The 118,412-nt window shown below is 52.7% G+C and overlaps 5 protein-coding genes, 1 long non-coding RNA gene and 1 other non-coding gene across 7 annotated transcripts; 4 read left to right on the top strand and 3 right to left on the bottom strand.

Annotated features, from left to right (window-relative positions):
• Nucleotides 1–13,075: 13,075 nt before the first annotated feature.
• Nucleotides 13,076–39,311, top strand: ADAMTS4 (ADAM metallopeptidase with thrombospondin type 1 motif 4). The gene is made up of 9 exons (XM_038768718.1): nucleotides 13,076–13,929; nucleotides 14,882–15,205; nucleotides 16,181–16,313; nucleotides 16,433–16,603; nucleotides 18,845–19,131; nucleotides 25,057–25,243; nucleotides 26,439–26,614; nucleotides 31,489–31,664; nucleotides 38,417–39,311. The coding sequence occupies exons 1-9, from the start codon at nucleotides 13,306–13,308 to the stop codon at nucleotides 38,895–38,897; spliced, it is 2,559 nt and encodes an 852-aa protein (XP_038624646.1). The 5' UTR covers nucleotides 13,076–13,305; the 3' UTR covers nucleotides 38,898–39,311.
• A 4,841-nt stretch (nucleotides 39,312–44,152) lies between these two features.
• LOC119947166 lies at nucleotides 44,153–48,968 on the top strand. The gene is made up of 3 exons (XR_005456475.1): nucleotides 44,153–44,247; nucleotides 47,308–47,404; nucleotides 48,822–48,968. It is a non-coding gene; the product is annotated as an uncharacterized LOC119947166 (long non-coding RNA).
• A 31-nt stretch (nucleotides 48,969–48,999) lies between these two features.
• B4GALT3 (beta-1,4-galactosyltransferase 3) lies at nucleotides 49,000–55,784 on the top strand. Its single transcript, XM_038768432.1, has 9 exons — nucleotides 49,000–49,246; nucleotides 49,830–50,065; nucleotides 54,400–54,590; nucleotides 54,692–54,814; nucleotides 54,915–55,019; nucleotides 55,124–55,303; nucleotides 55,366–55,438; nucleotides 55,613–55,690; nucleotides 55,776–55,784. The coding sequence occupies exons 1-9, from the start codon at nucleotides 49,000–49,002 to the stop codon at nucleotides 55,782–55,784; spliced, it is 1,242 nt and encodes a 413-aa protein (XP_038624360.1).
• Nucleotides 52,059–52,132, top strand: TRNAD-GUC. The gene has a single exon. It is a non-coding gene; the product is annotated as a tRNA-Asp (tRNA).
• Nucleotides 55,509–75,856, bottom strand: PPOX (protoporphyrinogen oxidase). The gene is made up of 13 exons (XM_038768719.1): nucleotides 75,789–75,856; nucleotides 72,785–72,942; nucleotides 71,065–71,199; nucleotides 69,575–69,690; nucleotides 68,538–68,670; nucleotides 62,944–63,091; nucleotides 59,023–59,213; nucleotides 57,528–57,588; nucleotides 57,308–57,426; nucleotides 57,101–57,211; nucleotides 56,157–56,315; nucleotides 56,020–56,062; nucleotides 55,509–55,931 (listed from the first exon to the last, which is right to left on the bottom strand). Exons 2-13 carry the CDS (start codon nucleotides 72,869–72,871, stop codon nucleotides 55,795–55,797), a joined length of 1,440 nt encoding a protein of 479 aa, XP_038624647.1. The 5' UTR covers nucleotides 72,872–72,942; nucleotides 75,789–75,856; the 3' UTR covers nucleotides 55,509–55,794.
• On the bottom strand, nucleotides 74,626–92,424 carry USP21 (ubiquitin specific peptidase 21). The gene is made up of 17 exons (XM_038768431.1): nucleotides 92,382–92,424; nucleotides 92,069–92,179; nucleotides 91,699–91,783; nucleotides 91,402–91,523; nucleotides 91,173–91,351; nucleotides 85,689–85,748; nucleotides 85,376–85,493; nucleotides 85,097–85,208; nucleotides 84,854–85,009; nucleotides 83,152–83,216; nucleotides 82,914–83,017; nucleotides 82,727–82,813; nucleotides 82,304–82,382; nucleotides 81,652–81,759; nucleotides 81,424–81,538; nucleotides 81,139–81,290; nucleotides 74,626–74,744 (listed from the first exon to the last, which is right to left on the bottom strand). Exons 1-17 carry the CDS (start codon nucleotides 92,422–92,424, stop codon nucleotides 74,626–74,628), a joined length of 1,815 nt encoding a protein of 604 aa, XP_038624359.1.
• Nucleotides 92,425–95,957: 3,533 nt separating this feature from the next.
• UFC1 (ubiquitin-fold modifier conjugating enzyme 1) lies at nucleotides 95,958–107,111 on the bottom strand. Its single transcript, XM_038768726.1, has 6 exons — nucleotides 106,884–107,111; nucleotides 100,869–100,936; nucleotides 97,086–97,149; nucleotides 96,825–96,901; nucleotides 96,569–96,659; nucleotides 95,958–96,341 (listed from the first exon to the last, which is right to left on the bottom strand). The coding sequence occupies exons 1-6, from the start codon at nucleotides 107,004–107,006 to the stop codon at nucleotides 96,270–96,272; spliced, it is 495 nt and encodes a 164-aa protein (XP_038624654.1). The 5' UTR covers nucleotides 107,007–107,111; the 3' UTR covers nucleotides 95,958–96,269.
• Nucleotides 107,112–118,412: the final 11,301 nt, after the last annotated feature.

The following is a 118,412-nucleotide window of genomic DNA, read 5'->3' as shown; positions in this document are numbered from 1 at the left end:
AAGCGCTCAATAAATACCATTGCCTGATTGGATCACCCTATCTTTAAATTAAATTTTAGAAAGTACGTCTTTATTTACGTGAAGGTCCGTCTCCCAGGCTGTAAACTCGTTCCAGGCAAGGAGCGTGTCTGCTCATTCTGTTGTATTGTACTCTCCCAAGCGCTTAGTACAGTGCTCCTCACACAGTAAGTGCTCAATAAATACCATTGCTTGATTGGATCGCCCTATCTTTAAATTAAATTTTAGAAAATACATCTTTATTTACGTGAAGGTCTGTCTCCCAGGCTAGACTGTAAACTCCTCGTTCCAGGCAAGGAGCGCGTCTGCTCATTCTGTTGTATTGTAGTCTCCCAAGCGCTTAGTACAGTGTTCCTCACACAGTAAGTGCTCAATAAATACCATTGCTTGATTGGATCGTCAGATAAGGGATAAAGCCACCACTTCAGCTCCGGGTGTCCCTTCTAGACTGTGAGCCCACTGTTGGGTAGGGACCGTCTCTATATGTTGCCAACTTGTACTTCCCAAGCGCTTAGTACAGCACTCTGCACACAGTAAGCGCTCAATAAATACGATTGATTGACTGATTGACTGATTGGTTGAGCCCGCTGAGAAGGAGGAAGGGAAGAGGGGGGTCTCTGCCTGTCTACTTGTATTGTATTTGTATCGATGTACCTTCGTACACGTATTTATTTACGTGACAGTCCGTCTCCCAGGCTCTTCCCAGGCGTATTTATTGAGCGCTTACCATGTGCGGAGCACTGTACTAAGTGCTTGGGAAGTCCAAGTTGGCAACATCTAGAGACGGTTCCTACCCGACAGTGGGCTCACAGTCTAGAAGGGGGAGACGGAGAACAAAACAAAGCGTATTAACAAAATAAAATAAATAGAATATGTACAAGTAAAATAAATAAATAAATAATAAATTTCCCCCCTGTAAAGCCCTACTGAAGGCTCACCTCCTCCAGGAGGCCTTCCCAGATTAAGCCCCTCTTTTCCTCAGCTCCCCCTTGCCATTTTCCCGCCCCACACCCCTTGTGTATATACGTACATGTCAATAGTTCTATTTATATTAATACCTATTTGCTTGTTCTGTTGTGTATCTATATAAAAATAATTATGGTGGCCTTTGTTAAGCGCTTACTATGTGCATCTATTTATTTATATTAATACCTATTTGCTTGTTCTGTTGTGTATCTATATAAAAATAATAATGATGGCCTTAAGCGCTCACTTTGTGCATCTATTTATTTATATTAATACCTATTTGCTTGTTCTGTTGTGTATATATATAAAAATAATAATGGTGGCCTTTGTTAAGCGCTTACTATGTGCATCTATTTTATATTAATACCTATTTGCTTGTTCTGTTGTGTATCTATATAAAAATAATAATGGTGGCCTTTGTTAAGCGCTTACTATGTGCATCTATTTATTTATATTAATACCTATTTGCTTGTTCTGTTGTGTATATATATAAAAATAATAATGGTGGCCTTTGTTAAGCGCTTACTATGTGCATCTATTCATTTATATTAATACCTATTTGCTTGTTCTGTTGTGTATATATATATATAAATAATAATGGTGGCCTTTGTTAAGTGCTTACTATGTGCATCTATTTATTTATATTAATACCTATTTGCCTGTTCTGTTGTGTATATATATAAAAATAATAATGGTGGCCTTTGTTAAGTGCTTACTATGTGCATCTATTTATTTATATTAATACCTATTTGCTTGTTCTGTTGTGTATATATATAAGAATAATAATGGTGGCCTTTGTTAAGCGCTTACTATTTGTGAAGCACTGTTCTAAGCGCTGCGGAGGATACGAGGTGATCAGATTGTCCCAAGCGGGGCTCCCAGTCTTCATCCCCATTTTCCAGAGGAGAGAACTGAGGCTCAGAGAAGTGAGGTGAGTTGCCCAAAGTCACACAGTTGACAATAGGCGGAGCCGGGATTTGAACCCATGACCTCTGACTCAAAAGCCCTTGCTCTTTCCATTGAGCCACGCCGCTTCCCTAATAATACAATTCTATAATTCCATTTATTTGTATCGATGCTATTGACTCCTGTTGGCTTGTTTTGATGTCTGTCTCCCCCTTCCTAGACTGCAAGCCCGTTGTGGGCAGGGATGGTCTCGGTGGTTGAATTGTAATAATAATAATAATAATAATAATAATAATCATGGCATTTGTTAAGCACTTACTATGTGCAAAGCACTGTTCTAAGCGCTGGGGAGGGGAAACAAGGTAATGAGGTTGTCCCATGTGGGGCTCACAGTCTTCATCCCCATTTTCCAGATGAGGTAACTGAGGCTCAGAGAAGTTAAGTGACTTGCCTAAGGTCACACAGCAGACTTGTGGCGGAGGCGGGATTTGAACCCACGACCTCTGACTCCGAAGCCCGGGCTCTTCCCACTGAGCCGCGCTGCTTCATTGTACTTTCCAAGCGCTTAGTATGGAGTTCAGTGGAAAGCGCCCGGGCTTTGGAGTCAGAGGTCTTGGGTTCAAATCCCCGGCTCCGCCACTTGTCAGCTGTGTGACTTTGGGCAAGTCACTTCACTTCTCTGGGCATCACTTACCTCATCTCTAAAATGAAGATTGACTGTGAGCCCCCCATGGGACAACCTGATCACCTTGTAACCTCCCCAGCGCTTAGAACAGTGCTTAATAAATGCCATCATCATTATTATTATCATCATCATCATCATCAATCGTATTTATTGAGCGCTTACTGTGTGCAGAGCACTGTACTAAGCGCTTGGGAAGTACAAGTTTGCAACATCTAGAGACAGTCCCTACCCAACAGTGGGCTCACAGTCTAAAAGGGGAGACAGAGAACAAAACCAGACATACTAACAAAATAAAATAAATATTATTATTATTATTATTCTGCTCACAGTAAGCGCTCAATAAATACGGTTGAATGAATGAATGAATGAAATGAACGAACGCACACTGTAAGCGCTCAATAAATATGCCGGACTGACTGAATTCATTCATTCAATCGTATTTATTGAGCGCTTACTGTGTGCAGAGCACCGTACTAAGCGCTTGGGAAGTACAAGTTGGCAACATATAGAGACAGTCCCTACCCAACAGTGGGCTCACAGTCTAAAAGGGGGAGACAGAGAACAAAACCAGACATACTAACAAAATAAAATAAATATTATTATTATTATTATTCTGCTCAAAGTAAGCGCTCAATAAATACGGTTGAATGAATGAATGAATGAAATGAATGAACTCACACCATAAGCGCTCAATAAATATGCCGGACTGACTGAATTCATTCATTCAATCCTATTTATTGAGGGCTTACTGTGTGCAGAGCACCATACTAAGCGCTTGGGAAGTACAAGTCAGCAACATATAGAGACGGTCCCTACCGTCTCAATCTTAATGGAGATTAAGACTGTGAGCCCCCCGTGGGACAACCTGATCACCTTGTAACCTCCCCGGCGCTTAGAACAGTGCTTTGCACATAGTAAGTGCTTAATAAATGCCATTATTATTATTATTATTATTATTATTATTACCCAACATTGGGCTCACAGTCTAGAGGGGTCCGAATCCCTGCTCCGCCACCCTTCAATCAATCAATCAATCATATTTAGAGAAGCGGCATGGCTCAGTGGGAAGAGCCCGGGCTTTGGAGTCAGAGGTCATGGGTTCGAATCCCAGCTCCGCCACATGTCTGCTGTGTGACCTTGGGCAAGTCACTTCACTTCTCTGAGCCTCAGTGACCTCATCTGTAAAATGGGGATGAAGACTGTGAGCCCCACGTGGGACAACCTGATCACCTTGTATCCCCCCAGCGCTTAGAACAGTGCTTTGCACATAGTAAGCGCTCAATAAATACGATTGAGTGAATGAATGAATGAATGAATGAATTTATTGAGCGCTTACTGTGTGCAGAGCACTGTACTAAGCGCTTGGGAAGTCCAAGTTCGGTTGTGTGACCTTGGATTGTGTCCAACCTGATGATCTTGCGCTCAGAGCAGTGCCTGGCACATAGTAAGTGCTCAACAAATGCCATTTAGAGAAAAAAAGTCACTTCACTTCCCTGGGCCTCAGTCTCCTCAACTGTAAAATGGGGAGTCGGGTGTTTGTTCTTCTTCTTACTCGGGCTGTGAGCCCCACGCGGAGCGGGGGCTGTGTCCGGCCCGATGAATGGGAATGGGAATCTACCCCCGAGTTTGGAAGAGCGCTTGGCACGCGGGAAGCACCAAAGGAAAGACAGTCCCTGGCCTGAATGAATGAATAATCTTGGAACAGACCAGTGTCCCGACTCAGCAAGTTGGGATCATCCAGAAGCGGAGCGAGCCGCTTCCCTGCTTCCGGCTCCCACGGATTTGCCCCGGGAGAGGGGCCGATTTCCAGCTTTAAAGGAAAACCAGCTCCTCCCGGCTACGGTCCCAATCCCCGTCCCCCCGCCTCGGTCTCCCTCAGTTGGCTCCGGACCATCCCAGCCCCAACTAGGCCACCGCCTGAGTCTATCCCTCCTTCCCTGGCTACTGTGTGAGTGGGAAAAAAACTCCCCGCACGCTCCTCCGGGAATTTCTTTCGCTGAACCTTTATTTATTTATTTTACTTGTCCATATCTATTCTATTTGTTTTATTTTGTTAGTATGTTTGGTTTTGTTCTCTGTCTCCCCCTTTTAGACTGTGAGCCCAATGTTGGGTAGGGACTGTCCCTATATGTTGCCAATTTGTACTTCCCAAGCGCTTAGTACAGTGCTCTGCACATAGTAGGCGCTCAATAAATACGATTGATGATGATGATGATGATGATGAACGCATCCCCTCTGGGCCAAGAGGAGACCAGGCCGGCGGCCGGGCCTGGGGCGGGGGCTCCTTGTCGGCAGGGAACGTGTCCACCATCTCTGTCTCCTCTAATAATACTAATGGCATTTATTAAGTGCTTACTTAGAAGCAGCGTGGCTCAGTGGAAAGAGCCCGGGCTTTGGAGTCAGAGGTCGTGGGTTCAAATCCCGGCTCTGCCAATTGTCAGCTGTGTGACTCTGGGCAAGTCACGTCTCTGGGCCTCAGTTCCCTCATCTGGAAAATGGGGATTAAGACTGTGAGCCCCCTGTGGGACAACTTGATCACCTTGTATCTCTCCCAGCGCTTAGAACAGTGCCTTGCACATAGTAAGCGCTTAATAAATGCCGTCATTATTATTATTATTATGTGCAAAGCACTGTTCTAAGCGCTGGGGAGGCTACAAGGTGATCAGGTTATCCCACGGGGGGGGGGCTCACAGTCAATCCCCATTTTCCAGATGAGGTAACTGAGGCACAGAGAAGTGAAGTGACTTGCCCAAAGTCACACGGCTGACCATTGGTGGAGCCGGAATTTGAACCCATGACCACCAACTTCAAAGCCCCTGCTCTTTCCACCGAGCCATGCTGCTTCTGATAATAATCTTTTACAATCTGATAATAATCTTTTAGACTGTGAGCCCACTGTTGGGTAGGGACTGTCTCTATATGTTGCCAACTTGGACTTCCCAAGCGCTTAGTCCAGTGCTCTGCACTGTATTAAGCGCTCAATAAATACGATTGATGATGATGATGATAATCATCATCGTAATAATTGTGGAATTTGCTCGACCTTTTTACAAATGCCTGTTTACTTGTTTCAATCAATCAATCAATCAATCGTATTTATTGAGCGCTTACTGTGTGCAGAGCACTGGACTAAGCGCTTGGGAAGTACAAGTTGGCAACATATGTTTCGATGTCTGTCTGTCTCCTAGACTGTGAGCCCACTGTGGGCAGGGATTGTCTCACTTTGTTGCTGAACAACACTGAGCAGCGTGGCTCAGTGGAAAGCTCCCAGGCTTTGGAGTCAGAGGTCGTGGGTTCAAATCCCGGCTCTGCCCCATGTCTGCTGTGTGACCTTGAGCAAGTCACTTCACTTCTCTGAGCCTCAGTGACCTCATCTGTCAAATGGGGATGAAGACTGTGAGCCCCACGTGGGACAACCTGATCACTTTGTATCCCCCCAGCGCTTAGAACAGTGCTTTGCACATAGTAAGCATTTAACAAATGCCATTATTATTATTATTATTGCTGAACTGACCTTTCCAAGCGCTCGGTACAGTACGCTGCGCACAGTAAGCGCTCAATAAATACGACCGAATGAACGAATGAAGGCCAGGCACTGGATTCAGCGCTGGGGCGGATAAAAGCAAATCGGGTCGGGTCCCCGTCCCAAGTGGGGCTCCCAGCCTCAATCCCCATTTTACAGATGAGGGAACTGAGGCACAGGGAAGTGAAGTGACTTGCCCAAGGTCACCCAGCGACGGCGCGAGGATTAGAACCCATGTCCTTCTGATTCCCAGACCCGCGCTCTATCCATTCCGCCACGCTGCTTCTCGGAGCTCTTGGGAGAGGACGATACGACGATAAACAGACACATTCCCTGCCCACAGCGAGCCCACAGTCCGGAGGGGGAGAGACAGACATTAATAAAAATAAACAAATGAAAGATATGGATATAAGTGGTGTGGGGCTGGGAAGGGGGATGAATAAAGGGAGAAAGTCAGGATGAGGCAGGTGGGAGTGGGAGAAGAGGAAAGGGGGGGAACCAGTCAGGGAAGACCTCCTGGAGGAGATGCACCTAGACTGGAAGCTCATTGTGGGCAGGGTAAGTATCTGCTTATCATCATCATCATCATCATCAATCGTATTTATTGAGCGCTTACTATGTGCAGAGCACTGGACTAAGCGCTTGGGAAGTACAAATTGGCAACATCTAGAGACAGTCCCTACCCACCAGTGGGCTCACAGTCTAAAAGGGGGAGACAGAGAACAAAACCAAACATACTAACAAAGTAAAATAAATAGAACAGAGATGTACAAATAAATTAAATAAATAAATAAGTAGAGTAACAAAATATGTACAAACATATATACATGTATACAGGTGCTGTGGGGAAGGGAGGGAGGTAAGATGGGGGGATCGAGAGGGGGACGAGGGGGAGAGGAGGGAAGGGGCTCAGTCTGGGAAGGCCTCCTGGAGGAGGTGAGCTCTCAGCAGGGCCTTGAAGGGAGGAAGAGAGCGAGCTTGGAGGATGGGCGGAGGGAGGGCATTCCAGGCCCGGGGGATGACGTGGGCCTGCTTATTGTCATTGTGTCCTCTTCCAAGCATTTAGTACAGTGCTCTGCACACAATAACCAGTTGTTGGGTAGGGACCGTCTCTATATGTTGCCAACTTGGACTTCCCAAGCGCTTAGTACAGTGCTCTGCACACCGTGAGCGCTCAATAAATACGATTGAATGAATGAATGATTGACAATCCTCAGCCAAGGAGAAGCAGCGTGGCTCAGTGGAAAGAGCCCGGGCTTTGGAGTCTACTGATTTATTTTATTTGTACCTATTTATTTTATTTTGTTAATATGTTTGGTTTTGTTGTCCGTCTCCCCCCTTCTAGACCGTGAGCCCACCGTTGGGTAGGGACCGTCTCTAGATGTTGCCAACTTGGACTTCCCAAGCGCTTAGTACAGTGCTCTGCACACAGTAAGCACTCAATAAATACAATTGAATGAATGAATGCTCTGCACACAGTAAGTGCTCAATAAATACGATAGAATGAATGAATGAATAAGCCCTCAATAGATACGACTGAATGAGTGAATGATCTGTTGTCCTAGCCCATTCATTCATTCATCCAATCGTATTTATTGAGCGCTTACTGTGAGCAGAGCACTGTGCTAAGCGCTTGGGAAGTACAAGTTGGCAACATCTGGAGACGGTCCCTACCCAACTGTGGGCTCGCAGTGTAGAAGGGGGAGACAGACAACAAAACAAAACATATTAACACAATAGAATAAATAGAATAGTAGGCACTCAGTATAATAATAATAATTTTGGTATTTGTTAAGCGCTTACTATATGCAAAGCACTGTTCTAAGCACTAGGGAGGATACAAGATGATCGGGTTATCCCATGTGGGGCTCACAATCTTCATCCCCATTTTACAGATGAGGTAACTGAGGCCCAGAGAAGTTAAGTGACTTGCCCAAAGTCACCCAGCTGACAAGCGGAGGAGCCGGGATTTGAACCCATGACCTCTGACTCCCAAGCCCGTGCTCTTTCCACTGAGCCACGCTGCTTCTCTATATAGTATAGTACACCGCAGCGGGGAAGCGCTCAATACATCATCATCATCATCATCAATCGTATTTATTGAACGCTTACTATGTGCAGAGCACTGTACTAAGCGCTTGGGAATTACAAATTGGCAACATATAGAGACAGTCCCTACCCAACAGTGGGCTCACAGTCTAAAAATACGACCGATTGATCGGTTGACCTAACGGGAAACGCACCAGGGACTGGGGGGTTTGGTGGGAGGCCTTCCCAGACTGAGCCCCCTCCTTCCTCTCCCCCTCCCCATCCCCCCCGCCTTACCTCCTTCCCCTCCCCACAGCACCTATATAAATGTATATAAGTTTGTACGGATTTATCCCTCTATTTATTTATTTTATTTGTACATATTTATTCTATTGATTTTATTTGGTCAATACGTTCGGTTTTGTCGTCTGTCTCCCCCTTCTAGACTGTGAGCCCACTGTGGGGTAGGGACCGTCTCTCGATGTTGCCAACTTGGACTTCCCAAGCGCTTGGTCCAGTGCTCTGCACACAGTAAGCGCTCAATAAATACGATTGAATCGTGTCTCTCTCCACTTCAATCCATACTTCATGCTGCTGCCCGGATTATCTTTGTCCAGAAACGCTCTGGGCATTTTACTCCCCTCCTCAAAAATCTCCAGTGGCTGCCAATCAATCTGCGCATCAGGCAGAAACTCCTCACCCTGGGCTTCCAGGCTGTCCATCCCCTCGCCCCCTCCTACCTCACCTCCCTTCTGTCCTTCTCCAGCCCAGCCCGCACCCTCCGCTCCTCCGCCACTAACCTCCTCCCCGTACCTCGCTCTCGCCTGTCCCGCCATCGACCCCCGGCCCACGTCCTCCCCCGGGCCTGGAATGCCCTCCTCCCTCTGCCCCTCCGCCAAGCTCGCTCTCTTCCTCCCTTCAAGGCCCTGCTGAGAGCTCACCTCCTCCAGGAGGCCTTCCCACACTGAGCCCCTTCCTTCCTCTCTCCCTTGTCCCCCTCTCCATCCCCCCCATCTTACCTCCTTCCCTTCCCCACAGCACCTGTATATATGTATATATGTTTGTACATATTTATTTATTTATTTATTTTACTTGTACATATCTATTCAATTTATTTTATTTTGTTAGTATGTTTGGTTTTGTTCTCTGTCTCCCCCTTTTAGACTGTGAGCCCACTGTTGGGTAGGGACTGTCTCTAGATGTTGCCAATTTGTACTTCCCAAGCACTTAGTACAGTGCTCTGCACATAGTAAGCGCTCAAGAAATACGATTGATGATGATGATGATGATGAATGGACAGAGGGCACCTGAATCCCCCCTCCTCCAAGAGGCCTTCCCTGACTAAGCCCCCCTTTCCCCTTCTCCCCTTCCCTTCTGCGACACCTTAACTGGCTCCCTCTGTTCATCCCCCTCCCAGCCCCACGGTGTTCATGTCCGCATCTGTCGTTTCTTTATTTCCATTCCTGTCCGTCTCCCCCCTGCTCGTCGTGGGCAGGGACTGTGTCTGTCTCCTGTTTCAGTGTCCCCTCCCAAGCGCTTAGCCCAGTGCTCTGCGCACGGTCAGCGTTCACTAAACACGACCGAATGAATGAAGGAATGAAGGAATGAATCAATCAATCGTGTTTATTGAGTGCTTCCTGTGTGCCAAGCACTGTACTAAGCACTTGGGAGGTCCAAGTTGGCAACATCTAGAGACGGTCCCTGTCCAACAGTGGGCTCACAATCTAGAATTTTGTTTTGTTAATTTGTTAACAAAATTAACGTATTTTGTTCATGTTTGGTTTTGTTCTCAAACGCCATTATTATTATTATTGTTATTATTAATCCCCCTTTTACAGATGAGGGAACCCAGGTCCAGAGAAGTACCTCAGTTCCCTCATCTGTAACCTCATCATTTTCCCCTTCTAGACTGTGAGCCCATTGATGCCCACCGTTGGGTAGGGACTGTCTCTATATGTTGCCAACTTGTACTTCCCAAGCACTTAGTACAGTGCTCTGCACACAGTAAGCGCTCAATAAATACGATTGATTGATTGATTGATTGATGGGTAGGGACTGTCTCTATATGTTGCCAACTTGGACTTCCCAAGCGCTTAGTCCAGTGCTCTGCACGCAGTAAGCGCTCAATAAATACAATTGATTTATTGATTGATGGGTAGGGACTGTCTCTATATGTTGCCACCTTGGACTTCCCAAACGCTTAGTACAGTGCTCGGCACGCAGTAAGCGCTCAATAAATAAGATTGATTGATTGATTGGTAGAATGAATGACTTCGTGGGCCCCGCTTCCCTCCCGTGGCTTGTTCCGTCTCCGGCCTCTGCTCAGCCGGGGGGATGCGGGGGGCGGGGTGGGGCTGGGACCCCCGAATCTCGACTTAGGGGGAAGAGGGTGGGCTGGCAGAGTGGAGGGGCGGGGGAGATGCGGGGACGCACACCAAGTCTTTTGTGTGTGTCTGTGTGTGTGATGTCCTCACCCCCAACCCCGCCAGGCCCGCCGTGCCGCCTGCCGCCCGCCCCAGAGTTCTGAGGTCCATTGTATCCAGCCGCGTCACCCCCTTTGTCCTTTCTCCACTCCCGGGGGCAGCTTCCCACCGCCCACCGCCCTCCCGCCCCACCCCGAGACCCCAGCTGCCCCTTCCTCGTCCCCGGGCCCGGCCCTGATCCCAACGCTTCCTGCCCAGGCCTTCCCCCTGCCCAGGTGGAGGGCGGGAAACTCATGGGATATTGGGGGGGAATGACACACACACACTCCCCCCACCCCCAAGGGCAGGGAGATTCGGGAAACGGAAGGTGACGGGGCAGGATGCGGACCCGTCGGGCAGGATGGAGGGGTCCGCGGGGGAGAGAGGCCGGGCCGGGCGGGGAGGGGTCACACAAAGAAGGGATGCTGAGGGGTTGAAGGAGGGGGGCATCTCCGCATCTCCCGGGAGAAAGAGAGGGGAAGGGGCAGGGAGAATTCCCAGAATGGGTGGTCCAGGGCCAGTGAGCCCCTCCCCGCCCAACTCTGGGCTCATGCCGACCACCCCTCGAATGCGGGGAGGACCACTTTGACCAGCAGCGTGGCTCAGCGGAAAGAGCCCGGGCTCTGGAGTCAGAGGTCATGGGTTCAAATCCCGACCCTGCCAGTTGTCGGCTGTGTGACTCTGGGCAAGTCACTTCGCTTCTCTGGGCCGCAGTTACCTCATCTGTAAAACGGGGATGAAGACCGTGAGCCCCCCGTGGGACCCCCTGATCGCCTTGTAACCTCCCCGGTGCTTAGAACAGTGCTTCGCACATAGGAAGCGCTTAATAAATGCCATCAAAAAAAAAAAGACTCCCTGACTGACCACACGGAGAAAATGAATGGGGGGAGAGGGCGGGTTAGGGGGGCAATATGGCAACACACCCCCTGACTGACCAGAGAGAGCTGAGAAGTGGGGGGCGGCAGAATAGAGGGGCATGGGCCGACACCCGCTGACTGACTGAAGAGAGCAGAATATGGGGAGGGGGATAGAAGGGGATAGACGGGGAACCTGATGATCTCCTCCACTTTGTGGGACCACCGAGAGCAGAATATGGGGGGGGTGAAGGATAGACAGCCAGCATGATGCCCCTGCCCCCTCATGGGACCGTAGAGAGCGGGACAGCTGTGGAGATCAAGATCGTGATCTCGAAGGAACATAGAGAGCAGAACAGCTGGGAGTGGGGAACACGGTGCCAGGACGGGAGAAAGGACAAGAGGGGGCAGGGAGAAAGGACAACAGTGGGGAAGGAGAAGAAAGTCAGGGCAGGACGGGGCTTCCACCAATTCTTGCCCCATGTGAAGCTGAGGAATGAGAAGAGGGGGCTTTCTTCTGGAGAGGGCAGGGGACTTGAGGGGGCCCTGAGAACAGGAGCCTTTAGACTGTGAGCCCACTGTTGGGTAGGGACTGTCTCTATACGTTGCCAAATTGTACTTCCCAAGCGCTTAGTCCAGTGCTCTGCGCACAGTAAGCGCTCAATAAATACGATTGATGATGATGATGATGAGCAGGAAGACTCTAGGAGGGAAAGGGCCAGGGGGTGGAAGCGGGCCTGAGAGGGGGCGGCTGGAAGGCAGAGCTTTAACCGGGGAAGGGGGGAGAAGGAAAGAGGAGTCTAAAGGGGGAAGTTGCAGGATGGAAGGCGGTTGGAGGGGGTTGGGGGGAGACACAAAGGCTGAGGCAGTCAGAAGCTGGGAAGAGCGAAGGCCGGAGGGGAATGGGAAGCAGGCCAAGAAGACGGGGAAGTCAGGAAGAGGGGGAGAGGAGGCGTGGGGGTAGGGGGGGAGAAGGCTAATCCGGCCTGGGGGGAAGAGGGAGGCTGGGGAGATGGAGTCAGCTCTGACTCCCTTTGTCTGACACCCCAAATCCCTGCCCCTGGACTTGGCTCTGGTTCCCCCCCACCCTCCCTTAATTCCCCCCTACCCCCCCTCCGCCATTCTCCTAAGGAAGGAAACAGCTGAGAGCAGTCTGGAAAATGGGGAAGGGGGGGTGGGAGGAGCGGGACGATGTACAGGAAAATAGCTGTGTCATCAGCTGGCTCTGGTGGGATCTGGGGATTCCCCTCCCCCTACTCAGTTTCCTTTGAAAGTTGGATTTTTTTGGAAGGGACCAAACCATCCCCCATCCCTCCCCATCCCTCCCACCAGAGTTTAGCCGGATTGATGGGCGGAGTCTGCCAGAGTAGGGTCTCCTTTCTGCCAATCCCTGCCTCCCGCTGCACTTAAAGGAGCTGGAGGGGGGTGACAGAGATGGGCAGAGACAGAAGAGAATCCCGCTGGACGGAGGGTGGGAGAGAGAAAGTGAGGGGGGGAGAGGAAAGTGAAGAGAGAGAAGAGTGGAGAGAGAAAGAGAGTGGAGAGGGAGAAAAAAGAGAGAGGGGGTAAAGGGAGAGAGAAAGGGGTGAGGGGGAGAGAGACAGAGAGAAAGGGGGGAAGGCAGAGACAGACAGAGACAATCAAATTGGAAGAAACGGACCGAGGTCCCGCGGATGGAACAGTTGATCTGAAACAGAGGGTCTGAGGGAAGGCCGCAGTAAAAGCCAGACTAGCCAAGGGAGCAAGCCCCCCACGACCACCCTCCCCTAAGGGAGTGGGAAACTTCCCGTGACTGGGACCACCAACGTAGGGGCTCCCCGGACCCCCGCATCCCGCCCTGCCCTCGCCCGCGTGAGGGGCATCATGTTCCCGGCTGGCCGGAGGACCCTTCTCCTCGACCTCAACCTCCTCCTCTTCCCTCCCTCGTCCCGGTCCTCGTCCTCCTCCCGGCCCGTGGCTCCGACCCTGCTGCTGCTGCTCCTGGCGGCCTGCCCGCCCCCGGCCCGGCCGGCCCAGCCCGGAGAGGAGGAGGTCGTGTTCCTCCAGAGGATCAACGGCAGCCTCCCACCGGGCCCCGACCCCCCGGGCCCGCTGCTCTTCCGCCTGGCGGCCTTCGGCGAGACGCTGGAGCTGACCCTGGAGCGGGACCCGGGAGTCCGGGCCGAGGGGCTGACCGTCCAGTACCTGGGCCGGGCCCCGTCGGCGCTGGACGGGCCGGAGCCGGGCTCCTACCTGACCGGTTCGGTCAACGGAGACCCGGAGTCGGTGGCGGCCCTGCACTGGGACGGAGGGTCGGGCCTACTGGGCGTCCTGCAGTACCGGGGGGCCGAACTGCACCTGCAGCCCCTGGACGGGGGCGCCGCCAACTCGGCCGGAGGGGCCGGCGTGCACGTGCTCAGCCGGAGGAGCCCCTCTCGAAGCGGGGGGACCATGTGCAGCGTGGGGGGCCGGCTCGAGGGGCCCGGCCCCGCGCCCCGCAGGACCAAGGTAGGCCGACGGGCCGCGGGGCGTGGACACCCCCGTTTCCCCTCAGCCCCTGGCCCTCCCTGGCCGTCCCGCCGTGACCTCCGCCGGCCTTCCTCTTCCTCCTGCTTCCCTCCCTCTCTCTCCCCTCGTCGGACCCCGGGGGTCCCAGCTGGGCAGGGGAGCCGGGGCCCGTCGGGTCCCACGTGATGCCCTCCTCCCTGCCCCATGCCGTCACCCTAACCTCGAGGGCGGGAAGCTGACCGCAACCGGGGAATTCCCTACGGCCGCGGAGGGGAAGGGCCGGAGTCACCATCCAGACCCACTTCTTCCTTCCTCTCTTTGGCCCCTCCCCGGCCGTGGTCTCCCTGCTTCCTCTCCAGCCTCACCTCTAGCCGGCCACCCCCGCTCCCCCACCCGGAGACCCTCGGAGAGCTCGCAGGCCCTGGGCATCTCCCGTCACGCTCCTCCCTCGTCCCCCCTCCGCTCCCCTCCCTTTAATCCAGACCAGACGCTGCCCCTCCGCTTCCCATCTCCCGCCTGGATATCCGTCCCGTCTTGGCCCGCTGTCCATCCCCCCCTCCCGCCCCCAAATCCTTCGAACCCTCCCTTTGGATCCCCCTCCTCCCACACGGCCCAGACACGTTGCAGCAGCCCGGCCCCCTCCAGCCCCGACTCCCACCGGGGAGCCCCCCACGGCTCCTCCCTACGAGAGGCCCAGCCGCGCTCTCCCCCGGGGCCTACGTGGCCCGGAGACGTGGCGCTCCCCCCCCCCCGCCAATCCCTCCAGGAGCCCCCATCCCTCCCGCCCACCCCCGGCCCCCATCCCAGACGCCAACCAGATGGGTGAGCGCGGCCGACCGGATCCGCTCTGGGCACCCTGGGGTGGTGGTCCCCGGGGGACAGAGGGTCCCGGGGTGGTGTTTCGACCCCCGGTTGCCCCCTCCTCATCCCCGGCTCTCCCTCCCGCCCTCAGCGCTTCGCCTCCGTCAGCCGCTTCGTGGAGACCCTTGTGGTGGCGGATGATAAGATGGCGGCCTTCCACGGGGAGGGTCTGAAGCGTTACCTCCTCACGGTTCTGGCGGCCGCCGCCAAGGCCTTCCGCCACCCGAGCCTGCGCAACCCGGTCAACCTGGTGGTGACGCGGCTGGTGGTGTTGGGGCCCGGCGAGGAGGGCCCGCCCGTGGGGCCCAACGCGGCCGAGACCCTGCGCGGGTTCTGCGCCTGGCAGCGCGGGCTCAACCCGCCCGAGGACTCCGACCCGGACCACTTCGACGTCGCCATCCTCTTCACCCGCCAGGTCGGGGAGGGCCCCCTCCCTCCGCGTCCCGCGCTCCCCGGGCTCCCCGTTACCCGCCACGGTCTCGTTTTCTACCCCGGGAGGTCGGGAGAGGCGGGCGTTACCGGGCCCGTTTTACGGTTGGGAAGAGCGAGGACCAGAGAGGTGAAGCGGGCCGCCCGGGGTCACGCAGCGGGCCGGGGACTCACGCCCGGAAGGTCGTGGGTTCCTTCAACCTCCCCAGCGCTTAGAACAGTTGGAAGGAGTGAAAAGTTAGATCAGTGTCAATTGAATTCAACGCTTTTAACTGAGGTGAGCCCTACGGAGAGCTCACCTCCTCCAGGAGGCCTTCCCAGACTGAGCCCCCTCCTTCGTGTCCCCCTCCTCCCCCCCCCCATCCCCTCCTTCCCCTCCCCACAGCACCTGGATATATGTTCGTATGTATTTATTACTCTATTTGTACATATTTATTCTATTTTATTTTGTTAATACGTTTTGTCCATCTCCCCCTTCCAGACTGTGAGCCCGCTGTTGGGTAGGGACCGTCTCTAGATGTTGCCAACTTGGACTTCCCAAGCGCTTAGTCCAGCGCTCTGCACACAGTAAGCGCTCAATAAATACGATTGAATGAATGAATTCGGTCGTGCTTATCGAGCGCTTGCTGTGGGTAGCGAGCGCTGTTGTAAGCGCTCGGGAGGGTCCGATACGACAATAGACAGACACGCGGCCTGCCCGGCTGGGCTGCTGTGTGACTCTGGGCGAGTCGCTTTGCTTTTCTGGGCCTCGGTTCCTTCATCGGCGAAGCAGGGATTGAGACCGTGAGCCCCACGGGGGTCGGGGACCGTGTCCAACCCGATTTGGACATTCCCAACCCTGTCCTTAGCACGGTGTCTAGCGTGTAGCGAGCGCTTAACGGACACCCCACCCAGGCCACTCGCCCGCCCCCAGCTAGGCCCCGCCGCCCCCGCCGCCCGCCAACGATTCCTCCTCGTCCAGGACTTGTGCGGCGTCTCCACCTGCGACACCCTGGGCATGGCGGACGTGGGCACCGTCTGCGACCCCGCCCGGAGCTGCGCCATCGTGGAAGACGACGGGTTGCAGTCGGCGTTCACTGCCGCCCACGAGCTCGGTCAGTCGGGGGTGGCGGGAGTGCGGGGCCGGGGCTGAGGAAGGGACGCCGAGCGGGGGGGGGGAAACGGGCGCGGGGGTCCCCACACCCACCCTCCTCCCCGCCCCCGTGGCCCACAGGACACGTCTTCAACATGCTCCACGACAACTCCAAGCCGTGCGCGGAGCTGAACCGGGCCCGGGGCTCCGCCCGCCACGTCATGGCGCCCGTCATGGCCCACGTTGACCCCGAGGAGACCTGGTCGCCCTGCAGCGCCCGCTTCATCACAGATTTCCTGGACAACGGTCACGGTCAGGATTTCCTCCCCCGCCCCACGCTCCCCTCAACCCGCTCTGCCCCGCTCCTTCCTACATCCTCTGCTGGGTGGGAGCCAGATCCGCCTCCGCCATTCGGGTCTCCAAAAAGACGACTCGGAGAGCCCGGGAAACCTCCGCTCCCCGCTGCCTTCAACCGAGGGACAGTCTCCTATTCATTCATTCAATCGTATTTATTGAGCGCCTACTGTGTGCAGAGCACTGGACTGAGCGCTTGGGAAGTCCAAGTCGGCGACATCTAGAGCCGGTCCCTACCCAACAACGGGCTCATGGTCTAGAAGGGGGACGAGAAAACAAAACATGGGGACGGGTGTCAAGTCGTCAGAATAAATAGAATTAAGGCTAAATGCACATCATTAACAAAATAAATAGAATAGTAAATATGTACAAGGCAAGACCTCACTTTTCCCCTGTGACCTCCACATTCCCTCACCTCTCCCTCCCAGGACGCTGTCTCCTAGGCGAGTCCCACCTTCCCCCTGTGATCTTCCCCCTGTGATCCCGGATGAGATGCCACCTTAATAATAATAATGGCATTTATTAAGCGCTTACTATGTGCAAAGCACTGTTCTAAGCGCTGGGGAGGTTACAAGGTGATCAGGTTGTCCCACGTGGGGATCACAGTCTTCATCCCCATTTTATAGATGAGGGAACTGAGGCCCAGAGAAGTGAAGTAATAATAATGATAATAATGATGGCATTTATTAAGCGCTTACTACATGCAAAGCACTGTTCTAAGCACTGGGGAGGTTACAAGGTGATTAGGTTGTCCCATGTGGGGGGGGCTCACAGTCATCCCCATTTTACAGATGAGGTAACTGAGGCCCAGAGAAGTGAAGTGACTTGCCCAAATTGGCAATTGGCAGAGCTGGGATTTGAACCCATGACCTCGGACTCCAAAGCCCGGGCTCTTTCCACTGAGCCACGCTGCTTCTCTATACTTTCATTCATTCATTCAATTGTATTTAGTGAGCGTTTACTGTGTGCAGAGCACTGGACTAAGCACTTGGGCAGTACAAATTGGCAACATCTAGAGACAGTCCCTACCCAACAGTGGGCTCACAGTCTAAAAGGGGGAGACAGAGAACAAAACCAAACATACTAACAAAATAAAAGAAATAGAATAGATATGTACAAGTAAAATAAATAAATAAATAGAGTAATAAATATGTACAAACATATATAAATATATACATATATAGTCATCATCATCATCATCAATCGTATTTATTGAGTGCTTACTGTGTGCAGAGCACTGTACTGAGCGCTTGGGAAGTACAAATTGGCAACACCTAGAGACGGTCCCTACCCAACAGCGGGCTCACAGTCTAAAAGTGGGAGACAGAGAACAAAACCAAACGTACTAACAAAATAAAAGAAATAGAATAGATATGGACAAGTAAAATAAATAAATCATCATCATCAATCGTATTTATTGAGTGCTTACTATGTGCAGAGCACTGGACTAAGCGCTTGGGAAGTACAAATTGGCAACATCTAGAGACAGTCCCTACCCAACAGTGGGCTCACAGTCTAAAAGGGGGAGACAGAGAACAAAACCAAACACACTAACAAAATGAAAGAAATAGAATAGATATGTACAAGCAAAATAAATAAATAAATAAATAGGGTAATAAATATGTACAAACATATATAAATATGTACATATATAGTCATCATCATCAATCATATTTATTGAGCGCTTACTGTGTGCAGAGCACTGGACTAAGCGCTTGGGAAGTACAAATTGGCAACATCTAGAGACAGTCCCTAACCAACAGCGGGCTCACCGTCTAAAAGGGGGAGACGGAGAACAAAACCAAACACACTAACAAAATAAAAGAAATAGAATAGATATGTACAAGTAAAATAAATAAATAAATAAATAGAGTAATAGATATGCGCAAGCATATATACAGGTGCTGTGGGGAAGGGAAGGAGGTAAGATGGGGAGGATGGAGAGGAAGGAAGGGGCTCAGTCTGGGAAGGCCTCCTGGAGGAGGTGAGCTCTCAGTAGGGCCTTGAAGGGAATAGAATAGATAGATTTATAGATAGAATAAATAGAGTAATAAATATGTACAAACATATATAAATATATAGTCCAGTGCTCTGCACACAGTAAGCGCTCAATAAATACGATTGATGATGACGATGATGACGCTCCCCCAACTTTGCCCCCCGTGCCCTCCACCCCGCTCTCGGCCTCTCCGTCCCCAGGGCATTGCCTCCTGGACAAACCCCCGGCCCCCCTGCGCCTGCCGGCCGCCTTCCCCGGCAGCAACTACGACGCCGACCGCCAGTGCCAGCTGACCTTCGGCCCCGAGTCCCGCCACTGCCCGCAGCTGCCCCCGCCCTGTGCGGCCCTGTGGTGCTCCGGCCGCCTGAACGGGCACACCATGTGCCAGACCAAGCACTCGCCCTGGGCCGACGGCACGCCCTGCGGGCCCACCCAGGCCTGCATGGGGGGCGTCTGCCTTCACAGCGCCCAGCTCAAGGACTTCCACGTAAGGACGGCGGGCACACCGGGGGCGGGAGCGGCCCGAAGCCAGAGGCCTGGTGATACACAGAATCAATCAATCCATCCATCAATCGTATTTATTGAGCACTTACCGTGTGCAGAGCGCCGGACTAAGCGCTTGGAAAAGTACAGTTCAGCAATAGAGACAATCCCTGCCCACCGTGGGTTTAGAATTCATTTATTCATTCATTTAAGCGCTTAGTACAGTGCTCTGCCCATAGTAAGCGCTCAATAAATACGATTGATAAGGATGATTCGATCGTATTTATTGAGCGCTTACTGTGTGCAGAGCGCTGTACTAAGCGCTTGGGAAGTCCAAGTTGGCAACATATGGAGACGGTCCCCACCCAACAGCAGGCTCACAGTCTTGAAGCGGGGAGACAGACAAGGTCACATGTGACCGTGCGCAAGTCGCTTCGCTTCTCTGGGCCTCAGTTCCCTCCTCTGTAAAATGGGGATGAAGACTGTGACACCCCCATGGGGCAACCTGATCACCCTGTAGCCTCTCCAGCGCTTAGAACAGTGCTTCGCACATAGTAAGCGCTTAACAAATGCCATCGTTATTATTATTACATCATTCATTCAATCGTATTTATTGAGTGCTTACTGTATGCAGAGCACTGTACTAAGCACTTGGAAAAGTACAGTTCAGCAATAGAGACAATCCCTGCCCACCGTGGGTTTATAATTCATTCGTTCATTCATTCAATCGTATTTATTGAGCGCTTACTGTGTGCAGAGCACTGTACTAAGCGCTTGAGAAGTCCAAGTTGGCAACATATGGAGACGATCCCCACCCAACAGCGGGCTCACAGTCTTGAAGGGGGGAGACAGACAAGGTCACATGTGACCGTGCGCAAGTCGCTTCGCTTCTCTGGGCCTCAGTTCCCTCCTCTGTAAAATGGGGATGAAGACTGTGACACCCCCACGGGGCAACCTGATCACCCTGTAGCCTCCCCAGCGCTTAGAACAGTGCTTTGCACATAGTAAGCACTTAACAAATGCCATCGTTATTATTATTACATCATTCATTCAATCATATTTATTGAGTGCTTACTGTATGCAGAGCACTGTACTAAGTCCTTGGAAAAGTACAGTTCAGCAATAGAGACAATCCCTGCCCATCGTGGGTTTATAATTCATTCATTCATTCATTCAATCGTATTTATTGAGCTCTTACTGTGTGCAGAGCGCTGTATTAAGCGCTTGGGAAGTCCTAGTTGGCAACATTTGGAAACTGTCCCTACCCAACAGCGGGCTCACAGTCTAGAAGAGGGGAGACGGACAAGGTCACATGTGACCGTGCGCAAGTCGCTTCCCTTCTCTGGGCCTCAGTTCCCTCCTCTGTAAAATGGGGATGAAGACTGTGAAACCCCCATGGGGCAACCTGATCACCCTGTATCCTCCCCAGCGCTTAGAACAGTGCTTCGCACATAGTAAGCGCTTAACAAATGCCATCGTTATTATTATTACATCATTCATTCATTCATTCAATCGTATTTATTAAGTGCTTACTGTGTGCAGAGCACTGGACAAAGCGCTTGGAAAAGTACAGTTCAGCAATAGAGACAATCCCTGCCCACTGTGGGTTTATAATTCATTCATTCAATCAATCAATCAATCAATCGTATTTATTGAGTGCTTACTGTGTGCAGAGCACTGTACTAAGCGCTTGGGAAGTCCAAGTTGGCAACATCTAGAGACGGTCCCTACCCAACAGTGGGCTTACAGTCTAGAAGGGGGAGACAGTGACCAAAACCAAACATATTAACAAAATAAAATCAATAGAATAGAGATGTACAGGTAAAATAAATAAATAAACAGAGTGATAAATATGTATGAACCCGGTGATGTAGCCGACTTCATTCATTCAATTATTCAATCGTATTGTAATGATAATCCATCAATCAATCGTATTTATTGAGCGCTTACTGTGTGCAGAGCACTGTACTAAGCGCTTGGGAAGTAAAAGTTGGCAACATATAGAGACAGTCCCTACCCAACAGTGGGCTCACAGTCTAAAAGATAATAATAATAATGGTATTTATAAAGCGCTTACTACGTGCAAAGCACTGGGGAAGTTACAAGGTCATCAGGTTGCCCCACGGGGGGCTTACATTCTTCATCCCCCTTTTATAGATGAGGTCGCTGAGGCCCAGAGAAGTTAAGTGCATATATGTTTTTATGTATTTATTACTCTATTTATTTTACTTGTACATATTCTATTTATTTTATTTTGTTAATATGTTTTGTGTTGTTCTCTGTCTCCCCCATCTAGACTGTGAGCCCACTGTTGGGTAGGGACTGTCTCTAGATGTTGCCAATTTGTACTTCCCAAGCGCTTAGTCCAGTGCTCTGCACACAGTAAGCGCTCAATAAATACGATTGATGATGATGATGATGATATTTTGTTCTCTGTCTTCCCCTTTTAGACTGCGAGCCCACTGTTGGGTAGGGACTGTCTCTATATGTTGCCAATTTGTACTTCCCAAGTGCTTAGTACGGTGCTCTGCACATAGTAAGCGCTCAATAAATATGATTGATGATGATGATGATGATGATGATGATATTAATCCCCATTTTACAGATGAGGGAACCCAGGCCCAGAGAAGTACCTCAGTCACCTCATCTGTAACCTCATCATTTTCCCCTTCTAGCCTGTGAGCCCACTATTGGGTAGGGCCCGTCTCTATATGTTCCCAACTTGTACTTCCCAAGCGCTTAGTACAGTGCTCTGCGCACAGTAAGCGCTCCATAAATACGATTGATTGATTGATCTGTAAAATGGGGATGAAGACTATGAGCCCCCCGTGGGCCAACCCGATCACCTTGTAACCTCCCCAGCGCTTTGAACAGTGCTTGGCAGATAGTAAGTGCTTAATAAATGCTATTATGATTATTAGAAGGGGGAGACAGGCAACAAAACAAATGTGCAAGTAAAATAAATAGAGTACATTTATTTTATTTTGTTTGTACGTTTGGTTTTGTTCTCCATCTCCCCCTTTTAGACTGTGAGCCCACTGTTGGGTAGGGACTGTCTCTATATGTTGCCAACTTCCCAAGCGCTTAGTCCAGTGCTCTGCACACAGTAAGCCTGTATATATGTATATATGTTTGTACATATTTATTACTCTATTTATTTTACTTGTACATATCTATTCTATTGATTTTATTTTGTTAGTATGTTTGGTTTTGTTCTCTGTCTCCCCCTTTTAGACTGTGAGCCCAGTGTTGGGTAGGGACTGTCTCTATATGTTGCCAATTTGTACTTCCCAAGCGCTTAGTCCAGTGCTCTGCACACAGTAAGCGCTCAATAAATACGATTGATGATGATGATGAGTAAGCGCTCAATAAATACGATTGATGATGATGATGAGTAAGCGCTCAATAAATACGATTGATGATGATGATGAGTAAGCGCTCAATAAATACGATTGATGATGATGATGATGATGATGATGATGAGTACATGGGAAGCGCTTAACGTATGCCACAGTTCTTATTGTTATTATTATATATCATCAATCAATCAATCGTATTTATTGAGCGCTTACTATGTGCAGAGCACTGTACTAAGCGCTTGGGAAGTCCAAATTGGCAACATCTAGAGACAGTCCCTACCCAACAGCGGGCTCACAGTCTAAAAGGGGGAGACAGAGAACAAAACCAAACGTATTAACAAAACGAAATAAATAGAATAGCTATGTACAAATAAAAGAAATAAATAAATAGAGTAATAAATATGTACAAACATATCATCATCATCAATTGTATTTATTGAGCACTTACTATGTGCAGAGCACTGTACTAAGCGCTTGGGAAGTACAAATTGGCAACATCTAGAGACAGCCCCTACCCAACAGCGGGCTCACAGTCTAAAAGGGGGAAACAGAGAACAAAACCAAACATACTAACAAAACAAAATAAATAGAATAGGTACGTACAAGTAAAATAAATAAATAAATAAATAGAGTAATAAATATGTACAAACATATCATCATCATCAATTGTATTTATTGAGCGCTTACTATGTGCAGAGCACTGTACTAAGCGCTTGGGAAGTCCAAATTGGCAACATCTAGAGACAGTCCCTACCCAACAGCGGGCTCCCAGTCTAAAAGGGGGAGACAGAGAACAAAACCAAACATACTAACAAAACGAAATAAATAGAATAGATACGTACAAGTAAAAGAAATAAATAAATAAATAAAGTAATAAATATATAGAGACAGTCCCTACCCAACAGCGGGCTCACAGTCTAAAAGGGGGAGACAGAGAACAAAACCAAACATACTAACAAAACGAAATAAATAGAATAGATATGTACAAGTAAAAGAACTAGAGTAATAAATATGTACAAACATATCATCATCAATTGTATTTATTGAGCGCTTACTATGTGCAGAGCACTGTACTAAGCACTTGGGAAGTCCAAATTGGCAACATCTAGAGACAGTCCCTACCCAACAGCGGGCTCCCAGTCTAAAAGGGGGAGACAGAGAACAAAACCAAACATACTAATAAAACAAAATAAATAGAATAGCTATGTACAAGTAAAAGAAATAAATAAATAAATAGAGTAATAAATATATAGAGACAGTCCCTACCCAACAGTGGGCTCCCAGTCTAAAAGGGGGAGACAGAGAACAAAACCAAACATACTAACAAAACAAAATAAATAGAATAGCTATGTACAAGTAAAAGCAATAAATGAATAGAGTAATAAATATGTACAAACATATCATCATCATCAATTGTATTTATTGAGTGCTTACTATGTGCAGAGCACTGTACTAAGCGCTTGGGAAGTCCAAATTGGCAACATCTAGAGACAGTCCCTACCCAACAGCGGGCTCACAGTCTAAAAGGGGGAGACAGAGAACAAAACCAAACATACTAACAAAACGAAATAAATAGAATAGATATGTACAAGTAAAAGAAATAAATAAATAAATAAAGAGTAATAAATATGTACAAACATATCATCATCATCAATTGTATTTATTGAGCGCTTACTATGTGCAGAGCACTGTACTAAGCGCTTGGGAAGTACAAATTGGCAACATCTAGAGACAGTCCCTACCCAACAGCGGGCTCACAGTCTAAAAGGGGGAGACAGAGAACAAAACCAAACATACTAACAAAACAAAATAAATAGAATAGATATGTACAAGTAAAAGAAATAAATAAATAAATAGAGTAATAAATATATAGAGACAGTCCCTACCCAACAGCGGGCTCACAGTCTAAAAGGGGGAGACAGAGAACAAAACCAAACATACTAACAAAACAAAATAAATAGAATAGATATGTACAAGTAAAAGAAATAAATAAATAAATAGAGTAATAAATATATAGAGACAGTCCCTACCCAACAGTGGGCTCACAGTCTAAAAGGGGGAGACAGAGAACAAAACCAAACATACTAACAAAACAAAATAAATAGAATAGCTATGTACAAGTAAAAGCAATAAATGAATAGATAGAGTAATAAATATGTACAAACATATCATCATCATCAATTGTATTTATTGAGTGCTTACTATGTGCAGAGCACTGTACTAAGCGCTTGGGAAGTCCAAATTGGCAACATCTAGAGACAGTCCCTACCCAACAGCGGGCTCCCAGTCTAAAAGGGGGAGACAGAGAACAAAACCAAACATACTAACAAAACGAAATAAATAGAATAGATATGTACAAGTAAAATAAATAAATAAATAAATAAAGAGTAATAAATATGTACAAACATATCATCATCATCAATTGTATTTATTGAGCGCTTACTATGTGCAGAGCACTGTACTAAGCGCTTGGGAAGTACAAATTGGCAACATCTATATATATATATATGATTGACGGAGTGTTTCATCTCTCTCCCTCTGCCCCCCACCTTGGTCCTGCCTGTCTGCAGACCCCCCGGGCGGGCGGCTGGGGCCCCTGGGGCCCGTGGGGTGACTGCTCCCGGACCTGCGGCAGCGGGGTCCAGTTCTCCTCCCGCGACTGCACCCGTCCCGTCCCCCGCAACGGGGGCAAGTACTGCGAGGGTCGCCGGACCCGATTCCGCTCCTGCAACACCCAGGACTGCGCCCAGGGCAACGGTGAGGAGGCCGGTGGTGAGGCCCAGGGCGATAGCCGGGATGCGGGGGAAGGCCGTCATCATCAATCGTATTTATTGAGCGCTTACTGCGTGCAGAGCACTGGACTAAGCGCTTGGGAAGTCCAAGTTGGCAACATCTAGAGACGGGCCCTACCCAACAGTGGGCTCGGCCTGGAAGGGTCCCTGACCACGTCTCTGACCCCATCTTACCTCCTTCCCTTCCCCACAGCACCTGTATATACGTTTGTACTTATTTATTTTACTTGTACACATCTATTCTACTTATTTTATTTTGTTAGTATGCTTGGCTTTGTTCTCTGTCTCCCCCTTCTAGACTGTAAGCCCGCTGTTGGGTAGGGACGGTCTCTAGATGTTGCCAACTTGGACTTCCCAAGCGCTTCGTCCGGCGCTCCGCACACAGTAAGCACTCAATAAATACAATTGATGAGGAGGAGGAGGAGGATGTCTTAGAGAAGCAGCGTGGCTCAGTGGAAAGAGCGCGGGCTTGGGAGCCAGAGGGCATGGGTTCAAATCCCGCCTCCCCCACGTGTCTTGCTGTGTGACCTTGGGCAAGTCGCTTCACTTCTCCGTGCCCGAGTGCCCTCATCTGTAAAATGGGGATTAAGACTGGGAGCCCCACGTGGGGGAACCTCATCTCCTTGTGTTCCTCCCAGCGCTTACAACAGTGCTTTGCACATAGTAAGCGCTTAACAAATACCAACATTATTATTATTATTATGTCTCTCGTGGGGCAACCTCATCTCCTTCTGTTCCTCCCAGCGCTTACAACAGTGCTTTGCACATAGTAAGCGCTTAACAAATACCAACATTATTATTATTATTATGTCTCTCGTGGGGCAACCTCATCTCCTTGTGTTCCTCCCAGCGCTTACAACAGTGCTTTGCACATAGTAAGCGCTTAACAAATACCAACATTATTATTATTATTATGTCTCTCGTGGGGCAACCTCATCTCCTTCTGTTCCTCCCAGCGCTTACAACAGTGCTTTGCACATAGTAAGCGCTTAACAAATACCAACATTATTATTATTATTATGTCTCTCGTGGGGCAACCTCATCTCCTTCTGTTCCTCCCAGCGCTTACAACAGTGCTTTGCACATAGTAAGCGCTTAACAAATACCAACATTATTATTATTATTATTATTATTTTGTCTCTCTGGTTGGGGGGACACAGCGCTGACCTTCAGGGAGGAGCAGTGCGCGGCCTTCAACCTCCGCTCCGACCTGTTCAAGAATTTCCCCGGGCCCATGGACTGGATCCCCCGATACAGCGGCGTGGCACCCCAGGACCGGTGCAAGCTCACGTGCCAGGCCCGGGCCCTCGGCTACTACTACGTCCTGGAGCCAAGGGTGAGGGGCCGCGGGGCACGGCCTGGAGGGTTTCCAGAATAACTCTAACTATAATAATAACCATAATATCATATAATAACCATAATACGACTATAATAACTATAACTCACAATAATAGAGAAGCGGCGTGGCTCGGCGGAAAGAGCCCGGGCTTTGGAGTCAGAGGTCATGGGTTCAAATCCCGGCTCCGCCAATTGTCAGCTGGGTGACTTTGGGCCAGTCACTTCACTTCTCTGGGCCTCATCTGTAAAATGGGGATTAAGACTGTGAGCCCCCCGTGGGACAGCCTGATCACCTTGTAACCTCCCCAGCGCTTAGAACGGTGCTTTGCACATAGTAAGTGCTTCATAAATGCCATCATTATAATAACGATAATAACAATAATGTTGCGGGGCACGGCCTTGGGAGTTTTCATGATAATAATAATGTTGATGATAATAATAATAATGATGATGGCATTTGTTAAGCGCTTACTACGTGCCAAGCACTGTTCTAAGCGCTGGGGGGATATAACATGATCAGGTTGGCCCACGTGGGGCTCACAGTCAACCCCCATTTACAGATGAGGTAACTGAGGCTCAGAGAAGTGAAATGACTGGCCCAAGGTCTCACAGCAGACATGTGGCGGAGCCGGGATTCGAACCCACGACCTCTGACTCCAAAGCCCGGGCTCTTTCCACTGAGCCACGATGATGATGAGAACCAGCATGGGTGGTCAGGGGTCATGGGTTCAAACCCCGGCTCCGCCAACTGTCAGCTGGGTGACTGTGGGCAAGTCACTTCACTTCTCTGGGCCTCAGTGACCTCATCTGGAAAATGGGGATTAAGACTAGGAGCTCCCCGTGGGACAGCCTGATCACCTTGTACCCTCCCCAGCGCTTAGAACAGTGCTTTGCACATAGTAAGTGCTTAATAAATGCCATCATTATTAAGTCACTTCACTTCTCTGGGCCTCAGTGACCTCATCTGGAAAATGGGGATTAAGACTAGGAGCCCCCCGTGGGACAGCCTGATCACCTTGTAACCTCCCCAGTGCTTAGAACAGTGCTTTGCACATAGTAAGTGCTTAATAAATGCCATCATTATTAAGTCACTTCACTTCTCTGGGCCTCAGTGACCTCATCTGGAAAATGGGGATTAAGACTAGGAGCTCCCTGTGGGACAGCCTGATCACCTTGTAACCTCCCCAGTGCTTAAAACAGTGCTTTGCACATAGTAAGTGCTTAATAAATGCCATTATTATTATTATTATTATTATTATTAGAACAGTGCGCACACAGTAAGCACTTAATAAATGCCATTATTATTATTATTATTATTATTATTAGAACAATGTTTTGCACATAGTAAGCGCTTAATAAATGCCATTATTATTATTATTATTATTAGAACAGTGCTTTGCACATAGTAAGCACTTAATAAATGCCATTATTATTATTATTAGAACAGTGCTTTGCATGTAGTAAGCGCTTAATAAACGCCATCATCATCATCATTATTTCTTAAGCACTTACTACTTGTACTTCCCAAGCGCTTAGTCCAGTGCTCTGCACACAGTAAGCGCTCAATGAATACGGTTGAATGAATGAATGAATGCGCCAGGTATTGTAATAATAAAATAAACGCCATCATCATCATTATTTCTTAAGCACTAACTACTTGTACTTCCCAAGCGCTTAGTCCAGTGTTCTGCACGCAGTAAGTGCTCAATGAATACAATTGAATGAATGAATGAATGTGCCAGGTATTGTAATAATAAAATAAACGCCATCATCAACATTATTTCTTAAGCACTTACTACTTGTACTTCCCAAGCGCTTAGTCCAGTAAGCGCTCAATGAATACGATTGAATGAATGAATGAATGCGCCAGGTATTGCAATAATAAAATAAACGCCATCATCATCATTATTTCTTAAGCACTAACTACTTGTACTTCCCAAGCGCTTAGTCCAGTGCTCTGCACGCAGTAAGCGCTCAATGAATACGATTGAATGTATGAATGAATGCGCCAGGTATTGTAATAATAAAATAAATGCCATCATCATCATTATTTCTTAAGCACTTACTACTTGGACTTCCCAAGCGCTTACTCCAGTGCTCTGCACGCAGTAAGCGCTCAATGAATACGATTGAATGAATGAATGAATGCGCCAGCTATTGTAATAACAATGATGATGCTATTTCTTAAGTGCTTACTATGTGTCAAGCACTGTTCATTCGTTCTTTCAGTCGTATTTACTGAGCGCCTACTGTGTGCAGAGCACTGGACTAAGCGCTTGGAAAGTCCAATTCGGCAACAGAGACGGTCCCTACCCGACAATGGGCTCACAGCCTAGAAGGGGGAGACCGTTCTCAGCGCCGGGGTAGGTACAAGCTAGTCGGGTTGGCCACGGTCCCCGTCCCGCGTGGGGCTCGCGGTCTTCATCCCCATTTTACAGGTGAGGTGACTGAGGCCCAGTGAAGCGACTTGCCCAAGGTCACACAGCAGACGCGTGGCGGAGCCGGGACTAGAACCCAGGACCTTCTGACGCCCAGGACTGTTCTCTATCCACAGGGCCACACTGGGCCCACCGTGAGCCCACTGGGGACTGTCTCTATATGTTGCCAGCTTGTACTTCCCAAGCGCTTAGTATAGTGCTCTGCACACAGTAAGCGCTCAATAAATACGATTGGTGGATTGATTGGTTACAAGCAAATGGGGTTGTACATATTTATTACTCTATTTTACTTGTACCTATCTATTCTACTGATTTTATTTTGTTAATATGTTTGGTTTTGGTCTCTGTCTCCCCCTTCTAGACTGTGAGCCCGCTGTTGGGTAGGGACTGCCTCTATACGTTGCCAGCTTGGACTTCCCAAGCGCTTAGTACAGTGCTCTGCACGCAGTAAGCGCTCAATAAATGCGATTGATTGATTGATTGATTGATTGATTGATTGGACTCAGTCCCTGTCCCACGTGGGGCTCACGGTCTCAATCCCCATTTTCCAATCAATCAATCATATTTATTGAGCACTTACTGTGTGCAGAGCACTGTACTAAGCGCTTGGGAAGTCCAAGTCGGCAACATCTAGAGACGGTCCCTGTCCAACAGTGGGCTCACAGTCTAAAAGATGAGGGAACCGAGGAGGCCCAGAGAAACTTAGTGACTTGCCCGAGGTCACACAGCAGAAAAGTGGCGGAGCCGGGATTAGAACCCGGGCTCTAACCACTCCACCATCTTCCCCCAACCCCAGGACGCTAGTCACTTCATTTCTCTGAGCCTCAGTTCCCTCATCTGGAAAATGGGGATGAATTCTGTGAGCCCCGTGTGGGGCAGGGACTGTGGCCAACCTGATTAGCTTGGATCTACCCCAGCGCTTAGCGCAGTGCCTGGCACGTAGTAAGCGCTTGACAGATGCCATGTTAAAAGAAAATAAATCCGCCCCACTCCAGCACTCGGTCCATTAAGTGCCACATGGCACAGTGGCTACAGCCCTGGGAGTCAGAAGGTCACGAGTTCTAATCCCGGTGCCGCCACGTATCTGCTGAGTGACCTTGGGCAAGTCACTTCACCTTTCTGGGCCTCCGTTATCCCTCCTGGAAAACGTGGGTTGAAACTGTGAGCCCCCCGTGGAGCAGGGACTGCGTCCAACCCGATTTGCTCGTATCCCCTTAGTACGGTGACCGGCCCATAGTCAGTGCTTAAGAGATACCATCGTCCTTATTATCAGTACTTAACAAATCAATCAATCGTATTTATTGAGCACTTACTGGGGGCAGAGCACTGTACTAAGCGCTTGGGAAGTACAAGTTGGCAACATATAGAGACAGTCCCTACCCAACAGTGGGCTCACAGTATAAAATACCATATGAAGACAGGAATCCCGTCGACGCAGCCGGCCTCGGCACTCAGTCAATCAATCAATCAATCAATCAATCAATCATATTTATTGAGCGCTTACTGTGTGCAGAGCACTGTACTAAGCGCTTGGGAAGTACAAGTTGGCAACATCTAGAGACGGTCCCTACCCAGCGGTGGGCTCACAGTCTAAAAGGGGGAGACAGAGAACAAAACCAAACACACTAACAAAATAAAATAAATAGAATAGATAGGTACAAGTAAAATAAATAAATAAATAAACAGAGTAATCAATCAATCGTATTTATTGAGCGCTTACTGTGTGCAGAGCACTGGACTAAGCACTTGGGAAGTCCAAGTTGGCAACACGTAGAGACGGTCCCTACCCAACAGTGGGCTCACAGTCTCAAAGGGGGAGACAGAGAACCAAAACAAACACACTAACAAAATAAAATAGAGTAGATAGGTACAAGTAAAATAAATAAATAAATAAACAGAGTAATCAATCAATCAATCGTATTTATTGAGCACTTACTGTGTGCAGAGCACTGTACTAAGCACTTGGGAAGTCCAAGCTAGCAACATGTAGAGATGGTCCCTACCCAACAGTGGGCTCACAGTCTAAAAGGGGGAGACAGAGAACCAAACCAAACACACTAACAAAATAAAATAAATAGAGTAGATAGGTACAAGTAAAATAAATAAATAAATAGAGTAATCAATCAATCGATTGTATTTATTGAGCGCTTACTGAGTGCAGAGCACTGTACTAAGTGCTTGGGAAGTCCAAGTTGGCAACATCTAGAGACGGTCCCTACCCAACAGTGGGCTCACAGTCTAAAAGTGGGAGACAGAGAACCAAACCAAACACACTAACAAAATAAAATAAGTAGAATAGATAGGTACAAGGAATCAATCAATCAATCGTATTTATTGAGCGCTTACCGTGTGCAGAGCACTGTGCTAAGAGTAAGCGCTTAACAAATATCGGGTTCCAAATCCCAACCTACTGACGTGCGCGTCCGGTTCGCAGGTGGCGGACGGGACGCCCTGCTCCCCGGACGGCCCGTCCGTCTGCGTCCAGGGCCGCTGCATCCACGCCGGCTGCGACCGCGTCATCGGGTCCAAGAAGAAGTTTGACAAGTGCATGGTGTGTGGAGGAGACGGTTCCACCTGCCACAAAGTCTCCGGCTCCTTCAGGAAACCCAGGTGCGGGGTCAAGGGGGGGAGGCCAGTCCACTCCCACGGGCCTGGGGTCCCAGGTTGCCTTCGTCGTACCTACTGAGCGCTCGTTGGGTAGGGACCGTCTCTATACGTTGCCGGCTTGGACTTCCCAAGCGCTTGGTACAGGGCTCTGCACACAGTAAGCGCTCAATCATCATCATCATCATCATCAATCGTATTTATTGAGCGCTTACTATGTGCAGAGCACTGGACTAAGCGCTTGGGAAGTACAAATTGGCAACATATAGAGACAGTCCCTACCCAACAGTGGGCTCACAGTCTAAAAGGGGGAGACGGAGAACAAAACCAAACATACTAACAAAATAAAATCAATAGAATAGATATGTACAAGTAAAATAAATAAATAGAGTAATAAATCTGTACAAACATATATGCATATATACAGGTGCTGTGGGGAAGGGAAGGAGGTAAGATGGGGGGATGGAGAGGGGGACGAGGGGGAGAGGAAGGAAGGGGCTCAGTCTGGGAAGGCCTCAATAAATACGACTGATTGATTGATTGATTGATTACTGTGTGCGGAGCACTGGTCTGAGCATTTGGGAGAGGCTGAAACGACAACGAACAGACACATTTCCCACCCACGGCGAGCTCGCGGGCCGTAGCTGGGGGAGACGGACGTCGATACGGATCAATAAAATGACAGATAGGGATAGATAGATAGATAGATAGATAGATAGATAGATAGATAGACAGATAGATAGATAGACAGATAGATAGATAGACAGATAGATTTGCACATATTTATTACTCTATTTATTTATTTATTTTGCTTGTGCATATCTATTCTATTTATTTTATTTTGTTAGTATGTTTAGTTTTGTTCTCTGTCTCCCCCTTTTAGACTGTGAGTCCACTGTTGGGTAGGGACTGTCTCTATATGTTGCCAATTTGTACTTCCCAAGCGCTTAGGACAGTGCTCTGCACACAGTAAGCGCTCAATAAATACGACTGATTGATTGATTGATTACTGTGTGCGGAGCACTGGTCTGAGCGCTTGGGAGAGGCCGAAACAACAATGAACGTTTCCCGCCCACGGAGAGCTCGCAGGCCGGAGCTGGGGGAGACGGACGTCGATACGGATCAATAAAATGACAGATAGAGATAGATAGATAGATAGATAGATAGATAGACAGATAGATAGATAGATAGACAGATAGATAGACAGATAGATTTGCACATATTTATTACTCTATTTATTTTGCTTGTGCATATCTATTCTATTTATCTTATTTTGTTAGTATGTTTGGTTTTGTTCTCTGTCTCCCCCTTTTAGACTGTGAGCCCACTGGTGGGTAGGGACTGTCTCTATATGTTGCCAATTTGCACTTCCCAAGCGCTTAGTCCAGTGCTCTGCACACAGTAAGCGCTCAATAAATACGACTGATTGATTGATTGATTACTGTGTGCGGAGCACTGGTCTGAGCGCTTGGGAGAGGCCGATACGACAATGAACAGACACGTTTCCCGCCCATGGCGAGCTCGTGGGCTGGAGCTGGGGGAGGCGGACGTCGATACGGATCAATAAAATGGCAGATAGGGATAGATAGATAGATAGATAGATGATAGATAGATAGATAGATAGATAGACAGATAGATAGATTTGCACATGTTTATTACTCTATTTATTTTACTTGTACATATCTATTCTATTTATTTTATTTTGTTAGTATGTTTGGTTTTGTTCTCTGTCTCCCCCTTTTAGACTGTGAGCCCACTGTTGGGTAGGGACCGTCTCTATATGTTGCCAACTTGGACTTCCCAAGCGCTTAGTACAGTGCTCTGCACACAGTAAGCGCTCAATAAATACGATTGATGATGATGATGATGATGACATAAGCGGTGTGGGGTGCGAGGAGACCGAAGGGAGCAAGCAGGGCGACGCAGAAGGGGATGGGAGACGAGGAAAGCGGGGCTTAGTCGGGGAAGGCCGCCCGGAAGAGGTGGGCTTTCGGTAAGGCTTTGGACGGGGCGGGGGGAGAGGAATTGTCTGCCGGATTTAATAATAATAATGATGATGGCGTTTGTTCAGCGCTTACTATGTGCCAAGCACTGTTCTGAGCACTGGGGAGGTTACGAGGCGATCAGATTGTCCCACGTGGGGCTCACAGTCTAGTCTGTAAGATGAGGTAACTGAGGCACAGAGAATAATAATGATAATAATAATAATGATAGCCTTTATTAAGCGCTTACTCTGTGCAAAGCACTGTTCTAAGCGCTGGAGAGCTTACGAGGTGGTCAGGTTGTTCCACACGGGGCTCACAGCCTTAATCCCCACTTTACAGATGAGGTAACTGAGGTACAGAGAAGCTAAGTGGCTTGCCAAAGTCACACAGCTGACAAGCGGCGGAGGCGGAATTCGAACCCATGACCTCTGACTCCAAAGCCCTGGCTCTTTCCACTGAGCCACGCCCAAAGTCACACAGCTGACCGTCGGCAGAGCCGGGATTTGAACCCGTGACCTCCGACTCCCAAGCCCGGGCTCTTTCCACTGAGCCACCCGCCCCACAGTCTAAGGGGGAAGGAGAACAGGGGTCTTATCCCCGTTTTCCGCCCGAGGAACCCGAAGCAGAGAGAAGTTAAGATCATTCATTCAGCGGTATTTATTGAGCACTTACTGTGTGCAGAGCACTGTACTGAGCACTTGGGAGAGGACAATTTAACAGCATCGCGGAGGCGGAATCAGAACCCAGGTCCTTCTTACTCCCAGGCCCCTGCTCTATCCAGTGGGCCACGATGTTTGGAGCGGGGGAGGTCTTTAGGGGACTTAGTCCAGTGCTCTGCACACAGTAAGCGCTCAATAAATACGATCGAATGAACTAATAGGGACACTCTCGAGGTGGGCGACTCTGATTTCTAATTCCAGCTCTGCCACGTGTCTGCTGTGTGACCTTGGGCAAGTTCCTTTACTTCTCTGTGCCTCAGTTCCCTGCTCCATCAAATACCGACGGTATTGGTTAAGCGCTTACCATGTGCCAAGCACTGTTCTAAGCGCCGAAGACTGTGAACCCTCCATGGGATAGGGACCCCTAAGCAGCGTGGCCCAGTGGAAAGAGCGTGCTTTGGAGTCAGAGGTCATGGGTTCAAATCCCGGCTCCGCCAATTGTCAGCTGGGTGACTTTGGGCCAGTCACTTCACTTCTCTGTGCCTCAGTTCCCTCATCTGGAAAATGGGGATTAAGACTGTGAGCCCCCCTTTGGGACAACCTGATGGCCTTGTAACCTCCCCAGCGCTTAGAACGGTGCTTTGCGCATAGTAAGTGCTTAATAAATGCCATTATTATTATTACCTTCTAGACTGCGAGCCCACTGTTGGGTAGGGACCGTCTCTATATGTTGCCAAATTGTACTTCCCAAGCGCTTAGTACAGTGCTCTGCACACAGTAAGTGCTCAATAAATATGATTGAATGAATGAATGACTTGGGTCCAACCGGATCACTTCGGATTGATTGAGTAGAACAATCAACGAGAAGCAGCGTGGCTCAGTGGAAAGAGCCCGGGCTTGGGAGTCGGAGGTCATGGGTTCGAATCCCGGATCTGCTACATGTCTGCTGTGTGGCCTTGGGCAAGTCACTTCACTTCTCTGAGCCTCAGTGACCTCATCTGGAAAATGGGGATTAAGACTGTGAGCCCCACGTGGGACAACCCGATCACCTTGTACCCCCTTCAGCACTTAGAACAGTGCTTTGCACATACAAACGCCATCATTATTATTAAGCGCTTAGTACAGTGCTCCGCACACAGTAAGCGAGAGAAGCAGCGCGGCTCAGTGGAGAGAGCCCGGGCTTTGGAGTCAAAGGTCATGGGTTCGAATCCCGGCTCCACCCCCTGTCAGCTGCGTGACCTGGGGCAAGTCACTTAACTTCTCTGAGCCTCAGTTCCTTCATCTGTAAAATGGGGATTAAGACTGTGAGCCCCCCGTGGGACAACCCGATCACCTTGTACCCCCCTCAGCGCTTAGAACGGTGCTTTGCACATACAAACAAACGCCACCATTATTATTAAGCACTTAGTACAGTGCTCCGCACACAGTAAGCGAGAGAAGCAGTGCGGCTCAGTGGAGAGAGCCCGGGCTTTGGAGTCAAAGGTCATGGGTTCGAATCCCGGCTCCACCCCCTGTCAGCTGCGTGACCTGGGGCAAGTCACTTAACTCCTCTGAGCCTCAGTTCCTTCATCTGTAAACTGGGGATGAAGACTGTGAGCCCCCCGTGGGACAACCTGATCACCTTGTACCCCCCTCATCATCATCATCAATCGTATTTATTGAGCGCTTACTATGTGCAGAGCACTGTACTAAGCGCTTGGGAAGTACAAACTGGCAACATATAGAGCCAGTCCCTATCATCATCATCAATCGTATTTATTGAGCGCTTACTGTGTGCAGAGCACTGTACTAAGCGCTTGGGAAGTACAAACTGGCAACATATAGAGACAGTCCCTACCCAACAGTGGGCTCACAGTCTGAAAGGGGGACCCCTCTCAGCGCTTAAAACGGTGCTTTGCACGTGCAAACAAACGCCATCATTATTATTAAGCGCTTAGTACAGTGCTCCGCACACAGTAAGCGAGAGAAGCAGCGCGGCTCAGTGGAGAGAGCCCGGGCTTTGGAGTCAAAGGTCATGGGTTCGAATCCCGCCTCCACCACATCAGCTGCGTGACCTGGGGCAAGTCACTTAACTTCTCTGAGCCTCAGTTCCTTCATCTGTAAAATGGGGATTAAGGCTGTGAGCCCTCCGTGGGACAACCTGATCACCTTGTACCCCCCTCAGCGCTTAGAACGGTGCTTTGCACATACAAACGCCATCATTATTATTAAGTGCTTAGTACAGTGCTCTGCACACAGTAAGCGAGAGAAGCAGCGCGGCTCAGTGGAGAGAGCCCAGGCTTTGGAGTCAAAGGTCATGGGTTCGAATCCCGGCTCCACCCCCTGTCAGCTGCGTGACCTGGGGCAAGTCACTTAACTCCTCTGAGCCTCAGTTCCTTCATCTGTAAACTGGGGATGAAGACTGTGAGCCCCCCGTGGGACAACCTGATCACCTTGTACCCCCCTCATCATCATCATCAATCGTATTTATTGAGCGCTTACTATGTGCAGAGCACTGTACTAAGCGCTTGGGAAGTACAAACTGGCAACATATAGAGCCAGTCCCTATCATCATCATCAATCGTATTTATTGAGCGCTTACTGTGTGCAGAGCACTGTACTAAGCGCTTGGGAAGTACAAACTGGCAACATATAGAGACAGTCCCTACCCAACAGTGGGCTCACAGTCTGAAAGGGGGACCCCTCTCAGCGCTTAAAACGGTGCTTTGCACGTGCAAACAAACGCCATCATTATTATTAAGCGCTTAGTACAGTGCTCCGCACACAGTAAGCGAGAGAAGCAGCGCGGCTCAGTGGAGAGAGCCCGGGCTTTGGAGTCAAAGGTCATGGGTTCGAATCCCGCCTCCACCACATCAGCTGCGTGACCTGGGGCAAGTCACTTAACTTCTCTGAGCCTCAGTTCCTTCATCTGTAAAATGGGGATTAAGGCTGTGAGCCCTCCGTGGGACAACCTGATCACCTTGTACCCCCCTCAGCGCTTAGAACGGCGCTTTGCACATACAAACGCCATCATTATTATTAAGTGCTTAGTACAGTGCTCTGCACACAGTAAGCGAGAGAAGCAGCGCGGCCCAGTGGAGAGAGCCCGGGCTTTGGAGTCAAAGATCATGGGTTCGAATGCCGGCTCCACCCCTTGTCAGCTGCGTGACCTGGGGCAAGTCACTTTAACTCCTCTGAGCCTCAGTTCCTTCATCTGTAAACTGGGGATGAAGACTGTGAGCCCCCCGTGGGACAACCTGATCACCTTGTACCCCCCTCATCATCATCATCAATCGTATTTATTGAGCGCTTACTATGTGAAGAGCACTGTACTAAACGCTTGGGAAGTACAAACTGGCAACATATAGAGACAGTCCTGATCATCATCATCAATTGTATTTATTGAGCGCTTACTATGTGAAGAGCACTGTACTAAGCGCTTGGGAAGTACAAACTGGCAACATATAGAGACAGTCCCTATCATCATCATCAATCATATTTATTGAGCGCTTACTATGTGAAGAGCACTGTACTAAGCGCTTGGGAAGTACAAACTGGCAACATATAGAGACAGTCCCTATCATCATCATCAATCATATTTATTGAGCGCTTACTATGTGAAGAGCACTGTACTAAGCGCTTGGGAAGTACAAACTGGCAACATATAGAGACAGTCCCTATCATCATCATCAATCGCATTTATTGAGCGCTTACTATGTGAAGAGCACTGTACTAAGTGCTTGGGAAGTACAAACTGGCAACATATAGAGACAGTCCCTGTCATCATCATCAATTGTATTTATTGAGCGCTTACTGTGTGCAGAGCACTGTACTAAGCGCTTGGGAAGTACAAACTGGCAACATATAGAGACAGTCCCTACCCAACAGTGGGCTCACAGTCTGAAAGGGGGACCCCCCTCAGCGCTTAAAACGGTGCTTTGCACGTGCAAACGCCATCATTATTATTAAGCGCTTAGTCCAGTGCTCTGCACACAGTAAGCGCCCAGTAAATACGACTGAATGAACAGAACGGAGTAAGCGCTTTAAGGATGCCCCGGTGACGGTTAGGAGGTGAGGAGGGGACGCCAAGCCCCCCTGCTAACCGCCCCCGTGCCCGCCTCTGCCTCCGGTCCAGGTACGGCTACAACGACGTGGTCACCTTCCCCGCGGGCGCCACGCACATCCTGGTGCGGCAGCAGGCCGACCCCGGCCTGGGCCCAGGCCCCGGCCCGGCCCCCGACGCCCGACGGGGGGCCGACGGCGTCTACCTGGCCCTGCGGCTGCCCGACGGGCCCTACGTCCTCAACGGCAACTACGTCCTGCTGCCCTCGCCCACCGACGTGGCCCTGCCCGGCGGCGTGGGCCTGCGCTACAGCGGGGCCACCGCGGCCACCGAGACGCTGGCCGGCCACGGGCCCCTGGCCCAGCCGCTCACCCTGCAGGCCCTGGTGGCCGGCGGCTCCCGCCTCCCCCGCCTCCGCTACACCTTCTTCACGCCCCGGCCCCCCGCGCCCCCCACGCCCCCCGCCCCCCGCCCCGCTCCCCAGGACTGGGTGCGACGCCGGGCACGCATCCTAGAGATCCTCCGCCAGCGCCCGCGGCCTGGGGGGAAATGAAGCCCTCTCCCCCGCCCCCCGAACTGGCCCCGACGAGGGCGTCGTGGACTGGGGGTGATGGCGGGACTGGTAACGAGGGGGGCCCTCCGTGCCCAGACACGGTGGGGCGAGGGGGCTGCGAGGGCTGGCCCCGTCCCTTCTCTCTCTCGCAGGCTGGCCCTGCCTCTTGGGGAGGGGGTCCTTCCTCCCCGTCCCCCCCCCCCCACGTCGGTCGTAGGAAGAAGCGGGTGCGGGGTGGAGGGGGAGTGGGCCTCAGTGCCTGTATTTATTTGGATATTTATTGGGCGGTGGGCCCCGGGACGGGAGAACCGGGGTGAAACTCACCCAGCACCCCGGCCCCCCGCTCCTAAAGGGGTAGTGGGAGTCTGAGAGAGAGTGTGTGTGTGTGTGTGTGTGTGTGTTTGTGACCCTCCCACCCACAGAGGGAGGAGGTGGGGTGGGGAAGGGGCTGTGTTGGGGTCCGGGGGCGGGGGGGAGGATTGGTGTAATTTGCTTTGTGTTTTCTAATAAACCCAACTCCGTTATTTATAGCTCCCTGGCTCCGTGCTACTCAATCTATCATATGGATTGAGCGCTTACTATGCGCAGAGCACCAGACTGAGCGCTTGGGAAGTCCAAATTGGCAACATCTAGAGACGGTCCCTACCCAACAGTGGGCTCACAGTCTAAAAGGGGGAGACAGAGAACAAAACCAAACATACTAACAAAATAAAATAGATATGTACAAGTAAAATAAATAGAGTAATAAATATGTACAAACATATATACATATGTACAGGTGCTGTGGGGAAGGGAAGGAGGGAAGATGGGGGGATGGAGAGAGGGACGAGGGGGAGAGGAAGGAAGGGGCTCAGTCTGGGAAGGCCTCCTGGAGGAGGTGAGCTCTCAGCAGGGCCTTGAAGGGAGGAAGAGAGCGAGCTTGGCGCATGGGCAGAGGGAGCAGGGCATTCCAGGCCTGGGGGATGGGAAGAGGGGGAAGGCACCTCTCTTCACTCCTTCAGTCGCATTTATCGAGCGCTTACTGGAAGCCGAGCACGGTACGAAGCGCTCGGGAAGTACGAGCCCGCACGTAGTAAGCGCTGAACAAATGCCATTATTATTATTACAAGTCGGCAACATCTAGAGAACATCCTTCCCTTCCCCACAGCACCTGTATATATGTTTGTACATATTTGTTACTCTATTTATTTATTTATTTATTTTGCTTGTACATATCTATTCTATTTATTTTATTTTGTTAATATGCTTGGTTTTGTTCTCCGTCTCCCCCTTTTAGACTGTGAGCCCACTGTTGGGTGGGGACTGTCTCTAGATGTTGCCAACTTGGACTTCCCAAGCGCTTAGTCCAGTGCTCTGCACACAGTAAGTGCTCAATAAATACGATTGATGATGATGATGATGATGATGAGAAGGTCTCCAACTCGACAACGGGCTCACAGTCTAGAAGAGGCAGCGCGGCTCAGGGCAGGTGCCCGGGCTTGGTAAGCAGAGGTCGTGGGTTGTAATCCCGGCTCCGCCACATGTCAGCTGTGTGGCCTTGGGCAAGTCGCTTCACTTCTCTGAGCCTCAGTGTCCTCATCTGGAAAATGGGGATGAAGACTGGGAGCCCCACGTGGGACAACCTGATGGCCTTGTATCCCACCCCCAGCGCTTAGAACGGTGCTTGGCACATAGTAAGCGCTTAACAAAGGCCATCGTTATTATTATTAGAAGGGGGAGGCAGACAACCAAACAAATCAAGGTGTCCGTGCCATCAGAATCAATAGAATTCATTCATATTCATTCATTCAATCGTATTTATTGAGCGCTTACTGTGTGCAGAGCACTGGACTAAGCGCTTGGGAAGTACAAGTTGGCAACAGATAGAGACGGTCCCTACCCAACAGCGGGCTCACAGTCTAGATTATAGCTATATACACATCATTAATTATCAATCAATTGTATTTATTGAGCGCTTACTGTGTGCAGAGCACTGTACTAAGCGCTTAGCACTGTACTAAGCGCTTATTAATTGTCTGTCTCCCCCTTCTAGCCTGTGAGCCCGTTGTTGGGTAGGGACCATCTCTCTATGTTGCCGACCTGTACTTCCCAAGCGCATTGTCCAGTGCTCTGCACACAGTAAGCGCTCAATAAATACGATTGAATGAATGAGTGAATGAATGAATGAATGAGGGGCGGGGCCGGGGAGGAGAAGTGGGCGTGTCCTGAGGGCGATGGGTGGGGCCGAGGAGGAAGAGGGGTGTGTCCTGGGAGATCATTCATTCATTCACTCAATCGTATTTATTGAGCGCTTACTGTGTGCAGAGCACTGGACTAAGCGCTTGGGAAGTCCAAGCCGGCCACAGATAGAGACGGTCCCTACCCGACAACGGGCTCACAGGCTAGAAGGGGGAGACGAACGACAAAACAAAACATGTGGACAGGTGGCAAGTCATCAGAATAAATAGAAGGAAAGCTAGATCAATCAATCAATCAATCAATCGTATTTATTGAGCGCTTACTGTGTGCAGAGCACTGGACTAAGCGCTTGGGAAGTACAAGTTGGCAACATATAGAGACAATCCCTACCCAACAGTGGGCTCACAGTCTAGAAGGGGGAGACAGAGAACAAAACCAAACATATTAACAAAATAAAATAAATAGAATAGATATGTACAAGTAAAATAAATAAATAGAGTAATAAATATGTACAAACATATGTACATATATACAGGTGCTGTGGGGAAGGGAAAGAGGTAAGACGGGGGATGAAGAGGTGAGGGGGAGAGGAAGGAGGGGGCTCAGTCTGGGAAGGCCTCCTGGAGGAGGTGAGCTCTCAGTAGATGCACATCATTAACAAAATCAATAGAATAGTAAATATGTACAAGTAAAATAAACAGAGTGATAAATCTGTATAAACATATATACAGGTGCTGTGGGGAGGGGAAGGAGATAGGGTGGGGGGGATGGGGAGGGGGAGAGGAAGGAGGGGGCTGAGTTTGGGAAGGCCTCCCGGAGGAGGTGAGCACTCAGTAGGGCTTTGAAGGGAAGAAGAGAGCGAGCTTGGCAGATGGGCAGAGGGAGGGAATTCCGGGACGGGGGAAGGACGTGGGTCGGGGGTCGATGGCGGGATAGGTGAGAATGAGGCCGAGTGAGGAGGTGAGCAGTGGCAATCAATCAATCAATCAATCGTATTTATTGAGTGCTTACTGTGTGCAGAGCACTGTACAAAGCGCTTGGGAAGCACAAGTTGGCAACATCTAGAGACGGTCCCTACCCAACAGTGGGCTCACACTCTAGGAGGGGGAGACAGAGAACAAAACCAAACATATTAAAATAAAATAAATAGAATAGATATGTACAAGTAAAATAAATAGAGTAATAAATATGTACAAACATATATACGTAAATACAGGTGGCAGAGGAGCGGAGGGTGCGGGCTGGGCTGGAGAAGGAGAGAAGGGAGGTGAGGGAGGAGGGGGCGAGGGGATGGATGGACGGCCTTGAAGCCGAGAGTGAGGAGTTTTTGTCCTGATGCGTAGGTTGATTGGTAGCCACTGGAGATTTTTGAGGAGGGGACTAACATGCCCAGAGCGCTTCTGCACAAAGATAATAATAATAATGATGGCATTTATTAAGTGCTTACTATGTGCAAAGCACTGTTCTAAGCGCTGGGGGGATACACAGTAATCAGGTTGTCCCACGTGGGGCTCACAGTCTTCATCCCCATTTTACAGATGAGGGAACTGAGGCACAGAGAAGTGAAGTGACTTGCCCAAAGTCACACAGCTGACAAGTGGCGGAGCTGGGATTCGAACCCATGACCTCTGACTCCAAAACCCGGGCTCTTTCCACCAAGCCATGCTGCTTCTCCAATAATAATAATGATGTTGGTGTTTATTAAGCACTTACTATGTGCAAAGCACTGTTCTAAGCGCTGAGGAGGTTACGAGGTGATCAGGTTGTCCCATGGAGGGGCTCACAGTCTTGATCCCCATTTAACAGATGAGGTAACTGAGCCACAGAGAAGTTAAGTGACTTGCCCAAAGTCACACAGCTGACAATTGGTGGAGGTGGGATTTGAACCCATGACCTCTGACTCCAAAGCCCGTTGCTCTTTCCACTGAGCCACACTGCTCCGGGCAGCAGCGTGAAGTAAGTGAAGAGCAGCGTGGCTCAGTGAAAAGAGCCCGGGCTTTGGAGTCAGAGGTCAAGGGTTCAAATCCCAGCTCTGCCAACTGTCAACTGGGTGACTTTGGGCAAGTCACTTCACTTCTCTGGGCCTCAGTTGCCTCATCTGTAAAATGGGGAATTAAGACTGTGAGCCCCACGAAGGACAAACTGATCACCTTGTATGCCCCAGCGCTTAGAAAAGTGCTTTGCCCATAGTAAGCGCTTAACTAATACCAACATTATTATCTTCTGGACTGTGAGCCCGCTGTTGGGTAGGGACCGTCTCTATATGTCGCCAACTTGGACTTCCCAAGCGCTTAGTGCAGTGCTCTGCACACAGTAAGCGCTCAATAAATACGGCTGAATGAATGAATTAATTTTCCTATTCTATTTATTTTATTAATGATGTACATCTAGCTTTAATTCTGTTTGTTCCGACGACTTGACACCCGTCCACATGTTGTGTTTTGTCGTCTGTCTCCCCTTTCTAGCCTGTGAGCCCGTTGTTGGGTAGGGACCGTCTCTATATGTCGCCAACTTGGACTTCCCAAGCGCTTAGTGCAGTGCTCTGCACACAGTAAGCGCTCAATAAATACGACTGAATGAATGAATTAATTTTCCTATTCTATTTATTTTATTAATGATGTGCATCTAGCTTTAATTCTGTTTGTTCCGGCGACTTGACACCCGTTCACATGTTGTGTTTTGTCGTCTGTCTCCCCCTTCTCGACTGTGAGCCCGTTGTTAGGTAGGAACTGTCTCTATATGTTGCCAACTTGTACTTCCCAAGCGCTTAGTACAGTGCTCTGCACATAGTAAGCGCTCAATAAATACGATTGAATGAATGAATGACCCCGCTCTCCTCAGGCCTCGCCCGAACGCTGTGACGTCATGACCCGCCAGCGCCTGCTCCCCCCCTCGCCCCGTCTAGGCTCCGCCCACTTCCGGGATCCTTCCACACAAGACTCCGCCCACTCCCGGTCTCCGGCCAATCACAGGATCCGCCCCCTCACAAACCCCGCCCCTTCGGGGGCGCGCAGAACGTCCGCTCCCCCTTTCCCCCCCTCCCGCCCCCCCCATGTCTCCGGCCGCCCGCTTCCAAGATGGCGGCGGCGGCGGCGGCTGAGGAGGCTGAGGCGGTGATGGCGGGGTTCGGTGGGCGCCGGCCGGGGCGGCCCTGACGGGGCCCGCAGCCCAGGTAGCGGGGGCAGGGGAGGCCAAGGGAGACGGGGGGAGCGGGACCCCCAAAGCTTTGGGGCCGGGGGGAAAGCAGGACCCCGGATAATTCGTGTGGGGGCGGGCGGAAAGCAGGACCCCGGATAACCGGTGTGGGGGGGAAAGCAGGACCCCGGATAATTTGAGGTGGGGCGGAAAGCAGGACCCCGGATAATTCATGTGGGGGGGGGGAAGCAGGACCCCGGATAATTCATGGGGGGGGGGGGAGCAGGACCCCGGTTAATTGGTGTGGGGGGAAGCAGGACCCCGGATAACCGGTGTGGGGGAGAAAACAGGACCCCGGATAATTCATGTGGAGGGGAAGCAGGACCCCGGTAATTGATGTGGGGGGGAAAGCAGGACCCCGGATAATTGATGGGGGGGAAGCAGGACCCCGGATAATTGATGGGGGGGAAAGCAGGACCCCGGATAATTGATGTGGGGGAGGGGAAGCAGGACCCCAGTAATTGATGGTGGGGGAAAGCAGGACCCCGGATAATTGATGGGGGAGAAAAGCAGGACCCCGGATGATTGATGGGGGGGAAAGGCAGGACCCCGGATAATTGATGTGGGGGGAAGTAGGACCCCGGATAATTGAAGGGGGGGAGGGGAAGCAGGACCCCAGTAATTGATGTGGGGGAAAGTAGGACCCCGGATAATTGATGGGGGGAAAGCAGGACCCCGGATAACTGATGGAGGGGAAGCAGGACCCCGGATAATTGATGGGGGGAAAGCGGGACCCCGGATAATTCATTGGGGGGGAAGCAGGACCCCGGATAATTGATGGGGGGGAGCAGGACCCCGGATAATTGATATGGGGGGAGCAGGACCCCGGATAATTGATGTGGAGGAGGGGAAGAAGGACCCCGGATAATTGATGGGGGTGGGGAAGCAGGATCCCGGTAATTGATGTGGGGGGAAAGCAGGACCCCGGATAATTGATGGGGGAAAGCAGGACCCCGGTAATTGATGTGGGGGGAAAGCAGGACCCCGGATAAGTGATGGGGGGAAAGCAGGACCCCGGATAATTCATGTGGGGGGGGGAAGCAGGACCCCGGATAATTGATGGGGGGAAAGCAGGACCCCGGATAAGTGATGGGGGGAGGGGAAGCAGGACACCGGATAACCGGTGTTGGGGAGGGGAAGCAGGATCCCGGATATGTGGTGGCGGGAAAAGTGGAACCCCGCGTAATTCGGCGGGGGGGGGGGGGGGGATTGGGAACCCGGATAACCGGTGTGGAGGAACAGGGGCCCAGATAATGTTGGGGGAGAAGCAGGCCCCCGGATAACCGGTGGGGGAAGGGAGCAGGCCCCCGGATAACCGGTGTATGAGGGGGAAAGCAGGACCCTGAATAATGTTTCGGGGGGGAGTAGGCCCCCGGATAACCGGTGGGGGGGGGGAGCAGGAGCCCCGATACTGCTTGGGTGGGGGGGAAGCAGGCCCCCGGTTAGTGTTTAGGGGGGAAGCAGGACCTTGGATCATTGGTTGGGAGGGAGGAGAGCAGGACCCCCGATCATGGGGGGAAGCGGGGAAGCAGGGGCCTGAATAACTAGTGGGAGGCCCAGGGGCCCGGATAGTTTTGGGGGGGAAGCAGCCCCCCGGATAATTGGCTGAGGGGACCAGGGACCCGGCTACTGTTGGGGGGAAGTAGGCCCCGGGGAACCGGGGTGGGGGGAGAGCAGGGCCCCAAATAGTGCTGGGGGAGGTGGGGGCGGGGAGCAGAATCCCGGGTAACTGATGTGGGGGGCTTAGGCCCCGATAATACTGGGGGGAAAGCAGGACCCCAGATAACTGGTGGCAGGGGAACGCGGGAGCCCAGCAGAGAGCTGGTGGGGTGAGCAGAGCCTGGGAGAAAGCGGGAGCCCCGAAATTTTTTTGTGTGGGGGGGAGAGCAGGAGCCTGGGGAAGGGGGAGGGGAAGCCCGGATTGGGATCAGCCTCCCCCGCACCCTCTTCCTCCTCCCTTTCTCCCTGCTCCAGTCCCTCTCTCCCTGCTCCAATTCCACCTTCTCTCCCTTCTCCTCTTTCCCCTCCGCCCCGCCTTCCTTTCCCTCCTCCAGGCTGGCAACTTTCCCTCCTCCAGGAAGGCTTCCGGGGGGCGTAAGGGGATAAAGCCCCCCCCCCCCCCCCCAATTCCTCCTCCCACCCCCTCTCCTCTGTTTCTCTGCCTGGGGAACTGATCTCCCCTGGCCTTTCTGTTCCCTCCACCTCCTCTGCACCTCTGGGCTGTTTGTGTTGGAGCTCCTTGGTTTCCCCGCTGCCGAGGGAGGGGACTCTGGGCTCTGTCCCAAACTTGGGCCTCAGGGAGCCCCGGCCCCCCAGGCCTCCCCAGCTGCGGGCTTGGGATAGAAAGGTTCCGTGCCCCTTGTCCTCCTCCTCCTCCTCCTCCTCCTCCCCGTGTGTCTGGGCATTTCTGGGGGAGCGCAGCAGTGTGGCTGACTGGTTAGAGCCCAGTCCTGGGATTCAGACAGACCTGGCTTCTCGTCCCGGCTCCGCTTCTTATCCCCCTTGTGACCCTGGGCGAGTCGTTTCGCTTCTCTGCGCCTCGGTTCCCTCACCTGTCAAATGGGGATGAAGGCCGTGAGCCCCATGAAGGACGGGGCCCGGGTCCAACCTGTAACCACCACCGCGCTTAGAACAGGGCCCGACGGCGTCATAAGCGCTTAACAGATACGGTGGAAAAACCCCAAAAGGGGGGAATCGAGGGGTGGGGGGATCCCGGCTTCCGGGACCTTCCTCCGGGGTCCCCCGACACCGCCATTCATTCATTTAGTCGTATTTATTGAGCACTTACCGTGTGCAGAGCACCGTACTAAGCGCTTGTACCATCCACCGTCCCATCCCGGCTTCCCTGGCGAGGGGCTCGGAGCAGGGTCAGTGACGTGAGCCCACCGTTGGGTAGGGACCGTCTCTATATATGTTGCCAACTTGTACTTCCCAAGCGCTCAGTACAGTGCTCTGCACACAGTAAGCGCTCAATAAATACGATTGATGGCTTGATTGACAAGGCCTCCTTCCCAACGCTCCCTCCCTCTCGTCCCAGCATTCCCGGTCTTGGAGAATGCCTCACAGTCCTGCCCCCCCGGACCTGCCCGGAGCCCCCACCTCCGCCGCGGAGACGGCCTGAGCCCTGAACTTCGGTGAGTCCCCTCCTTCCCCACCACAAACCCTCACCTGTTATACTCTCCCAAGCGCTTAGTACAGTGCCCTGCATGCAATAAGCGCCGGCTGACTGGAAGAATACACCCCCACCTTTTTTTTTAGATTGGTGAGCCCCCCCTGAGGGCTAGAGAGGCCGTTTTGTGGATTCTCCCCCAGCGCTTGGTACAGTGCTTTGTACGTAGTTTGTTGTGAGTAGGGAATGTGTCTACCAACTCCGTTAGAGGGTAGCCTCCCGAGCGCTTAGTACAGTGCTCTGTACACAGCAAGTGCTCAAAAAATACGACAGATTGATCGCGTGAATAAATGGGGTCCAGTGCGGAGCCCATGGGGACCTCACCCCTTGACCACTGGAGCCCTGAGCAGGCCTCAGGAGCTGCCCCCTGATTTTGGACAGCTCAGGCACATTGGGGGGGGGGGGGGGGGGGGGTCCTCTGGGCCGATGGGGAGTCAGCGGTCAACCGGGACCCTCCCCCTCCCCGTGGACTCTGACCTCATCGACCTTTGCGGGCTGGAAATTCCCAGTCCACGGTCGTCGGGGCCCCAATTCCCGCCCTCTCAACATTCCTTCGGTCACCGGACCGAGCGCTTGGGAGAGGACAGTTCGGCCATAAGCAGTCAGTCAATCAATCAATCGTATTTATTGAGCGCTTACTGTGTGCAGAGCACTGTACTAAGCGCTTGGGAAGTACAAGCTGGCAAACATCTAGAGACAGTCACATTCCCTGCCCTCAGGGAGCTTCCGGTCAACAGCTGGGGGGGGGGGGGTCCCTTTCCCCACCCCTGAATCCGGATGCCCCGTCTCTCTCCGCGCCCCTCAGCCCCCGTCTCTGACTGTCTCTCTGCTGCCATATGTGTATGTGGATGATGATGATGATGGTATTAAGCGCTCACTATGTGCCAAGCACTGTTCTAAGCGCTGTTGGTTTAGTGTCTATGTGTCGGGAGTTGGGTCCGTCCCTCTGACTCCAATCCTGAGGGGTCTCTCCGCTGCCCAACCCTTGTCTCTGAACTTGGAGTCTCTTCGTGGTTGCCGACTGGGGGGGGTCTCTCTGCCTCTGATCCCAAGGGTCTCCCTCCTGCTTCTCCCTGCCTCTGACCCTGGGGCGGGCGGCGGTGGTAATTCTCCCACATTTTCCCGTCTCTCCTCCCGTGGGGCTCCCCCGCTCCCTCAGTCCCCGTCCCGGGTCCACGTGTGGATGAACGGGAATCCGATTCCAGCCCCGGCCGTTCCGGAATCTCTCCGACCGTGTCTCATTCATTCAGTCAGTCAGCCGGTCGTATTTATTGAGCGCTTACGGTGTGCAGAGCGCTGTACTAAGCGCTAGGCCCGCCGGCCCTGAGTCTCCGGGGCTGTCCGCGTCCCCCGTCCCAGCGTCTCTTTGTCTTTGTGCCCAGCCCCTGGGTCTCTAGGGCGTCTCGCCGAATCTCCAACGGGGTCTCTGGGCCCGCAGCCTCGGGTCCTCGGGCCTTCCCAGCTCCTCCGAGGCCGCGTCCGTGACGTCCCGCCGGCCGGTGTCTCTGCGCCCCCCAGCCCCCCTCCCCTCCCTCCCCCCGCCCTCCCCGCCCCCCCAGGATGCTTCGACGGCTTCTGGAGCGCCCCTGCACGTTGGCCCTGCTGGTGGGCTCCCAGCTGGCCGTCATGATGTACCTGTCCCTGGGCGGCTTCCGCAGCCTTAGCGCCCTGTTCGGCCGCGAGCCGGGCCCCGCCTTCGACTACTCCCACCCGCGTGACGTCTACACCAACCTCAGCCGCCTGCCCGGGCCGCCCCCGGGACCCCCCGCCGCCCTGCCCTACTGCCCCGAGCGCTCCCCGCTCCTCGGTGAGTCGGGGGTTGGACGGCGGGGAGGCGGGACACCCCTCCGCGCCGGACCTCCCCGTCCGGCCCCGCGTGACGCGAGCTCGAGGCCTGAGTTCAGCCGGTCCAGCACCCGCGACCGTCCCATCCGTCCAGGACAGGAGGAGAACAGGGGCGGGGGGCGGGGGGGACCGCCTGAGGAGATCTCCAGGGCCGGGGGCACCAGCCCCTCTATTTTAGACGCCCCATCCCCGTTTCCAACAGCCAGGAAGCGCCCCCTAATATTGCAGTCCGAACCCCCGTCCCCCTGGGTCCTCAGTGCTGAGTTCCAGTCCGGAGGCTCCGAAACAGTGACGATTCCTGCCTCTCCCGCAGCCGTCTCTTCTCCTGGCTGGACACCCCAGTCCCTTTTCCCAAGAGGCCGGGGTTCCCCCCCTTCACCTCCTCGAGGCCTCCATGTCCCGTTGGAAAGGCGGGGCCGGAATAGGGGGGCCGCCCGTCCCACTTTCCCCACCCCGGGCTCCGCAGCTCGCGGTCCACTCCGCCTCCCAGCCCCCTGTCCTGGCACCGGTCGGCGGGCCCTGACCCCCGCCCCCTCCCCGCCCAGTGGGCCCCGTGTCCGTCTCGTTCAGCCCGGTGCCGTCGCTGGGGCAGATCGCCGAGCGGAACCCGCGGGTGGGCCCGGGGGGCCGCTACCGGCCCGGCAGCTGCGAGCCCCGCTCCCGCACGGCCGTCATCGTCCCCCACCGGGCCCGCGAACCCCACCTGCGGCTGCTGCTGTACCACCTCCACCCCTTCCTGCAGCGCCAGCAGCTGGCCTACGGCATCTACGTCGTCCACCAGGTAACGCCCCTCGCAGCGTGGCCCGGTCGTGATCATCATCATCATCATCATAATAGTGACATTTGTTAAGCGCTTACTATGTGCCAAGCACTGTTCCGAGCGCTGGGGAGGATACAGGGTGATCAGGTTGTCCCACTTGGGATTCACAGTCTCAATCCCCATTTTACACATGAGGTAACTGAGGCCCAGAGAAGTTAAGCGACTTGCCCAAGGTCACACAGCAGACATGTGGCAGAGCTGGGATTTGAACCCATTGACCTCTGACTCCAAAGCCCGGGCTCTTTTTTTTTTTTATGGCATTTATTAAGCGCTTACTATGTGCAAAGCACTGTTCCAAGCGCTGGGGAGGATACAGGGTGATCAGGTTGTCCCACTTGGGATTCACAGTCTTAATCCCCATTTTACAGATGGGGTAACTGAGGCCCAGAGAAGTTAAGCGACTTGCCCAAGGTCACACAGCAGACATGTGGCAGAGCCGGGATTTGAACCCATGACCTCTGACTACAAAGCCCGGGCTCTTTTTTTTTTTATGGCATTTATTAAGCACTTACTATGTGCAAAGCACTGTTCTAAGCGCTGGGGAGGTTACAAGGTGATCAGGTTGTCCCACGGGGGGCTTACAGTCTTAATCCCCATTTTACAGATGAGTTAACAGGCCCAGAGAAGTTAAGGGACTTGCCCAAGGTCACACAGCAGACATGTGGCAGAGCTGGGATTTGAACCCATGACCTCTGACTCCAAAGCCCGTGCTGTTTTTTTTTTATGGCATTTATTAAGCACTTACTATGTGCAAAGCACTGTTCTAAGCGCTGGGGAGGTTACAAGGTGATCAGGTTGTCCCACAGGGGGCTTGCAGTCTTAATCCCCATTTTACAGATGAGGTAACTGAGGCCCAGAGAAGTTAAGCGACTTGCCCAGAGTCACACAGCTGACAATTGGCGGAGCGGGATTTGAACCCATGACCTCTGACTCCAAAGCCCGGGCTCTTTCCAATGAGCCACGCTGCTGGTGCTAGTAGTGGTTAAGCGCTTCCTGTGGGCCAAGCACCGTTCTAAGCGCTGCGGTAATGATAATAAATGATAATGATGGTATTTGTTCAGCGCTTACTATGTGCAAAGCACTGTTCTAAGCGCTGGGACACAAGTTAGACACAATGAATTTGGACACTTCCCGGCCCCACATGGGGCTCACACTCCTCCTGCCCATTTTCCATTCATCCAATTCATTCAGTCGCATTTACTGAGCGCTTACTGTGTGCAGAGCACTGGACTAAGCGCTTGGAAAGTACACTTTGGAGGAGGGAACGGAGGCCCAGAGAAGCGAAGCGACTCGCCCAAGGTCCCGCACGGACAGAGAAACAGCGTGGCATTAGTGCCTAGGGCCCGGGCCCGGGAGTTGGAAGGTCGGGGCTTCCGATCCTTGTCGGCTGCGTGACCCTGGGCAAGTCACTTGGCTTCTCTGGGCCTCAGTGACCTCATCTGGAAAACGGGGGGACGGGACCGCCAGCCCCGCGGGGGACGGGGACCCGATTCGCCGGCCTGCGCCGCAGTGCCTGACACGTAGTCAGCGCGTGACGAATTCCACAATTATAATTCGACCGTAAGCTCGTGGTGGGCAGCGGATGCACCCGTTATCAATCAATCAATCAATCAATCGTATTTATTGAGCGCTTACTATGTGCAGAGCACTGTACTAAGCGCTTGGGAAGTACAGATTGGCATCACATAGAGACAGTCCCTACCCAACAGTGGGCTCCCAGTCTAAAAGGGGGAGACAGAGAACAGAACCAAACATACCAACAAAATAAAATAAGTAGGATAGAAATGTACAAGCAAAATAAATAAATAAATAAATAGAGTAATAAATATGTACAACCATATATACATATATACAGGTGCTGTGGGGAAGGGAAGGAGGTAAGACGGGGGGATGGAGAGGGTCCCGTCCGATTGTCCTCTCCCAAGCGCTCAGTCCAGCGCCGTGCATCCAGTAGGTCTCTGTGGCACAATCGGTCAGCGCGTTTGGCCGTCAACCGAAAGGTCGGTGGTTCAAGCCCACCCAGGGACGGTGTCTTTATCGTTTTACCTGTATATATGTTTGTACATATTTATTACTCTATTTATTTATTTATTTATTTATTTTGCTTGTGCCTATCTGTTCTGTTGATTTTATTTTGTTAGTATGTTTGGGTTTGTCTCCCCCTTTTATCATCGTCCATCGTATTTATCGAGCGCTTACTATGTGCAGAGCACTGTACTAGGCGCTTGGGAAGTACAAATTGGCAACATCTAGAGACGGCCCCTACCCAGCAGCGGGCTCACAGTCTAAAAGGAGGAGGCGGAGAACAAAACCAAACATACCAACAAAACAAAATAAAGAGAATAGATATGGACAAATGAAATAAATAAATAAATAAACACACACAGATAGTTGGATATATATGTATATATGTTTGTACGCATTTATTACTCCATTTATTTTACTTGTACATATTTATTCTATTGATTTTATTTTGTTAGTGTGTTTGGGTTTGTCTCCCCCTTTTATCATCGTCCATCGTATTTATCGAGCGTTTACTATGTGCAGAGCACTGTACTAGGCGCTTGGGAAGTACAAATTGGCAACATCTAGAGACGGCCCCTACCCAGCAGCGGGCTCACAGTCTAAAAGGGGGAGGCGGAGAACAAAACCAAACATACCAACAAAACAAAATAAAGAGAATAGATATGGACAAATAAAATAAATAAATAAACACACACAAATAATTGGATATATATGTATATATGTTTGTACGCATTTATTACTCCATTTATTTTACTTGTACGTATTTATTCCATTTATCTTATTCTGTTAATATGTTCTGGCTTGTTCTCCGTCCCCTTTTAGACTGTGAGCCCACTGCTGGGTAGGGACTGTCTCTAGATGTTGCCAACTTGGACTTCCCACACGCTTAGTACAGTGCTCTGCACACAGTAAGTGCTCAATAAATACGATTATTTGATTGATTGGTTACAAGCAAATGGGGTTGTACATATTTATTACTCTATTTATTTTACTTGTACATATCTATTCTATTGATTTTATTTTGTTAGTATGTTTGGGTTTGTCTCCCCCTTTTATCAGCATCAATCGTATTTATTGAGCGCTTACTATGTGAAGAGCACTGGACTAAGCGCTTGGGAAGTACAAATTGGCAACATCTAGAGACGGTCCCTACCCAACAGCGGGCTCACAGTCTAAAAGGGGGAGACAGAGAACAAAACCAAACATACCAACAAAACAAAATAAATAGAATAGGTATGGACAGATAAAATAAATAAATAAACACACACAAATAATTGGATATATATGTATATGTGCCAACTTGGACTTCCCAAGTGCTTAGTCCAGTGCTCTGCACATATGTATATATATATATATGTGTGTGTGTGTGTGTGTGTACATATATGTACATATATGTATATATGTTTGTACATATTCATTACTCTATTTATGTATTTTACTTGTACATATCTATTCTATTTATTTTATTTTGTTAGTATGTTTGGTTTTGTTCTCTGTCTCCCCTTTTAGACTGTGAGCCCACTGTTGGGTAGGGGCTGTCTCTATATGTTGCCAGTTTGTACTTCCCAAGCACTTAGTACAGTGCTCTGCCCATAGTAAGCGCTCAATAAATATGATTGATGATGCTATGTTTGTAGGCATTTATTACTCCATTTATTTTACTTGTACATATTTATTCCATTTATCTTATTCTGTTAATACGTTCTGTCTGGTTCTCCGTCCCCTTTTAGACTGTGAGCCCACCGTTGGGTAGGGACCGTCTCTAGATGTTGCCAACGTGGACTTCCCACGCGCTTAGTCCAGTGCTCTGCACAATCAATCAATCAATCGTATTTATTGAGCGCTTACTATGTGCAGAGCACTGGACTAAGCGCTTGGGAAGGACAAATTGGCAACATCTAGAGACAGTCCCTACCCAACAGTGGGCTCACAGTCTAAAAGGGGGGAGACAGAGAACAGAACCAAACATACCAACAAAATAAAATAAATAGGATAGAAATGTACAAGTAAAATAGAGTAATAAATATGTACAACCATATATACATATATACAGGTGCTGTGGGGAAGGGAAGGAGGTAAGATGGGGGGATGGAGAGGGGGACGAGGGGGAGAGGAAGGAAGGGGCTCAGTCTGGGAAGGCCTCCTGGAGGAGGTGAGCTCTCAGCAGGGCCTGCACACAGTAAGCGCTCAATAAATACGATTGATGACGATGATGATGGGCAAGCGGTCGGTCGAGAAACGACCGAGCGGGTGACCCCGGCCGCCCGCAGGCCGGAAACGGGACGTTTAACCGGGCGAAGCTGCTGAACGTGGGGGTGCGGGAAGCGCTGAAGGACGAGGAGTGGAACTGCCTCTTCCTCCACGACGTCGACCTGCTGCCCGAGAACGACCACAACCTCTACGTCTGCGACCCCGCCGGGCCGCGCCACGTGGCCGTCGCCATGAACAAGTTCGGCTACAGGTGGGCCGGGCCGGCGGGACCCTCCCCCCGGGCCCCCGGCCACGCGCGGTCGGCCGGGGACGTGGCGAAATGACGGGCTGTCCCCCCCCCCCGCCCTCCAGCCTCCCGTACCCCCAGTACTTCGGGGGGGTCTCCGCCCTCACGCCGGACCAGTACCTGAAGATGAACGGCTTCCCCAACGAGTACTGGGGCTGGGGGGGAGAGGACGACGACATCGCCACCAGGTCAGTGTCCTCCCCCCCGTTGCCCCGACCCCTCCCTCCGGCCTCCTCCGGCCCCGGGGATCCCCCCCCCCCGAACCCCGCGGCCCTCCCCCGCCCGCAGGGTGCGCCTGGCCGGGATGAGGATCCTGCGGCCGCCCGTCTCCGTGGGCCACTACAAGATGGTGAAGCATCGGGGCGACAAGGGCAACGAGGAGAACCCGCACAGGTGGGGAGCCGGCCGGACCCCCCCCCCACCGCCCGGGGAGGGAGCGGGGCTCCGCGGACCGGGGTCCGACCCGGGCCCCCCGGCCCCGTCCCCCCGCCCCCCAGGTTCGACCTGCTGATCCGGACGCAGCGCTCCTGGACCCAGGACGGCATGAACTCGCTGACCTATCGGCTGCTGGCCCGGGAGCTGGGCGCGTTGTACACCAACATCACGGCCGACATCGGGACCGACCCCCGGCCCCCCCGGCCCCCCGCAGGCCTCGCGGCGCCGGCCCCCCACCCCCGGCTCCCCGCCCCCCACCAACCGCACCGCCCCCCGGGACCCCCGCGGGCCTCGCGCGACGCAGAACTGAATCACGGGGTCGGCGCCGCCCCTCCCACCTCGGACGGACACCCAGTCCTCCCGCTGTAGGACACCGGGTACGGGACCCCCCCCAACCTCCCCCCCGCAACATAGAGGCCGGAGCTGGGCTCCCCCCAAAGCCTGAGATTCAAGCAGACGGTGGGAGGGGCTGGGTGAAGACCGGTAGAACAATATATTTATTCTATTTATAGCCAGGCCGAGGGGGGCCAGGGTGGGCCAATCTCTTCTAGGGCAAAACCAGTTTTGGGGCCGGGGGCGAGCGGGGCATCCCCTCCCCCCCGCCCCCCAGCCGGGGATTCCGGGGTTTCGTACGTTTCTAATAAAGGGACGGATCTGTCCGGTACCTCCCCCCCGCCCGGCCGGTGTCCGCGTGTCCGAGGACGGCCGTTTCAGGTTCGTTAGGACCCGGGGGTCAGGGGTCAGCTCCCAGGGCCCGGGCCGCGGCCCGCCGGCCGCTCTCGATGCAATCGTTGACGGCGACGCCCTCGTAGGAGGCCCCGGCCAGCGAGAGGGGCAGGTGGCTGGTGGACAGGAAGCGGGCGGCCGACTCTGGGGAGGGGGCCGAACGCAGCCGTGGCCGGGGCTGCTTCCCTCCGCCGGCCCCCTACCCGTCCCCGCCAGCCTTCCCCGTACTTACCCAGTCTCTGCCAGTGGCCCAGTGCGTACTGGGGAATGCAGCGCTGGGGACCGAGGGAGGGAGAGTGAGACGGGGGTCCTTCCACCTCCACACACCCCCCACCATCTGCTTCTCGGCTCCCTTGGCTCCCCCCTCACCTGGTGCAGGTGGACCAGGCTGTGGGTGGGCGTCTCCTTGAGCCCCAACTGGGTGGCCACGGCCTCCTGGGCCCGCTGGAGGAGCCGGGCCGGGGCCACCTCGCCCCCCGGGCCCGCCTCGGCCTCCAGCCCCTGCAGCCACGAGCCGCCCAGCATGACCTGGGACAGGGAAACAGAAGTCAGCGGGCCACCCTTCCATGCCCGACCCGTGCCTCTGCCCTCTCTTCACTATTTCCTGGGCACTTACTGCACGCGGGGTGCTGGATTAAGCGCTTGGGTGAGTGCAGAATAACAATAAACGGACACGTTCCTTGCCCACAAGGAGCGGACGGTCCAGGGCCGGGAGACACATGGTGAAGAGAGATAAATGATGGAGAGGGACGTAAATGGTGCGGGGCCGGGAGAGGAGATGAATAAAGGGAGCGAGTCAGGGCCGCGTGGAAGGGAATGGGAGAAGAGGAAAGAAAAGGGCTCAGTCAGGGAAGGCCTCCTGGAGAGGATGGGCCTTCAATAATCAATCAATCAATCAATCAATCGTATTTATTGAGCGCTTACTATGTGCAGAGCACTGTACTAAGCGCTTGGGAAGTACAAATTGGCAACACATAGAGACAGTCCCTACCCAACAGTGGGCTCACAGTCTAAAAGGGGGAGACAGAGAACAGAACCAAACATACCAACAAAATAAAATAAATAGGATAGACATGTACAAGTAAAATAAATAGAGTAATAAGTATGTACAACCATATATCCAGGTGCTGTGGGGAAGGGAAGGAGGTAAGATGGGGGGATGGAGAGGGGGACGAGGGGGAGAGGAAGGAAGGGGCTCAGTCTGGGAAGGCCTCCTGGAGGAGGTGGGCTCTCAGCAGGGCTTTGAAGGGGGCGAGGTCGGATTTAAGGAGGCAAATCGGGGCAAGCCCACCCCCCCAAGCCCGCAGAGTCACCGTCAGTCTCAGGCCGGGGGACGTCCCGTCCTGCTCGGGGAAGGCCACCGAGTCGTACACGATCCCTAGGACGCCGGGGTCCTCCGACGAAGGCACCAGGTGCCCGAAGCCCTGGGGGGTGGGAGGGGATGGGTCAGCGGGCGCCCCCCCCCCCCCCCCAACGCCTACGCCCCCTCGCCCCAGCCCGGCCCTCCCCGCGTCACCCACCTGCACGGGCAGCCGGCCCCCCCGGTACTGCAGGTTGACCACGGCCACGGAGGCAGCCCCGATGGGGCCCAGGGCCTCGGCCAGCGGGGCGGCCAAGGCGGGCAGCAGCTGGCTCAGCGCTGGGCGTGGGGGGAAACAGAGTCAGCCGGGGAGCGCAACGGGGAGAACCAACGGGGGCCATCCGTTGCCCGAGAAGCCCCCCTCCCCGCCCCCATCGCACCTGCGGCTGGGATGGCACTAATGATGTGATCCGCCTCCAGGCTGCCGTCCCCCAGAGACACCTAATAACCAACCATAATCATAATTAGAGGGGTATTCATTCATTCACTCGATCGCATTTATTGAGCGCTTACTGTGTGCAGAGCACTGGACTAAGCGCTTGGGAAGTCCAAGTCGGATTGGTTAAGCGCTTACTATGCGCCAAGCACCATCAGCATATAATAATGATGGCATTTGCTAAGCGCTTACTATGCGCAAAGCACTGGGGGGATACAATAATAATAATAATGATGGTATTTGTTAAGCGCTTACTATGTGCAAAGCACTGTTCTAAGCGCTGGGGAGGATACAAGGTAATCAGGTTGTCCCACGTGGGGCTCACAGGCTTAATCCCCATTTTCCAGATGAGGTAACTGAGGCCCTGATAACTTAAGTGACTTGCCCAGAGTCTCACACTTGACAATTACAAGGTGATCAGGTTGTCCCACGGGGGGGCTCAGTCTTAATCCCCATTTTACAGATGAGGGAACTGAGGCACAGAGAAGCGACTTGCCCAAAGTCACCCAGCTGACAATCGGCAGGGTAAGGATTTGAACCCATGACCTCTGACTCCAAAGCCCAGGCTCTTTCCACTGAGCCACCCTGCAAGTGCTCAGCAAATACTCCCCCCTCCTCAAAGCCTTATTAATAATGGTGGCATTTATTAAGCGCTTACTATGTGCAAAGCGCTGTTCTAAGAGCTGGGAATTGAAGGCCCATCTCCTCCAGGAGGCCTTCCCTGACTCATCCCCCCTTTCCTCTTCTCCACCTCCCTTCTGCTTCGCCCTGACTTGCTCCCCCCGTTCTTGCCCTCCTTCTCAGCCCTATCTCTCATTTCCTTATTTCAGTAATTAATTAACTAAATTAGTAATTAGTTAATTACTTATTTCTACATCCGCCTCCCCCACCGCTAGACCATCAGCTCGTTGTAGGCAGGGAATGTGTTTATTGTTGTACTGTCCTCTCCCAATAATAATAATGATGGCATTTATTCAGCGCTTACTCTGTGCAAAGCACCGTTCTAAGCGCTGGGGAGGTTACGAAGTGATCAGATTGTCCCACGGGGGGCTCACGGTCTTCATCCCCATTTTACAGATGAGGTCACTGAGGGCCCAGTGACATGCCCAAAGTCCCACAGCTGACCCGGGATTTGAACCCGTGACCTCTGACTCCAAAGCCCGGGCTCTTTCCGCTGCTTTTCTAAAGCGTTCAATCCAGTGCTCTGCACACAGTAAGCGCTCAATCAACCAACTAATCGTATTTATTGAGCACCTACTGTGGGCAGAGTGCTGTACTGAGCGCTTGGGAAGTCCAAGTTGGCAACCTAGAGAGACGGTCCCTACCCACCAGTGGGCTTACAGTCTAGAAATGCCATGACCAGTCACCCCAAAGGGACACGTTCCCCGCCCACGACGAGCTGACGGCCCCGCGCCCCCCGTCCGGTCCCTCGGCCGTACCTGCCAGCGGCCCCCGGGCTCGAGGGCGAGCCGGCGGACGGGCCTCCCGCGGAGGATGCTGACTCCGCGCTGGCCCAGGTGGGCGCCCAATGCCCGCGGCAGCGTCTCCATCCCTTGGCGCAGCGACCACTGGCTCCAGCGCTCCGCCCGCGCCCGCGCCATCAGACCGCACTCCGCCCGCGGGCCGCGCTCTGGGAGGGACGGGCAGGAGGAGACGGTCACCCGGAGGGCGGCCCTGGGGTTGGGCCACCACCCCGTCTAATAATAATAATAACATATCTTCTATTTATTTTGTTCATTCATTCATTCAATCGTATTTATTGAGCGCTTACTGTGTGCAGGGCACTGGACTAAGCGCTTGGGAAGTCCAAGTTGGCAATATCTAGAGACGGTCCCTACCCAACAGTGGGCTCACAGTCTAGAAGGGGGAGACAGAGAACAAAACCAAACATATTAACAAAATAAAATGAATAGAATAGATATGTACAAGTAAAATAAATAAATAGAGTAATAAATCCGTACAAACATATATCCATATATACAGGTGCTGTGGGGAAGGGAAGGAGGTAAGGCGAGGGAGGAGGGGGAGAGGAAGAGGGGGCTCTGTCTGGGAAGGATAAGGGTTGGGGCTCCATTCATTCATTCATTCATTCATTCAATCGTATTTATTGAGCGCTTACTGTGTGCGGAGCACCGGACTAAGCGCTTGGGAAGTCCAAGTTGGCAACATCTAGAGACGGTCCCTACCCAACAGCGGGCTCACAGGCTAGAAGGGGGAGACAGACAACAAAACCAAACATATTAACAAAATAAAATCAATAGAAAAAATATGAACAAATAAAATAGAGTAATACATATATACAGGTGCTGTGGGGAGGGGAAGGAGGTAAGGCGGGGGGGAAAGGTTTTATCTCAGGACTCCTAGGTGATTTATTTTAAAGCCACCAGTGCAGACTGTGAGCCCACTGTACTAAGCGCTCGGGAAGTCCAAGTTGGCAACATCTAGAGACGGTCCCTACCCAACGGCGGGCTCACAGGCTAGAAGGGGGAGACAGACAACAAAACAAAACATATTCACAAAATAAAATAAATAGAAAAAATACGAACAAATAAAATAGAGTAATATTATAGATCATCAATCGTATTTATTGAGCGCTTATTATGTGCAGAGCACTGTACTAAGCGCTTGGGAAGTACAAGTTGGCAACATATAGAGACAGTCCCTATCCAACAGTGGGCTCACAGTCTAAAAGATATTGTAATATCTATAATTACTATAGATTACTATTACTATATACTTATATATATAGTTTACTAGCATATAGTATATAGTATACCATACAGTATATTACTATATACTATATAGATTACGATTATTATATAATATAATAATAATTACTATCATTATATAATTATAATTATCTATAATTACTAATATTATAGTAATATAGAGTACATATATACATATATACAGGTGCTGTGGGGAGGGGAAGGAGGTAAGGTGGGGGGGAAAGATTTTATCTCAGTACTCCTAGGTGATTTATTTTAAGCCCACCAGTGTAGACTGTGAGCCCACTGTTGGGTAGGGACCGTCTCTATATGTTGCCAACTTGGACTTCCCGAGCGCTTAGTCCAGTGCTCTGCGCACAGTAAGCGCTCAATAAATACGATTGATTGATTGACTGTCTCTATATGTTGCCAACTTGTACTTCCCAAGCGCTTTAGTCCAGTGCTCTGCACACAGTAAGCGCTCAATAAATACGACTGATTGACTGACTGTCTCTATATGTTGCCAACTTGGACTTCCCAAGCGCTTTAGTCCAGTGCTCTGCGCACAGTAAGCGCTCAATAAATACGACTGATTGACTGACTGTCTCTATATGTTGCCAACTTGGACTTCCCAAGCGCTTTCGTCCAGTGCTCTGCACACAGTAAGCGCTCAATAAATACGACTGATTGACTGACTGTCTCTATATGTTGCCAACTTGGACTTCCCAAGCGCTTTAGTCCAGTGCTCTGCGCACAGTAAGCGCTCAATAAATACGACTGATTGACTGACTGTCTCTATATGTTGCCAACTTGGACTTCCCAAGCGCTTTCGTCCAGTGCTCTGCACACAGTAAGTGCTCAATAAATACGATTGATTGACTGATTGACTGTCTCTATATGTTGCCAACTTGTACTTCCCAAGCACTTAGTCCAGTGCTCTGCACACAGTAAGCGCTCAATAAATACGATTGATTGATTGACTGTCTCTATATGTTGCCAACTTGTACTTCCCAAGCGCTTTAGTCCAGTGCTCTGCACACAGTAAGCGCTCAATAAATATGATTGATTGACTGATTGACTGTCTCTATATGTTGCCAACTTGTACTTCCCAAGCGCTTTAGTCCAGTGCTCTGCGCACAGTGAGCGCTCAATAAATACGATTGATTGATTGATTGACTGTCTCTATATGTTGCCAACTTGGACTTCCCAAGCGCTTTAGTCCAGTGCTCTGCACACAGTAAGTGCTCAATAAATACGATTGATTGATTGACTGTCTCTATATGTTGCCAACTAGTACTTCCCAAGCGCTTTAGTCCAGTGCTCTGCGCACAGTAAGCGCTCAATAAATACGATTGATTGATTGACTGTCTCTATATGTTGCCAACTTGGACTTCCCAAGCTCTTTAGTCCAGTGCTCTGCACACAGTAAGTGCTCAATAAATACGATTGATTGATTGATTGACTGTATGTTGCCAACTTGTACTTCCCAAGCGCTTTAGTCCAGTGCTCTGCACACAGTAAGCGCTCAATAAATACGATTGATTGACTGATTGACTGTCTCTATATGTTGCCAACTTGGACTTCCCAAGCGCTTTAGTCCAGTGCTCTGCACACAGTAAGCGCTCAATAAATACAATTGATTGATTGATTGACTGTCTCTATATGTTGCCAACTTGGACTTCCCAAGAGCTTTAGTCCAGTGCTCTGCACACAGTAAGCGCTAAATAAATACGATTGATTGATTGACTGATTGACTGTCTCTATATGTTGCCAACTTGGACTTCCCAAGCCTTTTAGTCCAGTGCTCTGCACACAGTAAGCGCTCAATAAATACGATTGATTGATTGATTGACTGTCTCTATATGTTGCCAACCTGGACTTCCCAAGCGCTTTAGTCCAGTGCTCTGCACACAGTAAGCGCTCAATAAATACGATTGATTGATTGACTGATTGACTGTCTCTATATGTTGCCAACTTGGACTTCCCAAGCGTTTAGTCCAGTGCTCTGCACACAGTAAGTGCTCAATAAATGCGATTGATTGATTGATTGACTGTCTCTATATGTTGCCAACTTGTACTTCCCAAGCACTTAGTCCAGTGCTCTGCACACAGTAAGCGCTCAATAAATACGATTGATTGATTGACTGTCTCTATATGTTGCCAACTTGTACTTCCCAAGCGCTTTAGTCCAGTGCTGTGCACACAGTAAGCGCTCAATAAATACGATTGATTGATTGACTGATTGACTGTATATGTTGCCAACTTGGACTTCCCAAGCGCTTAGTCCAGTGCTCTGCACACAGTAAGCGCTCAATAAATACGATTGATTGATTGATTGACTGTATGTTGCCAACTTGTACTTCCCAAGCGCTTTAGTCCAGTGCTCTGCACACAGTAAGCGCTTAATAAATACGATTGATTGATTTGCAATTTTTTTTTTAGTTCTCATAGTAGAGAACCAATCAATCGTACTTATTGAGCGCCTACTGTGTGCAGAGCACTGGACTAAGCGCTGGGGAAGGACAAGAGAGGAGATCAGAAGCCAGGCCTCCGGCCTCCCGAGGCTGTCACCCTCCCTCCAGGCCGCCGCAGGCCTCGCGTTGGAACCCGCAACCTCGGGCCCGGGCTCTGTGTTGGACGCCCCCCGGTTACCTGGGCGCGCCAGCAGGAGCCCGAGCAGCAGGGAGCGGTGCCTCCGTTCGGCCTGGAACAGGCTGGGGAAGCAGGACCGGATGCTGAGGATGCGGCTGTCGCCCCCGAAGACCCCTCGGCACAGGCCGTCCACCGCCAGGCGGGCCACCTGCGGGCGGGCGGGCGGGCGGACCCCCTCAGCCTCCCTCCTCTCCGGCCCACGGGACCCCCGGCCCCCCCCGGGACCGCCCCGGGAAATTTGGGGGTTGCTCTTTTTGGGGTATCAGAGAAGCAGCGTGGTTCAGTGGGAACAGCCCGGGCTTTGGAGTCGCTGGGCGTGGGTTCAAATCCCGGCCCCGCCAACTGTCAGCTGGGTGACTCTGGGCAAGTCACTTCTCTTTTAGACCGTGTCGTGGGTTCAAATCCCGGCTCCGCCAACTGTCAGCTGGGTGACTTCGGGCAAGTCACTTCTCTTTCAGACCGCGTCGTGGGTTCAAATCCCGGCCCCGCCAACTGTCAGCTGGGTGACTCTGGGCAAGTCACTTCTCTTTTAGACCGCGTCGTGGGTTCAAATCCCGGCCCCGCCAACTGTCAGCTGGGTGACTCTGGGCAAGTCACTTCTCTTTTAGACCGTGAGCCCGCTGTTGGGTAGGGACCGTCTCTAGATGTTGCCGACTTCCCAAGCGCTTAGTCCAGTGCTCTGCGCTCAGTAAGAACTCAATAAATACGATTGATTGATTGATTCTCTGAAGTGTCTGTGAGTCAATCAATCAATCGTATTGATTGAGCGCTTACTGGGCGCAGAGCACTGGGCTAAGCGCTTGGGAAGTCCGAGTCGGCAACACATAGAGACGGTCATCATCATCATCAATCGTATTTATTGAGCGCTTACTATGTGCAGAGCACTGGACTAAGCGCTTGGGAAGGACAAATTGGCAACGTATAGAGACAGTCCCTACCCAACGGCGGGCTCACAGGCGAGAAGGGGGAGACAGAGAACAAAACCGAACATACTAACAAAATAAAATAAATAGAATAGATAGGCACTGTTGGGTAGGGACTGTTTCTATACGTTGCCAACTTGGACTTCCCAAGCGCTTAGTACAGTGCTCTGCACACAGTAAGCGCTCAATAAATACGATTGATTGATTCTCTGGACCTCCGTGACCTCATCTGGAAAATGGGGATTGACTGTGAGCCCCCTGTGGGACAACCTGATCACCTTAATAATAACAATAATAATAACAATGGCATTTATTAAGCGCTTACTATGTGCAAAGCACCGTTCTAAGCACTGGGGAGGTTAGAGAAGCAGCGTGGCTCAGTGGACAGAGCCCGGGCTTTGGAGTCAGTGGTCGTGGGTTCAAATCCCGGCTCCGCCAATTGTCAGCTGGGTGACTTTGGGCAAGTCACTTCACTTCTCTGGACCTCAGTGACCTCATCTGGAAAATGGGGATTAAGACTGTGAGCCCCCTGTGGGACATCCTGATCACCTTAATAATAACAATAATAATAATAATAACGGCATTTATTAAGCGCTTACTATGTGCAAAGCACTGTTCCAAGCACTGGGGAGGTTAGAGAAGCAGCGTGGCTCAGTGGGAAGAGCCCGGGCTTTGGAGTCACTGGTCATGGGTTCAAATCCCGGCTCCGCCACATGTCTGCTGCTGTGTGACCTGGGGCAAGTCACTTCACTTCTCGGAGCCTCAGTTCCCTCATCTGTAAAATGGGGATGATGACCGTGAGCCCCACGCGGGACAACCTGATCCCCCCCAGTGCTTAGAACAGTGCTTTGCACACTGTAGGCGCTTAACAAATGCTCTGCACATAGTAAGTGCTCCATAAATACAATTGATGATGATCATTATTATTATTACAAGGTGATCAGGTTGTCCCATGGGGGGGGCTCACAGTCTTACTCCCCATTTTACAGATGAGGGAACTGAGGCACAGAGAAGTTAAATGACTTGCCCAAAGTCACCCAGCTGACTAGTGGCGGGGCCGGGATTCGAACCCACGACCTCTGACTCCAAAGCCCGGGCTCTTCCCACTGAGCCACGAGCGCCTAGAACAGTGCTTTGCACATAGTAAGCGCTTAATAAATGCCATTATCATTATTATTATTACTTGCCAGGCACTGTACTAAGCGTTGGGGGAGATTCAAAGGAAGCAGCCCGCCTTAGTGGATAGCGCCCGGGGCCTGAGGGTCCTGAGCATCCTGGCTCTGCCCCTTGTCTGCTGTGTGTCCTTGAGCAAGTCACTTCACTTCTCTGGGCCTCAGCTGGAAAATGGGGATGAAGACTGTGAGCCCCACACGGGACCGGGCCCGCTTCCAACCTGATTAAGCTTGTAGCCACCCCAGCGCTTAGTACAGTGCCTGGCACGTAGTAAGCGGCTTTAACAAATACCGTCGTTATTATTGGCGCTAATCAGGTTGAACCTGATCTATATCCCACGCGGCGCTCACAGTCTTCATCCCCATTTCACAGATGAGGCGCTTAGAGAAGCAGCGGGGCTCAGTGGAAAGAGCCCGGGCTTTGGAGTCAGAGGTCGTGGGTTCGAATCCCGGCTCCACCACAAGTCTGCTGGGTGCCCTTGGGCAAGTCACTTCACTTCTCTGGGCCTCAGTTCCCTCATCTGGAAAATGGGGATGAAGACTGTGAGCCCCATGTGGGACAACCTGATCACCTTGTAACTTCCCAGCGCTTAGAACAGTGCTTTGCACATAGTAAGCGCTTCATAAATGCCAAAAAATAAAATGATAATGAGGTAACTGAGGTACAGAGGAATTGAGTGACTCGCCCAAGGTCACCCAGCGGATAAGTGGCAGGATTAGAACCCAGGTCCCTTCTGACTCTCAGGCTTGTGCCGCAGCCACAAGGTCACGCTGCTTTAATAATAATAATAATAATAATGATGATGATGGTATTTGTTAAGCGCTTACTATGTGCCAAGCACTGTTCTAAGCGCTGGGGGGGATACAAGGTGATCAGGTTGTCCCATGGGGGGGGCTCACAGTCTTTACAGATGAGGGAACTCAGGCCCAGAGAAGTGAAGTGACTGGCCCAAAGTCACACAGCCGACAAGTGGCGGAGGCGGGATTAGAACCCACAACGCTTGCTAGGCACTGGACTAAGCGCTTATGAAGACTCAGTCTTCACAGATGAAGACTCCCAGTCTTCATCCCCCATTTTACAGATGAGGTCAATGAGGCCCAGAGAATAATAATAACGATGGCATTTATTAAGCGCTTTCTATGCGCAAAGCACTGTTCTAAGCGCTGGGGAGGTTACGAGGTGATCAGGTTGTCCCACGGGGGGCTCACAGTCTTCATCCCCATTTTACAGATGAGGGAACTGAGGCCCAGAGAAGTGAAGGGACTTGCCCAAAGCCACCCAGCTGAGACACCTGTCCACATGTTTTGTTCTCTGTCTCCCCGTTTTAGACCGTGAGCCCGCTGTTGGGTAGGGACCGTCTCTATAAGTTGCCGACTTGTACTTCCCAAGCGCTTAGTACAGTGCTCTGCACACAGTAAGCGCTCAATAAATTCAATTGAATGAATGAATGTGGCAGAGGCAGGATTAGAACCCACAACCTCTGACTCCCACACCCGGGAGAAGCAGCGGGGCTCAGTGGAAAGAGCCCGGGCTTTGGAGTCAGAGGTCACGGGTTTGAATCCCGGCTCTGCCGCTTGTCAGCTGGGTGGCTTTGGGCGAGTCACTTCACTTCTCTGGGCCTCAGTTCCCTTATCTGTCAAATGGGGATGAAGACTGGGAGCCCCCGGTGGGACAACCTGATCACCTCGGAACCTCCCTAGCACTTAGAACAGTGTTTTGCACATAGTAAGCGCTTAATAAATGCCATTATTATTATTATTATTATTATTATTCTCCAAGCTGCTTCTATGCATGAAGACTGGGAGCCCCCCGTGGGACAACCTGATCACCTTGGAACCTCCCTAGCGTTTAGAACAGTGTTTCGTGCATAGTAAGCGCTTAATAAATGCCATTATTATTATTATTATTATTATTATTCTCCAAGCTGCTTCTATGCATGAAGACCGGGAGCCCCCCATGGGACAACCTGATCACCTTGGAACCTCCCTAGCGCTTAGAACAGTGTTTCGCGCATAGTTAGCGCTTAACAAATGCCATTATTATCATTATTATTATTATTATTCTCCAAGCTGCTTCTATGCATGAAGACTGGGAGCCCCCCGTGGGACAACCTGATCACCTTGGAACTTCCCTAGCGCTTAGAACAGTGTTTCGCGCATAGTAAGCGCTTAACAAATGCCATTATAATTATTATTATTATTATTATTCTCCAAGCTGCTTCTATGCATGAAGACCGGGAGCCCCCCGTGGGACAACCTGATCACCTTGGAACCTCCCTAGCGCTTAGAACAGTGTTTTGTGCATAGTAAGCTCTTAATAAATGCCATTATTATTATTATTATTCTCCAAGCTGCTTCTATGCATGAAGACCGGGAGCCCCCCGTGGGACAACCTGATCACCTTGGAACCTCCCTAGCGCTTAGAACAGTGTTTCGCGCATAGTAAGCGCTTAACAAATGCCATTATTATTATTATTATTATTATTCTCCAAGCTGCTTCTATGCATGAAGACCGGGAGCCCCCCGTGGGACAACCTGATCACCTTGGAACCTCCCTAGCGTTTAGAACAGTGTTTTGCGCATAGTAAGCGCTTAATAAATGCCATTATTATTATTATTATTATTATTATTATTCTCCAAGCTGCTTCTATGCATGAAGACCGGGAGCCCCCCGTGGGACAACCTGATCACCTTGTAACCTCCCTAGCGCTTAGAACAGTGTTTCGCGCATAGTAAGCGTTTAACAAATGCCATCATTATTATTATTATTATTATTATTATTATTATTATTATTATTATTCTCCAAGCTGCTTCTATGCATGAAGACCGGGAGCCCCCCGTAGGACAACCTGATCACCTTGGAACCTCCCTAGCGCTTGGGACAGTGTTTTGCACATAGTAAGTGCTTAATAAATGCCATTATTATTATTATTATTCTCCAAGCTGCTTCTATGCATGAAGACCGGGAGCCCCCCGTGGGACAACCTGATCACCTTGGAACCTCCCTAGCGCTTAGAACAGTGTTTTGCGCATAGTAAGTGCTTAACAAATGCCATTATCATTATTATTATTATTATTATTATTCTCCAAGCTGCTTCTATGCATGAAGACCGGGAGCCCCCCGTGGGACAACCTGATCACCTTGGAACCTCCCTAGCGCTTAGAACAGTGTTTCGCGCATAGTAAGCGCTTAACAAATGCCATTATTATTATTATTATTCTCCAAGCTGCTTCTATGCATGAAGACTGGGAGCCCCCCATGGGACAACCTGATCACCTTGTAACCTCCCTAGCGCTTGGGACAGTGTTTTGCGCATAGTAAGCGCTTAACAAATGCCATTATTATTATTATTATTATTATTATTCTCCAAGCTGCTTCTATGTTTTGAGCATAGGTCCTTGGTGGGGGGCCCCGGGATTAATAGGGGGTGTCTCGAGGGGAAAGTGGACGGCGCCAGGAGGTCGAAAGGGGCCGCAGGGAGGGTCAGGGGGGTCTCACCTCGGGCCCGAGGCGGCGTTGGGCGAAGCTGTGGATGGTCTCGTCGGGCTCCGTGCCGCGCGGCTCCGTCAGATCCCGCAGGCCGGCCCACGCCAGCGGCTTGGAGAAAGGGGGCACCGTGCGCACCAGCCCCCTGACCGTCAACCCGTCAGTCGTTCGTCCATTCCGTCTTACTTACTGAGCGCTCACTGTGCGCACAGCGCTGGACCGAGCCCCCCGGCGAGGACGGCGCAAGAGTGAACGGCCCCATTTCCCGCCCACAGCGAGCCGACGCCGCCAATCATCATCATCAATCGTATTTATTGAGCGCTTACTATGTGCAGAGCACTGGACTAAGCGCTTGGGAAGTCCAAATTGGCAACATATAGAGACGGTCCCTACCCACCGGTGGGCTCCCAGTCTAAAAGGGGGAGACGGAGAACCAAACCAAACGTACCAACAAAATAAAAGAAATAGAATAGATAGGGACCAATAAAATAAATAAATAAATAGAGTAAAAAATATGTACAAACATATATACATATGACCGTAAACATATATACATATGACCGTCCGCGCGGTGAGGCAGGGCGGGGGGTTGCGGTGTGGACTGTTAGACTGTGAGCCCACTGTTGGGTAGGGACTGTCTCGATATGTTGCCAATTTGGACTTCCCAAGCACTTAGTACAGTGCTGTGCACACAGTAAGCGCTCAATAAATACGATTGATTGATTTAGACTTTTAGACTGTGAGCCCCTTTTAGACTGTGAGCCCACTCTTTTAGACTGTGAGCCCACTCTTTTAGACTGTGAGCCCACTGTTGGGTAGGGACTGTCTCTATATGTTGTCAATTTGTACTTCCCAAGCGCTTAGTACAGTGCTCTGCACATAGTAAGCGCTCAATAAATACGATTGATTGATTGATTGATTGATTGCTCTGCACAGAGTAAGCGCTCAGTAAATACGATTGATGATGATGATGGAGGGGAAGGGGGACTGGTCGCCCCACAGCCCCCCACCCCCGGGGACCGCCGAGGGAGTCTGCGGGGGGCCGGTACCTGATGCCAGTGGGGAGGGGGTGCAGGCCGCCCCCCACGTACAGGAAGCGGTTCCGTGAGGCCGGGTGGTCCCCGGGGACGGGCAGCACCTCGCCGTCCAGCCCGAGGTCCGAGACCTGGAGGCAGGGTGGGGTGGTCATCCCAGGCCGGGGGGAGACGGGCGGGGGGGACAGTGACTGCTCGCCACCCCCCGGTAAGACATCGCCTCATTCATTCATTCATTCATTCATTCATTCAATCGCCCCAGGAAACATCGCCCCATTCACTCATTCATTCATTCAATCGTATTTATTGAGCGCTTACCGCGTGCAGAGCACTGGCCTAAGCCCCACTCCCCTACCCCTCGCTGCCCCACCGAAAAATAATAATAATCGTGGCATTTGTTAACTTTTACTATGTGCCAGGCACTGTGATCAATCAATCAATCAATCGTATTTCTTGAGCACTTACGGTGTGCAGAGCGCTGGACTTAAGCGCTTGGGCAGTACAAGTCGGCAACACATAGAGACGGTCCCTACCCGACAGCGGGCTCACAGGCTAGAAGGGGGAGACAGAGAACAAAACCAAACATACTAACAAACTAAAATAAATAGAATAGATATGTACAAGGTAAATAAATAAATAAAGTAATAAATATGTACAAACATATATACATATACATCATCCATGATGATGATGGTATTTGGTAAGCGCTTACTATGTGCCAACCACTGTTCTAGGCACCGAGATACAAGGCCATCAGGTTGTCCCACTGTGAGCCCTGGCAATTTGTACTTCCCAAGCGCTTAGCACAGTGCTCTGCACACAGTAAGCGCTCAATAAATACGATTGGTTGATTGATAGCATTTGTTAAAGCGCTTACTATGTGCAAAGCACTATTCCAAGCTCCGGGGGGGATACGTGGTGATCAGGTTGTCCCACGGGGGGCTCACAATCTTGATCCCCATTTTACAGATGAGGGAACTGAGGCCCGGAGAAGTCAAGGGACTTGCCCAAAGTCACCCAGCTGACAGTTGGCGGAGCCGGGACTTGAACCCATGACCTCCGACTCCCAAGCCCGGGCTCTTTCCACTGAGCCACGCTACCGTACTAAGCGCTGGGGTGGACACAAGCAAATTGGGGTGGACACGGTCCCTGGGACTCAGAAGGACCTGGGTTCTAATCCCAGCTCTGCCACTCGTGTGCTGTGTGACCTGGGGCGAGTTGCTTCGCTTCTCTGGGCCTCAGTTACCTCATCTGTAAGGGGAATGTGTCTTTTAAGTTTTAGTACTGTCCTCTCTCAAGTGCTTAGTGCAGTGCTTAGTCCAGTGCTCTGCACACAGTAAGCGCTCAATAAATGGGATGGACCGACTGACTGTGAGCCCCATATGAGCCATGGGCAGTGTCCAACCTACTTCTGTTGTACGTGCCCCTGGCACAAAGCAAGCGCTTAGCAAATGCCAATATGATGATGATGATCATTGTTGTGATTAATGATAACGATTCCATACCATGAGCAAGGTCCTGGCCCCCGCAGCGCCGGCCGGCCGGACGCCCCGCGGCCCGAGCTCGAAGACGGCGCCGTCTTCCCCGCGGACGGTGCGGATCCAGCCCCCGAGCCGGTCACTGCCCTCCACCAGCACCACCTGCGGAAGGGCAGAAGGGCAGAAAGGGGGATGGGGGGCAGGAGGAGGGCGGATGGGACTACAACTCCCAGCGGGCACCGAGGATGGAGGGAGGGACTCCCTCTACCATGCTGGGTGTGTGTGTGGGGGGTGTGTGTGTGTGTGTGTGTGTGTGTGGGTGTGTGTGTGTGTGTGTGTGTGTGTGTGTGTGTGTGTGTGTGTGTGTGTGTGTGTGTGTGTGTGTGTGTCTGGACTACAACTCCCAGCATGCACCAAACTGGGAGGGACTCCCTCTCCCATGCTGGGGGGGGGGGACTACAACTCCCAGCATGCACCACGGTGGGACTCCCTCTCCCATGCTCAGGGGGAGGAAGATGGGGGCAGGAGGAGGGGGTGGGAATGGGACTACAACTCCCAGCATGCACCGAGGTGGGAGGACTACAACTCCCAGCATGCACCACGGTGGGACTCCCTCTCCCATGCTCAGGGGGAGGGAAGATGGGGGCAGGAGGAGGGGGTGGGAATGGGACTACAACTCCCAGCATGCACCGAGGTGGGAGGGACTCCCTCTCCCATGCTGGGGGGATGGGGGGGAGGACTACGACTCCCAGGATGCACCACGGTGGGATGCCCTCTCCCATGCTTGGGGGGGAGGAGGATGGGGGCAGGAGGAGGGGGTGGGAATGGGACTACAACTCCCAGCATGCACCGAGGTGGGAGGGACTCCCTCTTCCATGCTGGGGGTGGGGGAGGACTACAACTCCCAGCATGCACCACGGTGGGACTCCCTCTCCCAAGCTGGGGCAGGGGAGATGGGGGCAGGAGGAGGGGGGTGGGAATGGGACTACAACTCCCAGCATGCACCGAGGTGGGGGAGTGGACTGCAACTCCCAGCATGCACCACGGCGGGCGGGACTCTCTTCCATCCTGGTGTGGAGGGGGATGGGGCAGGAGGAGAGGGGACGGACTACAACTCCCAGCATGCCCCGAGGGGGGAGGAACTCTCTCTTCCAACGTGGGGTGGGGGGGCGCGCTGGCACAGAGGGGAATGGGGCTTAGTACAGTGCTCTGCACACAGTAAGCGCTCAATAAATACAGTTGAATCAATGAATGGGGCAGCGTGGTTCAGCAGAGAAGCATGGTGGCTCAGTGGCAAGAGCCCGGGCTTTGGAGTCAGAGGTCATGGGTTCGAATCCCGGCTCAGCCCCTTGTCAGGTGGGTGACTTTGGGCGAGTTACTTCGCTTCTCTGGGCCTCAGTTCCCTCATCTGCAAAATGGGGATGAAGACTGGGAGCCCCACGTGATCACCTTGTATCCTCCCCAGCGCTCAGAGCAGCGCTCTGCACATAGCAAGCGCTTAACGAACGCCACCATTATTAGGAAGAGAGGGGATGGACTACAACTCCTAGCATGCACTGACGTGGAAAGGACGCCCTCTTCCGTGTTGAGGGGGAGGTGGGACGGGACTACATCTCCCAGCATGCACCGAGGCGGGCGGGGCTCCCCTTGGAGGAGGGCGGGGCCGCGCTTCCCAGCATGCCCCGGGGCCGGGGCATTCTGGGACTTGTAGTCTGAGCCCCCCCCGGGGTCTTGGGGGGCTGCTCACCTTGGGGGCCCGGGGACCCCGGACCAGGTGGTAGCAGGCGGACAAGCCGCTGATGCCCCCGCCGAGCACCGCCACCGTGCGGGTCATGGCACAGCCTGGGCACCGACAGAGTTGGGGGCACAGGAAGCGCTCAGTACACTCCACGGATGGATGGATTTCTTCATCATCATAATAATAAAAAAAAAAAAAACGAGGGTATTTGTTAGAGAAGCAGCGTGGCTTAGCGCAAACAGCCCGGGCTAGGGAGTCTGAGGTGATGGGTTCTAATTCCTCACCTCCTTCCCCTCCCCACAGCACCTGTATAGATGATGATGATGATGATGATGGCATTTGTTAAGCGCTTACTATGTGCAAAGCACCGTTCTAAGCGCTGGGGAGGCCACAAGGTGATGTGGTTGTCCCACGTGGGCTCACGGTCTTACTCCCCATTTTACAGATGAGGGAACTGAGGCGCAGAGAAGTGAAGTGACTTGCCCAAAGTCAATACATACGATTGAATGAATGAAATGAATGAACAGTAGGCGCTTAATAAATGCCATTATTATTATTATTCCCCCGGCCAGGGACGAAACCAACTTGTCCTTCCCAAGCGCTCAGTCCAGTGCTCTGCACGCAGTAAGCGCTCAACAAATACTATTGAATGAATGAATATTAGGCGCTTAATAAATGCCATCATTGTTATTATTCATTCATTCATTCATTCGTATTTATTGAGCGCTTACTGTGTGCAGAGCACTGGACTAAGCGCTCGAGAAGTACAAGTGTGAGCCTACTTCTAGCCTGTGAGCCCACTTATTCCCCCGGCCAGGGAAGAAACCAACTTGTCCTTCCCAAGCGCTTAATCCGGTGCTCTGCACGCAGTAAGCGCTCAATACATACGATTGAATGAATGAAACGAATGAACAGTAGGCGCTTAATAAATGCCATCATTGTTATTATTATTATTATTATTCTCCCGGCCAGCGCTTAGTGCAGTGCTCTGCACACAGTAAACACTCAATACATACATTTGAATGAATGAAATGAATGAATAGTAGGCGCTTAATAAATGCCATCATTGTTATTATTATTATTATTATTATTATTATTCCCCCGGCCAGGGAAGAAACCAACTTGTCCTTCCCAATCGCTTAGTGCAGTGCTCTGCACGCAGTAAGCGCTCAATACATACGATTGAATGAATGAAACCGAAGGACAAGGCAGGGGGAAGGAGGAAGAGTGTCCCCCCCAACAATCCCCAACCATTTGGGGGAACTCACCCGCCGAGCGAGGGCTGGGGAGGGAGGAGGGAAGGAGGGAGGGAAGGAGGGAAGGAGGAAAGGAAGGAAGGAGGGAAGGAGGGAGGGAAGGAAGGAGGGAAGGAAGGAAGGAGGGAGGGAAGGAAGGAGGGAAGGAGGGAGGGAGGAAAGAAGGGAAAGGAAGGAAAGAAGGAAGGAAGGGGAAGGAAGGGGAAGGAAGGGAAAGGAAGGGAAAGGAAGGAACGGAGGGAGGGGGGAAGGAAGGGAGGGAGGAAGGAGGGAGGGAGGGAAGGGAGGGAAGGAAGGGAAAGGAAGGAAAGAAGGAAGGAAGGGGAAGGAAGGGGAAGGAAGGGGAAGGAAGGAAGGGAGGGAGGAAGGAAGGGAGGGGGAAAGGAAGGGAGGAGGGAGGGGGGAAGGGGGAAGGGAGGGAGGGAGGGAGGGAGGGGGGAAGGGAGGGAGGGAGGGAGGAAGGAAGGAAGGAAGGAAAAGGAAGGAAGGAAGGGAAAGGAAGGAAGGAAGGGAAAGGAAGGAAGGAAGGAAGGGAAAGGAAGGAAGGAAGGGAAAGGAAGGAAGGGGAGCTCACTTCTCCTCCCTGCCTCCTTTTTATGGCGGCCTCCAACTCGGACTCCCGCAGGACCCAGGCCGGCCAGCGGGGGGCGCTGCGCCCTCCGCCCTGTGCCCTCCGCCCTGTGATGTCCCCTCCGGCTCGCCGTCCGCGCTGCCTTCTTCAGATCACCAAGAGACCGGCTTAGCTCCGCCCCCCACCCCTTCCCTGATTGGTAGAGCCGCGCCCGCTCCCAGCGACGGTGGCCGACGAGGGCCAAGCTTCGCGGGGAGGGGGGCGGAGGTCTGTTCATTCATTCATTCGTTCGTTCCGTATTTATTGAGCGCTTACTGCGTGCAGAGCGCTGGACTAAGCGCTTGGGAGAGTCCAATACAATAATAATAATAATAATAATAATAATGATGATGATGGCATTTGTTAAGCGTTTACTATGTGCAAAGCACTGTTTTAAGCTCCGGGGGGGATACAAGGTGATCACGTTGTCCCACGTGGGACTCACAGTCTTCATCCCCATTTTAATAATAATAATAATAATAATGGCATTTGTGAAGCGCTTACTATGTGCAAAGCACTGTTCTAAGCGCTGGGGAGATACAAGGCGATCAGGTTGTCCCACGTGGGGCTCCCAATCTTAATCCCCGTTTTCCAGATGAGGGAACTGAGGTCCAGAGAAGTGAATCGCCCAAAGTCACCCAGCTGACAATTGGCAGAGCCGGGCTTTGAACCCCTGACCTCTGACTCCAAATAATAATAAGAATAATAACGACGGTATTTGTTAAGCCCTTACTACGTGCAAATTACTGTTCTAAGTGCTGGGGAGATACAAGGCGATCAGGTGGTCCCACGTGGGGCTCCCAATCTTAATCCCCGTTTTACAGATGAGGGAACTGAGGCACAGAGAAGTGACTCGACTTAGACTGTGAGCCCGCTGTTGGGTAGGGACCGTCTCTAGATGTTGCCAACTTGTACTTCCCAAGCGCTTTGTCCAGTGCTCTGCACACAGTAAGCGCTCAATAAATATGATTGATTGATTGACTCACCCAAAGTCACCCAGCTGACAGTTGGTGGAGCCGGGATTAGAACCCCTGACCTCTGACACCAAAGCCCGGGCTCTTTCCACTGAGCCACGCTGCTTGCTCCCCGGCCTCCCCACCTCCAGCCCTTCTCCACCGCCCCGCAACCTCACGGCGTCCACCATCACCCTTGCCGCGGTCTCCGCTCCGGGAACCACCGCTCCCCTTCTTCTCAGTCCTCGGCCGCTCCTGGTTGTCTCCCTTATCACACACTCAAGGCCTCAAAGCCCTGGGCTGGCAGGTTCCCCACCCCAACTAGCTCCCTCCCACTGCCTGTGCTCTCAACACACACACACACACACACACACACACACACACGCACACACACACACACGCACGCACACACCCTCGCAATGGACACCCCACAAGGACTACTCCCACCCTCCCCCTGCCCCAACCTCCCACTTCTCCAAGCCCCCATCCCTGCTTTTCCCCCCTCTAGATGGTCAGCACGCGGTGGGCTGGGAACTTACCTACCCCCTCCGCTAGATTTCTCTTTCTGCTCTGCACAAAGTAAGCGTTCAATAAATACCACCGACGGATTGACTGAAAAGCTCCCAGAAGCCCTTCTCCCTTTTTTTTTAATGGTATTGAGCGCTTGCACAAAGTAAGCGTTCAATAAATACCACTGACGGATTGACTGAAAAGCTCCCGAAAGCCCTTCTCCCCCCCTTTTTTTTATGGTGTTGAGCGCTTACTCTGTGCCAGGCCCTGTTCTAAGGGCTGGGGTAGATCTACCCCCTCCACTAGATTTCTCTTTCTGCTCTGCACAAAGTGTTCAATAAATACCACTGCCGGATTGACTGAAAAGCTCCCGAAAGCCCTTCTCCCCCCCTTTTTTTTATGGTGTTGAGCGCTTACTATGTGCCAGGCCCTGTTCAAAGGGCTGGGGTAGATCTACCCCCTCCGCTAGATTTCTCTTTCTGCTCTGCACAAAGTAAGCGTTCAATAAATACCACTGACGGATTGACTGAAAAGCTCCCGGAAGCCCTTCTCCCTTTTTTTTTTAATGGTATTGAGCGCTTGCACAAAGTAAGCGTTCAATAAATACCACTGCCGGATTGGCTGAAAAGCTCCCGAAAGCCCTTCTACCCCCTTTCTTTTTATGGTGTTGAGCGCTTACTATGTACCAGGCCCTGTTCTAAGGGCTGAGGTAGATCTACCCCCTCCGCTAGATTTCTCTTTTTGTTCTGCACAAAGTAACTGTTCAATAAATACCACAGACGGATTGACTGAAAAGCTCCCGGAAGCCCTTCTCCCTTTTTTTTTAATGGTATTGAGCGCTTGCACAAAGCGTTCAATAAATACCACTGATGGATTGACTGAAAAGCTCCCGGAAGCCCTCCTCCCTTTTTTTTTTTTACGGTATTGAGCACTTACTATGTGCCAGGCCCTGTTCTAAGGGCTGGGGTAGATCCACCACCTCCGCTAGATTTCTCTTTCTGGTCTGCACAAAGTAAGCGTTCAATAAATACCACCACCGCCGGATTGACTGAAAAGCTCCTGGAAGCCCTCCTCCCTTTTTTTTTTTATGGTATTGAGCGCTTACTATGTGCCAGGCCCTGTTCAAAGGGCTGGGGTAGATAAAAGCTAATCAGGTCGGACACAGTCCCTGTCCCACGTGGGGCTCACAGTCTTAATCTCCATTTTACAGATGAGATAACTGAGGCCCAGAGGACTGAAGTGACTTGCTGACAAGTGGCAGAGCTGGAATGGGAACCCAGGTCCTTTTGACTCCAAGGTCTGTGCTCTATCCATTAGGCCACGCTGCTTCCTCCTCCAGGAAGCCTCCCAGGACTCCCTCCCTCCCCGAGTCATTAATAATAATAATAATGATAGCATTTATTAAGCGCTTACAATGTGCAAAGCACTGTTCTTAGCGCTAGGGAGGTTACAAAGCGATCAGGTTGTCCCACGGGGGGGCTCACGGTCTTCATCCCCATTTTCCAGATGAGGTCACTGAGGTCCAGAGAAGTGACTCGCCCAAAGTCACCCAGCTGACAAGCGGTGGAGCCGGGATTTGAACCCATGACCTCCGACTCCAAAGCCCGGGCTCTTTCCACTGAGCCCCGCTGCTTCTCTGTGTGTTGCTAACTTGGACTTCCCAAGCGCTTAGTACAGTGCTCTGCACACAGGAAGCGCTCAATAAATACGATTGATTGCTTCTCCATTCTATCCACTCCGCCTATCATGGCCCTTACAGGCATCTCTAGAAGCCTTAGACCTCAATTTTCTGCCCTTTATCCTCTAGATATGACTAGATTGTAAGCTCCAGGAAAACACAGAAGTAGTGTGGCTTAGCGGATAGAGCCCGGGCCTGCGAGTCAGAAAGGCCTGGGTTCTAATCCTGCCAAGCTAGCTCTCTTCCTCCCTTCAAGGCCCTGCTGAGAGCTCACCTCCTCCAGGAGGCCTTCCCAGACTGAGCCCCTTCCTTCCTCTCCCCCTCGTCCCCCTCTCCATCCCCCCATCTTACCTCCTTCCCTTCCCCACAGCACCTGTATATATGTATATATGTTAATACAGATTTATTACTCTATTTATTTATTTTACTCTATTTAATTTTGTTAGTATGTTTGGTTTTGATCTCTGTCTCCCTCTTTTAGACTGTGAGCCCGCTGTTGGGTAGGGACTGTCTCTATATGTTGCCAATTTGTACTTCTCAAGCGCTTAGTACAGTGCTCTGCACGTGGTAAGCGCTCAATAAATACGATTGATGATGATGATGACTGGGCCTCTGTGACCGCATCTGTGAAATGGGGTTTGAGACTGTGAGCCCCATGTGGGACGGGGGCTTTGTCCAGCCTGATTTACTTGTATACACTCTTGTGCTTAGTACAATGCCTGGAACATAGTAAGAGCTTAACAAATACCACAATAATAATAATTATTAATAATAAATATCATAATTATTTCATAGGAGGCCTTCCCAGACTGAGCCCCTTCCTTCCTCTCCCCCTCATCCCCCTCTCCATCCCCCCATCTTACCTCCTTCCCTTCCCCACAGCACCTGTATATATGTATATATGTTTGTACAGATTTATTACTCTATTTTACCTGTACATATCTATTCTATTCATTTTATTTTGTTAGTATGTTTGGTTTTGTCCTCTGTCTCCCCCTTTTAGACTGTGAGCCCACTGTTGGGTAGGGACTGTCTCTATACGTTGCCAACTTGTACTTCCCAAGCGCTTAGCACAGTGCTCTGCACACAGTAAGCGCTCAATAAATACGATTGATTGACTGATAATTCCTTAGGAGAAGCAGCATGGCGTGGTGGACGGAGCCCGGGGCTGGGATTCAGGAGGTCACGGGTTCTAATCCCGGCTCGTCCACTTGTCAGCTGTGTGACTTTGGGCAAGCCACTTAACTTCTCTGTGCCTCAGTTCCCTCATCTGTAAAATGGGGATTAAGACTGTGAGCCCCACATGGGACAACCTGGTCACCTCGTACCCTCCCCAGCGCTTAGAACAGGGCTTCACACATAGTAAGCGCTTAACAAATACCACCATTATTATTATTATTATTCTCTGGGCCTCAGTTCCCTCATCTGGAAAATGGGGATTGAGACTGTGAGCCCTCTGTGGGACAGGGACTGCGTCCAACCCGATTTGCTTGTATCCACTCCAGCCAGCGCTCAGTTGCTTGTATCTACTCCGGGGCTTAGTACAGTGCCTGGCACATAGTAAGCGCTTACCAAATACCGTAATAATAATAGATCCTTCTCTGTACGCTCTCAGTGCCCACTGGGGAATGTCAGAGCCACAGTCCTGGCGACCGAGATGGCTACTGGCGACCCTGCCCCACCTCCCAGGGCGACTACTACAAAAAGAAGGAAGTCACCACGCAACAATCCCCCTCGTCCCCCTCTCCATCCCCCCCATCTTACCTCCTTCCCTTCCCCACAGCACCTGTATAGATGTATATATGTTTGTACATATTTATCACTCTATTTATTTATGTTACTTGTACAATCCCCCTCGTCCCCCTCTCCATCCCCCCCATCTTACCTCCTTCCCTTCCCCACAGCACCTGTATATATCTATATATGTTTGTACATATTTTTTTTTACTCTTGATTTTATTTGTACATATCTATTCTATTTATTTTATTTTGTTAGTATGTTTGGTTTTGTTCTCTGTCTCCCCCTTTTAGACTGTGAGCCCACTGTTGGGTAGGGACTGTCTCTAGATGTTGCCAATTTGGACTTCCCAAGCGCTTAGTACAGTGCTCTGCACACAGTAAGCGCTCAATAAATACGATTGATGATGATGATATCTATTCTATTTTATTTTGTTAGTATGTTTGGTTTTGTTCTCTGTCTCCCCCTTTTAGACTGTGAGCCCGCTGTTGGGTAGGGACTGTCTCTAGATGTTGCCAACTTGGACTTCCCAAGCGCTTAGTCCAGTGCTCTGCCCACAGTAAGCGCTCAATAAATACGATTGATGATGAACAATCCCCCTGCTCCCTTTCCGGCTCTATTCACCAACCCCCGCCCCCCCATCCCCACTCTGACGTCTCGCTGCCCTCAAAGCCCACCCCCCACCTCGTCAGCTGCGTGACCTTGGTCGAGTCACTTCACTTCTCTGGGCCTCGGTTCCCTCATCTGCAAAACGGGGGTGAAGACTGGGCACCCCAAGTGGGACAGGGACTGTGCCCAACCTAACTTGGATCTACCTCGCGCCTGACACTCAGTATCGCACCAGGGTCTGGCCTCAGTTTCTCTCCCACGAGAAACTGGCTGGGGCCGGACGAAGGATGGATGGAGCTGGAAGGAGGAGGAGGAGGAGAAGGAAGCGAAAGAAGGGAAGAGGGGGAGGCGGAGAGGGCAAGGGGATGAGGAAGAGAGGAGGGGAAAGGAGAGGAGAAAGTGAAAAGGGAAGGGGGAAAGAGGAAGGAATGGGAGGGAAGAAGTGAGGAGGGAAGGAGGAGAGGGCAAATCTCTCACCCAGATCACCCTCCTGGTACTAATAATAATAATAATGATATTTGTTAAGTGCTTACTTTGTGCAAAGCACCGTTCTAAGCGCTGGGGAGATACAGGGTGATCAGGTTGTCCCCCGTGGGGCTCACAGTCTTCAACCCCACTTTACAGATGAAGGAACTGAGGCCCAGAGAAGTGAAGTGACTCGCCCAAAGCCACCCACCTGACAGTCGGCAGGGCCGGGATTTGAACCCACGACCTCGGACTCCAAAGCCCGGGCCCTTTCCACAGAGCCACGCTGCTTCTCCTGGGTTTCTTAGTAAATTTATTCGCCAAACATGAGGCTGGGAAACTAAGGGGCTCTGTACACGGGGGTGGGGGGCTGTACACATGTTGCGAGAGGGATGGGCGGGGGGGGGGGGGTTTGTTGAATAAAAAAATACTGGGGTGACGGGGTCCCCCCAGATTAAAAAGACACAAAAATAGTTGTCTCTGAGGTAAGTGAGGGGCGACCGGGGGGGTGGGGGGGGGGGAGAGTCACAGATGGTTGGGGGGAGAGGGGGTGGTTACAGGGCCCGGGGTCACACACGTTTGTTTTGGGGAGGGGGCCGCCGGGGTCACGGGCGCCGGGGGGGGCTCCTGTGCCAGCTGGTAGAACAGCACGTAGCCCTCGCTGGACGCCACCTGGTTCTCGCTGACGGCCGAGACGCTGCGGAGGGGCGGGGAGGGGTGCTGAGAGGGTCTTCCCCCCCCGCCCCCCGCTTCCCGATCTCTCCAGCGGGTCTAGCCGAAACCCACCCTCCCCCCAAAGGGGGCCGGAGATGGGGGGGGGGGGTCCTCACCGGGAGTCGTTGTAGACGCGCCAGCCGGTCTGTCCCCGGCACAGGGCCGTGTAATGACCGTAGTGGACGCTGCCCGAGTGGTTGCACAGGGCGTAGAGCTGGTACACGGGGCTCCCTGGAGACAGAGGGAGAGTGGGGGAGGCCGGAGGGTGGGCTGCCCCTTCCATGTGCCCCCCACCCTGCCCCTGGCCCGCTCCCTTCCCGCCCCTAGCAGGCCTCGGGTCTCACCGGCCTTGTCGCTGGCGAAGTCGCCCAGGATGAGCTGCTGCAGGGGGAAGTCGACGCTGACGGAAGTCTTCCGGATGGAGCCGCGGGCGGCCGAGAAGCGGTTCAGGTCTGGGCCGTCGTTAAGGACCACTCGCGGGAGGCCGGAGGAAGGGCGCCCGTCCGCCTCCCCACCCAGGGGTGCCCGCTCTGGATGGGAGGCCGCCGTTCCCCCCAACTGGGGGTGGCCCACCTTGCCCGCGACCCCCCCTACCCCCACCAGCCTCCTCTGGCCTAATACAGGGGGTGGGGATGGGGGCGGGCGGAGGTGACGGATGGATCGGCCCCACCTGACCTTGGAGGGGCCCCTGCCCCCTGTGGACCAAGGCTCGCTTGGTGATGGGTAATAATCATAATTAAATAATAACCATCGTACTCATTAAGCGCTCGCTACGTGCCAAGCACCGTTCTAAGCACCGGGGTAGAGGCGAGTTAATCAGGTTGGACGCAGTCCCCGTCCCCCGTGGGGCTCACAGTCTTCATCCCCATTTTGCGGGCGAGGGAACTCAGGGGCAGGGAAGTGAAGCGACTCGCCCAAGGCCGCCCAGCGGACAGGTGGCGGAGCCGGGATTAGAACCCAGGCCCGGGCCCGGGTCCCCGGGGGTGCTGAGGATACGCAGCACGAGGATGCGGGGGAACCTCTGCACCGTCAGCTTCTTGGTGCTCCGCGTCCTCTGCCGGCAGCGGTCGCACACCTGGGCCCGGGCGGAGTGGGGGGGTGGCAGGGGTCAGAGGGCAGGGGTCAGAGGGCGGCTCCCCTAAGACCCCAGAGACCTGCACAGGCCGGGCCCCCACCACCCCCGCCCACCCACAACTGGGCGCCCTACAACGCGGGAGGGCCCGCAGCCAAACAGCGGCGCCCGCATCCGTCGGCCCGGCAACACGCCCTCCCCCCTCGGCCACCCCCGGCCCCCGGGTCCCCTTCCCCCTGTGTCCCCCAACTCCTGCCCCCGTCCCCCGTGTCCCTCCTGTCCCCCTGCCCCCGTCCCGTGTCCCCCGTGTCCCCCCGCCCCCGGTCCCCATCCCCGTGGCCCCTCACCGGGGCGTTCTCAGAGTCGAGCTCCTCCTCCTTGGTGAAGAGGTTGAAGCAATCTCGCAGGGAGACCTTCCCGCCGGCAAACCCTTTCTGGGAGGAGGGGGTGGGAAAGGGAGAGGAGCCGAGCGTGAATGAGCCCGGCCCCCCCCGAGCCCAAGGGACCCCCCGAGACCCCCCGGCGGGCACGCACCTTGGGGATGGGCAGCGACAGGTCGCAGAAGACCTCGAAGGTGGTGGAGCGGTAACCGCAGGCCTGGCATTTGAGGCAGCTTTTCAGCTGGCCCACGAACAGATCTGGGGCCGGGGGAGACGGGGGCGGAGGGCATGGGGTCCACCGAGGCCTACCTCTCCCCGGCCGCGCGGGCCCCTCCCCTGGGCCGACCCCTCTCGGTCGCCTCCCCCCCCCCCCCCCCCGGGGACCCCCGTACCCACAATCTTGCTGTCTTCCCGCTGCAGGTATCGTTTCCACATGAGGTTCGCCCGCTCGTCGTCACTGCGGGACCACGGGGAGGGCGGCTTCAGGCCCGGACGCTTCGACCCCCTCGCCCGGCCCCGGGCCCCCCTGCTTGTCCTTCCCCCTCCTCTCCCCTTTCTGCCTCTGGACGGTTTTCCGTTGAGCGCGTACTACGTGCCCGGCCCCGTGCTGAGCGCCGGGATGGACACAGGCAAACGGGGTTGGACGCGGTCCCTGGCCCACGTGGGGCTCCCAGTCTTCGACCCCATTTTACAGAGGAGGGGAACCGAGGCCCAGAGACGTAAAGTGACCCGCCTAAGGTTACACGGCAGGCGAGAGGCGGAGCCGGGATTCGAACCCAGGTCCTTCTGAGTTCCGGCCCGGGCTCTAGCCACTAGGAAGAGCTGCTTCCCGCTGCCCCAGGTCTCCCTCTGACCACCCAGCTCCCCTAAACGCCCTCAGCCTGGGGCTAGGGGAGGGGGCAGAAGGGCAGAGACAGAGGTTGGGGGTCGGCGGGGGGGACCCCAGAGGGTTAGGCTGAAGAGGGGGGCTGGGGAGAGCTGAGGGTGGGAGGAAAAGACAGAAGAAAGGGAGGGAAGCCGCCAGGAGAGGGATTCGGGAAAGCAACGAGGCGGGGTGGAAGAGGGGAATATTTTCCCCACCAGCTCGATTATCCTCCAGGGCTCAGTACAGTGCTCCGCACACAGTAAGCGCTCACTAAATATGATCGAATGAATTTACATGTCCAGGTATTCCAGCACCGACCCGGTCCCCCTCTAGACCGTAAGCTCGTTACGGGCGGGGAACGCGTTCCGCTAATTCCGTGGTACGGTGCTCGGCACACAGTGAGGGCTCGATAAATACCCACGATTGACTGATTGGCAGACAGGCCTTTCCTTTCTTTTTCCTCCCGCCCGCAAATAATCCAACGTCTCCCTCGCTAGACCGCCAACTCCCGGGGAGCCGGGATCGTGTCTCCTGACTCTCCCGTAGGGTCCTCTCCCAAGCCCTCAGTACGGTGATGACGGCATTTGCCGATGGCATTTCTTAAGCGCTTACTGTGTGCGAAGCACTGTTCTAAGCACTGGGGGGATACAAGGTGATCGGGTTGTCCCACGTGGGGCTCACGGTCTTCATCCCCATTTTACAGATGAGGTAACTGAGGCTCAGAGAAGTGACTTGTACAGTGCTCTGCACCCAGTAAACGCTCGATAAACACCATCGACTTGCTCGGATCCCCCCCCCCCGGCCCCCGGGCGCTTAGTACGGTGCCTGACGCACTTAACAGACACCGCCGTTATCGTTATTGCCGATAAACCGACGGGGAGGTCGAGAGGGTCCCCACTTCGCCCTACCTCCTTCCCCTCCCCACAGCACCTGTATATATGTTTGTACGGATTTATGACTCCATTTATTTTACTTGTACATATTTACTATTCTATTTTGTTCATGATGCGAATCTAGCTTTCTTTCTATTTATTCTGACGACTTGACCCCTGTCCGCGTGTTTTGTCGTCTGCCTCCCCCTTCCAGACTGTGAGCCCGTTGTCGGGTAGGGACCGCCTGTCGCCGACTTGGACTTCCCAGGCGCCTAGTCCAGTGCTCTGCACACAGTGAGCGCTCAATAAATACGACAATGAATGAACGAATGGACGAGGGTGGGGCGGAGGCCTCACCTGAGGATAGCCTCGTTGAGCAGGGGGGTCCCCCGGCGGGGAGGCGAAGGGGCCGAGGACTCGGCCAGGATGGGCGGGGGACGCCGGCCTTGGCGGTTGATCTCCAGGTGCAGCCGCTCCATGAGGAACTTGAGGAATTCCTGAGCATCCTGCTGGCTGGGGGTCCCCCGAACGGTCACCCCCCCGCCCCCGGGCGGCTCGACCCCCGCCCCTCCCGGCCCCCCGACACCGCCCGCCGCTCACCTGTACCCGGCAAAGGCGGGGACGTGCCTCTGGAAGACGGCGCGGAAGCGGGCGGGGTTCACGGGCTCGCAGGAGTCGGGGTGCCACAGGGCTCCCAGCACGTCCGCGAAAGCTGGGGGGCGCGGAGGAAAGGGTCGGGGGGACGGGCTGGGGGGGCTGGCTTGGGGCTAAAGCTGGCTGGGCCGGGTCTCCGGAGGGCTGGGGAGAAGAGGGTCGGTCAGGGGTTCGGGGGAGCCGGAGAGGGGAAGAGAGGGGTGGGGAACGGGGAAGACCCCCCACCTTCGGTGAGCTCCTGGGTGCGGCCCGCTCTGGGGTGAAGCCGGAAGTCCCTGCGCAGACAGAAGTCCCGCAGCGGGCGCGTGCAGCTCAGGCACTGGAGCACGGCGTTCATGAAGCACTGCGGGGGGACGGGGGACGGGGGACGGGGTCCGCTAACTCTGTCCCGTCGCTCGGCGCCCATCGCGCCCTCCTCGACGGACGGGAGGGGAGGCCGCGGCCCCCGTCCCCCGCCTCATCCCTCTCCCCGGGGACGCGGTGGCGGCGTTGGCCGGGGGGCGGGCGGGCGGGCGTCCGGCTCCACGGGGGGCCTCACCGTGTTCCCCAGGTTCCGGAGGCCGACGTGGCCCGATCCCAGGAGCAGCGTGTGGTGAGCCTGCGGTGGGAAGACAGGACAGGACAGGACCGGACCGGACCGGACGGACCCAGTCAGGCTCCCGCCTGGGCGCTCCGGCCCCGCGCCCCCGCGCCCTCCCGTCCCCCGGCTACCTCGCCGGCCACCAGCAGTAGCCCCAGCACGGCCGAGGGTCCCACGGTGTCCGGCAGGGCCGCCCCTCCCCTCCGCGTCGCCCGGCGCCGCAGCTCCCGGGGCAGATGGCCCAGCTCCGGCATGGCCCGCCCGACGCCCTCCTCGCCCACCGCCCTCCCCGCCACGAGGCCCCCTCCGGCCCCCGTGGTCCCCTCCGGCCCGCGACGCCCGCTCCGGCCCGCGATGCCCTCTCTCCGGCCCCCGCCCGAGCCCGGCTCCCAACCCCAGTGGCGGCCTTCCCCCTCCACGTCCAGCCCGCTCCCGGCTCTATTCCTGGCCCGGCTCGGCGACCCCCGGGGAATTAATTAGCCACGGGTGAGGGGTGGGTGGGTGCGGCCGGGGACGGCCCCGCGGGGCGGCGGAGCGGGAGAGGGCAGAGCTTCCCAGCTCGGCTGGGCTGGAACCCCAGCAACGGGTGTCTCCACGGACGGGTGGCGGGCACGGTTTCGGGGGAAGAGGAGGGGACAGTCGGGCGCGGAGGGGGATCTGGAAAACCAAGGGGACGGTTTGCGGAGCGGAGGACTGGGGACAGGGAGGACCCGGGGGAGAGGGAGGAGCGGATGGTTTGGGGAGGGAGGAGGGGTACGCTGGAACCCCAGCAACTGGTGTCTCCAGCTCGGGGCGGGGGGAAGGGAATCTGGGAAGCGGGGTTGGTGGTGCGGGGGAACTGGGAAGAGAGAGGAAGAGACAGTTTTCCGGGGAGGGAGATCTGGGAAGACGAAGGGACAGTTTGTGGGGAAGGGGGCTGGGAGGAGGAAAGGACAGTTTGAGGGGAAAAGGACTGGGAAGAGGTAGGGATAGTTTGTAGGAGGGGGATCTGGGAAGAGGAAAGGACAGAGGAGAGGGATTTGGAAAGAGGAAGGGACAGTCTGAGGGGAAGGGGACTGGGAAGGGGAAGGGACAGTTTGAGGGGAAGGGGACCGGGAAGAGGTAGGGACAGTTTGTATCTGGGAAGCGGAAGGGACAGTTTGAGAGGAGGGGGATCTGGAAGGGGAAGGGGAAGTTTGAGGGGAAGGGGAAGGGGAAGGGACAGTTTGAGGGAAAAGGGACAGGGAAGAGGTAGGGACAGTTAGTAGGAGGGGATCTAGGAAGAGGAAGGGACAGTCTGAGGGGAAGGGGACTGGGAAGGGGAAGGGACAGTTTGAGGGGAGGGGGATCTGGGAAGAGGAAGGGACAGTTTGAGAGGAGGGGGATTTGGAAGGGGGAGGGGACAGTTTGAGAGGAGGGGGATTTGGCAAGAGGAAGGGACAGTTTGAGGGAAAAGGGACTGGGAAAGGGAAGGGACAGGGAAGAGGTAGGGACAGTTTGAGAGGAAGGGGATCGGGGAAGGGGCAGTTTGAGGGGAAGGAGAAGGGACAGTTTGAGGGAAAAGGGACAAGGGAAAAGGTAGGGACAGTTAGTAGGAGGGGATCTGGGAAGAGGAAGGGACAGTCTGAGGGGAAGGGGACTGGGAAGGGGAAGGGACAGTTTGAGGGGAGGGGGATCTAGAAGGGGGAGGGGACAGTTTGAGAGGAGGGGGATTTGGCAAGAGGAAGGGACAGTTTGAGGGTAAAGGGACTGGGAAGGGGAAGGGACAGGGAAGAGGTAGGGACAGTTTGAGAGGAAGGGGATCTGGCAAGGGGAAGGGACAGTTTGAGAGGAGGGGGATTTGGAAAGAGGAAGGGGCAGTATGAGGGGAAAGAGACTGGGAAGGGGAAGGAAAAGGGACAGTTTGAGGGGAAGGGGACTGGGAAGAGGAAGGGACAGTCTGTATCTGGAAAGCGGAAGGGACAGTTTGAGAGGAGGGGGATCTGGTAGGGGAAGGGGCAGTTTGAGGGGAAGGGACAGTTTGAGGGGAAAGGGACTGGGAAGGGGTAGGAACAGTTAGTAGGAGGGGATCTGGGAAGGGGAAGGGACAGTTTGAGAGGAGGGGGATCTGGCAAGGGGAAGGGACAGCTTGAGAGAAGGGGGATCTGGCAAGGGGAAGGGACAGTTTGAAGGGAAGGGGGATCTGGCAAGGGGAAGGGACAGTTTGAGAGGAGGGGGATCTGGCAAGGGGAAGGGACAGTTTGAGAGGAGGGGGATCAGGGAAGAGGAAGGGACAGTTTGAGAGGAGGGGGATCAGGGAAGAGGAAGGGACAGTTTGAGAGGAGGGGGATCTGGCAAGGGAAAGGGACAGTTTGAGAGAAGGGGGATCAGGGAAGAGAAAGGGACAGTTCGAGAGGAGGGGGATCAGGGAAGAGGAAGGGACAGTTTGAGGGGAAAGGGACAGGGAAGAGGTAGGGACCGTTTGGATCTGGGAAGAGGGACGGACAGTTTGAGGGGAAGGGGACAGGGAAGAAGTAGGGACAGTTTATAGGAGGGGGATCTGGGAAGAGGAAGGGACAGTTTGAGAGGGGAATCTGGCAAGAGGAAGGGGCAGGGACAGTTTGAGGAGAAAGGGACTGGGAAGAGGTAGGGACACTTAGGAGAAGGGGATATGGGAAGAGGAAGGGACAGTTAGGAGAAGGGGATCTGGGAAGAGGAAGGGACAGTTCGAGAGGAGGGGGATCTGGCTAGGGGAAGGGACAGTTTGAAGGGAACGGGACTGGGAAGAGATAAGGACAGTTTGAGGGGAAAGGAACTGGGAAGAGGAAGGGACAGTTTGAGGGGAAACGGACTGGGAAGAGGAAGGGACAGTTTGAGGAAGGCACAGTTTGAGAGGAGGGGGATCAGGGAAGAGGAAGGGACAGTTTGAGGGGAAACGGACTGGGAAGAGGAAGGGACAGTTTGAGGGGAAACGGACTGGGAAGAGGAAGGGACAGTTTGAGAGGAAGGGGATCAGGGAAGAGGAAGAGCCAGTTTGAGAGGAAGGGGATCAGGGAAGAGGAAGGGGCAGTTTGAGAGGAGGGGGATTTGGCAAGAGGAAGGGACAGTTTGAGGGGAAAGGGACAGGGAAGAGGTAGGGACCGTTTGGATCTGGGAAGAGGGACGGACAGTTTGAGGGGAAGGGGACAGGGAAGAAGTAGGGACAGTTTATAGGAGGGGGATCTGGGAAGAGGAAGGGACAGTTTGAGAGGGGAATCTGGCAAGAGAAAAGGGCAGTTTAAGGGGAAAAGAACTGGGAAGAGGCAGGGACAGTTAGGAGAAGGGGAATCTGGGAAGAGGAAGGGACAGTTAGGAGGAGGGGATTTGGGAAGTGGAAGGGACAGTTAGGAGGAGGGGATCTGGGAAGAGGAAGGGATAGTTAGGAGGAGGGGATCTGGGAAGAGGAAGGGACAGTTAGGAGGAGGGGGATCTGGGAAGAGGAAGGGACAGTTTGAGAGGAGGGGGATCTGGCAAGAAGAAGGGACAGTTTGAGAGGAGAGGGATCTGGCAAGGGGAAGGGACAGTTTGAAGGGAACGGGACTGGGAAGTGATAAGGGCAGTTTGAGGGGAAAGGGACTGGGAAGAGGAAGGGACAGTTTGAGAGGAGGGGGTTTTAGCAAGGGGGAGGGACAGTATGAAGGGAAAGGGACTGGGAAGAGGAAGGGACAGTTTGCGAGGAGGGGGATCTAGCAAGGGGATGGGACAGTTTGAAGGGAAGGGGACTGGGAAGAGATAGGGACAGTTTGAGAGGAGGGGGATCTGGGAAGAGGAAGGGACAGTTTGAGAGGAGAGGGATCTGGCAAGGGGAAGGGACTGTTTGAGAGGAGGGGGATCTGGCAAGGGGAAGGGACAGTTTGAGAGGAGGGGGATCTGGCAAGGGGAAGGGACAGTTTGAGAGGAGGGGGATCTGGCAAGGGGAAGGGACAGTTTGAAGGGAAGGGGACTGGGAAGTGATAAGGACAGTTTGAGGGGAAAGGGACTGGGAAGAGGAAGGGACAGTTTGAGAGGAGAGGGAACTGGGAAGCGATAAGGACAGTTTGAGGGGAAAGGGACTGGGAAGAGGAAGGGACAGTTTGAGAGGAGGGGGATCTGGCAAGGGGAAGGGACAGTTTGAGAGGAGGGGGATCTGGCAAGGGGAAGGGACAGTTGGAGAGGAGGGGGATCTGGCAAGGGGAAGGGACAGTTTGAGAGGAGGGGGATCTGGCAAGGGGAAGGGACAGTTTGAGAGGAGAGGGATCTGGCAAGGGGAAGGGACAGTTTGAAGGGAAGGGGACTGGGAAGTGATAAGGACAGTTTGAGGGGAAAGGGACTGGGAAGAGGAAGGGACAGTTTGAGAGGAGGGGGTTTTAGCAAGGGGGAGGGACAGTTTGAAGGGAAAGGGACTGGGAAGAGGAAGGGACAATTTGAGAGGAGGGGGATCTAGCAAGGAGAAGGAACAGTTTGAAGGGAAGGGGACTGGGAAGAGATAGGGACAGTTTGAGAGGAGGGGGATCTGGGAAGAGGAAGGGACAGTTTGAAGGGGAGGGGACTGGGAAGAGATAGGGACAGTTTGAGAGAAGGGGGATCTGGGAAGAGGAAGGGACAGTTTGAAGGGGAGGGGACTGGGAAGAGATAGGGACAGTTTGAGAGAAGGGGGATCTGGGAAGAGGAAGGGACAGTTTGAAGGGAAGGGGACTGGGAAGAGATAGGGACAGTTTGAGAGGAGGGGGATCTGGGAAGAGAAAGGGACAGTTTGAAGGGAAGGGGACTGGGAAGAGATAGGGACAGTTTGAGAGGAGGGGGATCTGGGAAGAGGAAGGGACAGTTTGAAGGGGAGGGGACTGGGAAGAGATAGGGACAGTTTGAGAGAAGGGGGATATGGGAAGAGGAAGGGACAGTTTGGAGGGAAGGGGACTGGGAAGAGATAGGGACAGTTTGAGAGGAGGGGGATCTGGGAAGAGGAAGGGACAGTTTGAGAGGAGAGGGATCTGGTAGGGGAAGGGACAGTTTGAGAGGAGGGGGATCTGGGAAGAGGAAGGGCCAGTTTGAGAGGAGGGGCATCTGGTAAGGGAAGGGCCAGTTTGAGGGGAGGGGGAATCTTGGGGGGCGTGTGTGTGTGTGTGTGTGTGTGTGTGTGTGTGTGTGTGTGTGTGTGTGTGTGTGTGTGTGTGTGTGTGTGGAGGAGGCCTCAGAGAGGCGTGTCTGGGTGTGGATGGGTGTGAGGGCGAGGAAGGGCCGGTTTGAGAGGAAGGGGAAGGGCCAGTTTGAGAGGAGGGGGGTCTGGCGAGAGGAAGGGACAGTTTGAGGGGAGGGGGATCTTGGGGGGGGGGCTGTGTGTGTGTGTGTGTGTGTGTGTGTGTGTGTGTGTGTGTGTGTGGAGGAGGCCTCGGAGAGGCGTGTCCGGGCGTGGATGGGTGTGAGGGCGGCGGTGGGTGGTTCGGGCGGGGGAGGGGGGGGGGTCCTCACCGTCCTGCGGTGGTGGGCGTGCGCGGGGTTGTCCTTGGCGGGGTTGTGCCTGTCGGGGGTCTCGGCGGGCGGGGCCCGGGCCCGGAGGCTGAGCGGGGCGGGCCCGCTGGCCGCGAAGGCGGGGGGGCAGGCGGCGGCGGCGGCGGGGGGGGGGCCCCAGGCGGCGGAGGGAGGTGGTCCTGCGCAGGGCCGGGGGGGGGCCCCGCCGGCCGGACGCCAACGCCGCCGCCAGCGCCGGGGCTCGGGGGTCGCTCGGCCCTCAGCGCCAGCCGGCTCAGCGCCGACCCCACGGCCCCGCCGAGGACCCCGCGGACGTCGCCGCTGCTCACCGACTTGGAGCGGGACAGGTTGCTGCGGGGAGGGGGGAGGGGGCAGGGGCTGGGCCGGGGCCGGGGCCGGGGGCGGGGCCGGGGCCGGGGCCAGGGGCAGGGGCAGGGGCAGGGGCAGGGGCAGGGCCCCCCGTGCCCGGCGGCCCGCTCCGGCCGGGCCGGGCCTCCGGGGCCTGGGGGCGGGCGGGGCCGGGGGCCCTGGCGGGGCCGGGGGGCCGCCCCGCTGCCGGGACCCCGGCCGGGGCTCCTGGGGCATGGCGGGCACCCGGCGGCCGCCGCAACCTGCGGGGACACCGGGCCGGGGGGCGGAGGTCAGAGGTCAGAGGTCAGAGGTCAGGACCCCCTCCCCCCGCCCCGCCCCCCCCGGACTCCGGCCTTCGGCGAGGCCGGGCAGGGGCGGTACCACCCGGGGCCCCGGCTGCCCACTGCCGCGTCGCCCGCCCCCCGCCCCAGCGCTCAGCGCAGGGCTCCGCACCGAGGGAACCGCTCACTAAACCGCCCCCCCCCCCCGGAATGAATGAATGAATGAGTGAATGAATGAATGCACGCATGCAAATGACTGCATGCCCTGTCCCCACTGGGGGTGGGGCCCTAGGGGCCCGCCCGGCAGCGGGCAGCGTCCTGCTCCGGGGTTGCCGGGCCGACGGATGCGGAGGCCGCCGATTGGCCGCGGGCCCCCTCCGGGGGGAGGGGAGGGGAGGGGAGGGGGGTGAGGCCTCGCCCACTCGGTGCCCTCCCGCCCCCATCCTCCCCCTCCCCCTCCCCGGCCGGTCCCGTACCTGGTCCCCGTCCTCCCCCCGGGCCCTACGGGGCGGGGCGGAGCCGAGGCCCCGGCTTCAGGCCCGGCCCGTCCTGCCCCGAGGGACGGCCCCGGCTTCACGCGCGCCCGCGCCCGTGCCCGTGCGCGCGCCCGCCGCCACCATCTTTGCCCCTCCCACCCCGCCGCCGAGCGGGCGCCCTGCTGCCCGGCTTCGCCCGCCCCGACTGCGCCTGCGCCGCCCTCTCCGCGCCCCCCCCCCCCGCGCATGCGCGGCCGTCGGCATGGAGACACGAGCAACGCCGGCGTCGCCACCATCTTTGTCCCTCCCTCCCTCCCTCCCTCCCTCCCCGCCGCCGGGCGGGCGCCCTGCTGCCCGGCTTCGCCCGCCCCGACTGCGCCTGCGCCGCCCCCTCCGCCCCCCCCCCCTCCCCCGCGCATGCGCGGCCGTCGCCATGGAGACACGAGCAACGCCGGCGTCGCCACCATCTTTGTCCCTCCCGCAGGGTGCCCTGCTGCCCGGCTTCGCCCGCCCCGACTGCCCCCGCGCATGCGCGGCCGTCGCCATGGAGACACGAGCAACGCCGGGCCCTCTCCTTTCCCGAGCACGGCCACCATCTTTGTCCCTCCTGCAGGGTGCCCTGCTGCCCGGCTTCTCCCGCCACGACTGCGCCTGCGCCGCCCTCTCCGCGCCCCCCCCCGCGCATGCGCGGCCGTCGCCATGGAGACACGAGCAACGCCGGCCCCGCCCCTTTCCCGGGCGCCGCCACCTTCCTTGTCCCTCCCGCAGGGTGCCCTGCTGCCCGGCTTCGCCCGCCCCGACTGCGCCCGCGCATGCGCGGCCGTCGCCATGGAGACACGAGCAACGCCGCCATCTTTGTCCCTCCTGCAGGGTGCCCCGCTGCCCGGCTTCGCCCGCCCCGACTGCGCCTGCGCCGCTGTCGCGCGCGCGCGCTCTCTCTCTCTCTCGCGCGCGCATGCGCGGCCGTCGCCATGGAGACACGAGCAACGCCGGCCCCTCTCCTTTCCCGAGCACCGCCACCATCTTTATCCATCCCGCCGGGCGCACGCCCCTACTGCACCCCTCCTTCGCGCCTGCCCCTGCGCGTGCGCGGCCGTCGTCATGGGGACACGAGCAACGCCGGCCCCGCCCCTTTCCCGGGCACCGCCTCCACTGCGCCTGCGCATCCTCCCTTCACACCTCCCCCCGCGCATGCGCGGCCGTCGCCTTGGCGACCGGAGCAACGCCGGCCCCGACTATGTGTCCCTCCTGCCGTGCACGCGCCCCGATCGCGCCTGCGCCCCCCTGTCCGCGCGCGCACATCCCCCCCCTCCGGCGCATGCGCGGCCGTCGCCCTGGAGACCGGAACGCCAGCCCGGCCCCTTTCCCGCCCGCCACAGTCTTAAAGAGACACCGGCCTCTTTTTCCACGGTGTTCATTCACTCATATTTATTGAGCGCTTACTGTGTGCAGAGCACTGTACTATAATAATAATGCCATTTATTAAGCTTTTACTACGTGCAAGCTGTGCAACCTTCTAGACTATTCTATTTATTTTATTTTGTTAACATGTTTGGTTTTGTTGTCTGTCTCCCCCTTCTAGACTGTGAGCCCACTGTTGGGTAGGGACTGTCTCTAGATGTTGCCAACTTGTACTTCCCAAGCGCTTAGTCCAGTGCTCTGCACACAGTAAGCGCTCAATACGACTGATTGATTGATTGATTGACTGTGAGCCCACTGTTGGGTCGGGACCGTCTCTATATGTTGCCAACTTGGACTTCCCAAGCGCTTAGTCCAGTGCTCTGCACACAGTAAGCGCTCAATAAATTTGATTGATTGATTGCAAAGCACTGTTCTAAGCGCTGGGGAGGTTACAAGGTGATCAGGTTGTCCCATGGGGGGGCTCACAGTTTTAATCCCCATTTTACAGATAAGGTCACTGGGGCCCACAGAAGTGAAGTGACTTGCCCAAAGTCACCCAGCTGACAACTGGCAGCGCCTGGATTTGAACCCATGACCTCGGACTCCAAAGCCCGGGCTCTTGCCACTGAGCCACGCTGCTTCTCTAAGCGCTCGGGAAGTACAAGTCGGCAACGTCTAGAGACGGTCCCTACCCAACAGCGGCTCACAGCCTAGAAGGGGGAGACAAGACAACAAAACAAAACATATTAACAAAATAAAATAGAATAGTAAATATGTACAAGTAAAATCAATAGAGTAATAAATCTGTACAAACATATATACAGGTGCTGTGGGGAGGGGAAGGAGGTAGGGTTCGGGGGGTGATGGGGAGCGGATCTCCGCAACCTTCCTCTCCCCCGACACCTCTACCTAGGGGGTCGCCTACAGTCCCGCTTTCTAGTCACAAAAATAATAAGACTTGGCCTTCCCAAGCGCTGGGTCCAGTGCTCTGCACATAGTCAGCGCTCAATAAAAACGATTGAACGAATGAATAAATATGGGTAAAGCGCTATTTGCTCAGCTTTGGGAGAGCTACCAACTCACACACTCTCAATCGTAATAACAATAATAATAATTATGATGACATTTGTTAAGCGCTTACTATGTGCAGAGCACTGTTCTAAGCGCTGGGGGGGGGATACAAGGTGATCAGGTTGTCCCACGTGGGGCTCACAGTCTTAATCCCCATTTTACAGATGAGGTAGCTGAGGCTCAGAGAAGTTAAGTGACTTGCCCAAGGTCATCATCATCATCATCATCAATCATATTTATTGAGCGCTTACTATGTGCAGAGCACTGTACTAAGCACTTGGGAAGTACAAATTGGCAACATCTAGAGACAGTCCCTGCCCAACAGTGGGCTCACAGTCTAGAAGGCCTCCTCCAGGAGGCCTTCCCAGACTGAGCCCCCTCCTTCCCCTCTCCATCCCCCCGTCTTACCTCCTTCCCTTCCCCACAGCACCTGTATATATGTATATATGCTTGTACATATTTATTACTCTATTTTACTTGTACATATCTATTCTATTTATTTTATTTTGTTAATATGTGTGGTTTTGTTCTCTGTCTCCCCCTTTTAGACTGTGAGCCCACTGTTGGGTAGGGACTGTCTCTAGATGTTGCCAATTTGTACTTCCCAAGCGCTTAGTACAGTGCTCTGCACATAGTAAGCGCTCAATAAATACGATTGATTGATTGATTGTCTCCCCCTTTTAGACTGTGAGCCCCCTGTTGGGTAGGGACTGTCTCTAGATGTTGCCAATTTGTACTTCCCAAGCCCTTAGCACAGTGCTCTGCACATAGTAAGCGCTCAATAAATACGATTGATGATGAATAATAACGGCACTTATTAAGCACTATGTGCAAAGCACTGGAGACTGGGAGCCCCACGGGGGGACAACCTACTTATCTTGTATCTACCCCAGTGCTTGGCACATAGGAAGCGCTTTTAGGCTATGAGCCCGCCGCTGTTGGGTAGGGACCGTCTCTAGATGTTGCCAACTTGGACTTCCCAAGCGCTTAGTCCAGTGCTCCGCACACAGTAAGCGCTCAATAAATACGATCGATCGATCGATTAACAAATACCATCGTTGTTATTAGACCCACGGCGGGGCCGGGACTCCCACTCCGCCACGCTGCTTCTAACCTAGACTCTCAGCCGGCCCCGAGAGGGGGAAGCGCCCCGCTCCTGCTCCCTTGCCAACCCGCGTCCCCCCACAAACACAGTAACCCGGGAGGGCAGCGGGGAGGAAGTGTTTATTTGGGGGCTGGGAGGACGGACAATCTCCACATACGCATCCCGGGGAGCCGGCGGAGGGTGGGGGGGGTCCCCCTCTTCTCATGGTCCCCCAGTTAGGGGACCCTCCCGGCCTCCCAAACCGGGGGGGAAAGACCTACGGTGGGAAGGTGGAATGAAGCCCGGCGTGCAGCGCGGGGCGGCCGTGGGAATGTCCGGGCATTCCGGGGGCTCCGCCTGGCCGGTCCCCGGGGCGTCGGGACTGGGCGTCACCCCCTTCCCGTCCCCTCCGCACGACGGTCAGCCGGACTCCTCACTTCTCCTTGTGCTGGATCAGCCCCTTCTGGATTAAGTCCGGGATCTCCACCGCCAGCCAAGGTCCCAACTATCGCCAGGCGGGAGGAGAGGAGGGGGGACGCTCGATCCATCGCCGCTATCTATTCACTCAGTCGTATTTATTGAGCGCTTACAGGGCTCTGCCCACAGGACTAAGCGCTCGGGAAGCCCGTACCGGGACGGTCCCTACCCAACAAGGGGCTCACAGGCTAGAACGGCGCTGACTGGGGGCAGGGCACTGTGCTAGACCCCTTCCTCCCCCGGCCCCCGACTCACCCCCAGGGCCATGAGGTGGGCCAGGCCGAACTTGGGGACGTTCCGGGCCCACAGGGGCTTGAAGTGGTCCGTCAGGCAGATCTTGCCGCCCCTGCGGGAGGCGGACGGGGTCTCAGACGCGCTCCTCCCGCCGCCGCCGCTCACGCGCGTCCGTCCGGGCGCCGGGCAACCGCCCGGACGCTCGTCCCGGGGGGCCTTGGGGAAGAACCGCACCGGCCCGGGATGATCCCAAACCACCCGAACGGCGAATCCCGACCTGTACATCTTGGCCGTCTTCCCGTCCAGCTCGGGGATGGCGATCTCGGGCGCGGTCCCGGGGTACGTCACGGGGATCTGGAGGGGAGATGGGACAGTGACGCCCCTCCCCGCCTCACCCCCTCCTCCCTCTACTGATTTCACACTTCTTCCTCCTCCCCGAGGGACCCCCGGCCCCAACGATGACCCCCCCCACCACCCGCCCGGAGAAGCCCCTCCGGCCCCCCGCCCCATCCTCCTCCTCCTCCTCCCTCGCACTCACATCAAACTCGACGTCGAACTCATACTTGAGGAGGTCGTGGATGTGCCAGCATTTCCCAAACCAACTGCAACGCGGGGAGAGAAGGACCTCAGCCGGGTCGCAATCCGTCGACCGGTCGGTGGAATTTTCGGCGCGCTTAATGGGTGCCAATTTGTACTTCCCAAGCGCTTAGTACAGTGCTCTGCACATAGTAAGCGCTCAATAAATACGATTGATGATGATGATGACGGGTGCCAAGCACCGTATGAGAGGCATTTGTTCGGCGCGCTTAGTGGGTGCCGATAGGTTGCCAATTTGTACTTCCCAAGCGCTGAGTACAGTGCTCTGCACATAGTAAGCGCTCAATAAATACGATTGATGATGATGATGATGGGTGCCAAGCACCGTATGAGAGGCATTTGTTCGGCGCGCTTAGTGGGTGCCGATAGGTTGCCAATTTGTACTTCCCAAGCGCTGAGTACAGTGCTCTGCACATAGTAAGCACTCAATAAATACGATTGATGATGATGATGATGGGTGCCAAGCACCGTATGAGAGGCATTTGTTCGGCGCGCTTAATTGGTGCCAATATGTTGCCAATTGGTACTTCCCAAGCACTTAGTACAGTGCTCTGCACATAGTAAGCGCTCAATAAATACGATTGATGATGATGATGATGGGTGCCGAGCACCGTATGAGAGGCATTTGTTCGGCGCGCTTAATGGGTGCCGATAGGTTGCCAATTTGGACTTCCCAAGCTCTTAGTCCAGTGCTCTGCACATAGTAAGCGCTCAATAAATACGATTGATGATGATGATGATGATGGGTGCTGAGCACCGTATGAGAGGCATTTGTTCGGCACATACTATGGGCCGGGCACTGTAGTAAGCGCTGGGGTGAACACAAGCAAACTGTACAGACAATGGTGGTATTTGGGGAGCGCTTACTAAGTGCCAAGACTGTACTAAGAAGCAGCGTGGCTCAGTGGAAAAGAGCCCGGGCTTTGGAGTCGGAGGTCATGGGTTCAAATCCCGGCTCTGCCAATTGTCAGCTGGGTGACTTTGGGCAAGTCACTTCACTTCTCTGGGCCTCAGTTCCCTCATCTGGAAAATGGGGATGAAGACTGGGAGCCCCCCCCGTGGGACAACCTGATCACCTTGTAACCTCCTCAGCGCTTAGAACAGTGCTTTGCACATAGTAAGAGCTTAATAAATGCCATCATTATTATTATTATTATTACTAAGCACTGGGGTGGATGCAAACACATTGTACTATTAATTGTGGTATTGGTTAAAAATTACAGCATTTGTTAAGCGCTTACTAAGTGCCAGGCACTATACTAAGCACCTGGGTGAATGCAAGCAAACTGTACTATTCATTCATTCATTCAGCCATATTTATTGGGCGCTTACTGTGTGCAGAGCACTGGACTAAGCGCTTGGGAAGTCCAAGTTGGCAACATCTAGAGACGGTCCCTACCCGACAGCGGGCTCACAGTCTAGAAGGGGGAGATGGACAACAAACCAAAACACATTAACAAAATAAATAGAATATGTACAAGTAAAATAAATATATTTATTGAGCGCTTACTGTGTGCAGAGCACTGTACTAAGCGCTTGGGAAGTCCAAGCTGGCAACATCTAGAGACGGTCCCTTCCCGACAGCGGGCTCACAGTCTAGAAGGGGGAGACAGAGAACAAAACCAAACATATTCACAAAATAAATAGAATATGTACAAGTAAAATAAATATATTTATTGAGCGCTTACTGTGTGCAGAGCACTGTACTAAGAGCTTGGGAAGTCCAAGTTGGCAACATATAGAGACGGTCCCTACCCGACAGCGGGCTCACAGTCTAGAAGGGGGAGACGGACAACAAAACAAAACACATTAACAAAATAAATAGAATATGTACAAGTAAAATAAATATATTTATTGGGCGCTTACTGTGTGCAGAGCACTGTACTAAGCGCTTGGGAAGTCCAAGTTGGCAACATCTAGAGACGGTCCCTACCCGACAGCAGGCTCACAGTCTAGAAGGGGGAGATGGACAACAAACCAAAACACATTAACAAAATAAATAGAATATGTACAAGTAAAATAAATATATTTATTGAGCGCTTACTGTGTACACAGCACTGTACTAAGCGCTTGGGAAGTCCAAGTTGGCAACATATAGAGACGGTCCCTACCTGACAGTGGGCTCACAGTCTAGAAGGGGGAGACGGACAACAAAACAAAACATATTAACAAAATAAATAGAATACGTGCAAGTAAAATAAATATATTTATTGAGCGCTTACTGTGTGCAGAGCACTGTACTTAAGCGCTTGGGAAGTCCAAGTTGGCAACATATAGAGACGGTCCCTACCCGACAGCGGGCTCACAGTCTGGAAGGGGGAGACAGACAACAAAACAAAACATATTAACAAAATAAATAGAATATGTACAAGTAAAATAGAGTAATAAATATGTACAAACATATGTACAGGTGCTGTGGGGAGGGAAAGGGGGTAAGGTGGGGGGGTGGGGAGGAGGAGGAGGAGAGGAAGGATAAATAATTATGATATTTGTTAAGCGCTTACTAAGTGCCAGGCACTACACTAAGCGCCTGGGTGAATGCAAGCAAACTGTACTATTGATTGTGGTATTTGTTAATAAATAATTATGATATTTGTTAAGCGCTTACTGCCAGGCACTATACTAAGCGCTGGGGTGGAGAGCCCTGCTGAGAGCTCACCTCCTCCAGGAGGCCTTCCCAGACTGAGCCCCTTCCTTCCTCTCCCCCTCGTCCATCCCCCTCATCTTACCTCCTTCCCTTCCCCACAGCACCTGTATATATGTATATATGTTTGTACAGATTTATTACTCTATTAATTTTACTTGTCCATATCTATTCTATTTATTTGATTTTGTTAGTATCTTTGGTTTTGTTCTCTGTCTCCCTCTTTTAGACTGTGAGCCCACTGTTGGGTAGGAACTGTCTCTGTTCCAATTTGTTGCCAATTTGTACTTCCCAAGCGTCTCTATAAGTTCCCAACTTGGACTTCCAAAGCGCTTAGTACAGTGCTCTGCACACAGTAAGCGCTCAATAAATATGACAGAGAATGAATGAAATGAACATAGTAAGCGCTTAATAAATGTCATTATTATTATTACTAGAACAGTGCTTGGCCCATAATAAGTGCTTAATAAATTCCATTATTATTATTATTATTATTAGAACAGCGCTTGGCCCATAATAAGTGCTTAATAAATTCCATTATTATTATTATTATTATTATTCTTAGAACAGCGCTTGGCCCATAATAAGTGCTTAATAAATTCCATTATTATTATTATTATTAGAACAGCGCTTGGCACATAGTAAGCGCTTAATAAATGCCAATATTATTATTATAACAGCGCTTGGCACATAGCAAGCGCTTCCCAAATCCCGTCCTGGTCATTTATAGGTACATGTATGTATATAGGTTTGTACATATTCATTACTCTATTTATTTGACTTGTATTTATCTATTGTATTTATTTTATTTTGTTAATCTGTTTGGTTTTGTTGTCTGTCTCCCCCTTCTAGACTGTGAGCCCGCTGTTGGGTAGGGACCGTCTCTAGATGGTTGCCAACTTGGACTTCCCGAGTGCTTAGTACAGTGCTCTGCACACAGGAAGCGCTCAATAAATATGATTGAATGAATTATTATTATTATTATTATTATTATTATTATTATTATCATTATTGTGGCTGCTTCTCTGCTTTGAGCCATCCCGCCACCCCTCCCTTAAAACCACCACCGGCCCCACGTACCGGGTCCCTTCCTTGTTGGACTCCAGCCGGAACCAGTCGTTATCGGCCTTCTTGTTGTTCTCCACGTACTGGGGGAGGGATAATAATAATAATAATAATAATGGCATTTATTAATAATAATAATAATAATAATAATGGTATTTATTAAGCGCTTACTATGTGCAAAGCACCGTTCTAAGCGCTGGGGAGGTTACAAGGTGATCAGGTTGTCCCACGTGGGGCCTCCCAGTCTTCATCCCCATTTTGCAGATGAGGGAACTGAGGCCCAGAGAAGCGACGTGACTTGCCCAAAGTCACCCAGCTGACAAGCGGCGGAGCCGGGATTAGAACCCACCACCTCGGACTCCCAAGCCCGGGCTCTTTCCACTGAGCCACGCTGCTTCTCTACGGCTGGACGAATGAATAGTAGCGATGGTATTCGTTAGGCGCTTACTACGTGCCAGGCACTGTACTCGGCGCCGGGGCGGAGGCGAGCTCATCGTGTGGGACACGGTCCCCCGTCCCGTGTGGGGCTCGCTGTCTCCAGCCCCGTTGTCCAGGTGAGGGAACTGAGGCACAGAGGAGCGACGTGACTTGCCCAAAGCCACACAGCAGACATGGGGCAGCGCCGGGATTAGAACCCATGACCTTCTGACTCCCAGCCCTGTAAATTCGGGAGGGCTCCTGGAAGAAGGAAGCAGGGTTGCCCGGTGGAAAGAGCATGGGCCTGGGAGCAGAAGCACCCGGGTTCGAAACCCGGCCGCTATGTGACTTTGGGCACGTCGCTGAACTTCTCTGTGCCCCGGTGACTTCATCTGCAAAATGGGGATTAAGGCTGTGAGCTCCATGGGGGACTGGGATTGTGTCCGACCTTGTAATAATAATAATAATGATGGCATTTATTAAGCACTTACTATGTGCAAAGCACTGTTCTAAGCACTGGGGAGGCTACAAGGCGATCAGGTTGCCCCACGGGGGGCTCCCAGTCTTCATCCCCATTCTAGAGTTGAGGTAATTGAGGCACAGAGAAGCTAAGTGACTTGCCCAAGCACTTATTATGGGCAAAGCACTGTTCTAAGCACTGGGGAGGTTACAAGGTGATCAGGTTGTCCCATGGGGGGGGGGGGGGGGGCTCACAGTCTTCATCCCCATTTTACAGATGAGGGAACTGAGGCCCAGAGAAGTGAAGTGACTTGCCCAAAGTCACCCAGCTGACAACTGGCGGAGCCGGGACTTGAACCCATGACCTCGGACTCCACAGCCCGGGCTCTTTCCACCGAGCCACGGTGGATGAGATAGATGGGGCGGGGAACTGAGCGGGTGACGGGGGAGCCGGCCGGGGCCCCCCACCCCGAATCCGCGGCCCCTCCGCGGCCCGGCCGGGGAGCCGCTCCTCGGCTGTGCCACCTTGGGCAACTCGCTCAACTTCTCTGGGCCTCAGTGACCTCATCTGGAAAATGGGGAGTGGGACCGGGAGCCCCACGGGGGACAGGGACTGCGTCCAGCCCGTTCCCTTCAAGGCCCTACTGAGACAGTAGGGGAAACTGTGAGCCCGCTGTTGGGTAGGGACCGTCTCTAGATGTTGCCAACTTGGACTTCCCAAGCGCTTAGTACAGTGCTCTGCACACAGTAAGCGCTCAATAAATACGATTGAATGAATAATAAGCAATTCCCCACCCCAATTCTATGTATTCTGACGGTATTGACACCTGTCTAGTTGTTCTGTTTTGCAGTCTGTCTCCCCCTTCTAGACTGAGAGTCCGTTGTTGGGAGGGATTGTCTCTACCTGTTGCCGAATTGCACTTTCCAAGCGCTTAGTGCAGTGCTCTGCACACAGTAAGCGCTCAATAAATACGATTGAATGAACAATAAGCAGACACAATTCCCCGCCCCCAATTCTATGTATTCTGACGGTATTGAAACCTGTCTACTTGTTCTGTTTTGCTGTCTGTCTCCTTCTAGACTGTGAGTCCGCTGTTGGGAGGGACTGTCTCTGTTGCCAAATTGTACTTTCCAAGCGCTTAGTGCAGTGCTCTGCACACAGTAAGCGCTCAATAAATACGATTGAATGAATAATAAGCAATTCCCCACCCCAATTCTATGTATTCTGACGGTATTGACACCTGTCTAGTTGTTCTGTTTTGCTGTCTGTCTCCCCCTTCTAGACTGTGAGTCCGCTGTTGGGAGGGACTGTCTCTGTTGCCAAATTGTACTTTCCAAGCGCTTAGTGCAGTGCTCTGCACACAGTAAGCGCTCAATAAATACGATTGAATGAATAATAAGCAATTCCCCACCCCAATTCTATGTATTCTGACGGTATTGACACCTGTCTAGTTGTTCTGTTTTGCTGTCTGTCTCCCCCTTCTAGACTGTGAGTCCGCTGTTGGGAGGGATTGTCCCTACCTGTTGCCGAATTGTACTTTCCAGGCGCTTAGTGCAGTGCTCTGCATACTGTAAGCGCTCAATAAATACGACTGAATGAACAATAAGCAGACACAATTCCCCGCCCCCAATTCTATGTATTCTGATGGTACTGACACCTGTCTACTTGTTCTGTTTTGCTGTCTGTCTCCCCCTTCTAGACTGTGAGCCCATTGTTGGGAGGGATTGTCTCTGTTGCCGAATTGTACTTTCCAGGCGCTTAGTGCAGTGCTCTGCACACAGTAAGCGCTCAATACGATTGAATGAATAATAAGCAGACAATTCCCCGCCCCCAATTCTATGTGTTCTGACGGTATCGACACCTGTCTACTTGTTCTGTTTTGCCGTCTGTCTCCCCCTTCTAGACTGTGAGTCCGTTGTTGGGAGGGATGGTCTCTACCTGTTGCCAAACTGTACTTTCCAAGCGCTTAGTACAGTGCTCTGCACACAGTAAGCGCTCAATACGATTGAATGAACAATAAGCAGACAACTTCCCGCCCCCAATTCTATGTATTCTGATCAATCAATCAATCAATCATATTTATTGAGAGCTTACTGTGTGCAGAGCACTGTACTAAGCGCTTGGGAAGTCCAAGTTGGCAACATCTAGAGACAGTCCCGACCCAACAGTGGGCTCACAGTCTAAAAGGGGGAGACAGAGATGGTATTGACACCTGTCTACTTGTTCTGTTTGCTGTCTGTCTCACCCTTCTAGACTGTGAGCCCGTTGTTGGGAGGGACTGTCCCTACCTGTTGCCGAATTGCACTTTCCAAGCGCTTAGTGCAGTGCTCTGCACACAGTAAGCACTCAATAAATATGATTGAATGAACAATAAGCAGACACAATTCCCCGCCCCCAATTCTATGTATTCTGACGGTATTGACACCTGTCTACTTGTTCTGTTTTGCTGTCTGTCTCCTTCTAGACTGTGAGTCCGTTGTTGGGAGGGACTGTTTCTGTTGCCAAATTGTACTTTCCAAGCACTTAGTGCAGTGCTCTGCACACAGTAAGCGCTCAATAAGTACGATTGAATGAACAATAAGCAGACACAATTCCCCGCCCCCAATTCTATGTGTTCTGACGGTATTGACACCTGTCTACTTGTTCTGTTTTGCTGTCTGTCTCCCCCTTCTAGACTGTGAGTCCGCTGTTGGGAGGGATTGTGCCTACCTGTTGCCGAACTGTACTTTCCAGGCGCTTAGTGCAGTGCTCTGCACACAGTAAGCGCCCAATAAATACGATTGAATGAATGAATGAACAATAAGCAGACACAATTCCCCGCCCCCCAAGGAGCTCACGGTCTGGACACGTCACCTTAGGCCACAGGGGAGCCCGCTCCATCATCATCATCAATCGTATTTATTGAGTGCTTACTATGTGCAGAGCACTGTACTAAGCGCTTGGGAAGTCCAAGTTGGCAACATCTAGAGCCAGTCCCTACCCAACAGGGGGCTCACAGTCTAAAAGGGGGAGACAGAGAACAAAACCAAACATACTAACAAAATGGCCCACAGGGATTTTCTACTCCAAGCTGGACAGTTGAGCCTTCCTCCGGCATTCCCTATCTGAAGTCTGACCCCCCACATCCCCCTTTCCCGCCCCCAAAATTTCCCCTTCCCCACGGCGGCGTCTCGGAGCAAAAGGACAGCCCGGCGAAGCGGCGAGAGCCCGGGCCTGGGACTCAGAGGGACCCGGGTTCAAATCCCGGCTCTGCCACTTGTCCGCTGTGTGACCCTGGAAAATGGGGATTGAGGTTGTAAACCCCACGTGGGACAGGGACTGTGTCCGATCCCATTTGCTTGTACTTAGTACAGTGCCTGACACATAGTAAGCGCTCAAGTAGAACCACAATCGTTATTATCAGTATGACGACTATTATTACGGGGGGTCAGGAAGTGGTACCCGCCCGGAGCCTATTCAGAGCAACGTGGCTCAGTGGCAACAGCCCGGGCTTGGGAGTCACGGGTCGTGAGTTCTAATCCGGGCTCCGCCACTTGTCAGCTGGGTGACTTAGGGCCAGTCACTTCACTTCTCTGGGCCTCAGTGACCTATTCTGTAAAATGGGGACTGAGACTGCGAGCCCCACGGGGGACAACCTGGTCACCTTGTATGTTCCCCAGCGCTTAGAACAGTGCTCGACACATAATAAGCGCTTCACAAATACTATTATTATTATGAGGGACGAGCGACTGTGTCAGTGTGGCTTAGCGGCAAGAGCCCGGGCTTGGGAGTCAGAGGTCGTGGGTTCAAATCCCGGCTCCGCCCCTTATCAGCTGGGTGACTTTGGGCACTTCACTGGGCCTCAGTTCCCTCATCTGGAAAATGGGGATGAAGACTGGGAGCCCCACGTGGAACAACCCGATAGCAATAATAATGTTGGTGTTTGTTAAGCGCTTACTATGTGCCAAGCACTGTTCTATGCGCTGGGGTTGGGGGCGGGGGTTTACAAGGTGATCAGGTTGTCCCGCAAGGGGATAAAGCGTGTAATAAATGCCATTAAAAAAAAAGGAGAAGAAGAAAAAGGAGAAGGACAAGAAAAACAAGGAGAAAAAGGAGTAGAAAAAGGAGAAGAAGGAAAAGAAGGAAGAGGAGAAGAAGAAAAAAGGGAAGGAGAAGAAAAAAGGAGAAGGAAAAAAAGGGAAGAAAAAGGAGAAGAAAAAAGGAGAGGAAAAAAGAAGAGGAAAAAAAGAAAAAAGAAGAAAAAGGAAAAAGGAGAAGAAAAAGAAGGAAGAGAAGAAAAAGGAGAAGAAAAAAGAAGAAAAAAAGGAGAAGAAAGGAGAAAAAGGAAAAAGAAGAAAAAGGAGAAGAAAAAGGAGAAGAAAAAGAAGGAAGAGAAGGAGAAGAAGAAAAAGAAGGAAGAGGAGAAGAAGAAAAAAGGGAAGGAGAAGAAAAAGGAGAAGAAAAAGGAGAGGAAAAAAGAAGAGGAAAAAAGAAGAAGAAATAAGAAAAAGGAAAAAGGAGAAGAAAAAGAAGGAAGAGAAGAAAAAGGAGAAGAAAAAAGAAGAAACAAAGGAGAAGAAAGGAGAAAAAGGAAAAAGAAGAAAAAGGAGAAGAAAAAGGAGAAGAAAAAGAAGGAAGAGAAGGAGAAGAAGAAAAAGAAGGAAGAGGAGAAGAAGAAAAAAGGGAAGGAGAAGAAAAAAGGAGAAGAAAAAAGGAGAGGAAAAAAGAAGAAATAAGAAAAAGGAAAAAGGAGAAGAAAAAGAAGGAAGAGAAGAAAAGGGAGAAGAAAAAAGAAGAAACAAAGGAGAAGAAAGGAGAAAAAGGAAAAAGAAGAAAAGGAGAAGAATATGGCAGAGGAGAAGAAGAAAAAAGGGGAAGAAAAAAGGAGAAAAAGAAAAAAGAGGAGGAGAAAAAAGGAGGAGAAAGAAGAGGGAAAAAGAAAAAAGAAGAAAAAACAGAAGAAAAAAGAGAAAAAAAAAACAGAAAAAGGAGACAAAGGAAAAAGGAGCAGAAAAAGGAGAATGATAATAATAATAATGGCATTTATTAAGCACTTACTATGTGCAAAGCACTGTTCTAAGCGGTTGGAGAGTTACAGAGAAGAAAAAGGAGGGCAGGGAGGGAAAAAGGCGAAAAAGGCGAAGAGTCAAAGCGTAGGAGCAAGAGGCACCGACCGCGATGAGCGCCTGATACTCCTCCTTGAGGCGGCGGACCCACAGGTCCCGGTCCCGGGGCCCCGCGCCCGTCCGCAGCACCGGCAGCGCCGACACCGCCCGACGCGTCGCCTCGTCCGCCATCTTCCACCGGCGCCGGAAGTCCCGCCCCCTCCGCCGCCACCGCGGCCGCCATCTTTACTGCGGGAACGCGCGCCCGTCGTCGGTCCGTCGTTTCTGTTGAGCGCTCACTGCGCTGGACTGAGCGCTTGGGAAGTAGATAGACCAAGTTCTCTTCAAAGCACCTCCGCTGGGGACGGCAGCCGCTTCCCGCCGCCCTCCTCCTCCCCGCCCACGTGACTTCCGGCCTCCCTCGGCAGGCCCCGCCCTACTAGGTTGCCAGGAACAAACATGGCGGCGCGGGAGGCGTCCGCGCTCTGATTGGCTTTCCGCCCCCACCCCCCGCTCCAGTACGACGGGTCCCTCGCGGGGGTCCGTACGCTACGCTTCTCATCGGAGGATTCGCTAAAACCCTTGGAAAAGGAGCAACTCCCGCTCCACGCCCAGCCCATCCTTCCTTGGCCAGGCTTCAAAATGGCCACCCGTCGCTGGTGGACATGCGCAGGGGGAGGCGGAGCAACCCTCGGGATCTGACGCATGCGCAGGGGGAGAGAACGCGCTCCGCCCTCGGGGTTGGGCGCATGCGCAGGAGGAGGTGGAGCAACCTTCGGGATCTGGCGCATGCGCAGGTGGAGAGAACGCGCTCCGCCCTCGGGGTTGGGCGCATGCGCTGGAGGAGGCAACGCAACCCGCGGGATCTGGCGCATGCGCACGAGGGGCGACCGCGCCCCGCCCTCGGGGCTGGGCGCATGCGCAGAAGTAGCGAACACCTCCCTCCCGCCCTCGGGATGGGCGCATGCGCAGTGAGACGGATCGAGGCCTTTTCCTGAATTGGAGGCGTTTGAGGGATTATATATCCCTTAAACTCCATCCCAAAAGTTCCGCCCAGGGCCCCGCAATCCTGCCAATTTGATGGGTGCAGGATAATAATAATAATGATGCTATTTGTTAAGCGCTTACTATGTGCAAAACACTGTTCCAAGCGCTGGGGGATACAAGGTGATGAGGTTGTCCCACGTAGGGCTCACGGTTTTAATCCCCATTTTACAGACGAGGGAACTGAGGCACAGGGAAGTGGCTTGCCCAGGGTCACACAGCTGACAAGTGGCAGAGCTGGGATTCGAACCCATGACCTCTGACTCCCAAGCCTGGGCTCTTTCCACTGGGCCACACTGCTTCTCTATGCCAAGCTCCTCTACTATTCGTTCACTCAGTGGTATTTATGGAGCGCTTAGTGCGTGCAGAGCACTGTACTAAACGCTTGGGAGGGCACCGCACACTAGAGAAGCAGCGTGGCTCAGTGGAAAGAGCCCGGGCTTTGGAGTCAGAGGTCATGGGTTCAAATCCCGGCTCTGCCAACCGTCAGCTGTGTGACTTTGGGCAAGTCACTTCACTTCTCTGGGCCTCAGTCGCCTCATCTGTAAAATGGGGTTAAAACTGTGAGCCCCACGTGGGACAACCTGATCACCCTGTAACCTCCCCAGCGCGTAGAACAGTGCTTTGCACATAGTAAGCGCTTAACAAATACCATCATTATTATTTACCCTGGCACAGATCAGCCAGTGCCCTCAGAAAGGGTGGCGGGCACCCATCCTTGGGGGGGGTGATAATAATAATAATTACGGTGCTTGTTAAGCACTTACTACGTGCCAAGCACTGTTATAATAATAATAATTGTGGTATTTGTTAAGCGCTTACTATGTTTACTTGTATCCACCCCAGCGCGGTGCCCGGCACATAGTAAGCGCTTAAATTGCATAGTCTAGACTGTGAGCCCGCTGTTGGGTAGGGACCGTCTCTCTATGTTGCCAACTTGTACTTCCCAAGCGCTTAGTGCAGTGCTCTGCACACAGTAAGCGCTCAATAAATACGATTGATTGATTAGCAAATGCCATCTGTGAGCCCACCGTTGGGTAGGGACCGTCTCTAGATGTTGCCAACTTGTACTTCCCAAGCGCTTAGTCCAGTGCTCTGCACACTGTAAGCGCTCAATAAATACGATTGATTGATTAACAAATGCCATCTGTGAGCCCACCATTGGGTAGGGACCGTCTCTAGATGTTGCCAACTTGTGCTTCCCAAGCGCTTAGTCCAGTGCTCCGCACACCGTAAGCGCTCAATAAATACGATTGATTGATTAACAAATACCATCTGTGAGCCCACCGTTGGGTAGGGACCGTCTCTAGATGTTGCCAGCTTGTACTTCCCCAGCGCTTAGTCCAGTGCTCCGCACACCGTAAGCGCTCAATAAATACGATTGATTGATTGATCGTTATTATTGGCAACCCCCCCACCCCACACCGTTACCTTCTCCGTCTTCACTCCCTCCTCCCTCCAGGTCCTCCTACTCCGGGGTTCCACCGGCCTGGGCGGGAAACCAGGGGTGATGGGGGGCGTCCAGCGGGTCCGGCAGGGATTGGGGGGCCGGTCTGCGTGGAGGAGACCTCTCCCCTCGGGGGGCCACGGTGAGGAACAGCAGGATCCAAAGTGGCTTCATCGGGACCTGGGTCGGAGGGCCCCCAAGCCAGGGTCGGGGCAGGGGACGCAGGCCTTGGGGAGGGGCCGTCACCGGGCCGGCCGTTCCATCCAGTGCTCTGCGCCCAGTAAGCGCTCAATAAATAGGTACGATTGAGTGAATCCAACTCGCCATGGGGGCCGGGGAGCCCTCGTCCAGTGGGAGGGGACGAAAGAAGACGATTCTCCCGTCCCAGCTCCTCCCTACCAGGCATGGCGTGGTGGCTAGAGCCCGGGCCGGGACTCAGAATAATAATAATAATAATAATGACGGTAGCATTTATTAAGCGCTTACTATGTGCCAAGCACTGTTCTAAGCGCTGGGGAGGTTACAAGGTGATCAGGTTGTCCCACGTGGGGCTCACAGGCTTAATCCCCTTTTTACAGATGAGGTTAACTGAGGCCCAGAGAAGTGGACTCGCCCAAAGTCACCCAGCTGACAATTGGCCGGGATTCGAACCCATGACCTCTAACTCCAAAGCCCGGGCTCTTTCCAGGGAGCCACGCTGCTTCTCTAAGAAGGTCCTGGGTTCTAATCCCGGCTCCGCCCTCGTCTGCTGGGTGGCCCTGGGCCGGCCGCTTCACTTCTCTGGGCCTCAGTTCCCTCATCTGGACAATGGGGATTGAGACTGTGAGCCCCCTCGTGGGACAGGGACCGTGTCCAACCCGATTTGCTTGTAATAAGAATAATAATAATGGTATTTGTTAAGCGCTTACTATGTGCAAAGCACTGTTCTAAGCGCTGGGGAGGTTACAAGGTGATCAGGTTGTCCCACGTGGGGCTCACAGGCTTAATCCTCATTTTACAGATGAGGTTAACTGAGGCCCAGAGAAGTGAAGTGACTCGCCCAAAGTCACACAGCTGACAATTGGCCGGGATTCGAACCCATGACCTCTAACTCCAAAGCCCAGGCTCTTTCCACTGAGCCTACTGAGAGTTCACCTCCTCCAGGAGGCCTTCCCAGACTGAGCCCCGTCCTTCCTCTCCCCCTCCCCTCCGCCTTACCTCCTTCCCCTCCCCACACCACCTGTATATATGTATATATGTTTGTACGGATTTATTACTCTATTTATTGTATTTGTACATATTTTTTCTATTTATTTTATTTTGTTAATATGTTTGCTTTTGTTGTCTGTCTCCCCCTTCTAGCCTGTGAGCCCGCTGTTGGGTAGGGACCGTCTCTAGATGTTGCCAACTTGGACTTCCCAAGCGCTTAGTCCAGTGCTCTGCACACAGTAAGCGCTCAATAAATACGATTGAATGAATGAATGAAGTGACTAGCCCAAAATCACCCAGCTGACAATTGGCGGAGCAGAGATTTGAACCCATGACCTCTGACTCCAAAGCCCGGGCTCTTTCCGCTGAGCCCCGCTGCTTCTCTAGAGCGTTCCCCCGCTCTAGACTGCAAGATGGATGTGGGCAGGGAACACGTCTAACCGCTCCGTTGTATCGTACTCTCAATGAGGCCTAGTGGCAAGCGCCCGGGGCCTGCGAGTCAGAAGGACGTGGGTTCGAATCCCGGCTCCGCCACTTGTCCGCTCCGTGACCTCGGGCCGATCACCTCATCATCATCATCATCAATCGTATTTATTGAGCGCTTCCTGTGTGCGGAGCACCTTACTAAGCGCTTGGGAAGTCCAAGTTGGCAACATCTAGAGACGGTCCCTACCCAACAGAGGGCTCACAGATCACTTGACGTCTCTGGGCCTCAGTGACCTCATCTGTAAAATGGGGGCTAAGACTGCGAGCCCCACGTAGGACGACCCGACGGCCTCGTATCGCCCGCAGCGCCTAGAGCGGTGCTGGGCACATTTGACAGATAATAATAATAATGATGATGGTATTTGTTGCCAATTTGTACTTCCCAAGCGCTTAGTACAGTGCTCTGCACGTAGTAAGCGCTCAATAAATATGATTGATGATGATGATGATAGTAGGCGCTTACCAATTACCAAATGCCATCGTAATTATTATTGCAGGGAGCCCTCCGGGACGGGGCCTGAGGGTGAAGGCCGATGGATCTCGGGTTCGGGGAGCACTCGCTGTGCCGCTTCGAGGGAGCCCCCCGGGCACCGGGAGGAGGGAGGGAGGCGGTGGCCCATGGGCATTGGGAACATCCTGAGCGTCTCATGCCTATTTATCAGCCGATGCTGACGATAAGCCCGCGTCCCGGAGACCCGCAGGTCCAGGGCAGTGGCCCCCGGCCATCGGCTCCGGGCCCGATGCCACCCGCAGCCCCGGTGACCAGAAAATCACCCCGGCCGGGCCCCGCTAAAGGGAGGCAGCTGGAGAAGCCACCCAAAACGTGGGACCACCTGATCACCCTGTAACCTCCCCAGCGCTTAGAACGGTGCTTGGCACGTAGTAAGCGCTTAATAAATGCCATCGCTATTATTATTGGGCAACTCACTTCACTTCTCTGGGCCTCAGTTCCCTTCTCTGTCAAATGGGGATGGAGACTGGGACGCCCCCGTGGGACCACCTGATCACCCTGTAACCTCCCCAGCGCTTAGAACGGTGCTTGGCACATAGTAAGCGCTTAATAAATGCCATCACTATTATGATTGGGCAACTCACTTCACTTCTCTGGGCCTCAGTTCCCTTCTCTGTCAAATGGGGATGGAGACTGGGACCCCCCCGTGGGACCACCTGATCACCCTGTAACCTCCCCAGCGCTTAGAATGGTGCTTTGCACATAGTAAGCGCTTAATAAATGCCATCATTATTATTATTATTACTATTCTCTGGGCCTCAGTTCCCTCATCTGTCAAATGGGGATGGAGACTGGGACCCCCCCAGTGGGTCCACCTGATCACCTTGTAACCTCCCCAGTGCTTAGAATGGTGCTTTGCACACACTAAGCGCTTAATAAATGCCATCATTATTATTAGAGAAGCAGCATGGCTCAGTGGAAAGAACCCGGGCTTTGGAGTCAGAGGTCATGGGTTCAAATCCTGCTCTGCCAATTGTCAGCTGGGTGACTTTGGGCAAGTCACTTCTCTGGGCCTCAGTCACCTCACCTGTCAAATGGGGATGAAGACTGTGAGCCCCCCGTGGGACCACCTGATCACCTTGTAACCTCCCCAGCGCTTAGAACGGTGCTTGGCACATAGTAAGCGCTTAATAAATGCCATCGTTATTATTATTGGGCAACTCATTTCACTTCTCTGGGCCTCAGTTCCCTCCTTTGTCAAATGGGGATGAAGACTGGGAGCCCCCTGTGGGACCACCTGATCACCTTGTAACCTCCCCAGTGCTTAGAACGGTGCTTGGCACATAGTAGGCGCTTAATAAATGCCATCACTATTATTATTGGGCAAGTCACTTCACTTCTGCTCTGCACACAGTAAGCGCTCAATAAATACGTTTGATGTGAGCCCACTGTTGGGCAGGGACTGTCTCTATATGTTGCCAATTTGTACTTCCCAAGCGCTTAGTACAGTGCTCCGCACACAGTAAGCGCTCAATAAATACGATTGATGATGATGATGATGACCACCTGATCACCTTGTAACCTCCCAGCGCTTAGAACGGTGCTTGGCACATAGTAAGCGCTTAATAAATACCATTATTATTGGGCAAGTCACTTCACTTCTGCTCTGCACACAGTAAGTGCTCAATAAATACGTTTGATGTGAGCCCACTGTTGGGTAGGGACTGTCTCTATATGTTGCCAATTTGTACTTCCCAAGCGCTTAGTACAGTGCTCTGCACACAGTAAGCGCTCAATAAATACAATTGATGATGATGATGATGACCACCTGATCACCTTGTAACCTCCCCAGTGCTTAGAACGGTGCTTGGCACATAGTAAGCGCTTAATGAATGCCATCACTATTGTTATTGGGCAACTCACTTCACTTCTCTGGGCCTCAGTTCCCTCCTCTGTCAAATGGGGATGAAGACTGGGAGCCCCCCGTGGGACCACCTGATCACCTTGTAACCTCCCCAGCGCTTAGAACGGTGCTTGGCACATAGTAAGCGCTTAATAAATGTCATCACTATTATTATTGGGCAAGTCACTTCACTTCTCTGGGCCTCAGTTCCCTCCTCTGTCAAATGGGGATGAAGACTGTGAGCCCCCCGTGGGACCACCTCATCACCTTGTAACCTCCCCAGCGCTTAGAATGGTGCTTTGCACATAGTAAGTCTTCTAGACTGTGAGCCCGCTGTTGGGTAGGGACTGTCTCTATATGTTGCCAACTTGTACTTCCCAAGCGCTTAGTACAGTGCTCTGCACACAGTAAGCGCTCAATAAATACAATTGAATGAATGAATGAATGCAGTAAAGATAATAATGGTATTTGTTAAGCGCTTACTATGTGTCAGGCACTGTTCTCAGCACTGGGGAGGATACAAACAAACTTGAGTTGAACACAATCTCCGTCCCACCTGGGGCTCTCAGTCTTCATCCCCGTTTTACAGATGAAAAACTGAGGTGTAGAGAAGCAGCGTGGCTCAGTGGAAAGAGCCCGGGTTTTGGAATCAGAGGTCATGGGTTCAAATCCCAGCTCCGCCAGTTGTCAGCTGTGTGACTTTGGCCAAGTCACTTCACTTCTCCGGGCCTCAGTTCCCTCACCTGTCAAATGGGGATGAAGCCTGTGAGCCCCCCGTGGGACCACCTGATCACCTTGTATCCCCCCAGCGCTTAGAACGGTGCTTTGCACATAGTAAGCGCTTAATCAATCAATCAGTCATATTTATTGAGCGCTTATTGTGTGCAGAGGACTGTACTAAGCGCTTGGGAAGTACAAGTTGGCAACATATAGAGACAGTCCCTACCCAACAAATGCCATCATCATTATTATTATTATAGTTAGTGCTTAACAAATACCATCATCATTATTATTAAGTGAAGTGACTTGCCCCAGGCCACACAGCAGACACGTGGCATCATCATCATCGATCATCATCAATCGTATTTATTGAGCGCTTACTATGTGCAGAGCACTGTACTGAGCGCTTGGGAAGTACAAGTTGGCAACATATAGAGACAGTCCCTACCCAACAAATGCCATCATCATTATTATTATTATAGTCAGTGCTTAACAAATACCATCATCATTATTATTAAGTGAAGTGACTTGCCCCAGGCCACACAGCGGACACGTGGCATCATCATCATCAATCAATCGTATTTATTGAGCGCTTACTATGTGCAGAGCACTGTACTGAGCGCTTGGGAAGGACAAATTGGCAACATATGGAGACAGTCCCTACCCAACAAATGCCATCATCATCATTATTATTATAGTCAGTGCTTAACAAATACCATCATCATTATTATTAAGTGCAGTGACTTGCCCCAGGCCACACAGCGGACACGTGGCATCATCATCATCAATCGTATTTATTGAGCGCTTACCATGTGCAGAGCACTGTACTAAGCGCTTGGGAAGGACAAATTGGCAACATTTAGAGACAGTCCCTACCCAACAAATGCCATCATCATTATTATTATTATAGTCAGTGCTTAACAAATACCATCATCATTATTATTAAGTGAAGTGACTTTTCCCAGGCCACACAGCGGACACGTGGCATCATCATCATCAATCGTATTTATTGAGCGCTTACCATGTGCAGAGCACTGTACTAAGCGCTTGGGAAGGACAAATTGGCAACATTTAGAGACAGTCCCTACCCAACAAATGCCATCATCATTATTATTATTATAGTCAGTGCTTAACAAATACCATCATCATTATTATTAAGTGAAGTGACTTTTCCCAGGCCACACAGCGGACACGTGGCATCATCATCATCAATCGTATTTATTGAGCGCTTACCATGTGCAGAGCACTGTACTAAGCGCTTGGGAAGGACAAATTGGCAACATTTAGAGACAGTCCCTACCCAACAAATGCCATCATCATTATTATTATTATAGTCAGTGCTTAACAAATACCATCATCATTATTATTAAGTGAAGTGACTTTTCCCAGGCCACACAGCAGACACGTGGTAGAGCAGAATTAGAACCCACACCCTTCCGACTGCCAAGCCCATGCTCTATCCATTAGGCCATGGTACATCAGGAGGGACCTATTTATTCAATCAACCCACCCACCCATCAAACAATCAATGGTACTTATCGATCACCTGCTCAGGCCCCCATCTTACCATGGCCAATCCTATTTACTGAACGCTTACTGTGTGCACAGCACTGTACTAAGCTCTTCGGAGAGTACGATACAACAATAAACAGACACACTTCCTGCCCACAGAGAGCTTACAGCCTAGAGGACTAATGGATAGAGCCCGGGCTCCGAAGTCAGAAGGACCTGGGTTCTAATCCCGGCTCCGCCACTTGTCAGCTATGGGACTTTGGGCAAGTCGCTTCAGTCAATCAATCAATCGTATTTATTGAGCGCTTACTGTGTGCAGAGCACTGTACTAAGCGCTTGGGAAGTACAAGTTGTGGGCCTCAGTTCCCTCATCTGTAAAATGGGGATTAAGCCTGTGAGCCCCAGGTGGGACCACTTGATCACCTTGTATCCTCCCCAGCGCTTAGAACACTGCTTTGCACATAGTAAGTGCTTAACAAATACGATTATTATTATTATTATTATTATTATATTAAATTCCTATTTTATAGATGAGGGAACTGAGGCCCAGAGAAGTGAAGTGACTTGCCCAAGGTCACCCAGCAGGCAAGCGGCAGAGCCGGGCCCTCCGTCTCCCAGGCCGGTGCTTCTTCCAGGCAAGTCAGGCAAGTCATTCATTCAGTCGTATTTATTGGGCGCTGACGGTGTGCAGAGCACTGTACTAAGCGCTTGGGAGTGTACAGAACAACAAATGAACAGACACATTCCCTGCCCACAACGAGTTTAAAGTCTAGAAGTTGGCAGGAGGCGGAGTCATTTGACTTCTCTGGGCCCCAGTTCCCACATTAATAAATGCCAAAAAAAGTCACTTCACTTCTCTGGGCCTCAGTTCCCTCATCTGGAAAATGGGGATGAAGACTGTGAGCCCGAAGTGGGACCACCCGATCACCTCGTAACCTCCCCAGCGCTTAGTACAGTGCTTTGAACATAATAAGTGCTTAATAAATGCCAAAAAAAAGTCACTTCACTTCTCTGGGCCTCAGTTCCCTCATCTGTAAAATGGGGATGAAGACTGCGAGCCCCCACGTGGGACAACCTGAACACCTTGTGACCTCCCCGGAGCTTAGTACAGTGCTTTGAACATAGTAAGCGCTTAATAAATGCCAAAAAAAAGTCACTTCACTTCTCTGGGCCTCAGTTTCCTCATCTGGAAAATGGGGATGAAGACTGCCCGCCCCAAGTGGGACCACCTGATCACCTCGTGACCTCCCCAGCGCTTAGTACAGTGCTTTGAACATAATAAGCGCTTAATAAATGCCAAAAAAAAGTCACTTCACTTCTCTGGGCCTCAGTTTCCTCATCTGGAAAATGGGGATGAAGACTGCCCGCCCAAAGTGGGACCACCTGATCACCTCGTGACCTCCCCAGCGCTTAGTACAGTGCTTTGAACATATTAAGCGCTTAGTAAATGCCATAAAAAAGTCACTTCACTTCTCTGGGCCTCAGTTCCCTCATCTGGAAAATGGGGATGAAGACTGCGAGCCCCAAGTGGGACCACCTGACCACCTTGTAACCTCCCCAACGCTTAGTACAGTGCTTTGAACATACTAAGCCCTTAATAAATGCCATCAAAAAAGTCACTTCACTTCTCTGGGCCTCATTTTCCTCATCTGGAAAATGGGGATGAAGACTGTGAGCCCCAAGTGGGACCACCTGATCACCTCGTGACCTCCCCAGCGCTTAGTACAGTGCTTTGAACATAATAAGAACTTAATAAATGCCATAAAAAAAAGTCACTTCACTTCTCTGGGCCTCAGTTCCCTCATCTGGAAAATGGGGATGAAGACTGCGAGCCCCAAGTGGGACCACCTGATCACCTCGTGACCTCCCCAGCGCTTAGTACAGTGCTTTGAACATAATAAGCACTTAATAAATGCCATAAAAAAGTCACTTCACTTCTCTGGGCCTCAGTTCCCTCATCTGGAAAATGGGGAGGAAGACTGCGAGCCCCAAGTGGGACCACCTGACCACCTTGTAACCTCCCCAGCGCTTAGTACAGTGCTTTGAACATATTAAGCGCTTAATAGATGCCATCAAAAAAGTCACTTCACTTCTCTGGGCCTCAGTTCCCTCATCTGGAAAATGGGGATGAAGACTGCGAGCCCCAAGTGGGACCACCTGATCACCTCGTGACCTCCCCAGCGCTTAGTACAGTGCTTTGAACATAATAAGCACTTAATAAATGCCATAAAAAAGTCACTTCACTTCTCTGGGCCTCAGTTCCCTCATCTGGAAAATGGGGAGGAAGACTGCGAGCCCCAAGTGGGACCACCTGACCACCTTGTAACCTCCCCAACGCTTAGTACAGTGCTTTGAACATACTAAGCGCTTAATAGATGCCATCAAAAAAGTCAGTTCACTTCTCTGGGCCTCAGTTCCCTCATCTGGAAAATGGGGATGAAGACTGCGAGCCCCAAGTGGGACCACCTGACCACCTCGTAACCTCCCCAGCGCTTAGTACAGTGCTTTGAACATATTAAGCGCTTAATAAATGCCATCAAAAAAGTCACTTCACTTCTCTGGGCCTCAGTTCCCTCATCTGGAAAATGGGGATGAAGACTGTGAGCCCCAAGTGGGACCACCCGATCACCTCGTAACCTCCCCAGCGCTTAGTACAGTGATTTGAACATAATAAGCGCTTAATAAATGCCGTAAAAAAAGTCACTTCACTTCTCTGGGCCTCAGTTCCCTCATCTGGAAAATGGGGATGAAGACTGCGAGCCCCAAGTGGGACCACCTGATCACCTCGTAACCTCCCCAGCGCTTAGTGCAGTGCTTTGAACATAATAAGCGCTTAATAAATGCCAT

Source organism: Tachyglossus aculeatus, chromosome Y4 (assembly GCF_015852505.1).
Source record: "Tachyglossus aculeatus isolate mTacAcu1 chromosome Y4, mTacAcu1.pri, whole genome shotgun sequence".
NCBI classification, from domain to species: domain Eukaryota; kingdom Metazoa; phylum Chordata; class Mammalia; order Monotremata; family Tachyglossidae; genus Tachyglossus; species Tachyglossus aculeatus.
The sequence above is the reverse complement of the archived record's forward strand: the minus strand, read 5'-3'. Positions and strand labels throughout refer to the sequence as shown.

Excerpts from the sequence above, each read along its gene's own strand:
- USP21 (XM_038768431.1), bottom strand. The coding sequence starts at position 92,424 with ATGGTGGCGGCGGGCGCGCGCACGGGCACGGGCGCGGGCGCGC. Across the intron at positions 91,352-91,401 it reads ACCCCCGAGCCCCGGCGCTG|GACCACCTCCCTCCGCCGCC; the intron begins GCGGCGGCGTTG and ends GGCCCTGCGCAG. Across the intron at positions 81,291-81,423 it reads CGCGTCTACAACGACTCCCG|CGTCTCGGCCGTCAGCGAGA; the intron begins GTGAGGACCCCC and ends GCCCCTCCGCAG.
- B4GALT3 (XM_038768432.1), top strand. The coding sequence starts at position 49,000 with ATGCTTCGACGGCTTCTGGAGCGCCCCTGCACGTTGGCCCTGCTGGTG. Across the intron at positions 54,815-54,914 it reads GACGACGACATCGCCACCAG|GGTGCGCCTGGCCGGGATGA; the intron begins GTCAGTGTCCTC and ends CCCCGCCCGCAG. Across the intron at positions 55,020-55,123 it reads AACGAGGAGAACCCGCACAG|GTTCGACCTGCTGATCCGGA; the intron begins GTGGGGAGCCGG and ends CCCGCCCCCCAG.
- UFC1 (XM_038768726.1), bottom strand. The coding sequence starts at position 107,006 with ATGGCGGACGAGGCGACGCGTCGGGCGGTGTCGGCGCTGCCGGTGCTG. Across the intron at positions 100,937-106,883 it reads AGTATCAGGCGCTCATCGCG|TACGTGGAGAACAACAAGAA; the intron begins GTCGGTGCCTCT and ends TCCCTCCCCCAG. Across the intron at positions 97,150-100,868 it reads TCCAACAAGGAAGGGACCCG|TTGGTTTGGGAAATGCTGGC; the intron begins GTACGTGGGGCC and ends CCCGCGTTGCAG.
- ADAMTS4 (XM_038768718.1), top strand. The coding sequence starts at position 13,306 with ATGTTCCCGGCTGGCCGGAGGACCCTTCTCCTCGACCTCAACCTCCTC. Across the intron at positions 15,206-16,180 it reads CCATCCTCTTCACCCGCCAG|GACTTGTGCGGCGTCTCCAC; the intron begins GTCGGGGAGGGC and ends CTCCTCGTCCAG. Across the intron at positions 16,604-18,844 it reads TTTCCTGGACAACGGTCACG|GGCATTGCCTCCTGGACAAA; the intron begins GTCAGGATTTCC and ends CTCCGTCCCCAG.
- PPOX (XM_038768719.1), bottom strand. The coding sequence starts at position 72,871 with ATGACCCGCACGGTGGCGGTGCTCGGCGGGGGCATCAGCGGCTTGTCC. Across the intron at positions 71,200-72,784 it reads GGGGTCCCCGGGCCCCCAAG|GTGGTGCTGGTGGAGGGCAG; the intron begins GTGAGCAGCCCC and ends GCCCTTCCGCAG. Across the intron at positions 59,214-62,943 it reads GCTCCTGCTGGCGCGCCCAG|AGCGCGGCCCGCGGGCGGAG; the intron begins GTAACCGGGGGG and ends CGTCCCTCCCAG.